This window comes from Curcuma longa, chromosome 3 (assembly GCF_044706935.1).
Source record: "Curcuma longa cultivar G26 ecotype Majalengka, Jawa Barat chromosome 3, ITB_CL_G26_1.1, whole genome shotgun sequence".
Lineage (NCBI taxonomy): Eukaryota > Viridiplantae > Streptophyta > Magnoliopsida > Zingiberales > Zingiberaceae > Curcuma > Curcuma longa.
In genome coordinates, this window is record NC_133863.1 from 17,355,017 (window position 1) to 17,499,195 (window position 144,179).

The window sequence follows — 144,179 nt, forward strand, 5'->3', positions numbered from 1 at the left end:
TGATGGAACTGAACAAATTTTTAGTTTTTATTATTCTACTTCTCATTTAGTTTTAAGATTTTTGTAATGGAATATTAGTTTTAAATGAAAATAATAATAATAAATTTTTATCTTCTTGTGTATTAGCAATTAAAGCGAAATAGAAAAAAATATTTTTTTATATTCTTGAAATTTATTTAGTTGTATTTGCTTCAGATCCTAAATATAAATTAGAAGTTTATAAGATATATTAGTTTTGTATTACAATGTTTTAATTCCATTTAAAGATTCTTCTTCTCCTAATCCTAATATTGTATATAATAATAGAGATTATTTATATGATATTTATAAAGAATATAGTATAAAATATAGAATACAAACTAATATTTCTAAAATACGAACTACTAATAGTAGTAATGTAAAACTTACAAAAGCACAACTTTTATTAAAAGAATGAACGAAATGTTTAGGAGGATCCTCAAATTTCGCACAGGAACTTGAGAATTATTTTATGACTTCTTTTGATTTTAATGAAGCAGATAGCGAAGTGGATTTTGATATCCTAAAGTAGTGGTCATAGAAGGCTTAAACCTTTCCTGTCATATCATGATCGCTAAAGAAATTTTAGCTTGTATAGTGTCAACAGTTATTATGGAATGGACGTTTAGTGCTGGCGATAACATATTGGATGAACGATGATCGACTTTTGTCTCCTGACTCGTTGGAAACTCAAACATTATCTAATGATTGGACCAGAGCTGAAAAAAGAATCCAAGGAATGCAACTTTTAAACGACGAAGTCGAAGAATTTGATATCGAAGAAACAAATACTATGGGAACAGGAAACGAAAGTGAGTAGAAATGCCACTTCTAAGGTAAACAGGTAAAAAGATAAAAGAACTACATGGGTTTGATTCCCCTATAACCTAAGGGATATGTAGACAACTTAAATAAGTGCAACCCTTTTTATTTTTATTTTTTTATGAATTTATAATTTATAATTTTTTTAAATATAATAATATTGAATTGTGATGAACTATGAACCAACGGTTCCGAACCGTAACTATCTTGGAGGGTTAAGGTTAAGGGTGGACTTGCTAGGAACCGTTGAATCGGTGTTCCAAACCATCGAAGTGGCAATTTTGAATCATTGAACTGGCTGTTCTGAACCATCGAATTGGCATTCCAAATCGTGATCTAGTCTAAATTGCTGCTACCATCAAAAACTGATATACATTTGTATTTTTCAATAATTATTATTGTAAATTATTGATTCTCACATCTCTTCAGGAAAAGTATCAAGAAAAGAAGGTTGCAAGGGATGTGAATATGTCATAACTTACAAAGATAAAGATAATGATTTGATGTTGGTTGAAGATGTTTCTTTGGACCGAGGGTCATGCACTAACTTATATGTGTTTGAAGAACTATTCCTTTTTCTTATGAATTAATAAGAATCTCTTTAATTGCTATTTGCATAATATTTATCTCTTCTTGTAAAAGACTAAAGTTAATAAAAGGATCTAAAGCAAGATGCCTGGAAACAAGTCAACAAGAAGTCAACTAGTAGTACAAAGAGAGATACAAATGGAGCTTGAGCATTTACTTCATGAAACTAATTGTTTTGTCCAAGTTTATAGACATTGAATAGAAAAGGAAAAGATTAAAAGTGGATTTTAGATCACCTTATTGTTCCTATTCAGACAAGAAATTAAAAATATAAAAAGAAAAATTACAAGACAAGATACTAAATGTTGTTCAAACATGCATTGTTCAAAATATACAAAGAAAGGTATATATTATATACAATATTTAACTTGTTCACATTATTGCTAGTTTACAAAAGACTGTGTTACTGGTGTTCAGAAGATCAGCAACATAGAATGACCTAGAGATGGAGGCAAACTGATATGTTTTTGAATGTCCTAGGTCTATCGGTTGGTTTTGTCCCAAAAGAAGTTGATCGACCTAGAGATGTCTAAATCACTCCAAACCAACTCCTATGTGTTCGACTCAATCTCCGTATTACACCTATGTCATCAAACACCATCGCAACACACTATATTGAGAGCAATGACTTTTTCAACTCAATTCAAGTATGATAAATGATGTCAAAAATGCATTATAAGGGGCACGACAATCATGCTCATTGACCAACACCACAATGAGTTCTTTAAACTTTTATTTTTTTGAATATATCAAATTTTTGATTGAATAGCGAAGGTCTATTAGCTAGTTTCATCTAAAAGTGGCTGATAGACCTACAAAACTCAAAATGATTTCAAATAAAGAACTATATACTTGTTTAATGCTCTTGAATATACCCATGCTCTCAAATAACAATGTGATACATTATATTGAGAACAGTAATTTTTTCAACTCAATTCAAACATAAGAAATGATATCAAAAGCTCATTATTAAGGTCATGATAATCATACTCACTGACCGACACCACAAATGAGTTCATTAATATGTCAAACCCAGATAATTTTACAAAAGTATTCATCTGATAGTTTTTGGAATATCAATTTTACAATAAGAATTAATACCAATACAGATTAATATAAAATATTTCTCAAATAAAAGAACAAGATCATTTTATAGCATATCAAAAATCAATTTACAATAGACAAACAATAATATATCTCAAGTTGATAGTTTTCTTCTCTTTCATACAACAATAGCACATCTTATATATAATATGTATGATATTCTTGGTTAAATGCATGCTTGAACAACATTTAACATCTTGTCTTACAATTTTCCTTTTCATATTTTTAACTTCTTGTTTGAATAAGAATGATAAAGTGATCTAAAATCCACTTCTAATCTTTCTTTTCTCTATTTAGCGTCTATGAACTTAAACAAAACAACTAGTTTCATGAAGTAATGCTCAAGTTCCATTTGTATCTCTTTGTACTACTAGTTGACTTCTTGCTATTTTGATTTCAGACCTCTTACTTCAGATCCTTTCATTAACTTTTTACAAGAAGAGATAAATATTCTACAAATATCAATTAAAGAGATTCCTATTAATTCACAAGAAAAAGGAATAGTTCCTCAAACACACATAAGTTAGTGCAAAACACTCACTCCAAAGAAACATCTCTAGTCAACATCGAGTCACCATCTTTGTCTTTGTAAGTGATGACATATTCACATCAATTGCAACCTTCTTTTCTTAATACTTCTTTTGCAAGAGATGTAAGAATCAATAATTTACAATAACAATTATTAAAAATACAAATACATATTAATTTGTAATGGTAGTAGCAATTATGCCATGTTTGGTTATCTAGGGGAAATCATTTGAAGATGTTATCCAAGGTCTCCCTGAGCTCCTTATACCTCTTATAAGAGGTCAATCTTCCTCAAGTAAGGAGCCCCATCCATGTTAATCTTCACAAACAACCAAATAGCGTCCGCTTCTATCTCTGCCTTCAATTGCGCCTTGACATTTTGACGCTGAGCGGGATAGCGATTATCCCGGGGGCAATATTGAATCCGTTAGTTCAACTGCGAACACCGGAAACAATCTTCTAAAATCTATTAATTCGGAAGAATAACAGGAGATAGGGAAATAAACGGCATTGCCAAAAATATTATTAAACAAAAACTCTTCTCCCAAACATCAACTCATAACATGTTTATATAGACTCAAACTCTAAGAAAGATTCCTAATAAAAAGAAAATTTTCTTAACAAATTTGAAAAGAAAGATTCCTAATAAAAAAGAAAAATTCTTAACAAATTTGAAAAGAAAGATTCCTAATAAAAAGAAAAATTTCTTAACCGACTCAATTTCTATAAATCCTAAACGGATTTAAAAAATCCTAAAATAAAAAAATAGAACTTTTCAAAACTACTCTAAATACCAAAAATTCTAAAAATTACTAAAAATAAAATTATCAAAATTAATAAAAAAAATCTTTGGATGCTCTTGCATCAGTCGCCCCAGGTTGAAAGAAACTCGTCTTCGAGTTTAGAGTGATGTCAGGTGGTCGCCCAAGAAGAAGATCGTCTTGCACCAAGTCAATAAAATTAATTAGTAGTTGCTGGGCTTTAGAAATTCTCGTTGATCCACTGATGAATATAACATCAGGAGGTCACAGGTTGATCATCTTCCTTGTTGGTAGCCTCAATCGTCCTTTTTCAATGCCCAAAAGGGAAGCTGATAGTCTCGAGTTCTTCTTGTCACAGCTCGGAGAGAAATATAATTGTATCGGAAGACATGAACTTATCATGTTGCTGGATGCTCCTGCATCAGACGACCCAGGTTGAAAAGAACTCATCTTCGAGTTTAGGATAGTGTCTTCAAAATAAAAAATCTTTAAGTGCTGATGAATCAAAAGGCGTTGCATAAGTGGTGGAATGGGAGGAAGATCCTCTGATATTAACTCTATCAAATCTTTAGGCAGTTGTTGTACTTCTGATAGAAAATAAACTGCATTCTCAGATAATCTGTCATCTAGAATCTTACAATCATCACCATAAAATACCTCGTCATACACTGGCTCACTAATTGACTCGATTTCGTCTTCATCATAAATTGGATCACCGACTATTTCGATTTTGTTGTCCATATCTTTCTCAAGAAAAATTGTATCTAAGTAAAAAGAAAATAACTTATGACCTTTAAGATTTCGGGCATTACCATCATAGTGTAAGGCTTCCTCATCTGGAACATGCCTATCATGATCTTGACCACGTATCTCACGATCTTCAAGATCTTGCGTCGTTAGACACTGGAACTCGGTCTCGTTTTCTTCATGCTGAATGAATTGGGATGTCAAGTCAATGCAAGGTGAGACGATGGAGATTTGGACTTCGTCGATAGATGAACCATGCTGTTGATTGCCGTCAGACAAAGTGGGTTTCTGGTCTTCGATCAACGCTTCGTCTAGGTCTATCTCCTCTTCATCAATATCGTCATAAACTGGATCACCAAATATTTCAATCTTGTTATCATCTTCGCCGCCTCCTATGATTAGACGATCAGAAGAGTAGGACTGATCATATTCGATGTTGTCGAGTTCTGCATCTTCATGGTTGTCCTTACCGCCGTAAGAGGAAGGCTGTGCGTAGAGGTGCTGCGGAACAGGCGTTCTCTTGCAGTTATGGGTGGCAAGGCGGTTGATCCCGAATTTCTTGAAATCAAACTTGTGCTTCGACGTGAGCTTAGGGCTTGGTGCTCCATGCATGTCGTAGGCTATGTTACAAGCTTGGGGCTCAAGGTTCGGTGCGTTGTGCTTGTCGTAAGGCTATGTCGTGAGCTCGGTGCTCCATGCCTGTCATAAGACTATGTCACAAGTTTGAGGTTCGGTGCTCCGTGCTTGTCGTAAGACTATGTTGGGAGCTCGAGGCTTGATTCTCCGTGTTGCCGTAAGGCTATGTCGCGAGCTTGGGGTATGAGCTCCGTACTAGTGCTCCGTGTCTGTCATAAGGCTATGTCGCGAGCTTGGAGCACGAACTTGGACTTGATGCTCCGTGCCTGTCATAAGACTATATCGCATGCTCCGACCTCAGTGCTTCGTGATTGTTGTAAGACAATGTCGAAAGCTCAGGGCTCGATGCACCATGCTTGTCGCAAGGGCAGCTCAAGGCTTTGTAGTCGTAAGGTTATGTCGCAAGCTCAAGCTCGGTGTGTCATGCCTGTTGTAAGGCTATGTTGCGAACTCGGGGTTCAGTGCTTCAGGTCTGTCATAAGACTATGTCACAAGTTTGAGGCTCAGTGCACCAGGCTTGTCCTATGATTATATCGCGAACTCGGGACTTGATGCTCCGTGCCTGTGGTAAGGCTATATTGCGAGCTCGGGGCATGGTGCTCTATGCCTGTCGTAAGGCTATGTCGTGAGCTTGGGGCTTAGTGCTCCGTGACTGTCGTAAGTCTATGTCACTAGATTAGGACTTGGTGTTCCATGCTTGTCGTAAGGCTATGTTCGGAGCTCGGAGCTCCATGTTCCATACCTGTTTTAAGGCTATCTCGTGAGCTCAGGGCTCCGAGCTTATCGTAAGGCTATGTTGCGAACTCAGGGGTAGGTGCGTCGTGCTTATCACAAGGCTATTTCGTGATCGGAGCTCCACGCCTGTCATAAGGCTGTGATGCGAGCTCGGGGCTCAATGCATCGTGCTTGTCGTAAGGCTATGTCACGAGCTCGGGGCTCGATGCGTCGTGCCTGTCGTAAGGCTATGTCACGAGCTCGGAGCTTGATGTTCCATGCCAATCATAAGGCTATGTTGCAAGCTCGAGGATCAATGCTCCGTGCCTATTATAAGGCTATGTCTCGAGCTCGGGATTCAGTGCTCCATGTATGTCGTAAAACTACATCGCAAGCTTGCGGCTCAGGGCTCCATGCCTATCGTAAAGCTACATTGTGAGCTCGAGACTCGGTGCATCATGCATGTTGTAAAACTATGTCACAAGCTAGGGGCTAGGTGCTCCGTGCATGTCGTAAGGCTATGTCGCGAGCTCGGGTCGATGCGTTGTGCTTGTCGTAAGGCTATGTTGTGAGCTCAGAGCTCGATGCTTCATGCCTATCATAAGACTATGTCGCAAGCACGGGGTTCGATGCTCCATGCTTGTCATAAGTTTATGTCACACCTTCGGGGCTCAGCGCTATGTACTTGTCATAAGAATATGTCGCGAACTCAGAGCACGTGCTCGAGGCTTGGTGCTCTGTGCCTATCATAAGACTATGTCTCGAACTCAGTGCTCAGTGCTTTGTGCTTGTAGTGAGGCTATGTCGTGAGCTTGAAGCTTGGTGCGCTATGCCTATTGTAAGGCCATGTCGAGAGCTCAAGCCTCAGTGCTCCATGTCCACATAATACTATGTCATGAGCTCAGGGCTTGATACTCCGTGCTTGTCGTAAGGTTATGTCACGAGCTTAGGACTCAGTGCTCCATGTCTGTCGTATGGCTACGTTGCGAGCTCAGTGCTCCATCCTTGTAGTAAACCTATGTCGCGATCTTGGGCCTAGTTGCTCCATGCCTGTCATAACGCTTTATCGCGAGCTTGGGGTTCCTTGCGCCGTGCCTGTCATAAGGCTATATCATGAGTTTGGGGCTCGGTGCTCCGTGCCTATCGTAAGGCTATGTCGTGAGCTTAGAGCTCGATGCACCGTGCTTATCATAGGCCATGTTGAGAGATCTAGGCTCGGTGTTCCATGCTTGTCGTAACGCTATATCATGAGCTCGAGGACTCGGTGCTCCATGCTTGTCGTAAGGATGCATCACAAGCTCATGGCTCGGTGCTCTATGCCAATCGTAAGTGTATGTCACGAACTCGGGGATTGGTGCTCCATGCTTATCATAGGGCTATATCACGACGAGCTCGAGGCTCAGTGCTTCGTGCCTATCGTAAGACTATGTCACGAGTTCAGAGCTCGATGTTCTATGCCTATCGTAAAGCTATGTCGCGAGCTCGAGGCTCGAAGCTCTATGCCTGTCATAAGGTTAGGTCGCAAGCTCGGGACTCGAGACTTGAAGCTCTATGCCTGTCGTAAGATTAGGTTGCGAGCTCGGGGCACATTGCGTCGTGCCTATTGTAAGGCTATGTTGCAAGCTCGGGCTTGGTTCTTCGTGCCTGTCGTATAGCTATGTCGCGAGCTCGAGGCTCAGTGCTCCATGTCTGTCATAAGGGTATGTCGTAAACTTGGGGCTCGGTGCTCCGTGCTTGTCATAAGGCTATGTCATGAGCTTGAGGGTGTGCTCGTGCTTGTCATAAGGCTATGTTGTGAGCTCGGGGCTCGGTGCACCATGCCTGTCGTAAGGCTATGTTGCGAGCTCGGGGCTCGGTGTTCGTGCCTCTCGTAAGGCTATGTCGCGAGTTCGGGGCTTCGATGCTTCCGTGCCTATCGTAAGGCTATGTTGCGAGCTCAGGGCTTGGTGCTCCATGCCTATGTAAGGCTATGTTGTGAGCTCGAGTCTCATGAGCTGTTGCTTTTGTAAGGCTATGTCGCGAGCTTGGGGCTCGATGCTCCATGTCTATCGTAAGGCTATGTTGCGAGCTCGGGGCTCGGTGCTCCATGCCTATTGTAAGGCTATGTCGCGAGCTCGAGGCTCGATGCATCGTGCTTGTCGTAAGGCTACGTCACGAGCTCAAGGCTTGGTGCTCCGTGCCTATCGTAAGGCTATGTCGCAAGCTCGGGGCTCGATGCTTCATGCCTGTCGTAAGGCTATGTTGTGAGCTCAAGGCTCGGTGCTTCATGCCTGTCGTAAGGCTATGTCATGAGCTCAAGGCTCGATGCTTTGTGCCTGTCGTAAGGCTATGTCCTGAGCTCGGGGCTCGGGGCTTGATGCTCTGTGCCTGTCGTAAGGCTATGTCGTGAGCTTGGGGCTTAGTGTGTTCCATGCTTGTCGTAAGGTTATGTCACGAGCTCGGGGCTCGGTGCTCCATGCCTGTCGTAAGGCTATGTCATGAGCTTGGGGATCGGGGCTTTGTGCCTGTCGTAAGGTTATGTAGTGAGCTCAGGGCTCAGTGTGCCATGCCTATCGTAAGGCTATGTCGTGAGCTCTAGGCTCGGTGTGTCTTAAGGCTTGTCATAAGCTCGGGGCTATCCGTACCTGTCATAAGGGTATGCCACGAGCTTGGACTCGGTGCTCCGTGCTTGTCGTAAGGCTATGTCACGAGCTCGGGGCGCGATGCTCTATCGCAAGGCTATGTCACAAGCTCGAGGCTTGGTGCACCGTGTCTTGTAAGGCTATGTCGCGACCTCAAGGCTCAATGCTCCATGTCTGTTGTAAGGCTATGTCGCTGAGCTTGGGGCTCGCAAGCTCGGTGCTCTATGCCTATTGTAAAGTTATGTCACGAGCTTAGGGCTCGGTGCTCCGTACCTATCGTAAGGTTTTGTCGTGAGCTCGAGGCTCGGCTGCATGTAATATTGTAAAGCTATATTGCGAGCTCGGAGCTCGGTGCTCCGTGCTTGTCACAAGGGTATGTTGCAAGCTCAGTGCTCCATGCTTGTTGTAAGGCTATGTCAAAGCTTGGTGACTCGGTGCACCGTGTCTATCGTAAGGCTATGTCACGAGCTCAAGGCTCAGTGCGTGGTGCTTGTCGTAAGGCTATGTTGTGAGCTCGGGGCTCGGTGCACCATGCCTAGTGTAAGGCTATATCGCGAGCTCGGGGTGTTCCGTGCCTCTCGTAAGGCTATATCGTGAGCTCAAGACTCGGTGATGCTTCGTGTCTGTCGTAAGGCTATGTCACGAGCTCGGTCGGTTCGTCGTACCTATTGTAAGCCTATGTCATGAGCTTGAGGCTTGGTGATGTTGCTTTTGTAAGGTTATGTCACGAGCTCGGAGCTTGGTGCTCTGTGCCTATCATAAGGCTATGTTGCGAGCTTGTGGCTCGGTACTCCGTGCCTACTGTAAGGTTATATCGCGAGCTCGGGGCTCGATGCACCATGCCTATCACAAGGCTATATCACGAGCTCGAGGCTCGGTGTGTTGTGCCTATCGTAAGATATGTCGCAAGCTCGGGACTCATAAGATTATGTCGCGAGCTCAGGGCTCCGTGCCTATCGTAAGACTATGTCGCGAGCTCGGGGCTCGGGGCTCCGTGCTTGTTGTATGGCTATGTCACAAGCTCGTGGCTCAGTGATATGTGCCTGTCGTAAAGCTATATTGCTAGCTCATGGTTAGGAATTCCACGATTCTCTAGTACCCATGGAATCGAAGAGAGAATAGCTTGATATGCAAGTATGTCCATGTCAGGAGAAAATAATAAACTCGATCTCATGACTCCTAAGTACTCATGGAGTCAGAAAGAGAGAGTAGCTCGCTCTACGATTATATGTGAGTCGGAAGAGAATAATAAGGTCGATCTCACGTCTTTTGAGTACCCATGGAGTCAAAAAGAGAATAATTCAATCTGCAACTATGTCCGATCGAGAGACAATAATAAGCTCTATCTCACAACTCTCAAATATTTATGGAGTTGGAGAGAGAATAACTCGATCTACGACTATGTCTGAGTTGGGAGAGAATAATAAGTTTAATCTCATGACCACCGAGTACCCGTGGAATAGGAGAGAGAATAATTCGATCCACGACTATATCCGAGTCGGGAGACAATAATAAGCTTGATCTCACAACTCCCAAGTACCTGTGGAGTCAGAGAGAGAATAACTTGATCTGAAATTGTATCCGAGTCGGGAGAGAATAATAAGCTCGATCTCACGACTCTCGAGTACCTATAGAGTCAGAAAGAAAATAGCTCAATTCGCCACTATGTCTGAGTCAGAGTACCCATGAAGTCGAAAAGAGAATAATATGCCCGATCTTAGAATCGAGATTCTAAGAGATATATAATGCCTAAAAATTAACATAAATGATCCAAAAGATAGAGTACATAAATCCTAATATTAGCAAATAAATAATATGGAAGCGGTGTAGAAGGAGGTAAAATAGAAATCTTGACTATCAGGGAGAGTAGCGGGCCTATTGGAGACCAAGCGATTACTATTGAAGAGATCTTTCGGATATGGCAGATTCATATTAACCATGAGATTCATATTAATCATCACACATAATGTAGGTAAAAAATAAGACATCCATGCACTCTAATTATGTTCTCATATGTAAGGTGCATTTTTAATGAGCACACATGTCATTCATCTCACACTCATAAATCAAGATATTCGTTGACATTTGATTTTCTAACGTACTACTATGTTAGCCTTTCTCACACCTATCCAATATTTAGAAAAGCAAAGGATCCAGATTTACTATGTGATGGCAGCTGATAAAATGAAATATATTCAGTAACATCCGGGCACATAAACTCTAATTTTTTCAAGAAATCCCAGATTATTAATAGTAACCCATGCTCCAAAGAATTCTCTAATAATAAAAGGTCCTAGTTGGAATCTTTCCACATTCCTTTTGATAGCAAATCCTTCTATTCATCAAATAATTGAAGTTATATCATTGTATAAGGGGTAGTCTCCTCACTGAGTTATTGGCCAAAAAATCGATGATTTGGTGTTGCAAATAGGATGACACAAATCAAATATTGTGAGCAAGATAATAATTAACATATGAGGTTTGTAGATATTGCACATAAAGATATTAACAAATCTAATAGGAAGGAAATAACTTGTTGAATACTTAGCTTTAGATGGTCAACTATATTCCAGAAGAGGAAATATGGAGGATTTCTTTAGTCCCACCGGCACCTTGTGACTAACAGAAAATATTCTCCAAACAAAACTGAGAGCAGTCTAATACTGCAGATGAATCAATCGCCTTTTATAACTCTTTATGCTATTTGCTTGGAGAAAGTCAACAGCTATGTCATTGTACATTTTCACAACTCTCTGTACACCTTTCTCTTGGACAGTTGGGCAGTCTTTTATTACCCACAGAATCCACTTGTACCACCAAATCAGCAGCTTCATCTCATCTGTAACTTCAAAATCTGGATTAGAAATTTTCGTAAGAACACGAAATGAAGACAAAACAGCAGGAGGCGATGTAGTAGAGGGAGGTGATTAGGTTGAGGGAGATCCCCTTGGAGGTGAGCAAGATTAGGGTGAGAAAGAGGTAGGCAGCCTTCGAACGCAACGATGCCAACCCAAAGTGTGACATCCCTGGTGTTGAATAGGGCCTCTCCATAGATGGCGATGGCGATGCCAAAGGAGATGGAGAGCATGTTTTGCATGGAGGAGCTCTTGTAGGATTCCTTATTGAGAAGAACGTCGATGGAGTAGACTACCACTTGACATTAGGGGTTTGAGCATCTAGATGAAGGAGATGATGGAGACAGCAGACGCGACGTACAGGTCCGAGGTCATTGACAGTGAATAAGGCAAGGCAGGCACACAAATGAGAAGGAAGGCGAGGGAGGAGCAAAAGGTCATATGGATCATGGTGAGGCTGATCGGAAAGTGCCAGTTGTACGTGTTGGGATCCAAGATGCATTTGTGGTACACAATCATGATGAAGCTAAGGAAGATCCAGATCGCGACGTAGGCGTAGGCGAGGAGCACCTTGCGAACCACCCCCTTCACCACCATCTCCTCCGCACGCTCTTTCCTCTTCTAGTTGTCTTCTTTCAACCTATGTTTGAGGAGATTATTTGGGAAACAAAAAGCAGCAGAGGTGAGATTAGGGTTTTCTGGTGGCAAAGGAGGAGATCCATCATAGGGTGGTATGAGTAGGGTTAGAGAAGTGGGATCGGAGCAAAGGATGCGAGCGACGAAGGGCATGTAACAGGAACCCATCTATCTCTTTCAGTTTGGCTTGATCAATTTCGAGCAGGGCTTCCCGTCAAACTACTTCACCACGAGTTTTTCTCTCCAGTGGAGCCGTTGTTATCATTAGTTCTTCCAGTGTTAACTATCGCAGCATCTTGACTCAGATTTCTCACAAACATCGTTAATTTGTTCAACCTAATACCTTAGATGATCAAGCTACTGGTCAACAAACAGATAGATGTGCACGCTTTCGAAGATAGTAGTTGGAAGGGATGAAAGGACCTTAAAAGCACTACAAAAGAGAGTTAAAATGACGTCGGAGTGGATTTCAGCAAGTCACTCTGATGCTCAAGTTAGGATTTTGCGAGAGGAAGGAGATTAAGGACTGAGGAAAATTAGGATTTTGTGTGTGCATACCTATGATATTGGGTATGAGCAGCCTTTTATAGAGTTATCAATGTGTTTGATCTCCGAAACATAAGTATCCATTTATGATTTATTCTGAAATACTTGCTACCATTTATGGTGTATTCCGATATATGCATTTCCATTGTCCATGTTTTCTAGGATACTTTCTTTGCTTTCCGAGAGAAACAATCTCAGGGTTTTATGGTCTTATGGGTGAATTGACCTTATGGGCTCAACCTAGAACCGAACAAAGAAAGACCTGAGGTTGAGATGAGGTCGACGTGAGACCGAGCAAAGGCCGAGGTTAAGACCCAAAATCAAGTAGAGGTCGGCACCCGAGGTTGAAGCAGAGGTCGTAGATGAGACCCGAGACCGAATAGAGGTCGACGCTCAAGGCCAAGAAGAGGCTGAGGTTGAGACTCAAGACAGAGTAGAGGTTAGCGCTCAAGGCCGAGGAGAGGCCAAGGTTGAGACATGAGACCGAGTAGAGATTGAGGTCGACGTCCAAGGCTTGAGGTCAAGGTCGGGACTCCGAGATCGAGTAGAGGTCGACGCTCGAGACTGAGATGGGATCGACACATGAGATTGAGCAGAGATCGAGATTGGGATCTGAGACTGAGTAGAGGTCGAAGTCAGTGCCCAAGGTTTAAGGCCGAGGTTGAGACCTGAGGTTGAAACTGCCAACTTGTTATCTTTCAAGATTTGTCTAATTCTCCTTGATTTTAACTAATAACTCTATATCATTTCGGATATTGCGGGCCACATGACAGCTACAGGCATTTGGTGTATTAGTGGAAAAAATAAATAGTCCATCCTTTTTCATAAAATAAACACTAAAAAAATTTCCACGTAAAAAACTTTTTTTAAATTTTATTTCCATCCTATCAAGTAAACAGGGTAAACTTTCCCAGAGTTTCTAAACATCGACTTGTTAAAACATGTAAATATAAGGGTGGTGTATGTCCCAACGAAACAATATTTTTAGCCAATTAATTAATCAAGAATAATTATGAACCATAATATTTTTAAAAAATAAAATAATATGACACGATTCTGTTAATAAAATAGTTATAACTTTTATTTCTTAATAAATTTAATATGAACTTTTATTTTAATAATTTTTTATAAACACACGTTTAAAATAAATATATAATATCAATTATATAATTTATGGGAGAAATAAGAAATTAATAAAAACGTCAACAAGATAATTTCGAAAGGGTTTTTTTATCAGAAAATTTCTATAACAAAAATAGGCAGCCTTTTCATTCTTTTATTTTTTTATCGTAACAAACAGGGAGTTCAATTAAATTAGAGAAAATAAAATCCCGCAACGATAAAGTGCTATGTCGATTATTTAAAAATTTATAATTTGAATTTCAATTACAATGTATTATAAAATTTTTGTAATATAATAAAAAATCTAAAGATATTAACTATTAAACGAGGAGCCGTGTACATTTTCGAATTTACTTAGTAGGATAATGTATGAGAATGAAAATATGAGGGCATTCACTATCGGATGAGAGGTCAGGTATATTTTCGAATTTATTTAGTAGGCATATGTGAGATCGGATAGTTCATATTTAAAAAAATAAATAAATTAGAGGAAAAAAATAGTGAAGTGGTCTCCAGCCCACGCAGAGCCTATTCAGATGCGGCGTCTCGTATCCAGATGGCTATTCTGTGTCTTTCTAATTTACTGAAATAAATTAAATTATCCTTTTTTACTAAATTTATCTTTCTAAATATTTAAAAAATAGAAAGAAAGATAAATTCTGTTATATATTTTTAAAAACTATTTATAAATTAATTAATTAAAATATATATAAATTTTGATAGAAATTATTGACATTTTTATTTCACTTTTTATGTGTTAAAATTAATTTCTATTTTTTAAAATAGTTATAATTTATAATAATTTTTAAATTTTAATATAATTTTCAAAAAATATATAATTTTACTTTCTTTTTTAAAAAAAATATAATATTTTTACAATTTATATAATAATCATCATTAAAATTGTTGCGTACCTCGTTTAGATATATTAGATTGACCTTGTTATAAGTTTGAAAGCATTTATAATAGAACAATTGTAATGGAATCTCCTTTTAATATTTAGAGAAAAAAAATATCCTTTTGATATTTTCTTTTTTGACGTTTGCGGCCTTTACGAAAAAAAGGTAGAGTTAAAATTAGAAAATGATTTTTTAAAATGGTAGGGTAAAGCAAATAAGTAAATTTCTTACTGCGTACCAACGGCAATACTGAATTGGACAGAACGACAGCCGCAAACTTACAAAGCACCCGCACCAATACCCACACCCAGCGCCCAGCCCACTGTCACCCGGCTCTCCGTTGTTCTATCTTCTTCTCCCGTCTCTGTTGTTTCTGCTGTGTGCTCGAACTCTGTGCTCCAACCGCCGCTACCACTCCTCCACCCTCTGACATTAGCTACTCCTGCTCTCTCTGTGTCCTTACCACCGCCACTGACCTCTCCACTCCCTCTGCAGCTCAAACCCCTTCTAAACCATGTGCTGCTGTTTCCTCCATTCCATTCCTTTGCTCGCGATTTTTTTTTTTTTCAATTTCCAGCTAATTTTTCGTCCCTTCTTTTTATTTACAAAGTAGTCGAGATTGGATTTGTGCTCCGAGCTGCCTTTCCTGGATATATTCTCGCTCCTTTCTTATACTTTTGCTTTTTGGTCGAGCTTTTTTGCCACTCTTTGTTTCCTCTTGATGCTTTACGTTGGATTCTTTGTGGTTGTATGTGTTGATTTCTTCGATGGCTTAATTGCAGGGAGAAATTGAGCAAGTAGATGCGAATAGAATAAACGGTACGAGCTGAGACATGGATGCGACGATGTCGTTGATGGTGCCCGTTAAGCGCACGGAGCATGTCGAAGTAACACCCAAGGCTTTGCCGTCGCTGATCAGTACGCGCCGGCAATGCGACGGCGCCAGGCCGCGCACCATCAGAATCTTCTGCGACGATGTCGATGCCACTGACTCCGACGACGAGGAGTCAAAGTGCTGCCGCGTCCGCCGTTACGTCCAGGAGATTCGTTTCGAGCACCGCCCCGAGACCGCTGGAGAGGACGAGCTCACTAGGAAGAGAAAGAAGACTGCCGTTGTTGGCGATGGAGGTGGGCGCAGGTTCATCGGCGTCCGACGGCGGCCGTGGGGCAGGTACGCGGCGGAGATACGAGACCCGTGGCGGCGCGTTCGGGTGTGGCTCGGCACGTTCGACACCGCCGAGGAGGCGGCCAAGGTGTACGACTCGGCGGCCATCCGGTTCCGCGGTCCTGACGCTGCCACCAACTTCTCGCAGAAGCCGACCACCGCACCTGCCCAAGCTTCTCATCATCCTCTTCCACCACTACCTCGGAAAAAGTTTCTCCCCGCCAGCAACCTCACCTCCGTGCCCGGGGGAGGCTACGACTCAGGCGACGAGCCGCGAATCCTCTCCTCCCCGATCTCAGTCCTGCGCGGCTTCACTTCCTCCACCACGGCATCGATGGGGATGGCTAGAAAGACGAAGTCTCCGCCGCCTTCCACGGTCTCCGACGTCGCCGAACTCGGCCTACCGTGGCAGCTCTGGGCCGTTTTGCCCATCGAAGCCGCGACGCCACACTACGATTTCCTCGACTTCGGCGCAGAGGAGCCGAGCCTATTCCACAACGACTTGTCTCGTACTAGCTTCGTGTCCGAAGAGTTGAGCCACGGCTTCCTCAGCTCTGAACTCGAGCTAGGCTCGTCTACGTGGCAGGGTGCAGACGACTGTTTTCAGGATATCTGCGATTTATTCCCTATCGAACCGTTCACCGTTATTTGACACCGTCGTGCGGACGCCGAATTATCGGCTGATTTTGCTATTCCTTTTTTGACCTTTTGTTTTAAAAAGAAATATATAGTGCTGCCCAAAAAATTTCTCATCCAGTTAAGACAAGGAATTAAAATGTTTTTTTTTCTCAATCGATAATTATTTAATCTAGTTATTTCAGAAAGTCCAAATCCGTGTAATTATCCATTTTCATTTGTTGTGGTATAGAAACACTTCTATCTAGAAAAAAAATTATTTTCATATCTTAGCTATATATATATATAATTTTGATATTTTGTGTGCTTGATCTTGCTCGTGCAACGTGCGATAGAAGATTTCGAATATCTAAAAGTGTTCTAGGTGTCCGAAATAATAATAGTGATATTTTATTTTATTTATTTTTTGATTTATAATTAAACTATTTAAGATTTTCCTATTAGAGTTTAGAGGTTGGGCTATAAGTATTAAATATAAAAAATTTTAAAATGAAAAAAATTTAATTATTCACGGAGTGTACCAGATAAGAAGTACAGAATAATATTTTAGTACAATCTATGAGCAATTTTTTTTTTCATTTTAAAATTTTTTTGTGCTTAGTACTATAACCCAACTCCTAAAGAAAATCTTAAAAGGTTTAACTGTAAGTAATAATAAATATATAAAAATAAAAAATAATATTATTACTATTTCGAGCACTCGAAATCTTCTATTGTAGATGAGTAATGCAGGATAAGATGTGTAGAGTATCAAAATTATATATATGATTCTGTGCATCTCAGAATTATATAAAAAATAACATTGTTACTGTTTCGGGCGCTCGAAATCTTCTATCGTAGATGAGTAGTGCAGGATAAGGTGTGTAGAGTATCAGAATATATATATATATATATATATATATATATATATATATATATATATATATATATATATAATTTTCTTACCTTTGCGCGCTTGATTCTGTGCGTCTCATCCTCGACAGAAGATTCTGGGCTCCCAGAAGCGTTCCAAGTGTCCGAAATAGGAATAGTGTTATAATTTATTTATTTTTATTTTTTTCTTACGGTTAAGTCATTTAAGATTTCCATTTTAAATTTAGGTGTTAGATTATAGTATTAAGCATAAAAAATTTTAAAATGAGAAAACTTTAGTTATTCATAGGTGTGCAGGTTGTTATCCTACACTTCTTATCTAGCACACTCCATGAGCAACTAAATTTTTTTCTTTTTGATTTTTTTTATGCTTAATACTATATCCGAACTCTTAAACCCTAAAGTAAAAATCTTAAATGATTTAATCGTAAATAAAAAAAAAGACATTGTTCCTACTTCGAGTGCTTGAAATACTTTTGGGCATTCAAAATCTTCTATCATGCACCGCGGACAAAGTCAGACGTGCAGGATAATAGAATCCTCTATATATATATATGAAAATTGATCTGCCGCGCGACTGATTCCTGCGCACCCGTGCGCGAATCAATCCCGACCGTCCATTTTTGCGATGCACAGTATTTCTCCTCGGACGTTTGCCGCTTCTCCGCCGCTGTTCACCGCCGTCCGGCCATCTCCGGCCACCGGACCGGCGGCGATGGATGCGCAACTCGCCGGCGCCGGGTCCGGTGGCCGTATTCCGGCCAAATTCGGCCGAAATCCGATCGAATTTCGGCCGAAATCGGCCAACAGCTACTGTTGGCCGATTCCGGTCGAAATCGACCGGATTCTGGCCGAATCATGGCCGAAGACCGGCCGCGATCGACGCGCCCGGCGCCGGCGCGTCGTCCACGGCCGGTCTCCGGCCGTGATTCGGCCGGAATCCGATCGATTTCCGCTGAAATCGGACAAGGGTCGTTCTGTTGCGTTTTTGGCCGGATTCCGACTGGATTCCGGCCACAATCCGGCCGGAGCGCCAGCGAGCTGGCTTTCCAATGCGTCTAGTCCGGCGGCCGTCGGTGACCGGACGGCGGCGCGATGGCGGTGGAAGCGGCGGTGGATCGGAGCTGTCGCGCAGGTGTCGCGCGGGATGCGTCGCGCGGCAGATCAGGACTCATATATATATAACCCTTAAAGTTTAAATCTTAAATAAAAAATTTTTAAAAAATTTATTTTTGATAGTAACGGAATATATATATATATATATATATATATATATATATATATATATATATATATATATATATATATATATATATATATATATATATATATATATATCATTGTCGATAAAAAAAACATTGTCTCTGAATTCTGGATTTGGAATTTTTGAAAGCTGAAGGCATAAAATGTAGTGCAATTATTTGAACCGATCGAGATCCTTATAATTTAAGTAATATAAAAAAAGATTTAGGAATAAAGAAATAAAGAGCTTAAAAAGATATAATATATGCTCATTTATGACTTTTAAATGGGATATTTATCAACCATATGATTTATCTTCTCACGGATGATCGTAGGACCGACCGTGTGAGACTGTTGAGATGACAGATTCCACCTTTTGTTATAGCAGTGAGTATATAAAGAGTTCTTAATATCATCCTTTATTGTGATACCATTATTTTTACCATCTAAAGGAGAGAAATAGGATCTGTAGCTCACCTCTTTTCCATCATATACTCTCAAACTTGTGCACTCATCCAACTAGGACCACACCCATATTCAATGGTCATTGATGAATTTTTTCTCACAAGATAATCGAATCATCTCTCCAGTACAATGGAGTAGTTGATGAATGATCACAAATAATCTTACTATAAAGCCTCCTAAGGCACTGTGCGATTGTAAGTATTCCTGTCTGAGAGTAAGAGAGGTGAACCACCCGTGGGTAACCTCCGAGATTGATAAGCTTTCAATGATCTGGCGAAGGGCAGGCTCCATGAGTCTCTCCTGTTGATGCAGCCTAACCTTAGTCAGACCCGAGTCAGACTCGAGTCGGTTTTGATGTTTGACCAAGATTAATTAGATCAACTAATCATAATTTAAGTTTAGCTTTACCTGATTGAATTAAGTTAAGAAAGTGAAGTTGAAGGTCACCCAAGAAATTAACGACTTACTCGGGATACCTGGTTTACAGACATATTTCCTAACTCCTGGGTTGATTGATGAGATTCCCGGGAGAACATTATTTTGACCGAGAGAAAAGAGGTTGCCCAGAAATAGGTTCCACTGACAAGTCCTTGCCCGGGAAGGAAATAAACTTAACCAGGAAAGAACTGGCCGGGTAAGTAACAAGGAGACACTACAAGAATTTAGGTATTTAGCGACGAAATATTTTCGTCGCTAACCTAATAATTTCGTCGCTAACATATCTTAGCGACGATAATATATCGTCGCTATTTTTGTCGCTATAAGCTTGTCGCAAATTAATGTTAGCGACGAATTTTCAAAATTTCATCGCTAACATTAGCGACGAAATAATAGTCGTCGCTAATCCCCAAAAATTCATCGCTAAAGTTAGCGACGAAATTTTGAAAATTCGTCGCTAACGTTAGCGACTAATTTTTAAAATTTCGTCGCTAACTTTAGCGACGAATTGTCAAAATTTCGTCGCTAACACCTCGAAAGTTACTACCGGAGAATCTCGAAGGTTAGCGACGAAATATGGTAATTTCGTCGCTAATCTGATCGTATGTTAGCGACGAAATTACAAGATTTCGTCGCTAATAGTAAACTTTAAGCTCTTTTTCGCTTATATCCTATAATACATACACATCACATCACAACAAACCCTAATACATACACATCACAAAATAACATTCAATAACATATTCACATACAACTAACACAAAGTTTAATACAAAGTTTATCACATAAGCTGATCATATTACAAAGTTTAACACAATGTTTAATACAAAGTTTATCACATCACAAAGTTTAACACAATCTTTAACACAAAGTTTATCACATCACAACAAAAATAAAGTTTCACAATACAAACACTACTCCATGAACTATGGTAAACAAGCTCCTCGATGAATGGAAGTTTGAAGCCTGCAATGGAATAATAAAATGTTAATTTGATTAACAAACTGGTAAGAATATCAAGATGCTGAAATAGTAAAAAGTATGGTAAGACAACCAAAGAACTAAAGTTAACAATTAACCAAACCATGCACCAATAGTATTTTAGTCTCAAGAGCTTTTACAATATTAACAAGGTTTTTTTATAGTCATAAGTGAAAATTTGCTGAAAATAGAACATTCACAGCTAACGGAAACATGGTACAAAATCAAATTCCCTTGTCACAGTTGATTGCAATTCCAACTGTAAATTTGCTTGTTATTATGCCCTATCAAATATGAACACCAGAAAAGAAAAATCAAATTCATAGTGATCATTATGAGAAAAGGAAGTCCATGGTACAAAAGTCATGTTAATCAGGGTTGTCTATATAATAAAATCAAATTCATAATGAAGAATATACGAGGAAGAACAATGAAAGATTTATAAGAAAGATGTCCAGAATGGCTATAGTGTCTTGGTTATATTGTGCTAGATAAGACTACAGTTAAGCTATAGAAATGTTGGAATTGAATGTCAACCTAACATGATGAAATGCAGAATCTAGAGACCATGTAATGACTGAAATGATTTTCAAGTTGACACCTACCACTGATCCTACATAAAGAGGTGCAAATAAAGCATTGAAGAGACCATGCACATGTAAACTAAAGGTTAAGGAAGAAACAGAATGGTGAACATAAGACAATGAATAAACATGGCATACTCATCCAGTAATTTGATGCACCAGGGATATTAAGGAAATCATGAAGAAAGCATGTGTTTGATGCTTCTGTGTACAAGACTAAGCTGGAATTTGATGAACAAAATTTTCAAACCAAGTTTCATATTATATCAACGGAAAGTAGACAAAAATTTGGATATGGTGTAATGGCAGACAATGCAGAAAGTGATCATGACATGTATACTCCCAAGCTTCACTCAGAATTTGGACCTGAAAAAAGCCAAAAGGCAGTCTCTATTACTTCCTTCTAACAAAATAAAACTAGCTATTCAGCTTCATGACATGTATATGCCACATTTATATCTAACACTTGAATTCCTTAAAAACCAGAGCTAAACTTTTCAGAAAGCAGTTGTACAAAAAACAATTTTCTTACTTGAGAAACTATGCTGTTGTGAGTGTGGACAACACCTTTAGGTTTGCCAATTGTACCACTTGTATAAAGAATCAGAGCAGGATCATCTCCTGTGAAATAAGAGTCAAGTGAACATGGAGAATTCAGAGCAAGTCTCAGAAGCTATCTGCAACAGATGTTTGATGGTCCAAAAGAATATGAAAAAAAGCAACAACAATATGAAATCTATCCAATTGTCTGGATAGATTATATTAGATATTTTTAACAAAATATACCACTTCATCATGACGAAGACAAATAAAAGAAAAGGATGGACAACATGACATTAATTACCTTTTAGCAAGCTTGAATCCTCAATTTTCCTGATCAAGTCAGCAACCAAATTAGCAGTCGTTTCCCCTGAATATTCATTCAAAATATCTCTTGATGGCATACTGCCAAGTGTTGGAAGTAGAGAAAGTTTAGCAGAGCATTTAGCAGCCACATTCTCCATGATTCCTTGATAGTCTTGAGTGCTCAATATCATTGATATGTCCTGAAAAAGAGAACAAGTTAAAACTCTTACAGTAGCATCAATATGCAAAAAGGTATACAAAGAAAAGGAGAGAAGTTGAGGGCGAGGGCGAGAGAGAAGAGAATGTGAGATTAACATGTAGTTCACCTACATGAGAAGAAATTAGTAGCACAGGTGGCGGCTCCGATTCCGTTGAAGAGGCGGCGAGGCACTCGTCGGGGAGGGCTTTAGCCCTCGCCTGGATCCGCCCCTGCCGGCGGACTCGGGCAGCGCAGGAGGCGGACAAGGAGTAGCACAGGCGGCAGACGACGAGTAGCAGGCGGCGGAGGAGCAGTGGCGAGGTGGGCAGGCGTCGAAGATCACGGAGGAACAGCCGCAGCGGAGGTCGTGGAGGAACAGGCGACCGCAGGAGAAAGGCAGGAAGAGGCGAGCGGGGTGCTATAGAAAAGGGGGCTCGAGAAAGGCGTAGAACGAAAAGCCAGGGCGGGAGCAGGGTTTAATCGAAGGTTAGTGACGATTTCTTCATTTTGTCGCTAAAAATTAGCAACGAGACTAACATTTCGTCGCCAAACGTAGACTTAGTGACGAATTTATCCCTTTCGTCGCAAAAACGTGGAGACAAAGAGTTAATAGTTGGATTGTTAGCGATAAAATATCATTTGAGAGATTACCCTGGTAATATAAGATATATTTGGGTTTGGCCGAGAAATGGAACCAGGCATATAGTATTAAGTTTGTATCGACCTGACATGGGAATGATTCATCCTGACATGGTCGGGAAAGGTGTATATCGACCTGACCAGTATAGCCGGGAGAAGGTTTTCGGAGTTCAGTTAAATAACAAGAGAGTGTTGACCAGACCTAACAAAGGTTGACCAAGTTAAGAGGTCCCGGGAGATAAAGAATACTTGTAAAGTTATCCAGAAATAAATCCCATGGACATGAGTTTGCCCGGGAAAAAGGTTATCATGGTAGGAATCAATAAGGCCGGGGAAATGACGACAACGTCCGGGAGAACGGAAAAAGAAAACAAGAGAAAGATCCGGGAGACAGAAAGGAGAAGCCGCTGATCGACCAGCCGGTCGATCAGCACAGGCTGATCGACCAGCCGGTCGATCAGCAAGCTGATCGACCAGCCGGTCGATCAGCCTTGGTGATCGACCAGCTGGTCGATCACCCCTTTGTTACCTTCGTTTCTGGAAGTCTGGAAAGCCCGGGATTTTGATCGGAAGGAATAAGTTTTTGCCCGGGAGAAGCAAGATCTAGCCCGGCAACAAGATTAGCTTTATCAAGAGATGTTTGGCCGAATGAAGAGTTGTTTGGCCGGGAGAAACAAAGCCGAAAGAAGGTTTGTCCCGGGAGATTGTCTGAAGGTCCCGGGAGAATGTTTGGAGGTCCGGAGGAGAGTGGAGAAGAGTGCCTAAACCGGAGAAATGAGATCTTACCCGGGAGTTGTAAGATAATGCCCGGGAAAGTGACTATCTGATCGGGAGAGGTGAAGCCGGGAAGGTATTGCTTTTGGCCGAGAGACAAGAAGCCTTTGTGGCTCAGGACTGTGATTGCCGGGAGTTTGGTGCTCGTGGGCGAATGGAGAGAGCGTTGGTAGCTCATCTCCGGATTGGTTCAGAAGGAGCCTTTGTTGGCTTAGGACCGAAGTAGCCGAGAACTTGGTGTTCGTAGGCGGATGAAGAGAGCTTTGGTAGCTCGTCTTCGAAGTGGTCCAGAAGGAGTCTAGGTGACTCAGGACCGGGGAGCTTGGTGCTCGTGGGATAATGGAGAGAGCCTTTGTAGCTCGTCTCCGAGATGGTCCAGGAGGAGCCTTGGTGGCTCAGGACTGAATTGGCCGGGAGCTTGGTGCGAATGGCCGGGATGGTCCGAATGGCCGGGAGAGAGCTTTGGTAGCTCGGCTTAGGACCGTGAGCTTTGGTAGCTCGATTTCAGGGAGCCTTGGTGGCTCGGAACCTGAGTGGCCGGGAGCTTGGTGCGAATGGCCGGATGGTCCGGGAGAGCTTTGGTAGCTCGGCTCAGGACCGTGAGCTTTGGTAGCTCGATCTCAAGAGGAGAGTCTTGGTGACTCGGTCTCTTGATTCTAGGAGGAGGGCCTTGGTGGCCCGGTCTCCTGTTTGGTCTGAGAGAGCTTTGGTAGCTCGGCTCGAGACCGTGAGCTTTGGTAGCTCGATCATCAGGGAGTCTTTGAGACTCAGAACCTGATAAGTCCGAGAATGCTTTGGTAGCTAAGCTCGGACATAACTGTTACATTGCTTTCTTTCATACTGTCTTAATATTGGAACGTTCTAATGCAACTTTTGAGTGTGCAGGCTACAGGACATGTTTGGGAGGGAGATTTCAAACGAACAGTGAAAGTTCCAAGGCGATCTTCGAGCTGTCTTTTCTGCAAAAAGGATTACGAGCAAACGGCGCACGAAAGCAGGTAGCAGTACCTGCAGTTGGCAGGGAAGGGAGACTACAGCTTTTGTCAGAGACCCGTTGGGCACAGTAATCGAGGATGCAGGTCTATAAAAGAAGCTGAAGAGGCGCTAAGGAAAGTATCGATTATTCTTTTTGAACGTTCATTCTTTGAAGTGCTGAAATCTTGAGATCAATCTGCTAGTCGAAGCTAGAGAAAGAAGAAGAGCAATGTCCTGGTTTTTGGAGAGACAGGCTTGAGCTGCAAGCGGTCTTTGTTGTTCTTCTCATTCTTAGTCTTTGACGCATTCTTGAGTTCTCCTTTGTCTTGAGCTTTATTCATATCTGTTGAGACAAACTGTGGAGAGGTTCCTCCACCGAGAAGGAGAAAGTTTATAGCCGGTGCTACCGGGGTTCGATCTGCCGAAAGATCAAGGAGTCGTCCACCTTACAGACACGCCGAGGAGTAGGAGCAAGTTATCTCCGAACCTCATAAATCCTCGTCTTAGCCTGCTGATCTTCATTTACCTCTGATCAAGTTGATATTTCCGCTGTGTAACCAAAGATTAAGCAAGAAAGCGAAAAGTGTGTACGACTATTCACACCCCCCCCCCTCTCTAGCCGTGTTCATCTAGGTTGAGATCCAACAACCATCTTGATGTCACCCTCTGAATTAGCAATCAAAGTCAACTTGATCCAACCCCATCTTTGTCTCAGTCTCATATCTCCGCCACATCGCTATCTCAGCCTCAAATCTCGGCTCCATGTTTGTCTTGGCCTCAGACCCCAACACCATCTTTGTCTCAACCTAAGGTCTCGACACCCTTACTGTCTCGGCTTTGGATCTCGCCACCGGTAGTGCACGTCAACAAAACTAATGCACCTAGCACCAGTCCAGTTCTCGATTTGGTGCATTCTTGTTGCTCTACAGTCCGAATGCTTGGCAACTTGAGCTCCTCAACTTGGCATCTTGAGTATTCGATAACCCGAGCACTTCAACTTGGCATCTCAAGTGCTTGGTAGCCTGAGCACAACTCGGCAATTGAGTCCAAGGCACCCTGCTTAGAGTTGTGTCCAAGCTCGGTACGTAGCACGCTCGTCCAAACTTCATACTCACACCTCCTCGATTTATCTCTTCATAGATAGTCGTGAGGCAAACTATGTGAAACCGCTGAGACGACAGATTCCACCTTTACTGAAGTACTCACACTTCCAAACATCATGGGCTTCCTCAAACCCCCTTATGGCAGGCCTAGAGCCTCAAAGGACCACGGGTTCAGGCCATCCCTAGGCGTGACCCTAACAAGGATGGGCGTAACTGGGACATTACCTTTGCAAATTATGGTTTAAACAAATACACATCACAGTTGGGTACACACCATGCAAGAATGAGCCTTGAAAAAACATGACCGTAACAGGCCCACTTTCCAGGGCCCTCTCAAAATCTGATTTGTTCCAAGTCTATTCCATTCGATCAACCAAGTATATATGAATAAGAAATTAACTTTTTTTTATGTTCTCAGGACATAACTGAGTTAGTTACGATAAAATAAAATTACAGAAAAGGACAAAAATTCAAATCTCGACGAAACTAAAATAATATCCTCTTCCATCGTGATCAACTACAACTTCTCGATTTACCTTCTCACAAATGGTCATAAAACCGCCGGGGTAGCGGATTCTACTTTTTGCAAAAGAAATTAACTCTCTTTAGAATCATAACATTATATCTTTGTTATATTGAGACTTTGCTGCTTGTATGAATCCTATACTTTTTGATGAGCACAAGCTTCCACCGTTTATTAGTTCTAGAAAATTTAGAGAATTTTAGATTAAAGAGCTAAACATGATAAACATTTGATATAGATGAAGAACTATGTTTATATAGCATTCGTTACATGAAGAATAACTATGTACATATAATGACTATGCAAAGATTTAGCATGAAGTATATATAAAAGGTACATGAAGGATATAGAATTTAATAATAACAAATCATAAGCATGTTTGTCAAATATAAAAAAAAATGTTGCAGGTTGAAATAGTGGTATCAGACGTTTTGACTGGCTACGAATGTGTACCAGTTGAGTATCTATGTATTTTACGAGTGGATAAAAGATTTATCCAAATAATTATTTGCGTTTCTTTGAAAAATAATAACTATTTGCAAAAATACAAGCTTTTTAAGAAAATACAGTGCAAGATCACTGAGACAGGAAACTGGAACTCAACTGAGCTCGCCAATCTTCTCCCAGCGATTATAAATGGGGGGAAAACCTATATATAGAACACGGCATACAGCAGTAGCAAGACCATCCATCCCTCAAACATCTATGAGCCTTCTCGGTGCAAGTTAATCCTGAAATTGTTGGGTAAAGAGAAGAATAATGGTTCTGTGCTTCAATAGCAAGTAACTTGAGCAAAATTAACCATACGGAAGCAACTAAATAGATGCTGTAATTATCACATTAACCCCACGACTAATCTATTTACTTGTCATTAAGAACATAAGTTTGACTAGCAGAATGGACTTAACTAGGTGAACCTACTTTCATTCTTTTTAAGAACATGAATGTGTCTTACTCGAGTGTAGAATGAGATTGTGTAGTTAGTTTGAAATGAAGAGAGTTCTGATGTCAGAAAGAATCTGTTCAAAAGATTGATGAAACTTCAGGCCTACAGTTGCCTTCTGTTGCATAAATTAGTGTGTTATAAGCAAAAGGTTCAAAGTTTTTGACTACCGAAGAATAGTTTTAAGATATGCACGACATTTCAACGAGAAAGTGCGGTTTTTTTTCAATCCCTTAATTATAGGAGACATGTGCATGTGAAAATATGGGTGCCCTGTAGCAAACAAAAGAATCAACGCACATCAGTAGGATAATGCTTCATTATCGAGCTTCCTGAAAGGTCATCTTCATCTGTCACGCTAAGATTTCATAGTTGCAATAGGTGGATCCTCCTGCCTAAGGAAAAGAACAGAATAACATCATACCTACAAATATGTGGCTCGACCAAAGATCCATCTCTAACTTCTCTAATTTCCCAAATCTCCTTTTGTACAATAATTTAGATATGCTTCGTCACAATTATTAGCAACTTAGATACAATAAGTTAGATTCGCTTCATCACAATTATTAGCAATCAATATTTCTAGGTAAAAAGTCAATCACAGTTATCGTGTTCTGTTTATCCTTAAATAAAATAGCAACAATAGAAATTTGGCTTGAGAAAGATCATCTCGTGGTTGCAATGAATTTTCTTTAAAAATGGTAACAGATTAAAAAATTGTTTAAGAAATGCACATTCACTTCATATGAGAAAAAAAAAGGTTACATGTTCATTTACGTAAGTTGCACTAAACCAAACATAAAGTTGCAATCGACCTATTTACAGTTGTTTAGGTTTGTAAGTCAATTATCCAGTAGATATGCAGCTAGTGTGAACTGTGCAAAGTAGAGTATCACTGTCATATTCAATATATTAATTTGTTATATTTAAGATAAAAAAAAATGATCTTTAGAAAGCTCTTAAATATATTCTCAATCAGCATGGAAAGGATTTAGGAAAGAATGCCGATCAACGTTAAGATTAATGGTTATCTTGACATGATACCTAATCCTATAAAAGACATCTTGAAATTCATTATGCTAATTCCGGCAACACATTTGTAGAGAATAGCCTTAATTATCGTACGAGTTAAAAGGAAAAGGCAGATTAATTCTGGAATTGCCAAGAATTGCTTTCAAGACGACACCTATCAACATATTTCAATAAAAGTTTCATTTCCACTACAAGTTTTATTACCACAGGTCAGCTTGATCAAAAACACTCGAAGAAGAAATTCTTGTTAACAACAAACAATTTCTGATTCAAATATCCTTTATCCTACTGGAAATAGAGCTGCAAAGTTCAAATAATAGGATGGAAGACTTGTTCTAAGCTTCACTTGTTAATCATCAGAGAGAAAAAGTGAATTAGATTGTAGTAAAAGTTCCATTGCAGAAATGTAGGAACAAGGAGGTTCAACGAAACAACCATATTCTTAACAGAAATTTGAAGCAGAATGGATTCGGCAAACAATGATGAGGAGTAAAGAAGCAACAGAAATTTGAAGCAGAGAGACGGAGAGCATACCATCTGAACAAGTAGAAGCGACACAACGGGAGAGTCCCATGGCTCACTCCCTGCTTTAAGCTCACCGGGCCGCACCCCACTCGGATCGGCACCTTCACGGTGCTAGCACCGCCCACCCGAAGCCCCATCCTCATTCTCAGACTTAGCCCGAGCTTCACCTCCTTGCTCCTGAATCGCGCTTGGATCCTCTCTCCGGCAATCTCGTCCACGGCCACCGACTTGGCAGCCGTCAAAAAGCGTACGACCGTCCGATTTCTTCTGCCCTGCTCGAACCCTGCGACCTTCGCCATTCCTACGTCTACGTCTCCGTCATCGTCGATCACCTTCACTCGCGCCTCCCCGTCCCCGTACTCAAGAATAATCTTGCCGTTAGGGTTCGAAATGAGGATCCCGACAGCGGTGGCCGCGTTGAGGAAGGTGCCGTCGAGCCGGGAGGTGACTCGGAGGCGGGTGGCGTTGAGCAACTCGAGGCGGAAGGAGGGGAACCGCGGCTGAAACCATAGGTAGGCGAGCCCGGCGGCGACCGCGATGAGTGCGGCCAAGGCGAGGACAACTGCGGAGGCCCAGCAGCAGAACCGGAAGCAGCAGGAGCGCCGAGAACGGTGGCGGCGGGGCAGCGCCTTCCCTGGCTGGCGGAAAGATGGGGGCAGCGGCCGCCGCCGGGGAGGCGGCTTCGGAACGCTAGGGGGTGGCGCCTGCGGGTCGCGATAACCGGGCGGCTTCTGGAGCGCCAGCTTTGAGTTAGGCTTCCCCTCCGCCATTCACTCAAATCTATATACTAATCTACTTCCACCCAGATTTCTCAAAAACCAAAAGCGAAAAATCAAAGGATAATCGGTACAATCCGTGCTCGTGTCTGATGTCTTGAAGGCGATGAACCGATGAAGTAAGACTCGCCGGAATTGAGATTGGCAGCGGCGACGCCGGCGAGAAGGAAGCAGAGACGAGTCCTCTCAAGATGTTCTCCGAGGATTGCAGGGAGGAAATGCCTCGAGATTCGTGAGGTCACGCCATCGCAGAGATCGGACGGAGGAGCAGGTCCGTGGTTGTTCGAGCGAAATGAGATAAGAGGAGTGAAGAGTGTAGCGCTGGACCACGGAGACGAGTGTGCGTCTTAAAACGTTCGAGCAGCGCGGCGACAGATGGTGTCGTGGCGAAACGACAATCGTTTCATCGGATGGGGCCCAAGCGCAGTACAGGTGGCGAAGGCCATTAATTAGCAACTTAAATTTGGTTGTTCCTGGTGGGAATAATATATATTTTTAGTATTAATTTTTTTAATTATCAAATAATTTTATTGTGATATATAAAAATAAATAAATAGGCATAGTCTTCATAGGTAATTAATTCTAACTTCAAAAATGACATTTTTTTATTAACAGATTGGAAACATAAAATAAACTTTTTTAAAAAAATTAAATATAATTATCTAATTATTGGTGCATTAAAGCAATTGAGGAAAATAATATTGTAAATGAAAAAAAAACAATATTACCTTTCTTATTTTTTGCATTATCTTTCTTTTATTTATTTTTATTCATCTATTGATTTTAAAAAATTAAAAAAAACTAAAATAACCAATTTATTTTTTATTTAGTAGATTTTTTTGGATCCTTAGAGACAAAAAAATTGCATGGGTTGAATGGAATTAAAAAATTTTCATTTTTTTTCTCTTTCTTCCGAGCAAACTTAATATAGGTAATATGGACATATTAAATTTCAAATAAATGGCTAATATTTAAAAAATGAAAACAAATAAAAACATATTTATAGAAAAAAAAAATAAGTTGATAATTCATAATGTAAGGACAATTGAGCTTGAAACGCGATTGAATTGTTAGGTGACCTATTGGGTTGGACTCGAGATGACCTAGTATAGATTGTTCTTAGGATAAACTACCATGATTATCTTTGACACTCAACACTAGAATAAAAAAGAATTTTATTTTTATTTTTATTTTTTATTTTTATTTTTATTTTTATTTTTATTTTTATTTTTAAAAGATTTACAAATTAGGTTTTATCACGTAGCTAGTTGTACTTAACTTTGGTTTGTGTCATGTTTAGTATAACATGATCTAATTATGCCAAGTTAAAACGCAATCCCACCAACCCTATAGCCATCTCTCGTTTTTGACATATATATATTTTTAATCATAATATATTGCTCTTGATTTCCATCATTATAGTAGATTTTAACCCTATTGCCCCTTCACTTTTCGTTACAAAATAATTTAAAACATGATTCCTTGGTTAGATTGCCACATGTACGTTGGATGCTTGCAAAGATTGATACTAAAACTTCAAATTAAAGAGTGTAAGAAAGATTCGTATAATTTTTTAAAGATAAACAATGTAACAATACATGAAATGAGAGATGGTTTATGATTATCATGATGAAAGTTGAACAGTAGTGAGATTTCAGATACAAAGTTTTTGAAGTTCTGGCGAAGAGAAGAATTAATGATTCAGTTGTAGAGTCGGCGAAATGTATCTCCCTTCAAGCTTTTCTAACCCACTAAGGAAGAGAAGGGTAGAGCCTCATTGTTAAGGTAGATGGCGAGTCCACCTCATCCATCTTTTTCTTCTTCCTCTAGTCCACCTCATTTGTCTTTCCTTTTGATTCGTATACGTGTATATGTAGAGATCGATCTTTACATATTGGAAATGCTATATTATCCTTGAGATTATAGTGAATAATCATGACGACGTTTAATGAAGTGGATTTGGTGTTTGAAGAACCATTTGCCTGATCACTGCATATGCATGCATGGCTCTGCGCTAGCTCTGCAGTCCTTGTCCTTTTGTTATGGTGTCAAAATCTTGAGCTTATCTCAAGCTGATGAAGGAAAGTGATGGAATGATTGATGATGTTTTTGTTTCATCTACGTTCCTCTTATATTTGACCTTTTGGACTTACTTCAATTTTATGATCTTGTTTTGGCTTATTATCATCAATAATGTTTTGTGTGGAATATTAATTATCACAAATGTGAGATGAATAATGGATTTTTTTTTTGTTTATTTGTGCAGTGTGAGAAGAATAGACTTCATTGTTTAAACATTGTTAAAAGTCACTTTCTCTTGTGGTGGTTCATTGTTAGAAGGCACTTTTTTGTGAATTAGAACAAGCATTCTTTACATAATATTCTATTAATTGTTTATTGATGTATTTCTTGGATTAAAAAAGAAGTAATTTGAGGAAATATCCAACTATATACTTTATTCTTTAGTTGAGTGGAGCAGTGAAATTCATTAAAAAAAATGGCAATGTATTTTTTAACCCAAAACTTTAGTTGGGTATCCATTTTCAAACTTCTGAATTGAAAGGTTGATCTTGATGGACAACTCTTGGTTGATCTAGGTTCTACTAAAACTAGTCATTTCTTCTGGTGGAGGTGCTGATGTAGATTCTATGAGTTGATCTTACTTTGCCCATCATCAATTTTGTGATCTGGATACTTTCTTCTTTATTAAGATTGATTTTTTTTTAGTCGATTTTTTTTACCTCCAGGGTATGGTTGAGTTGGTTACTATGGGACAAACTTGTTGAAGTGAACAAGGGTTGAATCTCAAAGAAACCGAAGCAATGCTCTCCCCGTAGTGGCCAACTGCAGCTTCTTAATTTACCTCCTCACAGATAATTATGAAGCTGACCGTGTGGGGCCATTAGGGTGGCGGATTCCATCTTATGTTGAAGATTGATTTTTTTTTTAAGATAGAAGACCTACTCCTCTTTGTTATGGTCATTTATCTATTTTAGTAGATGTCTATTCTTAGAGGGACTAACTCTATTTCTCGATAATGAAAAACTTATGAGGACCGTGTGTTGGGTCCAAAAGGATGTCTGTATCTCCACAATGACATGATATTGTCCACTTTGGGCCTAAGCCCTCATGGCTTTGCTCTTGGGCTCTCCCCAAAAGGCCTCATCCAATGGAGATACTTTTCATCCCTTTAAATCCATGATCTTTACCATGTGTTTTAGATGTGGGACTATGTTTGCATCCTTGCAACCCAATAATCCCCCCCTCAAACAAAGAACCACTGGAAGCTCCCCTACCATTTCTCATGGTCCGGCTGTCATTTCTCATGGTCCGGCTGCCATGTCCCTCATGGTCCGGCTGCCATTTCTCATGGTCCGGCTGCCATGTCCCTCATGGTCCGGCTGCCATGTCCCTCATGGTCCGAGCCTCCCCTACTTCCTTTGTTTAAGGTTCAACCCACATGGTTAGATTCGGATCATGGCTTATCCGACGGTTAGTCCGGTGAAGAGCGGCCTCGCTCTGATACCAATTGTTGGGTCCAAAAGGATGTCTGTATCTCCATAATGACATGATATTGTCCACTTTGGGCCTAAGCCCTCATGGCTTTGCTCTTGGGCTCTCCCCAAAAGGCCTCATCCAATGGAGATACTTTTCATCCCTTTAAATCCATGATCTTTACCATGTGTTTTAGATGTGGGACTATGTTTGCACCCTTGCAACCCAACAATCCCCCCCTCAAACAAAGAACCACTGGAAGCTCCCCTACCATTTCTCATGGTCCGGCTGTCATTTCTCATGGTCCGGCTGCCATGTCCCTCATGGTCCGGCTGCCATTTCTCATGGTCCGGCTGCCATGTCCCTCATGGTCCGGCTGCCATGTCCCTCATGGTCCGGCTGCCATTTCTCATGGTCCAGCTGCCATGTCCCTCATGGTCCGGCTGCCATGTCCCTCATGGTCCGAGCCTCCCCTACTTCCTTTGTTTAAGGTTCAACCCACATGGTTAGATTCGGATCATGACTTATCCGGCGGTTAGTCCGGTGAAGAGCGGCCTCGCTCTGATACCAATTGTTGGGTCCAAAAGGATGTCTGTATCTCCACAATGACATGATATTGTCCACTTTGGGCCTAAGCCCTCATGGCTTTACTCTTGGGCTCTCCCCAAAAGGCCTCATCCAATGGAGATACTTTTCATCCCTTTAAACCCATGATCTTTACCATGTGTTTTAGATGTGGGACTATGTTTGCACCCTTGCAACCCAACACCGTGCAGCTAGAGGGGGTGAATAAACGTAATTTAATTTTTTCCCTCTTGTAAATGTAATGTGTTAGGACTCGTGCGAACTAGAGAAGGGGATGAATAACTCTTATCATTTCGTGTCATCTTTGAATGATTGGTGATGGAAACTTGACGCAAGATTTACATCACAAGCACAACTCTTCGATTTACTTAGTTCACCGCCATCCAAGGCGGCTACGTCTAAGACCTAGTTCTAATGAACTATCATTACTACATCTTCACCATTGTTACCTCAATAGTTGAACTGAATAATCAATTTTATAATATTTTATTCGCTGCAATGCAACAATCGATCACGCAGCTACTCAACTCAACAATGCTAACTCACTACTGTAGCATGTTGTGTGTGCACAATAATTGCATTGCAATCCAACCTGAGCCTAAATAGGTTGAAATCATATATAGCCAACTATCGATGTCCAAGCCTGAGTGGGTTGAGGTCATAATGCACTATTCATGTGTAATAGTCACGCACGTGCTTGCTACCAACTGCCTGAATGCTGACTCTAAGTCCCAAGTCCAAGTAAGTTCTCGAGTGTCAATTTGACAAATGCCCAAGCACCTTATGTGTGCGCACATCCGAACACCCCAAACACCATGCTTGAGCAACCCGAGTTCAAGTGGATTGTTGAGTACTGACTAATTACTATTGGTGCAATCAACCCTTGGTCAAAGTTGACCATGTTAACTATACTCGAGTTGGATTTCGATATTTGATCAATTTATTAGTTGAATATCAAGTAGGTTAAGATTGATCGAATACTTAAATAGTCGATCAATATGTTAGTTAGCAAGAGAAAAGTCCAAGTGAGTTATAGTTAATTGGACATTTAGCGGTCAAAAATCCAACAAGGAGTTGGCATAAGGCGTGAAGCCTTGGCAGATCAAGATTGATCATATGCTAGGCCATAAAGAAGTCTTAGCAGGTCAAGGTTGATCGGATGTCAAACAATGATGAAGTCTCAGTAGGTCAAGGTTGATTAGATACTAGGTAATGGAAAGTCTCAGAAGGACAAGATTGATCAGATTCTTAACAAAGAAAGTCCTGATAGATTAAGGTCAACCACATACCAAGCAAGATGAGAATTCAGTCTTAGTAAGGATGAAACATGAGTATTAGTTAATTGATAAGGTGTATCGATCAATCGATGGACTTTAAACCTTGAAATTAGAGTTTGAGGGGTTTTTTAGAATTTTTCTACAATAACTGTGCTACAATATTATTAATAGTAATTAACTATAGTGATTGTGAACAATGATTTGCTACAGTAATAGTCGACTGATAAGTTTGATCAGTCAATTGATAGTACTGTAGCAACAACCAGAAGCTTTAGAATTCGACTGGAAATCTCGATTGATTACGATCACTCGACTGATGCTATTATTCAAGCGAATAGAATATTCAAAACTAGACTACGGAACTAATTAGACAACAATTGACTGATGGTCATGATTTCAATATAAATTTTACTTCAAGAGTCAATCATTAAGATAATTATGCATGATTATGGAATTATTACTTCAAGTGAATCTCTTCGTTGGCCAAAAGTACGCCAAAGCACAAAGAGGTGATATGGAAGTCGTCCAATGAAAATTGTAGTAAAACGTCAAGCAACAAGTGAATAAACCCAAGAAACATGGGACTATTAGTAAAAAGATTGACTTCATTCATTCACATTCCAAAGAAGTGGAAAGCAACCTAATCAACATTAAGAAGTAGATGCAACTCATAGTCGTTTAACTTAAAACTATTCAAGCAAGACAATGTTCAAATGATGCTAAATGGTGCTTAAAGAGATTTTCTTTACATCAAATGTAGAAGATACTTTTAGCAAATTTTATAATTAATTTTATTGTTATCACAATGTAATAAAGTCTTAGTGAATTGTGCATTTGCACTTTTGCATTTGGTTTAACTATTGCATGTCAGATATTTTCATAATTTTTTTATAGTCTATGAAATTAGCTTAATTTGACTAGTTTGTGTGGAACCTCTTATTGTTTGTGTGTGAATTTATATTTTATATGATAGTTTTGTAAAAGTTCATTTCATCTATGATTGAATATCATATTATGATTATGTTATATATTATATTATGATTTTTGTTGGATCGAATGATGTGGCTAGAGGGGATGAATAGACACATTTTTTTTTATTACCCAATCATGCTTGTCATTACAATATGTTAGTGTGCAGTGGAATTATAAACCAAAACACAAATATAAGACACAAGCACAAGACTAACCATCCTTTATATGGATTTGGAATCTCAATTTCTACTCTACGATCTATAATTTGTTAGTAGATCACTTCTGAAATCGCTGCTATACTTTCTCCTATTTGAAAATCTTCTAGAGATAAAGAAATCTCTTACAATAACCAATGCTTAGAGCAACACAAGAAATATAAGAAAAAACAAACTTAATTTAATAAATTAGATTACAATCGAGAAAATCTCTTTTCTTGCTTGGTTTGATTTACTCTCTAAAGGCTCTAAAATGTAACAATATTTTCCCAAGAATCCCCATGAACAGATGTCTCAAAATCTCCATGAAAATTTCTTTTATAAGCTTTCTATTCATGACTCAATTCTACCGATTGATCAACTGTTCACTATCTTCCAATATACTACTTGCTGATCAATTGATTGATTTCTTCATTCCAATCAACTACCCCATTGTAGGTGTGCAAAATTTGACTTTATTGAAGTTTATTTGTATCCTAGGTTATCAATAGCTTTCTATTTTGGCATCAGTCAACCAATATTATCATTTTTAGTTGATTGCCTAGTTGATTGAAAAATATTATATTTATTCTCATTTAAGCTTGAGTTAACTAATTAGTCAACTCCTCCATCAATAGACTAGTATCAACATCAATCGGCTGATCCAAATCTCGAATCAATCCAAACTACAACTTCATAGTTTTGGATTCATTAGTTGACTTCTCCTATTTCATCAGTCAACTGACACTTTGAATCCAACCACACCAAATATGAATCCATGTCATGCGAAGAGACCTTATATTTTTGGAATTTTCTTGTTTGCTTAGTATAAGTCAATCTCAACTTACTAAGATTTCATTCTTGCTGAATATCTAGTGTACCTCAACCAATTATGACTTCTCTTACTTAAAGACTCTTCATCTCTATGACTTCACTCATTATCCAATGTGTTGGTGATTTCCATAAAATGGAATGGAAGGATATGATCCAAAAAACATGTCCTTTCATTGGTGTCTTTTGGTGTTTGAATGAAAGGTTATGATCCAAAAGATATATCTTTTCATTGGTGTCTTTTGATGTTTAAATGAAAGGTTATGATCCAAAAGACATGTTCTTTCATTGATAATGATTCAAACACTATAAAACACCATTCTACACAAACAATCAAGTATCATCTTCATAGCAAAAACTTTTCCTCTCAAAATTACTTGCTTCTTTGTATATTGTTATACTGCAATAACAATATACAAATATTCAATTGTCAAGTTTTAGTAAATTAAAGGTATTTGGAAACAATTTATTAAGGTTATCTTTTTCAAGTGCATCATGCATAGCTTTGGAAACAACAAGGGTTATTAAGGAATCCATTGTATCCTCACAAATGGAATCGTATTTGCTTAGTTGCGAGTGCATCACCGTGGTGGGAGCAAATAGTTTCTTAAGAAAGTGAGTGTACGCACTTTGGATTTGTTCTCTAATTTATTGAAGGATTTACGAAGGTCCTCAACGGCGACAGTTCCCTGACAAGATCAGAATTGAAGAAGCAAAATCTTGCAATAATCGACAGCAACACCAATAGTTTTTCGACAGAAGCATAATCGATTTCCACCAACACAATGTTGATTACTTAACCTTAACTCACTAAGACTTTCATTGCTCAAACTCGGGTCAACCTTGACCCGCGAGAATTTCTGCTTGTTTAGCCTTAGGTCCATATTAACCTATTAAGACTTCTATCACCTATCTAGCATCTAATCCTCCTTGACCTATTAGGACTTCCCTCACATGTCTAACGTTCAACCTCCATAACAGTGGCGGAGCTACAGGGGGGGCGCCTGGGGGCGCTCGCCCCCCTGGCCCCTGTGTAAAATACCGAGAGGGAGTAAGGGACTAATGGGTTATAAGGCTTAATGGGCTTCAAATCGGACCCGATCCGTTAAGGAATATTAAAGGTCGATCGGCACTACCTCTCCTCTGGTTTCCTTCACGCGCCTGCCTCCCGACCTTTCGCCTTCGCTGTGTTTCTGCTCTTCCTTAGCCGTCGACGCTGCAAGGTGGAGTTGCCGACGGCCGACGCGGTTCTGAAGCTGAGGAGCGCCGGAGACCGGAGTTGAGCAGTGGTAGATTGGTCTTCGCCGCCGCCGGAAAAGGGACTCGGATCGTAGCGTGGGGGTATGATGAGAGTCATAATTTTTCTGCAATTTCTGCAGTTTATATCTTTAAGAATTAACTTTATTCCTTTTTCATACTTTGGATTGCTTGATAATGGGTCATATTTTTTATAAATACCATTTGCTACCTGTTTTGAACTTATAACTATTATAATTACTGTTAATCATTTTTGGAGTCATCATCGTGCTTTCAATTGTTTATTCTCACATTAGGTATTCAATTATAGGGTATTGTGTTTGAGTCTTGCATTTGTATAGTGTGATAGTTTTTCTTTAACACAAGAAAATATTTTATCCCTTTTAACTTCACATTCAGACTGGGATCTTCTTGTAGGATTGTTTTTTCTTCCTTAATCCCAGTATGGAGAGGTTGTGAGTTTCACATGATGGTGTGGCTTCCCATTCCTCCATCACTACCAAAAAACCATATTACTTCTCTATCATACACTTTTTCTCTCCTTAGACATTGGCATGTGTAATGAAATAGATAAAACAGGGTAGCAAGTTTTGAAAAGGAGGCAGTTAGATCAAATGAAGACTAATATTGGGAGAGCGAATGAGTAAAGTTCAACGTCAGTCCCTTGTTTCAAGAGTAGATGCTAGAACCTTTATCTATCTATTCAATCTGTAATCTCGCACAAGTTGTCATTTTACCCTCACAAATTTCAAAATCTTGCTGTATCTTCTGTTTGAGGGGAATTTAAGGAAGAAGATTATATCAAATTGTTTGAAGATTATCACTAACTTCATCTTTTGGAGAGAGATCTCTTGAAGATTGTGGTGAACTACAATTCAGCTTTTATTTCAGAGCATTGGTTGTCAAGCTTCAAAATCTTGTCATATCTTCAGTTTGAGGAAGATCTGATTCAATGAAGAGATGATGGAATTACTCAAGCTCAGTTCAGCACTTCATCCGAAAAATGGCTATGAATCATTCGATATTCATGAAATTTGCCGATTAGCTGAAAAGTTCTATCCAGAAGATTTTACAAATCAAGAAAGAACGCGTTTGAGATATCAATTGGAGCTTTTTGAAATAGAAATCCAGAAAAATATGAACTTTAAGGATATCTCAACTATTTCTGAATTATGCCAGGTATATTTTTTTATATAAAAAATAATATTTTTTTATTGAAGGTTAGTCATTGCTAACTAATATGCATATAATTTTATATCAGGTCTTATCGAAGATAGAAAAATCAGAAAGTTATTCTCTTCTTGACAAATTGATTCGACTTATTTTGACTCTACCAGTTTCTACTGCAACATCAGAGCGTGCATTTTCTGCAATGAAAATTGTGAAGAATAGGTTGCGGAACAAAATGGAAGATGATTTCTTATCATGTTCTTTGATAATGTATATTGAGAAAGATATTGCTCGCAGTTTTGATGTCAATTCTGTCATAGATGAATTTGAGTCTATGAAAAAGCGAAGATCGCAACTTAGATTGCGTTGAATGTAACTTATTTCTTAGTTAATTCAAAATTTATTTTATTAGTGTGACAATGCGATGTTAAAAAATGGCCCCCCCTCGGTAAAAATCCTGGCTCCGCCCCTGCTCCATAATATCTTAGAACTTTTATTGCCGACACTAGTTGAACTTCTCCAGTGTCAAGTGTCTTGTCTTCTCGAATAACTTAGAATTTTCATCTACCAAGCGTGTAATTAACATTTATCCACTTGGACTTTCATCTCCAATCATCAAATATATTATACAAATATATTGATCAAACGCCAAAACCTCAATCTATATCATGATCAACCTTGACTAGGAGCCAACTGCACCAATAATTTTATGGTGATCATTAAACTTATGATGATACACTTTAATGATTTTTGTTGTTTGACAAATAGGAATAGAGATGATTTAAGTTAGTTTTTCTAACTTCTCATATTTTAATATCATGATATTTTTTTCATTTTTTTTAAATCACACGCTTACTTGATTTATATCATGTGTTTACCATTACTTTTTTACTTGTTTGATATAATGTATTAATATCTAATACATATTTGATATAATGTTTGTTAGATATCATGTTTATGCTTAATATGTGATTATATCATATTCATGTATGAGTTGAAACTCAACTAGGTTTTCATCCAAAAGGTAAAAGTCAAACCTTGTATATAACTCAACTCAAGGGCACAATGTTTCTAAGAAATGTTCAAATCGAGAGAAGGTTATATAGTTGAGGGGAAGCTTTAAGCCTTTTAGATTGAAAGTTAGAAGAGTTGATCTTAACTTGTTTCTTTCTTATTTTGTTAGTACATATTATTTTCAACCATTAACTTAAATAAATAACCAAAAATTAAAAAGGAGATATTGTTGGATAATAGTGGTTATATTCATCATATGATTTTGATGTTTGATAATAGTTTTAAGTGAATTAAATGGGACTGACGTTTTGGTGAATTTATAATTTTAATATCGGTAAGCCATGGGATAATACATTGATTGAGTTAATTGAAAATAAATATGAAGTGACTAAACCTTACAACTTATGATTATAAATTAACCTTGAAGACCACCTTGAGAGCTATATGAACTATATTTTGGGTTCAAGAGTAGATTTGTATGAAAATGAAAGCATCTAGGGTTAATCTAGTTTATTTAAAGAGCTTGTCCATATATACAACTAAAAGATCAAGTTCCTCACTTTTATGTTATATTTTGAGGACTACCAAGGCTCAATTTAAGAAGTTTTAGATCATTTATGTGGACTTAAATAAATGTGTTGCTAGGTTTTTAAGATGTTCTTAAATGATTTAGGAGTCTTGAAGATGTTTCGGCGATGTTTCGAGTTGTTCAGTCATCAATGGTTATTTGTTGATCCAACATATTTAAAATAAGACTTTATCTTTAGGTTTATACTAGTTCTTATTGTTTAATTCATAATCAGGTGATTAACATTGGCGCATTGGATTCCAATTACCATACTTTTAGGATCTAGGTAATTAGAACTGTAGTATATGACTAGTGAAAAAATTTTATTTAGTGAATTAACCAACTAGTGGCTTGTTTGTTGATTACATCTTTCATTTTATTCAAACTCAACACTTGAAGGTTAGTCGATTGGAGTTTTTGATTTGCACTGACAGATATTTTTGTTCAATGTTAAACAACTAGTGTAAACAAGTTGATTAGTTCTAAAAAATATGTATTCGTGGAGACTAGATTTTCAACCATTTTGGGATGATTTTTTAATATTATTTTGGAGTTCTCTTCTTAAACATAGATAATAGATTTGAAAATTAACTTAAGGTGAAAATGTGTGGGTTTTGATTACAAAGCTCTCTATTATAAATCTAGTCTCGGTCTTGTATTGATCCTTATTCTTCAAGGTAGATGTTTTAGATAATTTTATTGCAATGTATTTTTTTTTTAAATTCATTCATTGTGATTTATTGCATTTGCTTCTTGTGAGCAAATCTAATTGATCTACACCTTGAACTATCAAGACTTATTTCACTATCTCATATAAAAGAGTGGTTTAATAGATTTGGTGTGATAAGTCTAAACACATCATAAATTATGAATGTTAAAAATAGACATCACAATTATCAGAACTTATGAGTAGATATCACAATTAAAATTGACATATTAAGAGTAGATATCACAATTAAAATTTCTAAATAGTTATGCATCAAACAAATTCAACTGCATCACTATGTAATTTTTTAAAAAAAGAATCACAACGGTCAAATATTTAAGTAAAGACTAGTTCTACTTGCTTTTAACGATATATTGTCACTATGAGTATGCAAATGAAGTAACTTGAATGTCATTGGACTTATTTTCCATAAATTAGAAAATATATTTCCTCTTCCGTGTTTGCTTGGATGGAGCACCTATTGATACAACATTGTAAGTGTATATACATGCATGAGCAAAGGTTGAATTTGGTGAAGCCGAGACAATGTCTTCCCCTATAGTGGTCAACTACAACTTTCCTATTTACCTCCTCACATATGATCGTGAGATCGACCATGTGGGACCGTTGGGATGGTGGATTCTACCTTTTGCTAAAGTATATACATGCATGTCTATAATAATGCCCCCTTCTTCAATAAAATGTGAAATTCGTCACTCCAACGGTCATACACGATCATAATAATGCCCTCAAATTATGATGTGATGGTAAGAAATGAGACGAATTTATGAGGATTCAAATCTTATCCAGGACACATTACACCTAGAGAGTTTGAAAAACTTACAATATTATCCTTTTCAATTTATTATGGTGACTAATAAAAAATTTCTATAAAATCAAATCGGTCATCTTTATGAATACCTAGATTATCAAAAATAATTAAAAAAAATTTGCATGCTCATAATGTTACTTATTCTAACATGTACGTTAATGCTTTATTTAAAGTGAAAAAATAAATAAATCAATCTTTCAAATATACAAAGGCATATTTAAGTAACACAAACCGTATACAGAGTAATATAGAATGAATGTGCTCATCAAACCCCTTTCCTTCTTCCTGATTACATATATAGTCAATATTCTCATACGCTTTTACTTGTCATCTCCTGCTTCGGCAATTCAACAATAAGATGGAAGCCAATAAATTGAGAGGATTCAACTTGGATACTTGTTATGAAGGATTCGAGGATCACTATTATTTGAGCAAGTTAAATCAACCAAATTTACATTAATTTTGTCAAAGGTTTTCGCATCAGAATAAAAAAACCAACAAACCTCAGGATAACTGGAAGAGAAAAACAACTCAGTACACAAAGCTATTGTCAATATGAAATCTCAAAAAAAAAAAAATCGAACCACATTATATTTATTGCGTAATAAGAGGCTACATATAATAGAGTCAATGCAGGTTAAATATTGTACTGAGATTGTCTATCGTCAGATTAAGAATGGCAAGGTTATCCCCTCCTGCATTATGACCAACTGCAGTTTCTCGATTTACCTCCTCACAGATGGTTGTGAGACCGACCGTGTAGGGCCGCTAAGGTGGCAAATTCCACCTTTTGCAGATGAATAGCAAGGTTATCATAGAGAAAAGGAGAAAATAAAAATATTGAGATTACTAAATAATATATAAGCGCAGGGTAAATCCATTGAGATTATATTTAAGTAACATTCATTAATAATACTCCAAATCAGCTGCCATCAAAATGAAAATAGAGAGAGATCATTACAGCTATGTCAGCGAAAGGGGCATAAAGAAATAAAGGTTTTGTAGTTATCAGCCTGAATCTTTCTATCTGCAGACCTTCAAGAGATACGATGAAGGGCTCATTGCCGTCTCTGCTGTACTCCCTGTTTTCAGATTTTCTGATCTTTTAACTGGCGTGCCACAGCCACTAAAATCAAGAACTCGTGCTTCAGCCTGCAGAAAATTTCAGTATTTGAACCGAGAACAATCAATCAATTAGGCTATTATTTCGAAAGCTTCAGAAAGACTAATAACGTGACTAAACTTACAAAAGTAGCTAGCATAATAAGTGTTTCTAGGTATTTATTTCTCTTGGCTATCAAGCAATACGATAATTACATTTTGGATTACAATTAAATAGATTTTTGTGAAAGGTGTCTAATGTGAAGTCCAGAAACAGATCCTGAGTGTTCAAGAGAAGTTGAATTTTGGAGACTAACAAATGAAGAAATTTGTCAGGTGTCAAGTCACCCAGTCCTCTAATGTGAAGTCCAGAAACAGATCCCGAGTGCTGAAGAGATGTTAGATTTTGGAGACTAACAAATGAAGAAATTTGTCAGGTGTCAAGTCACCCAGTCCTTTATCTTGATTCAGCATGTTTGATGTTTCATGACCTAGAGTGTATTAACTATGTCCAAGTTGATGAAATCCAAAATGATTAGAAGTCTAGAAATAGAAAGCCTATGCATGGCTATTGACCCGTATATGTGTTCGTGAATGGAAGCTGGCCTAGTTCAATTCATAAGATAAAGTATCCATGAGGAAATCATTGCAATTTCATAGTCAAAGCCAAAGATGCTTGTCAAAAGTAACAAATACCATAATTTTTGCTGGCATACTAAAATTTTCTGCTTCTTTGTCGCGATCCACATTTTCTTCTAAGGATTTCTTGTTCTCCAGTCGTGCCTTATTTGAGGTTTTGCCAGCACTTCCACTTCTCAGCAACTCTTCGGCCTCTGCAACTACAGCAGCGGTGTGCTCACTAAATTGCATCATCAAGCCAATGGCATCACAACTTCTATCAGCTGGACTCATGAAAAATCCTACATCCTAATATTTTGGGAAGAGAAATTTGTCACAATAACTCAAAAACGTTAACCAAAGAGAAATTTTAATTTAACAAACATAAACTAGACACATGAGGTAAACAAAAAAAATACTTTCCTAATTCAGTAATGGCTTTCTGCATAGTGAAGATGGATGGACTTTCTATATGATGCATAGAGTGACCATAGCAAACAACAGGTCATCCAAAGAAAAGAACAAAACCAAGATATACAACTCACAAAGAAGAATATTTCTAACCTCAAATGTAAGTTCATTGTTGATTGCATTTCCCGGAAGAAGAGAGTTCATAAACCAAGGTGACTTCCATGCCGAAGGAGATTCAATCCCTCTTTTGATGCAAGGGGTGTCATCAAAACTGTTACGAGACAATATTAAAACTAGAAAGAACATGAAACATTCCATGACATAACCTGAAAGATAATATGGCAAATCATGTCATGATGAGTATCAATTTTCTCATCTCATCATATATCTGCTGCAACAATGTTACCTTTTTGTTCAAGGAAAAAAAAGTGTTCAACACAATTATAACTATAAAATTAAGAACATAGATTTAACAAAGATTTTAACTCAAACACAAATGATCAGGTAACACCTTAATTCCACAGATTGTTGGGTAGAAAGAACAATGAAGAAACATACTACCATTCCTAAATTGTAAAACTAAAACCAATGATGAGAAGTTCTAGTTAAAATTTCAAGCAACATAAACATAATTTGATTCATGGAAGAGAATTGAATTAATGAGCATAATACTGAAGGAAAATAATCAAATTATTTATATACTTTCTTACATTTTTAAGTGTGCGATGTCATCAGCAGCTGAACTGCATTTTCCAAACACTATAGGAGAAGGCCCTGTTGATTGAGATGGCATTGATATTGTTGGAACTGAATGCAGGTCCTTTCTCTTTTCATTGACACTTGGAGAAAACACAGTAGAGTCTTGCATCAGAGATTCAGCATTGGGTTCTATTTGGCCATTGCTTGATATACTTTCAGATCCCTTAATAGTTTCAACTTTCAATGACTTTGAACCTGTGGCAGATGACACCTTGGCAGGACCTTCATTGCCACGTGGAGAAAAAAGTCCTTGGTCCTTGGAATTGCATTGAATGAGAATACGAAATGGCTGTCTCAAGAAAATCATGAAAGGAGTTGATTCTTGGGTTGGAATTAAAACCCCAAAGAGTAATATTAAACAAACTTTAACATATATGAACTTGAGAAATTGAACTGCCTTATTTTCAGCTAATACTCAAAAACACAATGATAATCACAGGTGGATGCATAAATCCCAGTGACATGGTTGTAGCATCAATGTTTAGCATCAGAAATTGAATGGGTTTGGGTTTTGAAATTCATCTTATTTTCTAATAAATTTAGCTACACATGGAGACTAAAAAGGACATTGCAAGCTAGCTTTGCCACATTTTGAATTTTCACAGTGATGCCAAATCTTAATGGCAATGCATGAATTATGTCACATCTAAACATATTGACACACAGAACAAGATAGACCATTAAATAATTATTTGGATTTAGATATTAAGGTAAATCTTGGAAGATTAAAATGATCATTAGAACTTTACAGCCTAAAAAGCTACACCACTATAGCAAGAAAGTCAACATCAACGAGCACACAAAAGGAAATTCTCGTGTACATAAGGTTTGCAAAAAGAAAAATAAACAGTGTGGAAGAGGTATATGGATTTTCATATATCAGGATAAATGCTCAAACACCAACTTAAGGTAGCTTAAGGTAGCCCCAACTTTAAATCTTTCACTATACCACATATGTTTTGTTTCAACATATTCTGATAAGGATGGTGTTAGTGTTTATATGGATGTCATTTGTCGACTGCAAATCCAATCGTAATGGTATGCAACATAACCTGAAAGAAAATTACATCTAAACACGATGGTGTAGTGTGGCAATCCATGACAGAATGTGAAAAACATGTCAGCATTCTTTGTAATAGAGGGAGAAAGAGTAAAATTTAATATTCAATATAGAAATCCATGTTAGCATGTCAATGCACTGTCTTATCTTGACACATGAGATATGAACTTTACTCTTTCTTCAAATCCACAGTTCATAATGTTTGATTGTCACTGGGATTCGGGTTGAAATGTCAATATCCTTGAAAATTGTTACTATATATAGTTACCAGCCTTGCAAAAATTGGAGGAATGAGATCAATGTAGCCGACCACAAATTGCAAGGAATTGAAACTCAATACCATATTTTACAATTTTGATACGCTCAGTTCTATGTTTACTAATTGTTTGAGGTAACCCAATTGTTTGGGGTCGACTAGATGGATTGGTGTATATTCCTCTCACATCTCATCCACAAGGTAGTGGACTCTGCTGACTCAAACCCAACAAAAAGAGAAACTCAATTGTGAGTCTACCTTTTTTCCACCTACATCGATCATCATCATAATAATAATCATCAAGCCATGTTTGCTTTTGTTCCAACCATTTTGAGTTGGCAACATGGATCTTATCCATCTATTGAACTATATCCAAACTATATCACTAGCAATATTAAATAATTTAAATTATATTTTACTGCAATAAGTTTTCTTCAGTGTGCTTCCGCCCCTTACAACTGCCACTCAAATCAATTATGCTAACTTTTATAACACTTCGACATGATGTAACAACATAAAGCATGTTAAATTTGATGGTTAACCAACAACTCTAAAACCATATTTGTTATAGAACTAGAAGAGGTTCAATCTATCCCTTAGTATTCTTAGCAAGAAGCTCACAAGCAAGCGAAGTTTCCAATAAACAAACCATGAACAAAGCTTTTTGTCACCATAAACAAAAGACTAGTATCTTCATAAATCTGCACATTTATATATGACTGCCAATACTCTTTTTATTTTCATTTTACTCTAACCACAGGCTAAAAAATTTACTGATATGGTATCGGAACTGCATCAAGAAGCTATTTGCCGCAGAAGATTTTTCTTTTCAAACAATAAACTAGATAGTCAAATTATAAGGATAATAACCATGGAGACAGGAACTTGTTTACTGCATATTAGAAACCCAATTATATGGAAATGATTAATAAACTTACTGTCCTCAAAGCACCAGCATCAGCTGCATTTGCAGCACTAACAGTTGTTGAAGAGGATATCACTTTATCAGACAAGTTACTTAAGACCTTAGCTTCCTCAATGTTTCCATCTGCTGCATAACCAGCAGGCGTTATGTTTTCTTTGTCCTCATCATCAAGGACAGGTTCATTCCGCCGGTTATCTGAGGGAGAACTAAAGATCCCTTCAGTACAATCCGAAGGAGTCTTATCCAAAATGGCTTCATTATTTCCATTAACCATGCAAGATTTCTCATCATTATTCATGAGGAATGAGCATAATGGCACATGAGCCATGTGTTTACCAGGTTTCTTGTCAGTCCTTTGTTCTGCTAGAGGTGATGACAATTCACGTTGTCGCTTCTTCATAATAGATGGTGTACACATGAAACTTTTGGCAGCACTTTTTAGCAGGGCATCAGGTGACCCATCACGTGATGGTGAATCCCAAAAGCTATATGGTTTGGAACTCATAGAGGACATCATTATCTGACGAATTCCAAAGGGACTATATGCTTGCTGAAGATCTCCAGAGGATATGAGGTCACAGCTGACAAATGGAATATCTAAGCTTGGAAAGCGTGGTGGTTCATAAAATAAAGCTCCAGAATCTGGCATCTCTACTGACTGTACAGTTGAATCCTCATCTGATGACATCAATTTTTGATTAGGAATAACAGAACCAGTCTCTTCTGTATTTGTGTGCTTTGAAGTACCAATTTCCCTCCCCTTCTCTTCCAGCAGAGTAATCTTAGGCTGACTTCTATCATCAGGGCACAGAAAAGAGCAACTGGAGTAAGCAAAGCCATCATATGAACATGTAATGACCTCTGGATCTTGACCTCCAACAGAGGTTTGTCTGGTATCAACAGTATGGCATCCATGCAAACTTCCTTCACTTGTATTTTGGTAAGGAGGTGCTAGCGCCACCAAATTGTTGCAATGGGAATTTTGGAGCATATCTGATGAATTGCTAGGGTATGCTTGATCAGAGCACATAGTAGTACTTCTGTAAGCTTCAGAAGTGAAAGAATTTTGGCAATTTACACCTGAGAAATAATCCAAATTGATGGAGCTTGAAACATCAAGATCAATAGAAACTTCCTCAGTAGTTCCTTGATTAGTACCTGACTCATAAGGATTGTTGTTGAAGCAACTAGTTCCGCATACCAAAAGGTTATTCTGGTTTGTATGATCTAACAGATTTAGCCACAAAGCAGATTCACTTACATTGTTTCTAATGCAAAGTTTCTGATATTCTGATGTTTCTGGTAACTCCAATAATTTCTGGGACACTTCTGCTGAAGAATTGTTTGGCAACTGATATGCTGTCACTTCCTCAGCAATTTTTGCTGGTATAGCCTCTAGTATTAAGCTTGTAGATGCTGATATATCACATTGTGCTTCAGAAACAGCAGACGTATATTCCTCTAAACATGCATAATATTCCTTCATACACATTGCAAAATTGGAGTCCTGAAAATCTTTGCCACTGATATCTGTATCAAACTTCATTTCATCATCCATTGGCGCTGCATTAATGAGTTCCCCATCAGACTGAGAGCAAACCAAATTAGCTGATGAAGTTTCACAATGATCTGATGAATCCTCAATCTCAAGCCTTTCTTTTATGTCACTCTCATTTGGTGTCTGTATATCAACTAACTGAGGACTTTCAGCATGAGAAAGCCCTTTAAACTGTGAAAGCAATCCTGATGCTGAGTATGAACTTATTTTCTTTTTCACTGAACTATTCCAGTGATTCTTTATTGCATTATCCGTCCTGATGGAGCAGAGCACAAGTAAATAAAAATAAGTATAATTGTTTATCAAGAGCATTTTACATGTTATTTTGAAAATGAGCATATAATATAAGAAATGCAAAATTTTAGCATGATATCCAGGTCAATATGATTAACAGAGCCAAAAGTAAAACACTTTTGTGATGATTTTTCTTATATAGAACAACACTGTCTATAAGGAAAAAGTAAAGGAAAAATGAAACTGCCTTGTGAAACTGACAGTGAATAAGACCATACATTATTTCTTTTAGACATTGACAACACATCAATAAGCAATGCCTATCCTAGACATTTGGGAGTATTTAAATAGATCATATTCCTTCATTAAATACTACATACGGCTACAATAATCGTAATATATTAATCTCTTGAATCACTTTTAATTATGTTAACAAAAGTTTTATTTGGTCCCCTTCTACTGTTATTTCTTCAACTCCATATGATTCAACTTCTTTAATTATATAATATTTTATTCTCTAGCCATTCACATACTGTTTTACCTTACTTTTTCTAGTTTTGTCATCTCTTGTTAAATCTAATTGTTCTTGATAGTAATATTTATGATTTTTTATCTTTTCAATTAATTTGCACAATCATCTTAATATTCTTATCTCTACGTTGCTAACTTTTAAATGTATTGTTTCCTAAATGTCCAACAGTTTGATATAGAAAAATAATTGAGTGTCCTACAAGCCTAATGCTTTCCTTATTTCCCAAGGAACACATGATGATCACAAGTGATTCTAAAAATTCTTCCCAACTTCAACCGCTCACTCACTATCCTATTCATGGTTTGAAGTCTCATACTATATTGAGTGGTTCATAGAAATGTATCATTTTAGCAAATTATCAAATCAAACCACTCCACAGCGATCAGCACAAGTAACCTCTCGAGTTGCTTGTGTTGATGAGTATCATTCATGCACACAATCTCACGCCTTAGCAAGCTATAACACACATATTAAGATGAGTTCAAGTAATGTTGTCATATTTTTGTGAACTTCTCTAAAATCATATCTAACATTCTATGACACATATTAAGATGAATTCAAGTAATGTTTTTATATTTTTGTGAACTTTTCTCTAAAATTTAATTCATTATCCAATTTTATTCTTATAAGCAAATAAATTAAGTGGAAGCATATCATAGGAAGTAGATTATAGGAGTAAAAATTCATCTTTACATACATTGAAGTGAAAATAATTAAAATCATTTTTAATTCAATTACTAATTGATAGTCTTGTTAAAAAGTAAAAAATCCAAGTGAGAGATGACTAAAAGATTGTCGTGTGATGATATAGTACAATATGATAAAATTTATTCCAATTGACTAACTAATTTATATAGTCATTTCTATGAGTAAAAAACTAAGCGAAAGATTAAAGGAATAAACCTATCTAAATTCATCTAACCATGCTTCAATGCATGTCAAAGAGTGTAACTATGTAACTATAGCTATTATATGATGTAAAAAGTGTAATATTCCGATCAAGGGCCAAAGTTTTAACTAGAATGATGCTTTAAACCTTACCCTCAAGTATAAAGTTGCTTTCCCTTCTTATTTTTCTTCTTCAACTCCTTCCTCCACCTTAATTTTCCACTGGCACCGTGCTCTGGTATTCCGACACAATAATAAAACCATACCAAATCAAATATTGATCCCAGGCATAGCTAGAGATTTTAAGCCTTGATCCTATTAATAATTTCTTCATCAATATCTTCTTGCTAAAAGTAGGTGCGAGATATTTTAAAATTCCTACATGTAGAAATTGATGTCCATCCATTGTAACTATAAATAACTTATCTCTTACTGTTAAACTTAAAACCAGTTCATATATTTACATTTTCTTAGTTAAAATTTGTTTAGTTTCTAAAATTTTCATTTAACAATTAAAGCTTCAAGTTTGTTATGCTTATATTCTAAATCAATTAGCACAATAACATCTATAAATAACCAAAACCAAAAAAGTTTATCTTGAATATATGATTGGTCAATTCATCGTGTAATAATATAAAAAAAAAATAAGGAATTAGAGTTATAGTTAATTGACACCAATAATTACATGAAAACAATGAGTTACATTCAAGTAATTCTAACACAAATAACTACATTATTATACATACTCCATATGACATCAATAAAATTAGCATATACTCTTCTCTTCAATAAAACTACAATAATTATTGAGGACCTAGTGATAAATAGATTAGGGTTTGCTCATAAACATGCTAGTTAAGATATATAAATGTAAAGCAACAACGTATAATCCTGAAATTTCACCCACTAAATCATATAGTATTAGAGGAAATACCTCTCATTAGAAAATGGCATCACTAATTCATTGCAACATCTTGCTCCATGTGATTCTTCACATGTCGCCAGATTTGTCACCTTCTTTCATTCTTATAAATAGATGTCAGATTCATCTAACAAATCACATGTCTTCTTTTCTTCTTTATAATTGAATTCCTTTTTCTATTCTCTTCCCTCATGTTACACAATGATTTTTCCATAACATGCATTTAGATGCACTTATTTTGTTTATATATGTCCTTAAACAATATTAAGTTCTTATAAGTCTACCGAGTTTGTCTTTCTTGGCTATTCTAGGTTATAAACGACCAACCATTTCATTCTCCCAACTAATATCAAACTTTTGTTTTGGTTAATAAAACATTCTTTTAAATCCACTATTTTTTTCACTATCCCTCTTGCCACACCTAATGTGATAATTAAGCTGCTTATCATGCATATTCTTTGTTTCTTCTACCTTTTTCATCACTCACATGCTTACTCTTTTATCTATTCCCTATCTTGCAGCACGAAGCAATTGACATCAAAGTCTTGACAACTACAAGCACACAACAGAAAACCACATTCCGAACTAGTGGCAACCTCTCCTCAAAACTCCACTTCCATATAAGATCCTTCCATAGTCCCAAGATCCTATCTCAAGCGTTAATCTTCCCATTTATTTTAGGAATGATGTTCATAATTCCAGTACATTATATCTTCTTATTGTTACATTTTTTATGCTTGCCTCTTTATTCTACTTTTCCATCTACATTGGAATCCATTAGAATTCCTAGACTATCTCAGAACTCTATCTAATTCTAACTCCTGATGACTATTAATACACTTAAAGCTTGGTTAATTAATGGCAAAGGAGTAAACACGAATATATGGTGTTGACTATATAGATATATTCTCTTCTTTGGCTAAGATTATCATAATTCTCCTTTTTGTTACACTAGCAGATATAACTTAATAGCCACTAGAAATGTTAGATATGAAGAATGTTTTCCTTTATCATAATCTACATAAAGAAGTATATATTAACTGACCCCTTCATTTTGTTGCTCAAGGGAAGATTGGTATTGTGTACAAAATAAGTTTCTATGTAGTTTTAAGTAGTCTCCTAGGGATAGGTTAGTAATTCAGCTGAACTTTACTTCAATTTAAGATGATACAAAGTGTGTCAAATCACTTAGCTACCTCAGCCTAGAAATTGCATTTTCTTATTGTTTATATTGAAGGGATCATCATTGCTCGTGATGATTTTGCAAGAACCATATAGCTTAATATATATCTTCATTAACGCTTTCAGACTGAGGATCTTAGCGACTTGAAGTATTTTATTTACAAAAATATATTACTGATATACTTAAGAAAGCAGGTATACAAGAAGCTAAATCAGTTAACATTGTGGACCCAAAAGTGTGACTGATGCTAGGACAAAAAGGAATTTTTATTTGATCAAGAGAAATACAAGAGACTAGTTGGAAAGCTAAATTACCTTAAGCAATCATAGTGGCCTTCAAATTGTAGGATACATGGATACAAATTAGACAAGTTTTACCAATAATAGGGAAACTACATCCTGCAGCGACCTCCACGAGGTTGCGAAGCCCCTGTGATCCTGTAGCTACCTCCGCGGGATCGCGGCACCCACGTTACCCCCCGGAGGTCACCGCAGGATCGAAATGCCCACGCGACCCCACGAAGATCACCGCGCCCACATTACCCCCTAAAGGTCACTGCAGGATCGAAGTGCCCACTCGACCCTGCGGAGGTCGCCACATCCACAGTCGTCGTGCCTACGCGACCACGGAGGTCGCTGCGGGATCACGGCACCTATGCAACCCATGATGCTAGTGTCGAGCGACAGGTGGAACAACAAATTTTGCTCGTTTCTCACCACATAGTATAAAATTTTAAACCATGCTTAGAACAGCAAGAAGCAATTTATAATAAAGTACAAAAGAACACATGATTATAATCATAACAAATGAGAGTTTATCTAGCTCAAACAGTTGATGGATAAATTAGATAATACTCCATGAAGTTTATAAAGTTACATTGCAAATTGTGATAATCAAGTTGTTATATGCATTAGTCTTAATTTAGTATTCCATGAGAGGACGAAAAATAAGAGGTTGATTAGGACTTTTGTCAAGGAGAAAGTGCACTTCAAGGATATCATTTTGATAAGACCTAAAACTTACATTAATATGTTGAGTTTTGCAATATGTTTGGACTAGCTTCATAGGAAATTTTGAGGACATAAGTGTAAATAAATTAGGGTTTTGCAATATGTTTGAACCAAAAAATTTATGTTGCCTTTATTTTTATAAATTAGTACTAAAAACATTCCAAAAGCACCTTCCTATTTCTCAAAAATTATTGTAAAACTTAGTTAACTAAACTATATCTTGATCTTCTAAAACTCTTCCAAACTTAAATAGAAACATCATCAAGACCTACATTTTTATCTAGCTTCACTTTTACCACTCCTTCAACCTCATGTGGCCTAATATTGAGAAAAGAAAATATACTTCCTTATAATAACTTTATCATTTTTTATTTTATATGAATATAATACTATTTAAAACTCAATTTCATTTTCTAGCAAATGTCCCTCTATAAATTTTGTACCGTGCCAAGCAACATAGTTGAAATGTAATATTCGCCACAAGCAATTTATCATGTATTATTATGTCAATGAGTATCGTGTCATATTAACATTCGACACCTCTTGACATGCTACAAAACACATCACAATGAATTGAAATAATTTTTATTATTTTTTTGTAACTTTTGTCTGTACAATGCAATATCAAAATTGTACCATTCTAGATGTGACATAAACTAGGAATATAACCGTGTTCTCTTCGTCTTCATTTTTATCTAATTCCTCCTCCCTCAATGCCATACATCCATACATTGAAACCCCTACACAATACTAAAATAATATTATTCTAGTCAAAGTTCAAAACTCTAGCATAGCTTAAGATATTGAACTTAGACATAACTTATCAAATGCCTTAAGTTGTATCATGCTCACAATTTTTAGCCTAAAATTTAGCACTTTATATAGTTTATAATTATTTTATAATTCTATCGAATTACACTTTGATAGACAAGTGGAATTAGAGGTGTCAATAGGGTCAAGAAGAAAAGTTCTTAGCACGGCGCAACCTTAATTGGGCCTTGTGCCAACCATCAAAGGGCATGAAGTCGGTAAGATTTTCTTGAAAAGTATTTTAGTATATTTTTATTTTCACATTCAAATTTATTATTTTTTACAAAATGTTTCATATTATTTTATTATTAAATTTGGAAGGCAGCTATGTTGATGCTCATACTAGGCCTAGGTGAACCTCAAAAAGTGTGAAGGGCATAACATATTAACATCTCTAACAGAAATGATTATTCATAGAGTCAAAAAAGGGAGAAGATCTAAATCATAGACTTCAAATAGTTAAGAATAGTATGGTGTGAATAGCAACAAATAAACAACCATAACCATTCAACCATCAAGTTTGTGAAGTAAGTAGATATGCAAGTACAATCTTTCTCACCTGCCTGGTAAAAATTTTGTTAGCTCTGCCCATTTGTTTCCATAAAATTGATGAGCATGAATAAGTGTAATTTCCTCTTCTTGCGTCCATGGCTCCCTATTTATGGAGGGATTAAGATGATTATGCCACCTATAAATAATTCCTTTAAATATTAGCCTCATCAATTATCATGAGTTGGTACTAGGAAATCAATATGATATGATAAAAGAAGAATAATTAGTAAGATGAATAAATAAATAAATAATACAAGGATTAATTATATTTTCTTCACAACTAATTCTAGTTTGCAATGAGAAATCTCTAATAAGCCCTGAGACGCAATTTTAAAATTTTATTAGATTAGTTGGAAAGCAGTTGGTTAAATTTGCTAAAGGATATCCCATTAGTAGCAAATATGTCATTTAGAAATACATAGCATATGTCATGCTCATGTTTGATGGGCAGAAATATTAACAACAGCAACAAAAGAACTGTCAGATCATTTCAAGAAACAAACATCAATTCACCTCTATCTTTGTCATGTTCAAGTCCATCACACAAAGTAGGAGAAGAGAACCTGAGGAAAGAGTATTCTAGGATAACCAACATTGGAAGTCCTAGATGGAGTAATTATTGCTCGTCCTTATTGAACAAATAATGAACCACTGCATTCAACTAAAAAAGAGGTGTGAATGATGTCATATTACCTTTAAGATCCCTGGGGTACAATTGTCGGTCTATCAAACTATCAAAAGAACCAATAGAAAATTTTTGCTAGTTTTGTTGTTCAGATCCATTAAACTCATTTCTATAAAAAATAAATGACTATTCCAACAAAATTTCTATAAAGTTAGTCTAACCCTGAACCGTTTTACAACAAAATATTATGGAAAAATGCCATTAGTTATCTAAGTTGTACTTAAGCAAAAATGCCATTAGTTATCTAAGTTGTACTCGAGCATTCATCCATCTTATCTCAAAAAACTACTTTTTGCCATCTCCACCTCTGCCAATACTGAGATGGAATTGTAAAGATGATCGATTTTGTCCCTACATTTGCATCTGATGATCTTCAAACTGTTCTGCAGCTTTTATTTCTTAAACAAATAGACTGGTTATATACTTGGTACACTAGTCTAGCAAATCTGTTAAGGTACTTTTTAGTGGCATACCTTTCCCTGCATTGCTTCCCAATGCGTCCAGGTAATGCTTGTGCAATTGCCGACCATTTTTTGGGTCCAAACTTCTTGACCATTTCAATTATAATTTCATCTTCCTATTATAGAGAAAACATGAATTACAATAGTCTAATCAGGGCACAAGAAATTTCAAAGGAAAGAACCTAAGTAAATCATAGTATAGTTCTCAATATACTCCCACCTCCTTTGACCATGGTCCTTTCACAAGCTCTGGATTCAAAACTTTTTGCCACCTATGTAGGCATTGGACGTCAGTCCTATCTGGAAAGCATTCAGCTGCAAATCAAGAGAAACAAAGAAAACATGTGTTTGCTTCAAGATAAGATACAAAAGCATAATGTTAGAACAAAAGGAAAAGTAAAAGCCAGTATTGAATAAAGAACATCAGAAAAGAAACTGACAGTCACAAAATATGAGAAACAGCTAGCCAGACATAAACAACAACCAAAAAGTCATGAGCTCAAATGAGTAAAGCCCAAAACTTGCAGTTGAAGTGTTTATGAGCATTGCAATAATGTCTAAAAAATTGAATAAAAGACTCAGGAGATAACAAAAGCACCTAAATTTCTGTTGATTTATACAAGTATTTTTGTTACTTAGTTAATCACATTAACCAATACCCAAACTAACGCCAGGTAACTTTTGAACAAGAAAGAGAGAGAAAGGCAATTCAAGGCTCCTGCAATTGTCATGATCTAGGATTAGTATGCAACATTATCACCTACGAGAATATATCAAAACAGGGAGTTCCTAAATTTCATGTCCAAGATACTTTTTTCAATCAATTGATAGTAATCATTAAAATAAAAAAAAATTATCAAAATAACAACAGATCAACAAATGTCAGAAGCTCAGAGAACAAATGTGAACATCAGCACAGAGAAAATAAAAGGTCAAAAATAGTCAGAATGAATAACTATGACTGATTTATTTCATCAATCCAAGATCATATTAAATTGGTATGTGAAAACTTCCGTTCTTATTCCCATCAAGCTAATTCATTGGTTTATCTAATTATCTGAACCCTAGTTTTGCTATGTTTTTACCATTCCACCAATAAAAAATATATATAGATTTCTTAACAAATTCCTAAAAACATCATATAACAGCCACAAAACTAGTCATGAGTCAAAACTACAAGAAATAAAAGTAAAAGGTAGATTCTTTAGCAAACTAATAAAGAAAAATAGAAACAAAAAAAATTAGAATATGTATCCTTCTTAGGAAGATGCTTTCCATTATATAGTTAAAATCACTGTTTATCAGCCAATGCTTAGTTTCTGTACAAATGACAGAATAGACAATAAAGTACACAATAAAGGTGTTAACTCAAAAGCAGATTATGAGGGTAAAAATTATATAGAGAAGTGGGAGAGAAGGAGAGAGAGGCTTTATTCTAACATACCATTGTTTTCTGTGATAATAGCGTACCTATCTTTTTCCAGTTTTTGCCTTTAAAACTCTGGACAGCTTTGCACAATATGGCATCCTGCACACATAAACATTACTCAAAATCACAAACTAGCATAACAACCATTAGCATACATTGGTAAGATGAAATATAGGGAAAATGCAAACACAAATTATTATTGTTAAGGGATCAGCAATCATAACTATTGAGCATTCTTAATTGAATCTCAAATAGTCACTAAGAGATTGTACCGGACAAAGAATAACTCTGGAAATCAAATCAAACAAGGATGCAGAGTATGACAACAATATGACTAATAATCATTGGACTAGGCATTTAGGGTAATTTACAGAAATATAAGTAGGAGCTGTAACTTAATAAACATGAGTGAGGTAATAGGAAGGATTACAATTAGTTGGCACTCTAAAAAACATTCTCTAAAGAGAAAGATAAGGAGGTTAAAAATTAATATCTATGTTGCTTAGTCTTAATGCAAGTATCTAAGAAATTTTTTAAAAATTGGGACATGGAGGTTCTCAAAAGAGTCCAAATTTAGAACACAGGAACAAGGACAATATTAATCTCAAAAATATTTATTCATTTATTTTATTTATTTATGTTTATTTTATAATGTAAAAATATATATAGTTAATTTATAAAAGGCATCCCGGTGTACGAATCTCCCATCAATGTAGGGTTCTGACGAAGAATCAAACCACATTGAATCTATTATACGCAATCTTATCCTGTATTGCCAGAGGCTATTTTCACGACTTGAACCCATGATCACCAGGTCACACGGCAGCAACTTTTTCATTGCACCAAGGCTCTTCTTCTTATATAGTTAATTTATATAGCATATAATGCTTGTGGTATATAATATATTATAATACTATATAGTATATAATGTTTGTAAGTTAGAAGCCATTTTGAAAAGTAAAAAATTTATAGGGACTTTTAAAATAATATCTACTATAAATATTACCCTCTCTCCCTCTCCCTGTTCTCCTCCAACTCTCCTTGTTGTTGCGAATCACAAGTCTCTCTTCCTGAGATCGTCCGCTTACTTCTACCCAACGGTCTTCTCTTGAGATGACTTATGTTGTCACTCGCTTGCCTACCCACCTACATCTCGTGATAGCTTTCGTAACTTGCATTAGGGCTCAATTCCGTACTAGGCTTCTTTCTTCTTCTTCTACTCCTATTGTTTCTTCTTCCTATGATGTTCCTTCTTTCCTATTTCTTCCTCAATACAATTCCCTTGATTTTATTTTGAGGAGATGACATATTCTGAATCCATACTTGTGACATGTCATATCAACATAGGTATGGGAAGGAGAACTAAAAGTCTAAGAAATAGAGATTAATATGCATGACAAAAAAAAATTAACTATAGGATACACTTCATACACATAAGCAGATCCGTATAAGTGTCAGCCTAGCTCACCACATTATGTAAGCAAATCCAATAATACTAGGGAATAAGGAGAAAAAGAAGAAATGAAAATTTCTATTAAATCACATTTCTTCATACAAAATTAACAGATGTGTGTTAATCTACCTCCTCATTTGTCCATTGTCCTTTGGTTGACCGGCGTGTTGGACCAGTCGTCCTCCTACAATTGATTTGTAAAATGATATATCAAATATTTTCTTATTAGACAAGAGCATTTAGGTGCATCTCTAGTATATGATAAAATAAGAGAAAATAAGATGAAATGTAAATGTTTTAAAAATAGGAACAAATTTGGATGTTTCGAATTACATGGCATACCCATTTAAGGATCTTTGTCTCTGGATTTCATTACCACTAGCATCAAGGGCATTGCTGGAAGAAGATCCTTCATCTTTCTGAGCACCTTTCCCCTTATTACTCGCCATCGTCACTGATTGATGCTTTGAGACTAGCACTCCAGTCCCAACTTGATGAGCCGTGATTCAGGAACAAGTTCCAAACCATAGGAAAGAAACTCCCCGGTCGAAGGAAAAAATCATAGGCAGCCAAAATAATGGATAAAAGCGCAATATACCAGCACGTGGGACAGATAATTCTGCCAGAAATTGGGGGAAAACTGATATCCAAGTGTAAATTTCAAATTTCAGAGAAGAAACTACTAGAACATTCACCACGTAGGAAGAAAATAAAATATAAATAAAAGTCCAAATTAAAGAGGCAAATGTACAGATCTCAAGTGGATAAGCTGAGATAATAAAATTGAATTCAAAAACACCCTATTAGCTGAGACAAACCTAGTCAACGCCCTTCCAGAGCGCCGAATGTACACCACCTCCGACACAAACTCGAGAACCGAACCAATACACTTCAAAAACACATCGAAATCCTAATTCCTACAAGAAATCAAGATTCAGGAGTCCCAATCAGGAAAGGCTCAGAGTCCGCATCAGCCTCGAATCCGAATGGAAACCCTAATCTCGAACGCATGGATAACCAAGCCATACAAATCAAAAGCGAAAGTGAGGACGGCACTCACCTTCCCAACGGAACAGGATGAGAACGACGCCGAATTCTCCCTGAGGCAGTAAGGATTTTGATTCAGAATCTCCAGATCGCCACCAGCTTCTTGCGAGAGGAGACTGAGGGCGGACTGAGATTCGGTTTTATTGAGTCGCTGGTTTTTCTCCTCTTTTTTTTTTTTCCTTCTGCATTTTTTTTCGGGTACCGACTTCGAATCCTACGACCACGATTCAACTTGTTTGTGTGAGCGACTGGAACGGGCGGCCAAGATCCTTCTTGCCAAACATCCAGCCACATCCCTTCGGAGGCCCACCTGGCCCGCTTCGAGAATTTGAATTCCAACGGTTGCCCACCGGGCATAGCCGGTCAGTCGGTAGATAGGCCACTGGCTCGCAGTCGTGCACCCAACAACCATTCATTATACCCGTAGACTTACCTCCATCGTCAATCACCACAGACACGGACGAACGGCTATCTGAAACGGGTAAAGCTAAGCGAGTTGAAACTGAGTGCATTAATGAAGACAGCGTCTCTATGGAAACTCGTGTTAGGAGGTGAACGACTTGTGATTAAATGTAATTAAGCCACTGCAATAATTCGTATGATTCATGAGGATCTTATTTATAGTATTGCAGATTAATGTACGAATAAAGCGAAAAAATTGTAAAAGAGAGGTTTTATTATAGAAGCAAATCCAAGGACAATGGCTAGCACGTGAGATGGCAGATCACATTGTGATCTGCTCTATTAAATGTAATCATCAATTCCATGATTATTTTAGATTGAGTTAATCACTAATCGGCATTTAATATGATATTTTTTAAATCTTTAAAGACAAACAAACAAAATGCGCAGATTTAGATGCATTTTGCTATTTACTGTAATGATATTTATTTATTTATTGATAATTTAAGTGTTCAAGTTTTACCCGATTAATTTTAAAGATATATGGTCTTTCTCTCTAGTTCTAATGAATAAATCTAGTGTACAGTTTATACGCACTTAGAGGTCGACCTCTACGATATTCGTCTTTATTGATATTCGAATTTTTATTCTATTATTACAGCATTATACTTGTGGGATGTAATGCAACTTATTAGATCAAGCGTATTAAGGTGATTAGTTACCAAATTCGTCCCCGGGGCAATGGTACCGCGGTAAGACATCCAGGTTGTCACCCAGACACCTACAATTCGATGCAGTTCGATCCTCAGCAATGGATATTTGCAAGAATTTTTCCTCCAAATGGGGAATGTAATCAAAGAATGTTGGGTGTCTGGGCTGGTCACTACGTGCACTTCCCGATTTACCTTGATGGTCGATGGGAAACTTTCGTGGGGTCTAGACCGGTCACCTCCAGAGATAGTCAATGAAACTAACTGGGATTTATCATTTTTTTTTAAGTTACCAAATTGATCTAGGTTAACCTACCATGTCACTTGAGCATATCAAGATCGATTGATTATCTAATTTTGTCATTATTTTTATTGTTTATTTGGGTGGATGGATTCGAGAGGATGGAAGAGTGAATTATGTGAAACCTCTTTCCTTTGCCATTTTGGGTTTTCCTAAAGTGTATTTTGATATTATATGTATGATGAGATTAATTTAAGCCCTCTAGCACTTGCTTGCCTCATGGTTGGCTATTGCTGTGATAGGCTCTATGTGTTGGAAGATATGTATTGAGTTGGTTACGATGGAGCAGACTTGCTGAAGTGGACAAGAGTCGAATCTCGATGAAGCCGAGGCAATATCCTCTTTCGTTGTGATCAATTGCAGTTTCTCGATTTACCTCCTCATAGATGGTCGTGAGATCGACCATATAAAACCACTAAGTAGTGGATTCCACCTTTTATTGAAGTATGATGAGATTAACATATAATATAATTATATTTTATATTTTAGAATATATGAATGTTTTTGGATAAGTATTTGTACTATGATTTTGATGAATAGTGTTTGTATTTTATAAATGTTATTTGAATTTGATTTATAATTTGTATAGATTAAAATATAGAAATTAAAAATGCATTAGATGTAATTAACAAATAGCGGTAGAAATAAAATTTCATCGCAAATATAATTAATGATAAAAAAATATTACGACCGACTACTAAATCGATCACTAAATGAATTTAATAATTGATTAGTGACGAAATTGTCGGTCGTTAAATGAATTTAACATTTGTTAATTAATGAATGTATTGAATTACTTAAGCAAGGAATCAATTAACAAAAAATCAAGTGTACGTTGCCTATTAATTCACATATCTCCTAATCTAGTCAGACCATTTAATAGGTATAGTAGTATACCTATTACCCGCCCTAGAGACATAGTTGAGTTGGTTATGACGCAACAGAGTTGCAGAAGAGGGCAAGGGTTCAAATCTTGGCGAAGCCAGACAATACCCTCTTGCATCATGACCAACTGTAATTTCTCGATTTACCTTCTCACAGATGGTCATGGGGCCGCTAAAGTGGCGAATTTTACCTTTTTGCAGAAGAGTATACCCATTACCCACCCCTCCCAAAAATGTTTGATCTTCGTATTTAGTTACTTGAAACAAAATGATGGGGGCCGGGTATATATAGCTTAATTGGTCGTCATCCTCACACTCTCAATGTCGGCTCTTGATCTATGTGATAATGTTATTCACGACCTTCACAACCATATGAAATTTGCATCTATCTCTCCAAAGTGTGAATTGGGTTTTTTTTTTGCCTTCGGGCATAACTGAGTTGGTTACAGCAGAGTTATAGAAAAGGACAAGGGTTCGAATCCTGGCGAAGCCAAGCAATACCTTCCTGCGTCGTGACCAACTGCAGTTTCTCGATTTACCTCCTCACAAATGGTCGTGGGCCCGATCGTGTGGGCCCACTGAGGTGTCGGATTCCACTTTTTTTACAGAAGAATTGGTTATTTTTTGTGACCAACTACAATTTCTTAATTTACCTCCTCACAGTTGTTCATGGGGGCGACCGTACGTGTAAGACCACTAGGGTGGTGGATTCAACCTTTTGCAGAAGAATTGATTATTTTTTTAGTTTTTAGTTGACACAAGTATTTAATTTACGTCGACTAATTTTGAGAGTGACCGATTTGATCCTACAAAAAATTTTCATCAATCACTAGAGTAAATCAAAAAATTCTCACAACTGGTGGTCCATCAGCCCAGTGTTCCAATTAGGTCATCCACCCATTAAAAGAAATTCATTTGTTAATTCGTCAAAACTGGGACTCAATTCTTAGATATCTTAAAAACGTAGAAGGTGTCCTACCATTACACCATTACCCGAGGAGTGAATTGGTTATTGCATGTAGCGTCCTACCGTTACACTATTAGGCTACTCGCTTAAGAAGTCTGAATGATATAATAAACTTGGCAACTGACTTTTCCTTAAGATTGAATGTTCTTGTACCTTTGGTAGAGGCTATGTGCAAGAAGACAATGTTAGAATCTTGCGAGCTAGAAGGTGGAGTTGAATAGTTTTGTTTGCTTCATTGTTGAAAATGTGCTACGGAAATTTTGAAGCAAAACGAGCACGACACACACAATCACTTGATTCACCGCCTCTCCTGAGGCGATTGTGTTTAAGGCTAACATAGCATTCTACTATCTTTATTGATTTCCTCATTATCGAACCAAATTTGAAAATGAATAAACCTTCTTACAACAGGATTACAACAAACTTATAAATTTCAACAAAAAGAGAGGAAATTACAATAAGAGAGAAGAGGAGAATAGGATTAAACTTTTAACACAAGATTTTTCCTCTTAATTGCTTGAAGATGATGAGAATGAGAGTTTTTGAATTTAGGTTGAGCAAGAAAATCATTGGGAGTGTTATTGTTCCATTGGTGGAGTTTAAACATGCTTGAATCCGACTATTTTTGTACTTTTTTATCGCCACCAATTGATTGGTAGTAGTCACCAAGCGATTGTTGACTATCCGCTGAATGGTCATTGACTCCAGATCGACAAATGAGAATATCTTGATTTTTGAATTCCAATCGATTAGTGGGCAGCACCAATCGAATAATAATGCCTAGTCGAACTGGCCAATCGATTTGACATACTTTTGTTCGCTCGACAAACACTACCAATCAATTTCACCAATTGATTACTAATGCCCAGTCTAGCTAGTCAATTGATTTGGTAGGCTTTTGTTCACTCGATAACCACTGCCAATTGATTGCTAATGCCCAATCGAATTGGCCAATCGATGTGACAGACTTCTGTTTGCTTGATAAACACTACCAATCAATTATACCAATCAATTATTAATGCTTAGTCGAACTAGCCAATCGATTTGGGCATTTTCGATTTGCTCAGAGTTATTTACTAATCGATTGACACAATATATATCAATAAGATAATAATGCAAATCTCGATATTTGGTTTAACCCAATCAATTGATGGTGCAAAAATCCGATTCGAGATTTAGGATTTTAGCTCACCAATCAATTGTCATGTCTTATCCAATCGATTGGTAAACCCTAATTCAAGGTTTTTCATCCCAAAACCCTCAAGCACATAATCCCCTTCAAGTGTACGATGTATTAATCAATTGCTCAATGCTATCAATTTATTGATACACCTATTTTAGCCATTTTAACGGTCAAAATTCTTCTAAACTTCTCTATCCTCATTTCTCATTTACCTCACATCAGATGAACATCCTATTCTCTTGTGTGTTTGGAACTTCCACATGTCCGGGGCTTCATCTACCATTGCATCGGAATTTATAATATACTCAGGTTTTTATATTTTGTCAAGAATTTAGTTCTCGACCTTCTTGAACTTTCCTTACCTTACATCAAATCTTTAGTTTATTGCCTTCGTGGTCTTGGTATTTATTCTGTTAGCTTTCTATACTTTTATTAAGATCTTGAGAACTTACTCTTTTCTTCCAATATGTCAATCTAACAGCATTATTAATTCCGCCAACTATTAATTGTAGATGTCACAAACCCCTCTTCATGTGGCAGCCGGATATAACAATCAAGGGAGAGTATTCGGTTAAAATCGAACCAAACCGAACCGAATTAATCAAAAATCGAATAAACCAATTTTTTCAAACCAATCGAACCGACCAAATTTTTCAATAAAAATCGAACAAACCGAACCGATATTTTATCGGTTAATTCAGTTTTCGACCGAATTAACTGATTTTTTTTAATATTATAAAAATTTTACTAATGAATTAGGGATTTATAAATTTATTTACTTCAAATTTATAAATTATTTTTTTAATTTGATTAATTCGGTTAATTCGGTTTAACCGAATAAGAAATTTTAAAACCAAAATTGAACCGAAATAATCAAATTAATCGATTTTTTTAAAAAATAACAGAACTTCCGAAATAATCGAATCGAATTTTTAATTCGGTTCGGTTTGATCGATTTATTCGATTTAATTGAATTTTTGCTCACCTCTAATAACAATACCAGAATTGTAAAATACCTTCTGGAGTGAAAAGGTCTTGAGAAAGTTGAGTTAGAGGCAAAGAACATGGTAGGCTGAAGCAAATAATCTACTCTTACCAGTGTTAACTTTGGTAAATATATTCTCCTGTCTGATTGTTAACTGGCATCCCTTGTACCTATTTGTTGCAGTATGGTGAAACACCATTACATATGGCAGCAAAAAATGGTTGTAGTGAACACTACAAAAAAACCCACGATTAGCGACAGATTTAGCGACCGAAAATTTTTCGGTTGCTAAAATAGCGACTGAATTAACATTTCAGTCGTTATTTAGCGACTGAATTTATTCGATCGCTATTTAGCGACCGAATTGTAAATTTGATCGCTATTTAGCGACCAAAAATTTTTCGGTCAAAAATTTACGATCGAAGTTAAAATTCAGTCGCTATTTAGCGATCGAAATGTAAATTTAATCGCTATTTCAGCGACCGAAATTTAATTGGGTCGGTATTTTTTGAACCGGACAATAAGGGAAGAATTTAGCGATCAAAATTATATTCGATCGTTAATATTTAGCGACCGAACCAGAGTTTGGTCACTAATTACGACCGATATATGGTTCGGTCGCTAATTAGCGACCGAACCTGAGTTTGGTCGCTAATTAACGATTGTTAACCCGATTTTTTTTTCTTTACTTCCTCCCGAACCCTAAAGTCCCAATCTCTTCGCTGCGTCTCTCCACTGCGTCTCTGTCTCTCCTCTGGCCGATCTCTCCACTATGTCATGTAGGATCGGGATACGCGCTAGAAGGGGGGTGAATAGCGCGTATGACTTTTTCTCGAAATCGTTCATCAACTATACAAAACTTGCAGCGGAAATATTAGAAAACAGTAAAGAGGACTCGTGGGATTTATTTGGTTCCTAACCCCCCAGGGTTAATACGTCCAAGGCCTAATCACGGGAGGCGCCCGTCCACTATTGGTCTCCTTTCCGAACGTCGTTCGGAGGCGGAGGAACCCGTCTTACAGTCCAAAGATAGCAATACAAAATTAATAACACAAGAGTAGGTAAGAAAGAATTAACCAAATAACGAACAGCCGATCTGGAAGTCCGAGCACTGCGTACTCCTCCTGGATCTTCCCCGGTAGCACGTGTCTGGTCTCGTTCGCGTTCGGTAGCAGTTCTGGTTGGAAGGCGGATGTTGGAATTGCTTAAACTGCTGCTGCTCGACACCCTCTTTTATAGCCCGTCTGAGTCGATTCAGATCCTTATCTGGGTCGACTCCAGATGATGTGGCAGATAAAGTTCTATCGCCTTCGCCCGCTATCCTCTCTGAGTCGACTCATCTTGACTCCTGGGTCGACTCCAGCTTGTGTGGCGTCAGCGGCGATAAGATCTTGACTCTGCGTCAGCCTGAGTCGACTCAAAACCCGATCTGAGTCGACTCCAGTGCCGAGTCGACTCAAAACCCGATCTAAGTCGACTCAACTCCGGTTTGACCAGAGTTGACTTTGAGCTTGACTTTGCGTTGACTTTACTCGCTTCACCTCTGCTTTTTCCTCTTGCTTCCAGCTCCTGGTTCCTGCAAGACAAGCATACAAGCAAGCAAATACAACGACCTAAAGTCTTACCTAGTGGGTCTAACTTCAGATTTCTACCGAAATCTTGGGTTAGCCTAACCCACTCCATTCTGGAGAATTCATGCCAACCAAGTCCTCCAGACTTGTTGGACTTGTGCTCGGCTCTGTCCTAGCCCCCCAGGATTTTTGCTGCGGTTCGGTTCTCTCTAACCAACCCAGACTTCTGCTGCGACTCGGTCACCTAGACCAGCCCCTGTTGCGACTTGGTCACCTAGACCAACCCAGACTTCTGCAGCGACTCGGTCACCTAGACCAGCCCAGACTTCACCTGGTGCACTCAGGACTCTGCCAAGACTTCCGCCTGATCCTCCAAATCAGGACTTCCCTTTGCTTAGCCTACAACTAGGACTTTCTCTTGCCCAGCTTCACTCACCAGGACTTCCCTTGCCCGATCATCCAGTTCAGGACTTCCCTTGCCTAGTCTAACCGACTAGGCCTTCTTGCTCACTTCCACACACCCAAACATCAGGTCCTGTTTGGATCAACCCTTGGTCAAACTGACCAGACTTAGGTGTATTGTCAAACATCGAAACACTAGGCAAGATCTTAGTGCATCTTGCACCAACATGTCAATCTAACAACATTATCAATTCCGCCAACTATTAATTGTAGATGTCACAAACCTCTCTTCATGTGACAGCCGGATATAACAATACTAGAATTGTAAAATACCTTCTGGAGTGGAAAGGTCTTGAGAAAGTTGAGTTAGAGGCAAAGAACATGGACGGCTGAAGCAAATAATCCACTCTTACCAATGTTAACTTTGGTAAATATATTCTCCTGTCTGATTGTTAACTGGCATCCCTTGTACCAATTTGTTGCAGTATGGTGAAACACCATTACATATGACAGCAAAAAATGGTTATAGTGAACACTACAAAAAACTCACGATTAGCGACAGATTTAGCGATCGAAAATTTTTTGGTCGCTAAAATAGCAACTGAATTTACATTTCAGTCGCTATTTAGCGACTGAATTTATTCGATCGCTATTTAGCGACCGAATTGTAAATTTAGTCGCTATTTAGCGGTCGAAAATTTTTCGATCACAAATTTACGATCGAAGTTAAAATTCAGTCGCTATTTAGCGATCGAAATGTAAATTTAATCGTTATTTCAGCGATCAAAATTTAATTGGATCGGTATTTTTTGAACCGGACAATAAGGGAAGAATTTAGCAATCAAAATTATATTCGATCGTTAATATTTAGCGATCGAACCGGAGTTTGGTCACTAATTTGCGACCGATATATAGATGGTTCGGTCGCTAATTAGCGACCAAACCTAAGTTCGATCGCTAATTAGCGATTGTTAACCTGGTTTTTTTCGTTTACTTCCTCCCGAACCCTAAAGTCCCAATCTCTTCGCTGCGTCTCTGTCTCTCCTCTGGCCGATTTCTCCACTATGTCAATCTAACAACATTATTAATTCCGCCAACTATTAATTGTAGATGTCACAAACCCCACTTCATGTGGCAGCCGAATATAACAATACCAGAATTGTAAAATACCTTCTGGAGTGGAAAGGTCTTGAGAAAGTTGAGTTAGAGGCAAAGAACATGGTAGGCTGAAGCAAATAATCCACTCTTACCAGTGTTAACTTTGGTAAATATATTCTCTTGTCTGATTATTAACTGACATCCCTTGTACCTATTTGTTGCAGTATGGTGAAACACCATTACATATGGTAGCAAAAAATGGTTGTAGTGAACACTACAAAAAACTCACGATTAGCGACAGATTTAGCGATCGAAAATTTTTCGGTCGCTAAAATAGCGACTGAATTTACATTTCAGACGCTATTTAGCGACCAAAAATTTTTTGATCACAAATTTGCGATCGAATTTAAAATTCAGTCGCTATTTAGCGATCGAAATGTAAATTTAGTCACTATTTCAGCGACCGAAATTTTATTGGGTCGGTATTTTTTGAACCGGACAATAAAGGAAGAATTTAGCGATCGAAATTATATTCGATCGTTAATATTTAGCGACCGAACCGGAGTTCGATCGCTTATTAGCGACCGATATATGGTTCGATCGCTAATTAGCGACCGAACCTGAGTTCGATCGCTAATTAGCGATTGTTAACCCGATTTTTTTCCTTTACTTCCTCCCGAACCCTAAAATCCCGATCTCTTCGCTGCATCTCTCCGCTGCGTCTCTGTCTCTCCTCTGGCCGATCTCTCCACTATGTCAATCTAACAACATTATTAATTCCGCCAACTTTTAATTGTAGATGTCACAAACCCCTCTTCATGTGGCAGCCGGATATAACAATACCAGAATTGTAAAATACCTTCTGGAGTGGAAAGGTCTTGAGAAAGTTGAGTTAGAGGCAAAGAACATGGTAGGCTGAAGCAAATAATCCACTCTTACCAGTGTTAACTTGGGTAAATATATTCTCCTATCTGATTGTTAACTAGCATCCCTTGTACCTATTTGTTGCAGTATGGTGAAACACCATTACATATGACAACAAAAAATGGTTGTAGTGAACACTACAAAAAAAACCCACGATTAGCGACAGATTTAGCGATCGAAAATTTTTCGGTCGCTAAAATAGCGACTGAATTTACATTTCAGTCGTTATTTAGCGACCGAATTGTAAAATCGATCACTATTTAGTGACCAAAAATTTTTTGATTACAAATTTACGATCGAAGTTAAAATTCAGTCGCTATTTAGCGATCGAAATGTAAATTTATCGCTATTTCAGCGACCGAAATTTAATTGGATCGGTATTTTTTGAACCAGAAAATAAGGGAAGAATTTAGCGATCGAAATTATATTCGATCGTTAATATTTAGCGATCGAACCGGAGTTCGATCGCTAATTAGCGACCGATATATGGTTCGGTCGCTAATTAGCGATTGTTAACCCATTTTTTTTCCTTTACTTCCTCCCGAACCCTAAAGTCCCGTTCTCTTCGCTGCGTCTCCCCACTGCGTCTCTGTCTCTCCTCTGGCCGATCTCTCCACTATGTCAATCTAACAACATTATTAATTCCGCCAACTATTAATTGTAGATGTCACAAACCCCTTTTCATGTGGCAGCCGGATATAACAATACCAGAATTGTAAAGTACCTTCTGGAGTGGAAAGGTCTTGAGAAAGTTATCTTCGCCAAGGTTTTAAACGGAAAGGAAATAGAATTTTTACCTGAAGACCATCTGTTAACCAATCTTGAGGAAATTCTGTTTCTGATAGTGGAATATCATTATACATACATTTAACATGCATTTCACTCTTCCAGTCCTTAAAATCCTCATACCACTCGGGGTATTGGAATAATAACATACGTCCAACATTTTTAGCTATTATCAATGAAGGCAATATAATGTTTTTTCTAAGAAAAGCGTGGATCAGGAGTATCAAACTTCTTATTGCTTGAGCAAATAGAGTTAAAGGCAAAGAACATGGTAGGCTCAAGCAAATAATCCACTCTTACCAGTGTTAACTTTGGTAAATATATTCTCCTGTCTGATTGTTAACTAGCATCCCTTGAACCTATTTGTTGCAGTATGGTGAAACACCATTACATATGGCAGCAAAAAATGGTTGTAGTGAACACTACAAAAAAACTCACGATTAGCGACAAATTTAGCGACCGAAAATTTTTCGGTCGCTAAAATAGCGACTGAATTTACATTTTAGTCGCTATTTAGCGACTGAATTTATTCGATCTCTATTTAATGATCGAATTGTAAATTCGATCGCTATTTAGCGACCGAAAATTTTTCGATCACAAATTTGCGATCAAAGTTAAAATTCAATCGCTATTTAGCGATCGAAATGTAAATTTAGTCACTATTTCGGCGATCGAAATTTAATTGGGTCGGTATTTTTTGAACCGGACAATAAGGGAAGAATTTAGCGATCGAAATTATATTCGATCGTTAATATTTAGCGATCGAACCGGAGTTCAGTCGCTTATTAGCGACCGATATATGGTTCGGTCGCTAATTAGCGACCGAACCTGAGGTTCGATCGCTAATTAGCGACCGAACCTGAGTTCGATCGCTAATTAGCGATTGTTAACCCAGTTTTTTTTTCCTTTACTTCCTGTCGAACCCTAAAGTCCCGATCTCTTCGCTGCGTCTCTCCGCTGCGTGTCTGTCTCTCCTCTGGCTGATCTCTCCACTATATCACAATCTAACAGCATTATTAATTCCGCCAACCATTAATTGTAGATGTCACAAACCCCTCTTCATGTGGCAGCCAGATATAACAATACCAGAATTGTAAAATACCTTCTGGAGTGGAAAGGTCTTGAGAAAGTTGAGTTAGAGGCAAAGAACATGGTAGGCTGAAGCAAATAATCCACTCTTACCAGTGTTAACTTTGGTAAATATATTCTCCTGTCTGATTGTTAACTGCATCCCTTGTACCTATTTGTTGCAGTATGGTGAAACACCATTACATATGGTAGCAAAAAATGGTTGTAGTGAACACTACAAAAAAACCCATGATTAGCGACAGATTTAGCGACCAAAAATTTTTCGGTCGCTAAAATAGCGACTGAATTTACATTTCAGTCATTATTTAGCGACTGAATTTATTCGGTCGCTATTTAGCGATCAAAAATTTTTCGGTCATAAATTTACGATCGAAGTTAAAATTCAATTGCTATTTAGCGATCGAAATGTAAATTTAATCGCTATTTCAGCGACCGAAATTTAATTGGATCGGTATTTTTTGAACCGGACAATAAGGGAAGAATTTAGCGATCGAAATTATATTCGATCGTTAATATTTAGCGACCGAACCTGAGTTCGGTCGCTAATTAGCGATTGTTAACCCAATTTTTTTCCTTTACTTCCTCCCGAACCCTAAAGTCCCGATCTCTTCGCTGCGTCTCTCCGCTGCGTCTCTGTCTCTCCTCTGGCCGATCTCTCCACTATGTTAATCTAACAACATTATTAATTCCGCCAACTATTATTTGTAGATGTCACAAACCCCTCTTCATGTGGCAACCGGATATAACAATACCAGAATTGTAAAATACATTCTAGAGTGGAAAGGTCTTGAGAAAGTTGAGTTAGAGGCAAAGAACAAGGTAGGCTGAAGCAAATAATCCACTCTTACCAGTGTTAACTGTGGAAATATATTCTCCTGTCTGATTGTTAACTGGCATCCCTTGTACCTATTTGTTGCAATATGGTGAAACACCATTACATATGGCAGCAAAAAATGGTTGGAGTGAACACTACAAAAAAAATCAACGATTAGCGACAGATTTAGCGACTGAAAATTTTTCGATCGCTAAAATAACGACTGAATTTACATTTCAGTCGCTATTTAGCGACTGAATTTATTCGATCGCTATTTAGCGACCGAATTGTAAATTCGGTCGCTATTTAGCGGCCGAAAATTTTTCGGTCACAAATTTACGATCGAAGTTAAAATTCAGTCGCTATTTAGCAACCGAAATGTAAATTTAGTTGTTATTTCAGCGACTGAAATTTAATTGGATCGGTATTTTTTGAACCGGACAATAAGAGAAGAATTTAGCGATCGAAATTATATTCGGTCGTTAATATTTAGCGACCGAACCGGAGTTCGATTGCTAATTAGCGACCGATATATGGTTCGGTCGCTAATTAGCGATTGTTAACTTGATTTTTTTTCCTTTACTTCCTCCCGAACCCTAAAGTCCCAATCTCTTCGCTGTGTCTCTCCGCTGCGTCTCTGTCTCTACTCTGGCCGATCTCTCCACTATGTCAATCTAACAACATTATTAATTCCGCCAACTATTAATTGTAGATGTCACAAACCCCTCTTCATGTGGCAGCCGGATATAACAATACCAGAATTGTAAAATACCTTTTGGAGTGGAAAGGTCTTGAGAAAGTTGAGTTAGAGGCAAAGAACATGGTAGGCTGAAGCAAATAATCCACTCTTACCAGTGTTAACTTTGGTAAATATATTCTCCTGTCTGATTGTTAACTGGCATCCCTTGTACCTATTTGTTGCAGTATGGTGAAACATCATTACATATGGCAGCAAAAAATGGTTGTAGTGAACACTACAAAAAACCCATGATTAGCGACGGATTTAGCGATCGAAATTTTTTCGATCACAAATTTATGACCGAAGTTAAAATTCAGTCGCTATTTAACGACCGAACCGGAGTTTGGTCACTAATTTGCGACCGATATATGGTTCGATCGCTAATTAGCGACCGAACCTGAGTTCGGTCGCTAATTAGCGATTGTTAACCCGATTTTTTTCCTTTATTTCCTCCCGAACCCTAAAGTCCCGATCTCTTCGCTGCGTCTCTTTCTCTCCTCTGACCGATCTCTCCACTTTGTCAATCTAACAACATTATTAATTCCGCCAACTATTAATTGTAGATGTCACAAACCCCTCTTCATGTGGCAGCCGGATATAACAATACCAGAATTGTAAAATACCTTCTGGAGTGGAAAGGTCTTGAGAAAGTTGAGTTAGAGGCAAAGATGGTAGGCTGAAGCAAATAATCCACTCTTACCAGTGTTAACTTTGGTAAATATATTCTCCTGTCTGATTGTTAACTGGCATCCCTTGTACCTATTTGTTGCAGTATGGTGAAACACCATTACATATGGCAGCAAAAAATGGTTGTAGTGAACACTACAAAAAACCCACGATTAGCGACGGATTTAGCAATCGAAAATTTTTCGATCGCTAAAATAGCGACTAAATTTACATTTCAGTCGCTATTTAGCGACCGAAAATTTTTTGGTCACAAATTTGCGACTGAAGTTAAAATTCAGTCGCTATTTCAATAACCAAAATTTAATTGGGTCGGTATTTTTTGAACCGGACGATAAGGGAAGAATGTAGCGATCGAAATTATATTCGGTCGTTAATATTTAGCGATCGAACCGAAGTTCGATCGCTAATTAGCAACTAATATATGGTTCGATCGCTAATTAGCGACCGAACATGAGTTCGATCGCTAATTAGCGATTCTTAACCCGGTTTTTTTCTTTTACTTCCTTCCGAACCCTATGCAGCGGCTTCGGCCCAAAAAGACTTTGGTAACTCAGCATTAAGGAGCATACACCGCACCTTCTCCATCAAAGTCCTATTCATCCTTTCTGCTACACCATTTTGTTGACGATTATGCCGAACTGTATGATGCCTCACAATACCTTCAGATCTGCATAAGACATTAAACTCATCAGAACAAAACTCCAAACCATTATCAGTTCGGAGATGCTTCACTTGTCTCCCTGTCTGCTTCTCAATCATGACCTTCCACTCCTTGAAGGTAGAAAAAACATCACTCTTTTGTTTCAAAAAAAATGTCCAAACCTTCCTGGAGAAATCATCAATAATAATCAACATGTAAAGCGCACCACCTTTAGATGGTACTCTAGAAGGCCCCCACAAATCAGAGTGAATGTAGTCTAGCGTACCCTTTATGTTATGAATGCCAGTTGAGAACTTAACTCTTTTTTGCTTGCCAAAAATACAGTGCTCGCAGAACTTCAGCTTTGTAATACTTTGACCATCAAGAAGTCCTCTCTTGCTCAATTCGACCATGCCATTCTCACTCATATGACCTAAACGCATATGCCAAAGCCTAGTAACATCAGAATCAGACATAGAAGAACTAGCGACGGTAACATCATCAATAATTGTGGATCCCTGCAGAACATATAAACTGGTGGTTTTCCTCAGCCCCTTCATCACAACGAGAGACCCTTTACTGACCTTCACAACTCCACCTTCACCAATGTACTTGTACCCTTTAGAATCAAGAGTACTCAAAGAGATCATATTTCTCTTCATGTCAGGGACGTGCTTCACATCACCAAGTGTCCGAATAGCGCCATCAAACATCTTAATTCTGACCGTACCAATATCAGCAATTCTGCAGGATGCATTATTGCCCATCAATACAGCACCTCTCGAAACCGTTTCATATGATGAAAATCAATCCCAATTGGGACACATATGAAACGTGCAACCAGAATCAAGAATCCACTCTTCACTTTGCTTCGAATCAACATCAGATGCAACGAGGAGTTCACCATCACTGTAATTTTCAGCAACATCAGCTTCACCAGACTTCTCTGGTTGTTTTCCCTTCGAATTTTCATCAGCTCTTTTATTTTTATTCTGTAGCTTGTAACATTCTGATTTGATGTGGCCCTTCTTCTTACAGTAATTATAAATTTTATCTCTATTTCTGGATTTTGATCTGCTCCTCATATTACCACCAAAACTTCTCTCTTGGATCCTACTTCGAATAATAAGACCCTCACCCTGAGCCTCAGATCCTCCGACAAGCTGTTTCATCTTCTCTTTAGAAAATAATGAATCATAAACTTCATCCAAAGTAAGAGTATCACGACTATATAAAATTGTATCTCTGAAAGTTGTATATGACGAGGGTAACGAACACAACAAGATCAATGCTAAATCTTCATTGTCATATTTTACCTCCAAAGCCTCTAGATCAGAGACGATTTCCTTAAACACAGTCAAGTGATCTCTTAACGACGTACCTTCTGCCATGCAATGAGAATACAAACGTTGTTTCAGGTCCAGTTTGCTCGTAAGACTTTTTGTCATACACAACTGCTCCAGTTTCAACCACAACATGACAGCGGATTTCTCCTTCAAAACATTCTGCAAAATCTCATTCGATAAATGAAGGTAAATCCGAGATAGGGCTTTTCGATCCTTACGTTCCTTTTCCTCCTTTGTCCATGTCGAGGGCATCTTGTCAAATCCTAACAGCGCATCGTCCAAGTCCAGATGCGCCAGCACCGCTCGCATCTTAACTTGCCACAGCGTAAATCTGGTGTTGCGATTTAAAAGAGGAATATCATACTTCATGGTTATCGTTGCCATTAATCTCGATTGAAAACCACAAAATCAAAATGAACTTCGCTCTGATACCACTTGTTACGAGATTACGGTAAGAATAGACAACAAGAAAATAAAGAGCACACACAGATTTACGTGAAAAATCCTTTACGGGTAAAAAACCACGGGCAGAGGAGAGAAAATTCACTATCAAAAGATGGAATACAATGACGACACATAATCTTTGTGTTTTTACAATTCTTCTTGAAAACCCTAACAATAATAAGCTTTTATAATAAGGAACAATCCATATCAGCCGTAGATCTGTCATAATTTGATTTGATCCATATCGGCCTTAGATCTGTCATAATTTGATTTTCACCATATATGTCGCACCGCGACCTTTTCATATCGGATTACACGGAATTTAGGTCACCAATATCTAACAACTATTATACCAACAATACTATATATCCACCATCTGTTCTGTGTTCTAGGAGGTACTATATTTTATAATAAGATTTCATCTATAAAATTTATAAATTAATAAAATATAATAATAGAAAACTATATGTAGATGAAAGTTTGATTTAATAGGAACTAAAAGAAATTAAATTGATAATTTTGATTCTATTTATATACCAATTTATTTGATATTTAAAATTTATTAAAAAATTAAATTGATTTGAAATACTTCACAATTGATTCCAAAGCATGAATTATTAAAGGAGTAAATTGAAGGAGAGTCTAGATATTGTTCATTGTTTACTATGGAAATGATTATTATACATGCGGATTGCTCTATGACGAGGCAGATTAATTTGTCAGAAACTCATTAAATGACAGAGTGGATCAACCAATTAACTTATCGGATTAGAAAATTTTTAATCCAACTTAATTTATGACGAAGTTGCAAGTTAGACAGACCAAATCTATAAATCTGTTTAAAAAATATAAAAAATATTAAAATTTATAAATTTGAATTGTAATTTAAATGGATTAAAATAAAAATTTTATGATTAATTATAATTTCTCAAATTTATGTGTGTTATAGAATCTATCGGCGGATGCCACTTTGGAAAGTGTTCAATTTGACAGCGAGAGTCCACGGTAATCCAATCCATCCTTATTTCACGGCAAGATATCCTCATGCATGTATTGATTGATCGATCGATCGATTTGAAAACGAAACATGTCCTTTGTTGCAGCCACGATCCATCCCCATTTTTCATAGGAAGGACAGCCGTCGGCATCTCGCTGTGAATAGATCAAGATTTGGATCCATTTCCCCCTTCGCCTTCTCTCAAATCTCTTTCTCCTCCGCATTCCAATCTAATCGCCCTGTCAAATTTTCGTCTTTCACCCAATCTTCCTTCAAATCTTCGTCCCTCGCTTCTTCCACCGCCGCATTTTCTTTGTTTCCCTCGAAATTGCTAAACAAAAAGTGGTCTTTTTGAGTTCCAAGACGGCTTCCGCCATGCCCGTTTCGGAAAGATTTGTGCTTGCCACTCTTCTGCTCCTTTTCCTGCTTCGACCTCTTCTACTGGTTTCCGCATCCGTAAGCGACGACGCGGAAGACGACCTTGAGGGGCTTGAAGAGCTCCTGGCGATCGATCTGGAGGAAGAACAGGAGAAGGGCGCCGGCGGCGGCACACTGAACAAGCTGTCTGAGGCCGAAATTCTGCGCCGCGCTCAAAAGATCGTTGTAGAGCTCAGCAATGAGAATGCCAAGAAGGTGGTTAGCTCGAGTGCGGCCGTGCTGCTGCTTGGTTATACTCCTTGGTGCCCCAGGAGCGCCGAGCTGATGCCAAAGTTCGCAGAGGCCGCGACCGTGCTTAGGGAGATGGGAAGCAATCTCGTTGTGGCGAAGCTCGACGCGGAGAGGCACGAGAAGGCTGCGAGCCTACTTGGAATCAAGGGATTTCCAACCATACTCCTCTTCATCGATGGGTCGCCGCTGACTTATAGGGGTGGATTTACCAAGTAAAAGATCTCTTCTTTTTTTTCTTGATGTTGACTGAAAATGCGTGTAGTTTTCGTTTCTTGGTACTAAGAGTGTTGCAAACTTAGATATTGCCGTCTTTGTTTTGCAATGATTGTTTTAGTGTCTGTTTGATTTTTTTTGTTTAATTAATACTGTATCTTTGTTTGCTAGACCTTTCTCAAAAAATACTGATAGGAATAAGTTGTTTGCCTAACATTGTTATTGTGTTAGTTACCACTTTTTTATTCCGTGCATTTTATTTTTCTTTGATGACTTCATATTGTAGGGTCACCAAGGATGTATGTATCTCCACAATGGCATGATATTGTCCACTTTGGGCCTAAATCCTCATGGCTTTGTTCTTGGGCTCTCCCCAAAAGGCCTCATGCCAATGGAGATACTTTCCATCCTTTTAAACCCATGATCTTTCCCATGTGTTTTAGATGTGGGACTATGTTTGCACCTTTGCAACCCAACAATCCCTCCCTCAAACAAAGGACCACAGACTCCCCCTCAAACGGAAAGCCTCCGTTTGATGTCTGAATCTTCGACCCACCAGGACTTCCTGCCCCTCGGTCCACCCTGACCTACTAGGACTTCCTGCCCAGCCGCAACCAGGACTTCATGCCCCTCGGTCTACCCGACCTACTATGACTTCCTGCCCAGCCGCAACCAGGACTTCATGCCCCCCTCTCGGTCTACCCGACCTACTAGGACTTCCTGCCCAGTCGCAACCAGGACTTCATGCCCCTCGATCTACCCGACCTACTAGGACTTCCTGCCCGGTGTCTGGTCATCTTGATTCAAACACGGGAGCCCCTACTTCCTTTGTTTTTAAGGTTCAACCCACATGGTTAGATCCGGATCATGGCTCATCCGGCGGTTAGTCCGGTGAAGAGCGGCCTCGCTCTGATACCAATTGTAGGGTCACCAAGGATGTATGTATCTCCACAATGGCATGATATTGTCCACTTTGGGCCTAAACCCTCATGGCTTTGTTCTTGGGCTCTCCCCAAAAGGCCTCATGCCAATGGAGATACTTTCCATCCTTTTAAACCCATGATCTTTCCCATGTGTTTTAGATGTGGGACTATGTTTGCACCTTTGCAACCCAACACATATAGTTTCTGAACTTTGTTTCAGGAGATTGAAACATTTTGCTAAATGTAGTAGTCTTTGTAAGAGTGGTTAGATTCTCTAAATCAAGATATTCTTTTTATCTTCTGTGCAATTGTGCATTCTTTTGTTACCTTGATAAAGTGTTGAATTATTGTGTTAGGATCAGTGGAAGGTACCACTGACAAACTAGAGAGGAAGAGGGGTGAATTAGCTTCAAACTTTGCTTTCTCTTTCACTTCATGCAAGACTAAATATATTTGTTAGTATTCACATCATGCATGTGTGTTTGTTCATGTTAGAGTTAGCATGACAGAATAAGAAATAAGAATAGTAAGCAGACACAAAAGATGAACAATGCTAACAAAGTATCTTTTTATGTGGTTTGGACCTTGGTCTTTATTCCAAGGCCTAGCATTTGTTAGTTGAATCAATTTCACAATTTCTCTATGAAAATCTCCTTGGATGAGGTAGAGAAACCTTGTATAGAAAATATATTGTTAGGACCGGAAGGTATGTGGTTGGACTGGTGGAGGGAGTGGTAATTAGCGTTTGATGCTACAAATGCAAATCTTACTCTTGCTAATACCTTAGCAAGCAAGGTCAATTAAATAGAATTAATGCAATAGAATAATCAAAGCAAGAATACAAATGCTAACATGTTGATGTGACGTGATTTAAAACCCTCGTTTATACTCCACAACCTATGACTATATATTCGACTAGTCACTCCCCAAAGCCCACTAGCTTTCTCCTTCTAGGATTATTTCTAGAGGTGGAGAATCTCTTACAATAATCTTTTTACAAGATTAAGACAAAATAAAGCTTGGAAGATTAAGGATTTGAGTACTAAGAGAGAGCTCAAAAGATTAGAATAATAAGCATTAACGTTAGCCTTTGAATGCCCTCCTTAGTCCTCCTGTTATAACCTTCAAACATTTTCAGCTTCACTTTTTGTTATGTTGTTCTAGTGCCAATCAGTCGATTTCACAATCACTGTCGCTTTAGTCGCCAAGTCACGCCAATGACTTTCTTAGTGGACTGACTTCCGATATCCATCAACTGCTTCACTATAGACCATAGGCTGCTTCACTGTAGCTCGTAGGTCATCTGATCATTATAGTCCAACTTTGTTAGATCAACAATTACCTTTTGACTTTCTCATAGTTATTTTCCGATTGTCAGATCAATATTAGGATACCTTACAGCTTGACGTTACATTAGGATACCTTACAGCTAGACATTTGCTCATACAACTATCTCCCCTTTGGTTGTTGTAAGTCTATTAGATGCATCAAATTCTCAGTTCGTTCCACATGCCATCATTCACTCTTCATTTACGTATCTACTTCCTCCGATTGTTGCCAATGTTATCACCTTGACGATCCTCGTCCTACAGTGCCTTGGATGTCCTATAACATCCTTCTCATATCTCTAACGAACCTCAAGCTAACCATGAACGTTGGTCATGCTAAGTCCCCGTGTGTATTCAGCCCAGTCCTTGCATAACTTCGTACACATTAAAATATAGGAAAAACTTAACTTAAATCCTTTTCTTAACACATTAAACCACTTGGTTGAACTTGACCACTTAGGGCATAATTGCACAAACTTAAATCTTTCAATCTTCTTTGAAAGACTGAAACTTTAAGAACAAAGGAAGGTATTACTATGGCTAATAGAAGAAGCCTTCTAGGGGCCCTGAGTTGCATTTATCTCGATCACACAAGCAAAAATCAAGGTATGATATTCATGCACAAGTACCGAGGATGAACATACCATTGCTTATATAGACAAGCCTCACGTGGCTATTTAATGATTACTATTCGAACTTGTCTAGTCAACTGAAATCATGTTCAATCGACTCAAATTCAAATAAAAGAGCCGCTGCCATGATCTTATTGGCAGTTGAATCAACTCAAGAAAACTCTAATCAGTTGGACCCCTTGTTTAGTCAACTCAAGCTTAACAGAATGCATGCTGTTCGCGACTAGCCAACTTGAATTCCGATTGACTCATCAGTTGACTTGGTCTTCTTGAGGATGCTTAGTTTATTCACTTATGCCTTTGTAAAACTTTAGAATCGAGCTTCGTCACCGATAACAACCAGGAAATTTTGTTCCTACGTCGAAGGCTCTCTATAAGCTATATTATTACTTGCCTAAAATACGTGAACCCGAAATTGCATTCACATGACTCTCATAGTTCACTGTGTCTTCACCAATTTGCCCAAGACTCAAATGTCTTTAGGACTTTATGTCCAAAAGCTGTGCTTAGGTCTTCCACATGTCCCAAAAGTCACACTTATAGGATTTTGTTTGCTTGCTCAAAGATCTTGCTTCTATACTACCAATGCCCAAAAGACAACGTGTGCAGGACATCCTTACCTAAAAGACAACACTCGCAGGTCATTCTCCACTCTCCCAAAAGCCTTATTTCTAGGACTTCACAACTTCACTATTTGCTTGAAGTTCTTCCGTGACTTATGGTCCATTGTATGCCCCATATCATCATTCTCTCTCTGATTTCCACTAAACTCGATCTGCAACATGCCAAGTCAGATTCAGTGTACACATTAGACACATAAGCAAACCTAACTCAAAGCCTTTGCCACACATCCAAACATGTTGGTCGAATTCGACCAATTGGGACCCGATTGTATTGACATATTGTGTGTTGTGCACATTGCACAATAAATATATCATTCCTAACAGATTAATTTTTTTCCATTGTTTTCTGTTTGTCTTTGCAAGTATTGCTGCTCATAATTGTTCTGGTTTTACTGTCAACAAATCTTGTCCTCGATTTTTTTTAATCAGCTAATTACTAAAATGAATTTTTTCCTTCTAATCCAGGGAGGAGATAGTGATTTGGGTGAGAAAGAAGACTGGTGCTCCTGTTATTAGATTAGCCTCTTTAGATGCAGCTGAGGACTTCTTAAGACAGCATCAGACTTTTATCATCGGCCGCTTTGAAAATTATGAAGTATGTGATTGATCCACTTACAGAATTAGAACTCACCTTTATGGCGCCATCACTTAAACTTGATTTTTGCCTTTTGTAAATTGTTGATTTCTTCTCTAGAAAAAAGTTTTGCTGATTTCAGGTCGAATCACTCATATTATCCTTAACTGTACAGAAATGTCGGTAAAAATGTATTAGAGCATTTATTTCATGCTGAAACTATAAAGTTAGAGGAAATCAAGTTATTTGATAGCAAACACATTATTCATCAATATTCAGTAAACTTGGATTGGAGGCATGTTGGTGTTTTCTAGGTTTCCTAAGAAATGGAGAATTTTAGTTTTTTCATGTTGACTTTTTGAAGCTTGAAAAAGGTGAATTTTGATTGTGCGTTGTGCTATCTCACCTTTTTCTCTACAATATTTATTTTTACCTATATCTTGGTTAGTTAGATCAAATCTCCTATGTTCAGGATAATTTGCATGTTAGTCTTTCCTATCAGTTATCACATACATTTGAATTGTGAGAATTAAGTCAAATTATAAGCACAGTAAGCTAGTAACTAAAATATTATGCAACGATAAGCCAGCATGATGTATTAGAGTATGAGCTAGGTACTTTGTAGGGAGGCGAAGCCACCCTTTTTAACCTCACCTAACAGTTCCTAGTCCAGTTATGTTTAAGCCATCTGGACTGTTGTGCGTTCAGAAGCCTCCCTTTTCATTCCATTCACATTATGTTGAAACTGTTGAGAACTATATTCATCAATAGTATCGGATTTTGGATTTTATGTAATGCAAATTAGGAAAGAAATTGAAGAATTATTTGAGATTGGTGTGTGATCAATAAATTTTAAATTTGATTTTGCCATATGGTAATTTAGAGTCAATTAATATTTTTTCTTTTGATAATAATTAGAGAATAATTATAATCTCAATTAGAATTCACCACATTTTCCCTATTTAGAATATTTATTTCACATTTGCTTTGCGTTGAGTCTATAAAAGAAGTTGTTCACCTTGCATTAATAAGAGTCTCCTATTTGTCTTTTCTATGGAAGTTGTTCCTCTAAGGTGTGTTTTGTGTCCTTGTTCATCCATTGTGCTACATTAAGGAGTATTAGAGCCTAAACCTTGGTTCTATATCTCTTTCGATTGTCATTTTATTTCCATCAATTCCTTTCCATCATCAATGCCTCATTTCCCTCCACCACCTCTTCTATCACATCCATGCATCGCCTCCTCTCTGGTAGTCAATATAACCCCTTTAGCGACTATTGCTATATCATTTTCCCACTTCCCATAAAATTAAGCCTACAAAGAAGTTGTCCTATTGCAGTCCTCGAAGCCCACAAGTAGCCTTCTCTTGGACGACTCGCCAACCTTACCGTTGCCGCATCTCTCAATCCTTGGTCATGAACCATCACTCCGCCTCCACTAAAGTTGGCAGCTGACGCTTGTCTTTGGTAGAGAAGTTAGGAAGAACCATGATCTAAGCGAAATTGATGAAAATCCATCAAGCCGTGCCAACTCTAAGGACAATTGACATTGTTGCTGCCCTTGGTGTTGCCTTCCACACTAACTTCATCTTCTCATAATAACCATCCCACCTCTTTTGATTTTTGTTGCTTTTGAGACGACTACAGACCTCTTGAGCCAACTAATATTGCCTCTATATCTATTTGGGTCCCGAGGTATGCTATCATTTGTTGGTTGCTTCTGATCTATCGTTGGCCTATCGTCGAATGACCACCACCATCTCTGCTACCACTTCCACCCCACCCCCCTTAAAAAAAAATTAGTGTCGGACCACACCAACCTCATTAAAATCTAATATTTACATTTTTATAGTTTAGTCCAAGAGTTGTATAATTTTATATTTTAGTTTTTAAAAAGACAGTAGAACAATTCTCTACTACTGTAGCAACAATAACTAAAAGAAACTCCCTTTTTCATTGGATGTCAATGCTTAACACAACATAGGATCCTGCTTGTGCACGAACTTTGTAGTACAAACTCTACAATACAAAGACTTGCATCAACCTTGTAAAATTTGGTAACATTGTTTTCTCTTGAAAATTAGTGATTTAATAGACTAATTAATTTTTATGCATTATCTATTTTCCTTGTTTATCATTTCTCATTTATTTCTATCAATTTTGATCATCTTATCTATCTACTTTCCTTTTTTGCTTCGTTGTTATTTCCTGAGTTTCTACTTGTTTTCTTAAATTGATGTGCTTAGTTCAACATTACTTGTCTAAATTCTACATTGGCCATGATGAGAAATCCCACTACTAGAGGTATATACTAGTTGTGAGCTTGTGGAAGAGGACCTTCTGATCTAGATTGAAAGATGTAGAAGTAATTAATTAAATTTTATGCTGCTAGTGTAATTGACAAGATGGTAAAGGACATGAGTCTTAGGTTCACAAATCAAACATACTTCCATGATCACCAAGGCATCATTCACATTGGGACCATCATTTGGTCCTTGACAAAGAGGACCACCTTCCAAACACTTAAACCTAACCTAGGCCTAGACTAGAAATAGATACTAACCACCACATTAAATTGGGTGCCCCTAGTTTTGATGGCTAGCTAAACCCAAACACAATTTTCCATTAGGCTTATGAGAATAAGGACTATTTGGATTGGTACCGTATGACCCAATTCAAACAAATGTAATTTGTGAAAATCAAAGTCACAGGTTTTGCAAAGAAATATTGACAAAATATCTAATATTAATACATTGTGAATGAGGAAGAACCAATCATATACTAAATTGAGATGAAATAAATACTAAGTAAAAAAATTATATCTCAACGTACTTCAAAAACCAATAATACAATGTGGATCGGTTTAAAATAATCAAAGATGAGCGTAAGTAAATTCCTAAAGAAATTTGAAAACTTACATTGTGATGTAGCCCCAAATTAAACTCTAGAAAAAACTTAATCCACTTTATTAATGAACCGAGATATGAAATTGAAAGAAAAAAAGTATTTGTCCTAACCTTGATTTAAAAGGCCTATCCAAAGGTTGAAGATATTGAGTAATTTGTGAAAAAGCTTTACCTTGCGACCATCAAACCCTTTAATTGATAACACTCCAACTTATAGGGTGTCCCCACAATCAAGTAAATCCAATAGCTCACCTTGCCATGGATCTGTCATTTAGTGAGTAGAGATGACTTCACAAGCCTCTAGGAAAATAAGAAACCCCATATTTAATGTTTCAATTATCGTGGTAAGGGTGCCCATATAGAGTCTTGCCCTTCAAACATGAACACAACGTTGAGGACAAGTGACATACTTTCCAATCTAATTTGCGGCGAAGAAGTTGACCCTTTTGACGAGCACAATGAAATTCAAAGAAGCGAAGAAGGGATCATAGGATGTAATGTAATGCTTTGTATCCTTTTCATGGCCATGTTAGATGATGCTTGGAGATATGCTACTGTCTTTTACACTTATGCTAAGTATGGAAGTAATTCTTACAAAATCATTATTGATGGTAGAAGTTGCATGAAAATAATTTTCACACAGGCTCTTTCTATGATTCAGGCTACACTAGAATTGCATCCGATCCCCTACAAGATGGCATGGGTAAATTAAACCTTCCTTTTGGTTATACAAGGGTGTGCGGTTCATATAGTGATGGTCTATAAGGATAAGATATGGTACGATGCATGGTTTAAAATCTCGTACCATTGGGGAAAAACGGTTGAAATATATCATTTTGATAAATCACTGCAATCGATGCTACTTGACACAGATAATGTTTTATGTGTCGTGTTAGTCATGTCGATAGGTATTATTTCATGCCTACATTTGACAACTCTTGGCTACAATACAGGTCAAGTTGAAGTAATATAATATTGTTACTTTTTTAGCTTGTGTCCATACAAGATAATGTATAATGTTATTTTGTTCAGCTTGTCGTTATTTTGTTTAGCTTGTCTTCATACAAGATAATGTAAAAATCATACCATTTCAAATGAAAAATAAAATTTGAATTCAAGTATATAGTTGCATTTTCTTCTTCTTTTTTCCTTGTCATCCTCCTTTTCCTTCTACCTCCAATTCGCCACGAAGTCCATACATTGAAATGTTGGCACGATACTGATACAATATCGTTCCAATCAAAGAACGAAATTTCAACATGATTTTTCAGATTATGAACCTTGGTGTGATGTTCTTCCATTGAGCGTGGTCGATGTCATCCTTGGTTAACCTTGACTTTATGATATTTCGATTATTGTGGACGAGGTGGTTGATGTCTTCCTTGGTTAACCTTGACTTTATGATATTTCGATTATTGTGGATGAGAAAACACTTACTTTTCAAGGACAATGGCTAAATTAGTTCTACCCAACCAAGCTTAGTAACACAAAGTTCAAACCTAAGCTGCTAGCTAAACAACCTAGTCCTTAAAATACCCCTTCACCTTCTCGCGCGACCTCAATTTGAAGAAGGGAAGAAGCCAAGAGTGACAGTAGCATTGTGGTCTAGGACCTCATGGTTGACCTTAACAAGTCACTAGAGGTTCTTTCCCTGAAGTCAAGGTGATTTTAAATGAGTTCCAAGATATAAGGGACACAATCCAACACACTGTAGATATGATCCTAGAGTCACAATTGTCCAACCTACTATACTTTTTGAATTAACTAATGGAGCATGTTAAACTGAATAGGAAAGTCAAGAGAATGTTTTATTAGGAAAGACATGAGTCCTTACATTGTCCTTGTCTTATTGACCTCGAAAAGGATCACTTTTAGAGAATATGTGTTGATATCATAATTAAGTATAAGTTTCCAATACCTAGACTTGACAACATGATTGACTTTGATGGCAAGAGCATGCTTGTTCTTTAAGATTGACTTGCATAGTGGATACTATCAAATAGGATCATGATTGGCAATGAAAGGACACAAGATGGACTATATGAGTGGTTAGTTATGCTCTTTGGACATTCAAATGCCCTTAGTACCTTTATAATGGTGATTCTAAAATCTTTTATTGGAAAATTCCCTGTAGTCTATTTTGATGTCATTTTGATTAATAATGTGCCACATGATAACCACTGAAAACACATTTGCCTCGCCCTTGGCATCCTTAGTCCGAAAACATGTCTTCTAATCTAAAGAATTGCTTTATCTTGTAACCCTAGATTCTCTTCATCAGGTTTATCATTTCAGCAGAAGGCATTTTGACAAATTCATATAGGTTCTCTTCCATGGGTTAATTGTTTTAGTAGAAGGCATTTTGACAAATTCAAAAGATAGAGAATATTAATGTAATCAAGGAATGATCCTGTTGCATATCCTTTAAGAGGGTCAAAGCTTTTATGGCTTTGCAACCTTTTATTGTTGCTTTATTTAATGATTTTAGGACTATTGTGCCTCTTGTGATGAACTACATTAAGAAAGAGTTCTAATTGATTAAATCCACCTCATCATCCTTTAAATAAATCAAGAGAAGCATGACTAGGATCCAACTCTTTGACATTTTAATCTCTCTAATCTTCTACAATGTGTGTAGGTAATGATAAAGAGTTTTACACTATGGTTCATGTCCTTGGTACATAAGTTACCCATGTCTGTAGTGTCAGATAGGATGAAAACGGATGCACTAAGTTGTGTTATCGTCACATTACACGCCATGAATATATGAATATGACAATAGGGGGATACTACCATCATGGATTAGTTGATTTTGTGATTAGAGACCTTTACCTATTTAAGGGCATGCATCTATGCATTCCTAGGACTTCACTTAGAGCCTTCCTTATTTAGGAAATGTACGCCAGTGATTTATTTGGACACTTTGGAACTTTGGAAAGGATAAGATCATCATCCTTGTGTCCTCATTGCGACTATTTATTGTTCAAATTGTATTATATTGTTACACATGTAGGAAAAACATGTGCCTTTACATCCCATTGTTGAATCTTCATGAGCCCTGGAAAGACAGGACTTTATTTTTCGATTAACATGGACCAATTAGAACCATCATTCAATCTAAGTAGTGGTAGGCTGATTTTCAAAAAATGACATTTTATTTTGTGCACTAAAACAAATGATGCATCTTAAATAGTGTTCTTTAGGGAAATTGTTCGGTTACATAAGTTACCCATGTCAGTAGTGTCAGATAGGATGAAAAATTTGTTAATTATTTTTGGAAAAAACTTATGGAAAATGTTTAGGACCGAATATAAGTTTTCATCTGCCTTCCATTGACTTAGGTTGTTAAACATAGTTTAAGAAAATTTTTAAGGTTCTTAGTGGGTGAAAATAGGGTATCTAGGACTGAATCTTGCCATTTACTGTATTTGCTTGCAATAATTTAGTAAATTGATTTACTGGTTATAGTCCATTCAAAATCGTATATAGGGTTGAAAGCTTCTCAATTTGTTAACCCGATTCCCTTATCTACCACTTCCCATTTGTGTAAGTTAGTTGGGAGTTTTTTAAACATATTGGAGAGATCCATATCAACTCAGGAGTAAAATCACACTGACTAGTAACACTTATAAAAATTAAGCAAATGCACGTCGTAAGTTTAAGGAGTACAATGTAGGGGATTGTGCTTGTTCGTATTTGTGCTGAATAATTTTCTAAAACTCTTTCAAAAAGTTTTATGCTTGATCCTATTGTCCATTCCAAATTGTAAGGACACTTGGTACTAATACATAAGTTGTTGACTTGCATTTGAATACAAGTCTAATTTTCAATATTGAGGGCTTCTGCCACATTGGGGCACATTCTCTTCCTCTTTGTGTGTTGTTTTTGCCTACAAATCATCTACTGCAAGCTCCTACACTCCTATAGACAAAACTTTCTCATAAAATTGAGCGCATTATGGACTCCAAGACGGTGATATCTGTAGACGAAAGCACTCACTAGTACCTAGTTTGTTAGAAAGGGCCTCCAATGATTGAGGATGTTTGGATCACTGAGGAAGAGTTTTAATGCCTTGATCCTGATCTTATTGAAGAAATAGAGGAGCAACCATCTGACTTAGGTAGAGAGGTGCTTCCATTTTGTACCTATGTACAACACAATTGGACTTGACCATCTCCCTACTCAATGGAGTTGAGTTCTTCTTAGTTGGGGAGAATAATGCAAATTTAGAAAGAAATTGAAGAATTATTTAAGATTGGCACATTTGCAAAAAGATTGGGAAAGAAACATAAGAATTATTCAAAATTGGAGCATTTGTAACAGGTTTTGAATTTGATTTTATCATTTGGTAATTTAGAGTCAATTAATATTTTCTCTTTTAGTAATAATCAAGAAATAAATAGTATACACTTAGAATCTACTGTATATCCCTATTAGAACACATTTATTTTGAGTCGAATTTATAAAAGAAATCATTCAGAGTTATGTGATTTACATTTTAAATTAATAACAATTTTCTATTTGGCTTCTCTGTGTGAGAGTTGTTCCCCTAGGTGAGATTCGTGTTCTTTTTTGTTTGTTGTGTTACACCATTGTGGTATTGTGACATGTTGTCTAAGAAACAAAAACAAAAAAAAAAAAAAAAATTATAGCTTCTGCATGCTGACTTATTTTGACCCTTAGAAGAGTTTATTTTTTCCATTTTTGTGCTAGTACTAGCAAACATCTAATTTCTATTTTTCAACCTTCAATAACTTATTTCTATTCTACCTGTTTCCACCAGCTAGATCAATTATCCAATATGTTATGATTTTGAAAGCTCTTTTTTTCTATGGCACCTGGGAATCTATAAAGCTTAAGCGATGATAGACTAACATGATGAATTAGTGAATGTTTTAGAGAAAGTGAAACTATTTTTGAATCTTTTCTTTCCTAGTCCAATTTTGTTTAGGCCTGCAGGAGTGTTGGGCTTTCAGAATCACCCTTTTTCATCTGGATTTACTAACATGGTATTTGGAAATTGGAAATGGATGATCGATTCAAATCCTGATGCTTCTGAATTGTTTTTCAGGGACCCAAATATGATGAATTTGTAAAAGCAGCGTCTACAGACAATGAACTTCAATTTGTTGAAACCATTGACAACTCCATAGCTATGCTTCTGTTCCCAGATGTTGGATTGGATAAAAGCTTCATAGGACTTGTGAAAAGTGAACCTGAAAGATTTGAGAAATTTGGTAAGTTGGTGATTCATGTTAGCATAGACAATTGCCTTGGCTTGGTGACAGATGAGAACTGAAAACTTGAGCTGTTTCCAGAAAGAAAGATATTATGTCAGTTAATATGTAGTTTAATGTTAGTTTTACTTTTTATTTTGTGTAAAAGTATTGTCAGTCATTTGAGTGCCTATCTCTTTGGTATAGCATCACTTTTCTCCTGTGGGATATGGGAATTAGTTATCCCATGTTGCTCCTTTATTTTGTGCTTCTTGTATTCACTTGAATAGTAAGAAACAAAATACATTGGCACTCATGCAAAGAATAAAATTACGTGCCTGTGTTTCATGAGCTAATTTTCTGGTCATTGTGTAGAACCTGCATATGATGGCATTATGAGTCAAGAAATTAGTGGCATTTCTTTGGATTTATGAGACAAGAAATTAGTAGCCTTTATTTGGATATAATGGTTCCCATGTTTCTTTTGCTCTTGAATTCTTTTAATGAATGTAATATCGAACTAGGTCTGCTTGATCTGTTCAACATGAGTTTTGCCTGTCATGTTTAGAGGTGGCTCTGTACCACTGCAAAACATGAGTTTTGTTTGATTCTAATGCATTTACTATCAAACAAGGTTTGTTTCATTAGATACCAACTTTTGACTATGGTTATATTACAAATCTTCAGAGGTGGGTCTGTAGATGTCTTGGTGAAGTCACATACCAGAGTTTGTTCAGTATGCATCTTATTTTATCAAATTTATGTTGTTGACTTATAGTTCACTCAAATTTTCATTCTGCATTGTCTTGGTGTTGTTTTTTTAAAATAATATTTGCAATATAAAATGTCAAAGATATTTTGTTACAATTATATTATTTTATTTAAACATTTTTTTTTTTTTTTGCAGATGACAATTTTGAGGAGCATAAGATCTTGCAGTTCATAGAATACAATAAATTTCCTCTAGTTACTAAATTGACTGAACAAAATTCTGTTAGAGTATACTCCAGTGCCATTAAACTCCAGGTTGTTGTTGCTCCTTTGTTATTGCAAACTCTATATAGCAATTCTATGACTCAGAAAAATTGTATTTGATATTAGAATGAATTAAAGAGAACACTGTTGGGAGCAAGCCAACTGTTTAGATTGAGTAGCATGCAAAATTTTCGTTGTCCTGGGTAGGCTCTAATTCCTTCGAAGATGGTGTCCAATTCAAATTTTGTCAAACCTTGTATTGTGTCTGACCTCTCTTGACGAATTGTCTACCAACATAGCATTATTCTTGTGATATTAGGATTGCTTGTTTGAGGGGAGAGGAACCCAATTTAAAATTGCCAATTCAATTTAGATTAGGACAATTGTCGAACACAATAGTTTCTAAAGCTATCATATACATTTAAAACCAAGAACAATAGTTCACTTAAATTATAGAAAGTTGAATGAGAACCCATCTTGATCAAAGCCTAAGAGAGTTAAAAGCCAAATGTTACCTAATTGAAAATGTGAAGATGTTTGGTAAAGATGGCTGAATCATAAATGTAAAGTGTGTTAATAACTGCATCTGTCTGACAATATTAATCTCGGTTTGATTTCTTTCTAGGTTTTTATTTTTGCAACTCCTGATGATTTTGAAGGTCTTCGCTCACTGATTCAAGATGTAGCAAAATCTTATAAGGGAAATGTATGTAAGATCGCAATACTTCTTAAAGTATATTTCTTCCTTGGGTTTTCTGACCTTTGATTATATTGCTTAACGATGCAGATAATGTTTTTATATTTAGACAATACTCAAGATGACCTGGCAAAACCATTTATGACTCTATATGGACTTGACTCTGTTGAGCCTATTGTAAGTTTTCTATCACTTGATTTTGTTATCTGTAATGCTCATCGTGAGCTCTGAAACACATAATACAACTTTATTGGCAAAGATAACTTCTACACACAAATGATGTTTCTTTTGTTTTGTAATTGTTAGAGGCGGAAATAAAATGTTTATTTAGTTTTGAAATGGAGATGAGACATTGATCCAAACTTTGTGGAGACACTGAATCAGAGGCCAAACAAACACCAATTTTTTCTACTCGCCTCGCCCAGGTTCAGATTTCTTGTTTTAGAATGTTTGGAGTAAAATTCCATCATGACCCAGCTGGACCCAGGTCAGACCATGGCCGGTCACACAAATGAGGAATAGCAGGCTCAAGAGCACATATTATCACCAAAACTATAAGAGAATAAGCAGTGAAAATAATAAATGGGTGTTTCAAATTCATGACTAGTTCTAATTCAATTTTTTAATTTTATTTGGTTACCACTAATCAAAATCTTAAATTATTAGGAAAGAATCCAATTTTATACATTTATGATTTATGATATTTCACAAACTAGGACTATAATATTGCAGATGTATGGTGATCATGATCAAATTAGTTGTTGTGATTAAATTATTTATGAGGTTATTCCTTTGATGCACAGGTAACTGCATTTGATAATAGGATTGGTTCGAAGTACTTGCTGCAAACAGATCTTGCACGGAACACTTTGGAAGTATGTTGTGCTAGTTGGCATATTTCAATTTTTTACCGAACACTTAAAGCTGGACCCTTCTATATTTTACTGTTTGGGTCAACTTTGCAGGAGTTCTGTAGTGGACTTCTTCATGGTACTTTGCCACCATACTTCAAGTCAGAACCAATTCCAAACGAAGTATGTATCGTATATGTGATTACCAATTTTGTATACACAAAATTCACATCACTCATCCTGCTATACTTTCTTAAATGATATTATTTCCTACATGCAATTTTTTTCAGAACACTTAAAATTACAATTTTGTAAAATTTTCTTAAATGTTTTTTCCCTGATAAGGAAATTTATTGTCCTGAAAGGGTTTCTTTTTACTTTTTAAAATCACCAGCAACTACATGAACAGGAATGCATTGGTGATATGATATAGTATGGTCATGCGTGATGGTGATTATAGATTTATTTTTTCCTCGATTAGTTATTAGTATAGGTAATTAGAAATAATCCATCCAGAGAAGTACCCTACTGTATTTCCATGTGAATCAAAGTATCCAGCATTAAGATAATTATTAATTCAACATCTGCCGTATAAATAATTAACCAAATTTACCATTCAATTAAGATCATTGTTCTACTTTGACGTTCTATATGATTTACTTGGTTCCCATGAATTTTGATGAAAATTTCTTTCAAGTAAATACTTGTGCTGTTTGTTTTATCGCTTTCATGTTTTAAGTCTGTTCTTTTTCTTTCATGAAAAACACAGAAGGGGATGATTGAGAAAGTTGTCGGTAAGACGTTCAGTGCTTCTGTCTTGGAAAGTGCAGAAAGTGTTTTTTTAGAGGTATTTACTGCGCTTTTTTTTTTTTTTTTGCTGCACTGTTGAAACATTTACTTGCATGTTGCTCATAAATACTTTGTTTCGAACTATAGGTCTACACACCCTGGTGCATGGATTGCGAGGCTACTAGCAAACAAGTGCAGAAATTAGCCAAGCACTTTAAAGGGCTGGAGAATTTGAAATTTGCCAGAATAGATGCTTCTTCAAATGAGCACCCAAAGCTGGAGGTACAAAATTCAAGCATTGCGAAAACAATAGCGAAAAGAATAGGGAAACAAGATAATAAATTCTTGATAGTCACCTTTAGTTTCTCCATACGCTGATAATTATTAATCATCTAAGCTGGAGTAGATTCTTTATTAAAGATTAGAAAGAGTGTTTTTCATTGTTTATGCATATGATAGGAATAATTTTCAATTTTCTGAAGCTCCAACACATTATCAATACATTATTACATGGTCCAAATTCGATTCAAATTGTGCGACAAATTTTTGTTCAGAGGATATCAATTGCATTCAGCTTCACTTATCAAAAAAAGAACTCCTGTTTACCCGAAGCTTCTATATTGATAGCAGCCTCCGGAATGAATGTGCAGAATTTTTCATAGTCCATCGAAACCTTCGAGTGTTAGCTTTAAGTATTTGCTTAAATATGTAGCAATCTCTCTTCTCTAGACTTAGGAATGATACCTAGTATTTTCTTTGACATTTTAACTTCATTATTTGAGTTTGGCAATTATTGTATTTTGATCCCAGATAAACAACTACCCGACACTTCTACTCTATCCGGCCGGGGACAAGTCAAATCCAGTATGTATTGCCAGATAGTATTACTTCCTACGATTACGATTGCTTTCTGTACTGATAAATGCCTAACAATTTTCAGATCAAAGTTTCCAATAAGTCAAGCTTGAAGGATATGGTTACCTTCATAAAAATGAATGTTATAGCAGACGAAGACAGAGGAATCCTGGACAAGAATGGGGATAAGAAACAGGAATTGTGACAAACAAAATGTTACATGCAGATTCTCATGATTTTGTAGTCTTCTTCTCCAGATGATAAAGGGCAAAGAATGAGTTTTACGAACTAGCAAACGAAGCTCTAGTTTTTAAATACTCATCGGAAAGTTATAACTAAATGCATACAGTTCTATCGCATTGCGAAAACATGGTAATGTATTTTGAACTTGCAGTTCCTGCCTCAAAGCCATTTGATTGTGTTTCTATATAGCTCATGGCAGTGCGTTTGCGTTATTGTGTTGTGTTGCTACTCCTGGAAAATTGTTGACACTTGAGGGCAAGGTTTATATCACAGGAAATACCAAAAATTATAGATACTTTAGGCCTTTGTTTAAACTTTGTATGTTTTATATAAAATTTTTGTTTTGAGGGTGGTTTTTTTTTTTGTTGGACATGAAAACAACCTCCAAATGATCCCCTTTAAGCAATAGTACTTTAAACCCATCCAAATTTCCAAGTATTTTGCAATCCAAAACTTGATATATCAAAGTAAAGTTGGACTTTTTCTTGTTAAAATGAATTTGTCATACAATTGTGTCTCAAAATATATCTCGAATCTCAAAACTTTATGAACTCCCCTTATTTTGGAACTCTCATAGTACTCAAGGAGAGAAGATTGCTTTTGAATTGATTAAATGAAATGTAAAGAGGAGAAGTGAATGAATATATACTTGTATTGGAGTATAGATGTATCATTTTTATGCGGAATAGTAGAGCTTTGAGAGATGATAACTTTTGATTCAGATTAAATTATAAGATCTTTAATATATCAAATCGAAGAAATCTATATTAGTTATTGTGTGTAATATATAACAACTCAATCTTAGGCTTAAAAATATTATTTAAATTTTTTTCATAGGTTTGGAAGAAGTTTAGTCCTTTATTTATTTTTTAGAGGTTATTTTTATCTTTTACAGAGTTAGAGTTTAGAGATTATTTAAATCATTATTTAATTAATTTTTAAAGAGTTATTCTTTTATTAATAAACGTTTCTAGCATTCCTTTTCTCAAGAGATGAGTTTTGGATGTCTATTTTTTTAGTATTTTGTTGAATCAATAGGTCTTTAGAAGATTATTTTCGATATTCGTACGTAAATTAAAAGATTTAATAGTTTCTGCTACATCACTTTTGAATACAAAATTAGAGGGAGAGGTGAAGGGGCTTACTACTATTTCCTTTCTCAACTACCTTGGTGCCAAGTGTGTGCATTCCTATTAGCTACAACAGGTTATGTGAGTTGCAATGGCCTATGTGACTACATGACAAATAAAGATGATTGAACTAGGGAAGCAATATAGAATGCCATGAAGTTGACTTTTGATCCTTGAGAGGCATTGAATCATATATTGGACCGTTGATAGCAGCTAGGGGTGAATAGACGTTTGTAGATCTCTTTCATTCTCATCTAAAGAGTTGGTTATGTATGTTGGGATGCAATCAAAATTTCACATTGAAAATACATGAAAAAGATCATGGGTTTATAAGATGGAAGATATCTCCATTGATATGAGGTCTTTTAGGTTAAACCCAAAAATAAAACCATAAGAGTTTAGACTCAAAGTAGACAGTATCATACAATTGTTTAGATATTTTAATTCCATCGGTACTAACAAGTGATATCAGAGCTATGGTCTATGTAAAGCTATGTGAGGACTTTCAGGTAAAATGAAGGAAGTAGGAGAGACCCGGATCATGTGGGGACCTTCAGGTAAAACGAAGGAGGTAGAAGAGGCACGGACCATGAGGATAATGGTAGGGGAGCTCCTGAGGGAATTTAGACTCGGACCATGAGGATAATGGTAGGGGGGCTTTTAAGGGAGTTCGGACCCGGACCATGAAGATAATGATAGGGGGGCTTCTAGTGGTCCTTTGTTTGAGTGGAAGATAAAACGAAGGAGGTAGGAGAGGCTCGAACCATGTGGGGACCTTCAGGTAAAACGAAGGAGGTAGAAGAGGCTCAGACCATGAGGATAATGATAGGGGGATTCCTGAGGGAGTTCGGATCCAGACCATAAGGATAATGGTAGGGGGCTTCTAGTGGTCCTTTGTTTGAAGGGAGGATTGTTAGGATGCAATCAAAGTCCCACATATCATGGATTTATAAAATGGAGGATTGTTAGGATGCAATCAAAGTCCCACATATCATGGGTTTATAAGATGGAAGATATCTCCATTGGTCTGAAGTCTTTTTGGTTGAGCCCAAAAATAAAATCATGAGGGCTTAGGTCCAAAGTAGACAATATCATACTATTATGGAGATATTTTGATTCCATCGGTACTAATAATGTAGTAGAAAAATAAACAAAAATTTAAAAATACAAGAACTAGAAAGAAATACAAATCACATAAAGATTTATATGATTCAGAACCCTCAATTTCTATTTCATGGTCTATGATCCTTAAGGCGGATCACTCTTAAAATCATCTATACTTTTTTCCCTGAAAACCTTCTAAAGGTAGAGAAATCTCTTAAACATGTATTGTTACGAAAAAAATACAAGCAAAACAAGAATAGAACAAATATACAAATGAAAACAGTTTACAGAATGTGGAACACTTCTTTTTGATTGATTGTTGTATTTTGATTGCTTGGAGGAGCACTAAAACCTTGATCGGATCCTTCTCAATACTCTAGCATAGATATCTCAAAGCCTAGTAGTAGTAGAGTCATTGTACATTCTCAACAACTCCTTGAGTCTTTATTTATATTATGCATCTTAGATTTGGAATCCACCCAATAGTCGACTCGATTGGAAAACACTTGTCAATCGACTGCTACATCATCAATCGACTGATTATCATCTACTAGTGGATTTTATATTTAAGTAATCTAAACATGCAATCACCAATGGATCCATCAACTGCTACTTGTAATATTAGCAGTTGACTGATCAATTGCTATGATTGATATGCCAGCAGTCAATTCAACAATTGACTCAGAAACTTTCTATTCGTTGGCTGTTGTTTACTAGTTGACTAGCCTAGTTAATTGCCCATTAATCAACTGTCAATTTTCTATCAATCGATTACTATATCTCAAATTTGCTCAAATCACAACTTTATAATTTTAAGTTCATCAAATGATTAAAACTACTTCATCAGTTGATTACCACTCAATTCCAACCATATTAAAGTTGAATCCATGTCATGCTAAAAGACTCCATATCTCCAAGACTCCCTTATCTGCCTAGTACTAATTGACTTTGATTCACCAGACTTCACATTCCTAGATACTTGTCTCTAGGACTTCACTTATTATCCAATCTCAAGTCAACTTTGGCATACTAGGATTTTACTATATTGCCAAACATTTAATCCTTCTTGTTTTGCTTAGAATTTCATCGTATTCCTAACATTCAATCATCCATGACCTATTAGGACTTTCTCTGCCAAGTATTATGTCCTCCGTAACGTATTTGGACTTTCACTACCAAACATCTAATCCTAGTCGACTTGCTTGGACTTCCACTACCTAACATCTAGTTATTGTCGATCTATTAGGACTTTCCACTACCAACATTTATTAAACTTCGCTAGTGCTAAATGTTTGGCCCACCTGACCCACTTGAATTTCTTATCAATCAAGTATCTAATCAACCTTGACTTATTTAAATTTCCTATCTGCTAACACCTATTGGATTTGCTATCAAGTATTTGGTTAACCTTGACCCATTTGGTCTTCTTCCACAATTATATATCCACTCATCTTAGCATACTTGATATAATTAACAAACATATTATTCAAACATCAAAATACAAATGTTGATCAATCTCGAGTTTATAAGGGATTGTAATTTTGGGATTGTATTTTTTGGTAGAGTTTATCTAGTGGTTTGTACAACCAAGGAATAGTGGATTCTCAGTTGTAGTAAATGTTTAAGCTTTATCATGAGTCAAGTCGAGCCAAGTCAACATCTTCAAGCAAGTTTAGTTAACAAAAGTATTGAGTTGACTTAAGAACTTACTATAAACATTCTTCTTTAGAAAGGTTATGTTTGGGCCTAAATCAATTGAAAGAGGGATTTAGTCAATTGAAGCTATTGAGTCAATTATTTTGAAACAAGATGCTCTTTGTTGGGTTCAAGTCGATTAGCAAGGATTTTAGTCAACTAAAAAACTATCAATTAAAGGATAAGAATGTTATCTTATCCATTAGAGTTGATTGAGATGGTTTTTAAAGGACTGAAGTTATAGCAATCAATTGATATAATTGTTCAATGATAAGATCATTCCTTATCTAATTCGGTTATTTGAACCGAATTAGATAAGCATACTCGGTACTTCAGCATGCTGAATACTTTTTTCAATTTAAATCATATTTGAAATTATCAAATTTGAGTTGAACTTCAGCATGCTCGATACTTTTTTTGAGCTGAATTCAAATTTATAATATTTTATTTGATTGTTCATGAGTTGCTCGTGAATTAAACTCGAATCTAATTTAAATATGTTTAAATTTAGGTCTGTATAACTCAAACTAAACTCAAATTTAAATCATTTTGAATTATAGTTTGATTTTGCTCGAGTTAAGGTTCAAACAATTTGAACTGAACTCGAGCTCAAATTTTATTTGAATTGAGCCCAAGCTCAAGTCAAAATTATTTATATTTTTGAATTTCGAATTGAATTTGAATATCACATATATTTTTTAAACTCGAACATAAGTATCGATATTTTTATACTATTTGATTTGATTCGATTCGTTTGCATCCCTAGTCTGATCATATCTTAATCATCGCTTATGAAGACCATAGAAATATTTTACTTATATTTTGATCTTTCGACGACTAGAAGCAATCCATAATGGTATAGTTATACAGTTGAGTGACATAGTAAAAAATCTTAGATTGTAATGACATTATCATTTTTTAATAATTCAGATATCTAATTCTTCGAACCGATTAATTCTAGAGACTATCGGTCCAATCATATGAAAGTTTTCTACCGACCACCACAGTAAATTAAGAAAGTAACATAACAACGCCAACATTAAATCAAACAATATAGGATATTAAAATCTTATATAATGTGAAAACCCCTAAGATAGATTCATTTTCTCTACACCTTAACAACGACAATGTACTAGATTTAATTTGTAAAGCTTATATTAATTATGCTAGATTTGAGAAAACATATAGTTGATTAGATAATTCAATTGATTATTCTAGATTTTAAAAAACTATAATAATTATTTTAGATTTAATGAAACTTATAAAATAATAAATGTGTTAAGACTATTATCAAATTTGATAAATTTTAAATGTTGTTTAGATTTTTTAAAAAATCTTAAAATTTATGTTAAATTTATATATTAATCTTTTATATAAAATTACCTATTTTTATTTTCAATTTACAACTTTTTAAAATGAAATAAAATTAATAAAAATTAAAAACAAATGTAATAATAGGTGAAAAATATATTTTTAAATATGATAGAAAATTAAAAAAGTATCCTTAATTATTCATATCATTAAAAAATATTTTTCTTTCAAAAATTATTAAATCTTACTAAAAATTATTTATGCCCTAAACAATAGAGCATTTTTTATTTTTAAATATTTATTTAAATTATTTTAAAAAATTTTAAATTAAATCAACTGATCAAGCTCGTGACCATCAAGTTTAAAATTTTAAATAATTTCCTACCTACCTTCGTATATGATCTAACTACCTTCGTATATGACCTTCACGACATTATCAACAGATGACTATTATGGAGTGCACTATGGCACATGAGAGAGGCTATTACAAAGCTGTGATCGATTCTAGGGATTTCATTGTGATGCTGATTGCAAAGGAAAAGACTAGAGGATGTCATTGAAACATTATGAGTTATAGGACTTGGAGGATATGGTATACAATGAGAGTTTTGTGGATTTATAGTCTTATGGATGTTAGTTCACATGGATAGACATAACTGTTTCTTGCAAACTGGACCTTGTCATGGTGAACACTCGTTGTCTACTAGAGGATTTCAAAGGCTATGTTGAGTTCCTACTCCTGGGATGTCTGTCGGATCACTCTTGTATCGTGGTTTAAGTGTCACTAGAGGAGCGAAAACCTACAAGACCTTTCAAATTCTTTAATATGTAGACCTTGCATTGGTGGCAGTTGTATGAGTAAATACGGCATGGCACATCATAGTTTAGGTTAAAGTAGAAGTCGAACCAATTGAAGGGTCGACGAAGGATTCTTAACCAATAACATTTTTAGCATATTTCCCAACAGGCTAGACGTGCTCAGGAGCATCTTGAGGCTACTCAAAATGTGGCGCTAGGAGGGGATCCCTCAATAGCTAACTATAGTAGGTTGTAGGCTCGTGCTACTCTTCTAGCAGAAGCAAAAAGGTAGTTCTTACAATAGAAAGTCAAGTGTGTATCTCAGGAACAATGACTACAATACCAAATGCTTCCATGATCTTGTCAAGTGTAACAACAAAAGGAACACTATTAGCAATAGAGCAAGTGGAGTCGCTTGATACAACTAGTGACTCTAGAGGAAGTAAGAAAGGTACTAATTGACATTGGGACTAACAAGGTGTTTGAGCCTAATGGATATATATGAGTTTCTTCAAGGCAACATGGGACACAATGGACTCAAATATTTAGGATGCTATCATGAAGTTCTTCATTCATGTAGATTATTGAGGCAATGAAATCGCATATTCATTGCATTGGCTTCTAAGTTTGCACATGCCCTAGCCCATATGCTATTGCACAATTGTCTAGAAGGTCGTCTCTAAGATCCTTACAACACATATGACAACAATCATTAATAGTTTCTTTGATCCAACTCAAGTAGCCTTTGTTTAGGGTAGATCCATTACAGAGCATATTCACTTGACACAAGAGCAATTGAGGAAGTATGCTAGGAAGCAAGTCTTCTTGTGATGTGTTCTTAAAATAGATCTCCAGAAGGCTTGTGACACAGTTGATTGAAGCTTCCTAAGGGCATCACTATAGGATTTTGGCTTTCCTACATCTTATATAGAGTGGATTATGGAATGTGTCACCACCATCTCTTTTTCAATAGATTTTAATGGGGTGATGCTTAGATACTTTTGTGGAGCCAGAGGCTTATTGCAGCAAGATCCACTATCACCATTCCTGTTTAATTTATGTCTTGAGGTATTCTCCAAGCTTCTCAGAGATGCGACTAGGCAGTTAGGGTTTCGCTTCCATTCGATGTGTGTTGTAACTCGAGTCACCTATTTGGCATATGTTGATGATCTTCTAGTCTTTGCTTGAGGGGATGAATTCATCATCACACATATCTCTGATTACCTATGGAGATTTATGGATTCTACAGGACTACAAACACCTCCACAAGGTCATTATCTACATGGTTGGTGTCGATGGGCATACCAAGGATCGGTTACTAGAGATATCAAACTTCCAGATTGTAACTCTTCCCTTTAGAGATTTGAGTATTCCTTTGGTTGCTGAGTGTCGGGGACTCATATGATGTTTGTATATTTTAGATTATACATTGGTGTTCTTATTTATTTATTCATTTCATTCATTTGTTTGTTTATTTATTGATTCATTTATTCATTCTTTTATTCTTTAGTTAGTTCGTTTATTCATTGATTGGTGTTATTTATTCAGTTATTCATTTATTTATTCTTAATTATTTAGTTCTTTTGTTCTAATGATCTTGAGGATGTTGATTTTAGGTGCACTAATGCTTGGTCGTGACTTGTCTATGTTGGAGAGGTGCACGAAAATGTAGGGAATTGCACTGAGTCCCTAGGATCACTTTCATCTATTTTGCTGGATCCATCTGCAGAGTTGAGAACCCAGGGCGATCAAGAATCAAAGGACTCCTCTAGCGACGATCCATCTTCCCAGGGAAAGGGGAGTAAACTATCTCTTCTTATTTTTCTTTCTTTTGTGTATATATTTATTTTATTTTCTTTTGATTCTTTTCTATAAATAGGATGTGAATAGCTTATTTTTTCTGTAATTAGGATGTGTATAACTATTCTTTATTGTTTGTTTCCTTTCTTTGTACATATCACATGCCTTAGTTAGTTTAGGATGTACATAATGATTTATTATTCTTGCTTAGCCTAGGTTGTATATAAATAACTTAGCTTAGGGTGTGTAAATAAATAACTTAGTTTAGGATTTGTTTATTCATCTATTCATGATTCTTTCACAATAAATTTTCCTCCCCTGCATGACTTAATCATCTTAGGAATTATGATAACTTAGTTATCTAAGTTTGTCGAATTCTAGAGGTTTATAGACATGAAGGAGTTCCTGGATTATGTGAGGATACAACTTAGTGATAGATTTTACCTTAAATAGTTGCGATGATGACTATTTCTTTTACCTAGTGAGGATTGAGCCTGATTTCTTTGTTGTGGGGCACTTATGGTAAATGTAACTCTAGAACTTGCTCTGATTCTGTCGTGATCACATTACCATAGGATTGCATAATTCCATGAAGATCATTCCTTTATTTTTTTATTTATTCATTCTTTTTTATTAGTTTAGGTTTTCGAATAATCCATCTCTAGTGTATCATATTTTTCCTTATCACCTCTTTTATTTCTTTCCCTAGATTTGGGAACTTTGATTGCTAAGATGATATTTTGTCCGGGACGGACAAAAAATTTAAGTGTGGGGGTATGTGTGTTGATTAGAGAGTTCACCATTGATAGACCAGTAGTTTTGTTTTGATTATTTTTTATTTTTAGTTGGTTGTATTTTTATTTTGTTTCATTTTATTTTAGTATAGGTTGAAAAAAAAAGCTTCTGTGGAAAAAAAATATATGATGAAAAAAAAATTTGAAAAAAAAAGAAAAGTGATCTGTGGAAAAAAAACTGAAAAAAAACAAAACAAATAGAAGTGAAAAAAAAGAAAAAAAAAGAGTTTAGTTCTTTTTGGATGAAATGAAATAAAAATAAGGTTTGAGTTGGTGATATCATTTGGGATAGTGATAGTGAGTTTTTGCAACTCTTGTTCCCCTACTAGGAGGTTTATTGGAGATATATTAAGAGTCTAGAGGAGGTTACTAGGAGTTGTTTTCTTGCTATTAGCTCACCCCACATTAGCTTGGTTTGAGTTTTACCGGGCATGATTCCATTGATTCATCTATGAAGAATGTAAATTTCCCATTTCTTCCACTTATATCTATTATCTTCATTTTCCCTTGACACACATTATTTTCCTTCCATTATTTCCTTTATTCATTATTTTTTGTTCATTCTTTATTCATTATTCTTTTGCAATAAATCTTCATGGATTATGTAATTTTATGCATATGATAGTGGTCGAGATTAGAAGTAGAGCAAGCATATGGTAGTGCATGAACCATAAGTAGCGTGAGAGAGATCCACTTTTCACATGATTATGAGGATGAACGCCACACTATATATCCTGTGAGATTTTTTTTTGTAGTCATCATTCTTAATTTATTTAGGGTGGATTGAATTTGCTATTTTGTTGATTCATGTATGAATTGAATTCTAGATTGCTTGGATTTCTAAATTTTGTCACTCTTATTTAGCTTGTTGTTGTAATTTTCTGATTTGATTGATATTGTAGGGTGGAAAATAATGTATATTAGTACTTTCACGGGAGGTGAAAGAATAAGTGTGGGGGATTTGATGAGTGACATTTTCTACGGAAGATTAGGGTTAGATTGGACCGGTTTAGACCGCACTTCATATCATAAATATGGATTTTTGGACTATTCTTTATCTGGATGGATTATTTTGATGTTATTCAAATTTTTATTTATTTATGACATTTATGGATATTAATTTGTGTGTAATTTATTTTGTAGGAAATTCAATTTGGAGAAAAAATCAGTTTTGGTTCGAGTTCGGGTTCAAGTCATATCCATATGTAGCTCAATCAAATTTTAAAGGGGGTTAAAAGATTCAAATTGGGCTTAATCAACTCTCAATTCAAAACCAGCCCAACCTCAATTCAAATCCAGTCCAAGCCCACTTCAAATCCGGTTCAAATCCATTTCAAACCGCCGGTCCAATCAGCCGGTTCAATACAACAGCCGGTTCAGTGGCTCCGCCTTAAAAGAAGCAGCGGTTCACAGAAGGGAGAGGAGGCTCGCAGGCTAGGTTTCTCTATCGCCCACTGTTCTTCCCCCTTCGCGATGCGATTTCTTTCCTCTGCTTCGCATCTTCTCTGTTTTTCTTCGTCACCGAGCCTCCTCCACTCCATTCCACCAGCATTTCTTCCCCCGAGTTCCTGATTCAAAGCTGAGCGGCGCCGGCAGTTCGAAGATTGCTTCATCGCCGATTATCCGCCCTTCTCTGTCGTCGTTCTCCGCCGTTGTGTAGCGGTTGTTCCAGCTGCGGACGGCCGGCGACAGCCACTCCTCCATCACCACAGAAGCTCCGAAGGTGGCTAGACCTTGGTCCGTGCCTGCTGACATGATGAACCGGGTCCGAGCCAAATGCTACGATTACCGCTCCGCCAAGCGGGATATAACAATACCAGACTTGTAAAATACCATCTGGAGTGGAAAGGTCTTGAGAAAGTTGAGTTAGAGGAAAAGAACATGGTAGGCTGAAGCAAATAATCCACTCTTACCAGTGTTAACTTTGGTAAATATATTCTCTTGTGGCATTCCTTGCACCTATTTGTTGCAGTATGGTGAAACACCATTACATATGTCAGCCAAAAATGGTTGTAGTGAATCTGCAAGACTCCTGTTGGCGCAGGGTGCTTCACTAGAGGCGAAAGCCAATGTAAATCCCTTTTTAATCTCACTGAATATATTGCACCTGATTCTCATGTAGCCTCTTAATTTATTTTTCCCTTTTTAATCTTTATTGCAGAATGGGATGGCTCTATTACATTTGGCTGTTTGGCATGCACTGCGGGTAGAAGATTGTAGTACTGTGAACACATTGTTGGAATACAGGCAATATCAATGAAAGCATACATTGTCTTTGACACTACAATCAGCACTGTATTCCAACAGTGTGTTCACAGTACTACAATCTTCTAGAATCATTTGAAGTGAGATCTGATAATATTCTTTGTAGGAGGGTATGAACCCTTTAAATCATCTATCAGATGGTGCTAGTAGTGAGAAACTTCGAGTAATCCTTATGAAGCACATGGAGGAGCAAAGGAAGCGCAAAGCTATTGAATCATGTAGTGAAGCAAAAGCTAAAATGGATGCGTTTGAAGTAGCTATTTCAGGTATTGTAGGGTTGCATGATCTCAAAATGCAATTGCGCAGATGGGCAAGGGGCATGCTTTTTGATGAGAAGAGAAGAGCATTTGGATTACATATAGCTCCAAGAAGGCCCCCACATATGACATTCCTTGGTAACCCTAGAACAGGTATTTGATATAATACATGATGAGGTTCTTCTCAAACATAGGATATACTTTTTCAATTTGACATGTTATAGTGCCACTAATTTAGTCTACGTTTCTCAAATAGCAAACTAGTTATTTGTTCTTTAACTTGGATGTATATTTGAACATGACAAACATGTGGTTGTCTCTATGAGTCCTTCAAGAGGAATTTCCTATTTCTCATGTGATGAAACAATTTCAGGATTCCACCTAAAATCCTCGATATGTGTTGGTAGTAGCAATCCACTTTTAGGGGGAATATGAGTCAAAACCTTGCTTTCGTTTCTATGGGAGCAACTAGGTAGCCACTCAATCAGCAGCTATCAAGAGTTTTGTTGTCTCCTAGAGGTGCTCAATGTGGATCACTAATTGATTTCTAGGTTTCAAGATGAAACACAATCTCCTAATTAGTTTCCACCATTAAGTTTGAAACTTTGAATAAGACTGCTGGTGATAAGACTGAGGGTGAATTTTAGCAATCACTTATTTTGATTCTACAACGAAGGTTTTTATCTGGTGCAATTGTTGAAACATTGATTCCTGCCAGGTTAATTATAGCACCTTTCTGATTCCATGCAAAAAATTCTCTCTTACTAGATTTGAAAATGGGAAAATAAAGAAACCAAAAACTGTTAGATTTTGGTATCACTAGTGATATAATCTAATATGGTACTTAATGGTGGAAAACATCCTTGTAGTCGATGGCAAATAGTCGGACACATGGAGCAATCTTATTGTTTAAATCCTGATCATGTTTGTAATATGATATTAAATGTTATCTTCCCATTCTCTTGCTGCTTTTATGATTTGGATATGCAAAGTGTTGAAGGGTTATTATCTTTGATAGGTAAAAGAATGGTTGCTCGTGTTTTTGGTAAACTCCTTCATATGGTGGGAATTTTATCTACTGATAAAGTTACAGAAGTGCAAAGAACTGACCTAGTTGGAGAATTCGTGGGGCACACAGGACCAAAAACCAGACGAAAGGTATATGTGTACATTAATTATCAATTATCCTGGTATCATGGGGTTTTTGTTTGCATCTTTTGATGCACTAGAGAACACTATGGCACCACAAAACATGTTTAATTTCTCACAACGTTGCTTCTAGTAGTTAATTTCTTACTATGACAGACACCTTCAAAATTTTGGAGGCCCTTATAGTTAAATATCATATTGCAATATTGTAAATCTATGAAATCTTAGTATTGTTAGAGTAAGCATCCTGATGCTACATTGAATGATTTTCCCAGATAAGTGAAGCAGAGGGAGGAATTCTTTTTGTAGATGAAGCTTACAGATTGATTCCAATGCAAAAAACAGATGATAAGGACTATGGCTTGGAGACACTAGAAGAGATAATGTCTGTGATGGACAGTGGTAAAGTTGTGGTGATTTTTGCTGGGTACTCCGAACCAATGAAACGCGTGATCGAGTCAAATGAAGGTTTTTGCAAGAAGTTAACTAAGTTCTTTTACTTTGACGACTTCAGCACAACTGAACTCGCACAAATCCTTCATCTCAAAATGAACAACCAAGATCAAAATTGCTCTCTCTATGGATTCAAGCTCCATCCATCCTGCAGCATCCCTGCCATTGCAGAGTTGATCAACAGTGAGATAATTGAGAAACAGAGGAGAGAGATGAACGGAGGACTCATAGATTCACTACTCGCAAATGCCCGTGAAAGTTTGGATCTTCGGCTTGATTTTGATTCTGCTGACACTGATGGGCTAATGACGCTAACAATGGAGGACCTGAGAGATGGTATTCTGACTGCTCACTGCTGATGGTTCTTCTAGTTAGCTTAGAAATAATATTTCATTTCTTGTAGCCTGGCCTGATCGATTACCTACATACAATGTGTCTTTGTCGTGCTGCATATTTGGCTGTCGTGGTTTTGACTTAATTTACTTTTGTGTCTTGTCTTGTTGCGGCACTAGTAAGGTGCTGTTCTCGGTCTATCTCTCTCTCTTCTTTCTCGCCCATTTGTCATTGACCGACAGGTCAAGCTGGGGAATCCAATGCACTTCAAAAACACATCGAAATCCTAATTCCTCCTACAAGAAATCAAGATTCAGGAAAGGCTCAAAGTCCTCTCTTGCGTCTTAATCAACTGTACTTTTTCGATTTACCTTTTTACAGATGATCGTAGGACCGACCGTGTGAGGCCGTTAAGGTGGCGGATCCACCTTTTTGCAGAAGAGGAAAGGCTCAAAGTCCACATGCATCAGCCTCGAATACGAATTCTCCCTGAGGCAGTAAGGATTTTGATTCAAAATCAATCTCCAGATCGATCGCCACCAGCTTCTTGCAGAAGACTGAGGGCGGAGGACAGAGATCGCTGGTTTTATTGAGTCGCTGGTTTTTCTCCTCCTTCATTTTTTTTTCCCTTCATTTTTTTTCTTTCGTGGTACCGACTTCGAATCCTACGACCACGATTCAACTTGTTAGTGTGAGCGACTGGAATGGGTGGCCAAGATCCTTCCTTCTTGCCAAACATCATCTAGCCACATCCCTTCGGAGGCCCACCTGGCACGTCAGATGGCCTAGCACGTGAGGATCTTATTTATAGTATTGCAGATTAATGTAAGACGAATAAAGCCAAAAAATTGCAAAAAAGAGAGGTTTTATTATAGAAGCAAATCCAAGGACAAGGCCTAGCACGTGAGATGGCAGATCACATTGTGATATGCTCCATTAATGTTATATGGATCTATAGTAATCGACCAGGATCATTCAATACGACAGTATGAACACGATACCAAATTAAATCCATGAAAATATCCTTTTATATATAAAAAAAAACTAGACACTATGTCACTTTATTTTATCGCATTGGAATTGGAAAAGACTATGTACATAACTTTTCAGTAGATTCTGTATGAGAAAAGATTAATATTTATTCCATTCCATTGAAAATAAGGGAAAAATTCTGTTCATAAGAACAAAGAGAAGCAGATCTATTCTATATCCGATAAGTACCATTATGCAATGGGAGGATTACTCTTACTTTCGGGAAATAAATACATAGATACTTGTTTATCATTCCAACGATTGATACGTTAATTAAATTTTCTCTTTATTCATTCTGTCTTACTCTATAAACCTTTCAATCTATGTATCATCAATTCCATGATTATTTTAGATTAAGTTCATCACTAATCGGTATTTAATATGATATTTTTCTTTAAAGACAAACAAAATGCGCGGGCAGATTTAGATGCATTTTGATATTTAGGGTAATGATAATTATTTATTTATATATTTATTTATTGATAATTTAAGTGTTCAGGTTTTAATTTTGAATATCTCCCTCTCTAGTTAGTTCGTCTAATGAACAAACTTATATTTTAGAATATATGAATACTTTTGGATAAGTATTTGTATTATGATTTTGATGAATTGTTTTTGCATTTTATAAATGTTATTTGAATTTGATTTATAATTTGTATAGATTAAAATAGAAATTAACAATGTATTAGATTTATTTAACAAATAAATAGCGGTAGAAATAAAATTTCATCGTAGATATAATTAATGATAAAAAATATCATGACTGACTAAATCGATCACTAAATTAATTTAATAATTGATTAGTGACAAAATTGTCGATCGTTAAATGAATTTAGCATTTGTTAATTAATGATCTAAGTAATAATGCTATCTCACGACCTTCACAATCATATGAAATTTGCAACTAAGTGAGGAGACATAACTGGTAATCTCTCAAAATTATGAATTGGTTATTTTTTTTAGTTGACACAAGTATCTAATCTACTTCGACTAATTTTGAGAGTGACCGATTCAACTCTACAAAAAATTTTCACCAATTAATAAAGTAAATCAAAAAATACAAATAACTGGTGGTCCATCAGCCTAGCATTCTAATTAGGTGAACCATCTATTATAGAGAAATTCATTTGTTAATTCATCGAAATTGAGACTCAATTCCTAGATGTCTTAAAAACTTAGAAGGCATTCTACCGTTACACCATTCTTCGGGGGAGTGAATTGGTTATTGCATGTAGCGTCCTACTGTTACACTATTGGACTACTCGTTTGAGAAGTTTGAATGATTTAATAAACTTGGCAATTGACTTTTCCTTAAGATTGAATGTTCTTGCACCTTTGGTAGAGGTTACGTGTAGGAAGACAATGTTAGAATCTTATGAGCTAGAAGGTGGAGTTGAATAATTCTGTTTGCTTCATTGTTGAAAATGTGCGACGGAAACTTTGAAGCAAAACGAGCACAACACACACAATCACTTGATTCATCGCCTCTCCTTAGGTGACTATGTTTAAGGCTAACATAGTGTTCTACTACCTTTATTGATTTCCTCATTCTCAAACTAAATTTGAAGACGGAGAAACCTTCTTATTATAACAGGATTACAACAAACTTATAAATTTCAACAAAAAGAGAGGAAATTACAACCAGAGAGAAGAGGAGAATAGGATTAAACTTTTAACACAAGATTTTTCCTCTTAATTGCTTGAAGATGTTAAGAATGAGAGTTTTCGAATTTAGGTTGAGCAATAAAATCATTGGGAGTGTCACTGTTCCATTGGTGGAGTTTAAACATGCTTGAATCTGACTATTTTTGTACTTTTTTGTCGCCACCAATTGATTAGTAGTACTCACCAAGCGATTGTTGACTATCCGCTGAACGGTCATCGACTCCGGATCGATGAATGAGATTATCTTGATTTTTGAATTCCAATCGATTAGTGAGCTAACACTAATCGAATGGTAATGCCTAGTCGAACTGGTCAATCGATTTGACAGACTCCTGTTCGCTCGACAAACACTACCAATCAATTTCACTAATTAATTGCTAATGCCCAATCGAACTGGTCAATTGATTTGGTAGGCTTCTGTTCACTCGACAAACACTGCCAATTGATTGCTAATGCCCAATCGAATTGGCCAATTGATTTGGTAGACTTCTGTTTGCTTGATAAACACTACCAATTGATTATACCAATCAGTTGTTAATGCTCAGTCGAATTGGCCAATCGATTTGGGCAACTTCTGTTTGCTCGGAGTTATTTACTAACCGATTGACAATGCAAACCTCGATTTTTGGTTTAACCCAATCAATTGATGGTGCAAAAACCCAATTCGAGATTTAGGATTTTGGCTCACCAATCGATTGTCATGTCTTACCCAATCGATTGGTAAACCCTAATTCAAGATTTTTTATCCCAAAACCCTCAAGCACATAATCCCCTTCAAGTGTATGGTATATTAATCGATTGCTCAATACTACCAATTTATTGATACACCTATTTTAACCATTATAACGATCGAAATTCTTCTAAATTTCTCTATCCTCATTTCTCCTAGACTTGTGTGCTTAGAACTTCCACATGTCCGAGGCTTCGTCTACCCTTGCATCCGATTTTATAATATACTCAGGTTTTTATATTTTGTCAAGAATTTGATCCTCGATCTTCTTAGACTTTTCTTACCTTCCATCAGGTCTTCCGATCTGCACAGACTTATTCTTACAATCATTCGTTACTTGATTTTCCTGAGCTTTTCTTATTTTACATTCGATCTTCTAATGTGCAAGGACTTCACTTATCTTGCACATTCACAATACAAGTAAGATTCATCTTATTAACCTAAACTTGAATAGTTGTCAATTATTAAAATTTCTCATCCACCCATGGATGATTACACCAACCAACATATATGATCTTCGATAGATAACTCTAACTCTCAATCTACATAATTCTTTTAGTAACTCGAGGTACTATTATCGAAATTATTATTTGAAAAGTTCATTTAAAAAATTTATAATACAAAAATTTTAATTGGTATGCTATATTTTATAATAAAAGGTAGATTTCATATGAAGGGAGGTTCATGTAGGTACAAGGGCGTTAAACACATGACGGGATTGATCCTATGTTATCACCTCCTAGAATCGACCCTTGCTCATTACGCCAACAATATCATACACCCACCATCTATGCTACGCCTCGGGATGCTATATTTTATAACAAGATTTCATCTATACAATTTATAAATTAATAAAATTTAATAATAGAAAAACGATATGTAGATGAAAGTTTGATTTAATAGGAATTGATATGGTAGAGCTATACTACTCTTACGTGGCATATATTAAGCTGATCTATTTAGTCAAAAGTCAAGAGAAAATAGAACTTATTCGAAGACCTATATGAGCGAACCTCGAAAAGCTCGACCACACTCAAATGAGCTCAACCACGCTCAAATGAGCTCGACCACACATACAGACCACGAGAGCTCGACCACACATACAGGAGAGCTCGGTCATGCTCAGATGAGCTCGGCCACACATACAGGAGAGCTCGCCCACACATACAGGAGAGCTCAGCCACGCTCAAATGAGCTCGACCACACATACATGAGAGCTCGACCATGCTCAGATGAGCTGGCCACACATACATGAGAGCTCGACCACGCATATAGGAGAGCTCGCCCATGATGAGATGAGCTCTGCCACACATACAGGAGAGCTCGCCCACGATCAGAGGAGCTCGGCCACACATATAGGAGAGCTCGCCCACACTCAGATGAGCTGGCCACACATACAGGAGAGCTTGACCACGTATCCTCCGACCTCAAGCATCAGGTCAACCATCAACAGAATATGCTGACTCCTTCTCCTTGGCTCAGTCTTATCTAGGGATGGCAATTAGACCCGGACCCGATGGGGAATCCGTTCCCCGAACCCATTTTGACCGGAGAATCCCCGAATCCGAGAAAGCGGGGATGGGGATGGGGAATCCCCGAATCTCGGAAAACGGGGATGGGTCGGGGATGGTATTCTAAATATTCCCGTCCCCATCCCCGAACCCGACTCATCTTATAGTTAATTCTTTTTTTTTCTTTTGTAGGATAAGTGGTGTCAAAATTTTGAAAAATTGAAGAATGGAAGAACTTCAAACTTATTGTATCGATTATGCATTAGTTAGATGTTGTTTTGGAAATAATGTTTTGTTTTAGAGTTTAATATTTGGTTTTATAATGTTATTTTGTAAGGATTTTATAATATATATATATTTAAATTAATATTTAAAAAAAATAAGATGGGGATGGGGATGGATATGGGTATGGGGATACCCATGAAAATATCCGCAGGGAAAACCAATCCCGAAACCCGCGGGGATCCCGAAACCCGCTGGATACCCGAAACCCGCCGGGGATGGGGATGGTATTTAAATTATGATACCCGACGGGGATGGGGACGGGGATGGTATATGAGTTTGGGTTTCGGGGACGGGGATGGAGAAGGCTTCCCCGCGAACCCCCGAACCCGTTGCCATCCCTAGTCTTATCAGCTCATCCGAAAGGATAAGGACGGGACCAAGTTCGCAAACTTGGTCCTTACAAATCCCATACACTTATGCACACAACCGTCGGATGAAGATAATCAACCCCGCTGAGCCATTGGATGTTCAAAAATCGTCAAAGATCATCCCTACCACATTAATAGCGCATCAATAGCCAATCACACGCGTTAAGATCCGAAGATCACGCTCCCTCTGCTACTATATAAACCCTACAGGTATGAAAGAAAGCCCTCTCTTGAATTCTTTACGCTCACATACTACTTATCCTCTGTTCTGACTTAAGCATCGGAGTGGCCTGCCGGGAAAGTCCGGCACCTCGCTAACCCCTTTGTTCAGTTTTGCCTTTTCAGGTTCTTCCCGTCAGCGAGATCCACAAAGACAGTTGCTGCCAAGCGCTCGACGTCACCTGTTGCTAACTTCGACGGGACAAGAGACCTATATATTCCCGACCTGCACAGGTGCGAAGCCGAGCTCAGGGAACTAGCTGACTTGCACATTCCGACCTGCACAGGTGCGGAGCCGAGCTCAGGGAACTAGCCCTGCGTGACGAGCGACCTGCCCATTGCTGACCTTAACAGTGCGGAGCCGAGATCGAGGAACTAGCCCTGTGCGACACGCGACCTACATGTTAGGTCTAAAGAATGTCCACATCTCCACAATGGCATGATATTGTCCACTTTGGGCCTAAGCCCTCATGGTTTTGTTCTTGGGCTCTCCCCAAAAAGCCTCATTTCAATGGAGATATCTTCCATCCTTTTAAACTCATGATCTTTTCCATGTGTTATAGATGTAGGACTATGTTTGCACCTTTGCAACCCAACAATCCCCCCTCAAACAAAGGATCACAGGCCCCCCTCAAACGGAAAGCCTCCGTTTGATGTCTGAATCCTCAACCCACCAGGACTTCCTGCTCAGCCGTAACCAGGACTTCCTGCCCCTCGGTCCACTCGACCTACTAGGACTTCCTGCCCAGCCGCAACCAGGACTTCCTGCCCCTCGGTCCACCCTGACCTACTAGGACTTCTTGCCCAGCCGCAACCAGGACTTCATGCCCCTCGGTCTACCCGACCTACTAGGACTTCCTGCCCAACCGCAACCAGGACTTCATGTCCCTCAGTCTACCCAACCTACTAGAACTTTCTGCCCGGTGTCTGGTCCTTCTTGATTCAAACACTGGAGCCCCCACTTCCTTTGTTTTAAGGTTCAACCCACATGGTTAGATCCGGATTATGGCTCATCCGGCGGTTAGTCCGGTGAAGAGCGACCTTGCTCTGATACCAATTGTTAGGTCTAAAGAATGTCCACATCTCCACAATGGCATGATATTGTCCACTTTGGGCCTAAGCCCTCATGGTTTTGTTCTTGGGCTCTCCCCAAAAGGCCTCATTCTAATGGAGATATCTTCCATCCTTTAAACCCATGATCTTTTCCATGTGTTATAGATGTGGGACTATGTTTGCACCTTTGCAACCCAACACTACACATTCCTGACCTTACTGCATTCCGCTACAGCCCTGGCCGAGTTGATTGTGTTCCCCAACTGCTCACGTCCGACGCCTGTCAAGCTCCCGACCTCGTTACGTTCCGCTACAATCCCGGTCGAGCTAATTGTGTTCCCGAGCTGCTCTCGTCCGACGCCTGCAGAGCTCCCGACCTCGTTGCCTTTCGCTACAGTCCCGATCGAGCTGATTGTCTCGACCTGCTCACGCCTGACTCCTGTCGAGCTCTCTCCTTCGCTGCGTTCCCGAGCTACCTCAGCTGAGATACGTACTGGGATAGATCCTTTTCAGGTTCTTCTTGTCGACAGGGCTCGCAAAGGTTGAGGTAACCTATTATTGACTGGTGGCTTGACCATCGCTGATATTTAGCCAGAACATGAATAAAAGAAATTCAATTGAGGGGATGAATTCACCATCACACATATCTCTGATTACCTATGGAGATTTGTGGATTCTGTAGGACTACATGCACCTCCACAAGTTCACTATATACATGGTTGGTGTCGATGGGTATACCAAGGATCGTCTACTAGAGATATCAAACTTCTAGATTGTGATTTTTCCCTTCAGATATTTGGGTATTCCTTTGGTTGCTGAGTGATTATGCAAAACTGACTACAACACCTTGATTGACATAGTGGTGAGTCAGCTTACTTCCTAACCAAGGCACACTCTCTCTTATGCTAGAAAGCTAGAGCTAGTTAAGACAGTCTTATAGGATGTCGAGTGTAACTATCTTGCCAATCCCTAGTGGTGTGATAGACAAGCTATATTCCATCTGCTAGAGCTTTTGTGTGGACGTCCAAGTATCCCCTTGTCTCTTGGCCTACTATGTGTCTTCTAAGGGAGGTTATGGATTGCGAGATATGCATTCTTGGAATTCAACACTGATGACCAAAGTCTTAAGGAGCATACAACAAAAGAAGGACACACTATGGATATGAAAGATTCATCATAAGTATTTGTGTAGATCTGATTTATGAACATGACAAGTGAAGGCATTAGACTCACCCCTTATTGAGTGAATGTTGTAGATACAAGATACCATCTTGGATCGCACACAAGTATAGTAGAACAGATGACATCTTTGTTTAACAATTGGTATGTCTCATCTCGATAAGGCACCACAAAAGCATATGATTTTTTTCATTTGAGGGGCAATAGTTAGCTTGGACTATAGTGGTTTGGAGACTTCACATTATGCCCAAGAGTCTAGCTCATGGATGCTTACAGACGAATAGACTTCCTTATGCATAATGTAAGACACCTACCCTTTTGTTACGGGGAGTATGAGATCTTGGACCATTTTTTCTTCAATTACTCGGTTAGTCAAGCCTTATGGATCAAAGTGTACACTTGGTTAGGTATGTTGCATGCCTTTAAGGAGGAGATTAAAAGTTTTAGAGTGTATTACAAAGATGACTATTTTGACTATATTATGTATAGTTTGTTTTAATTGATAAATTATAAATTATTATAATTTTGATAGAGAGTTATAAAGATGGAAAGCTTTGTATTTAGATGTTTAAGTTCTTAGGTGATTTTTAATATATTTTCTCGATTAAAAAATAAAAATAATTTCTCAGACAGCTGGAAATTACATTTCCACAATAATCTCCAGTTGTTTCTGGTGGGTCCCAAAAACGCACGGCACCAAACGCGGCCCTTTTACTCCTCTCTCTCTTCTCCTATATTTCCGACCACTCTGTTAAAAAAAAGGCACGGCACCGATAGATCGAGGTTGAGGCCTGAGGAAGAGAGGAGAGAGGAGGAGGAGGGAGGAGGGAGGAGGGAGGAGGGATGCCGGGAAGCCACGATTACCGCTCGAGATCCGCCAAGCCGGTCACCGTCCATGGCTGCGCCCAGTCCGGGGACTTCGCCGGCTTCCAGAAGTGCCTCGATGACAACCCCTCGTTGCTCAACGCCAGAAACGCAGTCGTACGCCTTGCGCCGCCCTGCTTCTCTTCTTCCTCTGACTGTTCTATTTCATCGCCCGATCTCGTTGTTCTAGACACTCGTTTGGTTTTCTTCTTCTTTGTTTCGGCAGATTGCTGTCGTTTTCCTTGCCGTTTCTTGATGTTTATTCTGGACAGTGAGAAGTTAGATCTTGCGAATTGATTACTTTGTCGTTTAATTTCATTTGCACTTGTTTTCTTTTGTTTTGAATGATTTCCCTCCCCAATCACACTCAGTCGATGATTTAATAGACCAAGATCTCAATTGCAATTTGGCTTCTTGTTTGTAGGAGCTGCTTGTTGGCAGGTTCTCAGCGCTTTAATTGTCATTAGGGCAAAGATTTTCTGTTTTCTAGATTCTTGCTGGGAGATCTATCCTTTCATGGTTTTCATGTCGCTCAAGCTTGGGAAATCGGACTATGTGGATGGCCTAAACAATCTCATGTTCGCTTGTTAGATATTTTGTGTGGGCTGGATTCATAACATGGACTCACATGCCCGTTTGGATGCCTAGGATAATTTCTCCTCTTTTTGTTGTTTGATATATAATCTTGGGATCTCTTGGTATATCAGTGATTCGTTTCTTGCTTTGTGGTCTTGGTATTTATTTTGTTAGCTTTCTGTACTTAAATTAAGATCTTGAGAACTTATTCTTTTCTTCCACTATGTCAATCTAACAGCATTATGACTTCCGCCAACTATTAATTGTAGATGTCACAAACCCCTCTTCACGTGGCAGCCGGATATAACAATACCAGAATTGTAAACTACCTTCTGGAGTGGAAAGGCCTTGAGAAAGTTGAGTTAGAGGCAAAGAACATGGTAGGCTGAAGCAAATAATCCACTCTTACCAGTGTTAACTTTGGTAAATATATTCTCCTGTCTGATTGCTAACTGGCATTCCTTGTACCTATTTGTTGCAGTATGGTGAAACACCATTACATATGGCAGCAAAAAATGGTTGTAGTGAATCTGCAAGACTCCTGCTGGCGCAGGGTGCCTCACTAGAGGCAAAAGCCAATGTAAATCCCTTTTTAATCTCATTGAATATATTGCACCTGATTCTCATGTATCCTCTTAATTTATTTTTCCCTCTTTAATCTTTATTGCAGAATGGGATGACTCCATTACATTTGGCTGTTTGGCATGCACTGTGGGCAGAAGATTGTAGTACTGTGAACACATTGTTGGAATACAATGCTGATTGTAGTGCCAAAGACAATGTATGCTTTCATTGATATTGTATTATCAGGTTTGGTTAGAATCATTTGAAGTGAGATCTAATAATATTCTTTGTAGGAGGGTATGACCCCTTTAAATCATCCATCAGATGGTGCTAGTGGTGAGAAACTTCGAGTAATCCTTATGAAGCACATGGAAGAGCAAAGGAAGCGCAAAGCTATTGAATCATGTAGTGAAGCAAAAGCTAAAATGGATGCGTTTGAAGTAGCTATTTCAGGTATTATAGGGTTGCATGATCTTAAAATGCAATTGCGCAGATGGGCAAGGGGCATGCTTCTTGATGAGAAGAGAAGAGCATTTGGATTACATATAGCTCCAAGAAGGCCACCACATATGGCTTTCCTTGGTAACCCTGGAACAGGTATTTGATTTAATACACGATGAGGTTCTTCTCAAACATAGGATATACATTTTCAATTTGACATGTTATAGTGCCACTAATTTAGTCTACGTTTCTCAAATAGCAAACTAGTTATTTGTTCTTTAACTTGGATGTATATTTGAACATGAAAAACATGTGGTTGTCTCTATGAGTCATTCAAGAGGAATTTCCTATTTCTCATGTGATCAAACAATTTTAGGATTCCACCTAAAATCCTCGATATGTGTTGGTAGTAGCAAACCACTTTTGGGGGGATATGAGTCAAAGCCATGCTTTTGTTTCTATGGTAGCAACTAAGTGGCCACTCAATCATTAGCAATCAAGAGTTTTGTTGTCTCCTAGAGGTGTTCAATTTGGATCACTAATTGATTTCTAGGTTTCAAGATGAAACACAATCTCCTAATTAGTTTCCACCATTAAGTTTGGAACCTTGAATAAGACTGCTGGTGATAAGACTGAGGGTGAATTTTAGCAATCACTTATTTTGATTGAAGGTTTTTACCTGGTGCAATTGTTGAAACATTGATTCCTGCCAGGTTAATTACAGCACCTTTCTGATTCCATGCAAAAAATTCTCTCCTACTAGATTTGAAAATGGGAAAATAAAGAACCAAAAAACTGTTAGATTTTGGTATCACTAGTGATATAATCTAATGGTACTTAATGGTGGAAAACATCCTTGTAGTCGATGGCAAATAGTTGGACATATGCAACAATCTTATTGTTTAAATCCTGATTATCTTTGTAATATGATATTAAATGTTATCTTCCCATTCTCTTGCTGCTTCTATGATTTGGATATGCGAAGTGTTGAAGGGTTATTATCTTTGATAGGTAAAACAATGGTTGCTCGTGTTCTTGGTAAACTCCTTCATATGGTGGGAATTTTATCTACTGATAAAGTTACAGAAGTGCAAAGAACTGACCTAGTTGGAGAATTCGTGGGGCACACAGGACCAAAAACCAGACGAAAGGTATATGTGTACATTAATCATCAATTATCCTGGTATCATGGGGTTTTTGTTTGCATCTTTTGATCACTATGGCACCACGAAACATGTTTAATTTCTCACAACGTTGCTTTTGGTTATTAATTGCTTAGTATGACAGACACCTTCAAAATTTTGGAGGTTGTTGTAGTTAAATATCATATTGCAATATTGTAAATCTATGAAATCTTAGTGTTGTTAGAGTAATGCATCCTGATGCTAGATTGAATGATTTTCCCAGATAAGTGAAGCAGAGGGAGGAATTCTTTTTGTAGATGAAGCTTACAGATTGATTCCAATGCAAAAAACAGATGATAAGGACTATGGTTTGGAGGCACTAGAAGAGATAATGTCTGTGATGGACAGTGACAAAGTGGTGGTGATTTTTGCTGGGTACTCAGAACCAATGAAACGCGTGATTGAGTCAAATGAAGGTTTTTGCAGAAGGGTAACTAAGTTCTTTTACTTCGACGATTTCAGCACAACTGAGCTCGCACAAATCCTTCATCTCAAAATGAATAATCAAGATCAAAACAGTTCTCTCTATGGATTCAAGCTTCATCCATCCTGCAACATCCCTACCATTGCAGAGTTGATCGATAATGAGATAACTGAGAAACAAAGGAGAGAGATGAACGGAGGACTCATAGATCCACTACTTGTAAATGCCCGTGAAAGTTTGGATCTTCGGCTCGATTTTGATTGCACTGATATTGATGGGTTAGTGACGCTAACAATGGAGGACCTGAGAGTTGGTCTTCGACTGCTCACTCGCTGATGGTTCTTCTAGGTTGCTTAGAAATAATATTTCATTTCTTGTAGCCTGATTGATTACCTATATACAATGTGCCAAATTAATAAAAGTCCAAATTAAAGAGGCAAATGTACAGATCTCAAGTGTATAAGCTGAGATAATAAAATTGAATTCAAAAACACCCTATTAGCTGAGACAAACCTAGTCAACGCCCACGATTCAACTTGTTAGCGTGAGCGACTGGAATGGGTGGCCAAGATCCTTCTTGCCAAACATCAAGCCACATCCCTTCGGAGGCCTACCTGGCCCGCTTCGCTAATTTGAATTCCAATGGTTTTGCCCACCGGGCATAGCCGGTCAGTCGGTAGATAGGCCACTGGCTCGCTCGGAGTCAACCATGCATTGTACCCGAAGTCTTACCTCCAACGTCAATCACCACAGACACGGACGAACGGCTATCTGATACGGGTAAGGAGGTGAATTAAATGTAATTAAGCCACTACAATAATTCGTATGATTAATGAGGATCTTATTTATAGTATTGCAGATTAATGTACGAATAAAGAGAAAAAATTATTGCAAAAAAGATATTATTATAAAAAAAATGTAATCATCAATTGCATGATTATTTTAGATTGAGTTAATCACTAATCGGCATTTAATATGATATTTTTCTTTAAAGACAAACAAAATGCGCAGATTTAGATGCATTTTGCTATTTACTATAATGATATTTATTTATTTATTGATAATTTAAGTGTTCAAGTTTTATCCGATTAATTTTAAAGATATATGATCTTTCTCTCTAGTTCTAATGAATAAATCTAGTGTACAGTTTATAAGCACTTCGAGGAATCGATCCTTGATCATTACACCAATAATATTATATGTTCATCGTCTATACTACGCCCTACTGCTGCTGTTATGGGCGTAAGGTGCGGGACGCGGTTAGTCGAGTCCAAAAGCAACCAACTCGGTCTGGCCCGGGGCATCGCTGAGCCAAGCAGGATCCTCAAGGCGGGCTAAGAGCGGCGTAGAGCCGAGCTGGGCCCTCGAAGCGGGCTTGGAACGTCACGGAGCCCAGATCGAGTCGGATTCCCGACACCTCGGCCCCGAGCCGAGTCCTGCAAGTTGAATTGGAGGAATCAGGTAGGACTCGGTGACAGTTCTTCGCCAATAACGCCGTAGTTGGATCGAGGCTCATCCTCTTAAACACTTGGTACTGAATCCCTGTGCCGTACCCGTCGAGCCGATGTTAGAACCAAGCCAGATCCTCGAGTCAGGCTTCGAGCGTCACGGAGCCTAGATCGAGCCGGATTCCTGGCACCTCGACCCCGAGCCGCGACGACCCATTCAGGCATAAGGCACGCTGGCTTCACTCCTCTGCCCTGGCCCAATGCGGGTTTTCTCCTCTTTCCCAAAGACCACTCCCCCATTGTACGATTGTGAATGCCCCCCATGCCCCCTGCAACTCATCATGGTGATTCCCTAGCAAGTGAGCGTGACATGACCTCTCAAATACAAGTCAGTGATGTGACATGCGTGCTGACTATCCCTGCCTTCTGACACATTCATAATGTTGATGGGACTCCAGTCATATCCTTGATGTGACATGATACTCTAGACTTATATAAAGGTTGGTTCTGTGCTAAAGGGAGGTATGCAATCTCACAAACTCTCTCTTTTTGCTCTCGCTTCACTACAACAAATTTGACTTTCCGCAGCGTGCAATTAAGCTATCCGCAACGCACATTGCATGCTGCATAACTCCAAGCTGTTGAAAGTTACTTAAGCATCGGAGTGGTCGCGCCGGGGCAACCCCTGGCCTTCCCTCTCACGTTGTTTGTGAGTGACAGGTCCCGGAAGCTCCACGTCCTTCCTCGCCTCAAGCTCGCCCAAGTGTGGTGCTGAGAAGAGCTGCGCATCCAGAAGCGGATCTCAACAGGAACATATTTTGGCGTCGTCTGTGGGAACACAAAAGTCCTGGTTTGAGACATGCCAATGGATGACCTACAGCGACCTCATCTCCTCACCATGACTCAAGAAGACTTCGATCGGGCCGTGGCTGCAGTAGTCCACGCCCTGTCAAGGAATCAGCACGAAGCTCCAGCTCCTCCATCCCTGATTTCCACAAGACCAGTTGAAGTCCCTCCGATCCCGGCTCGTCGATTGTTCACGCCTGTGGAAGCTCCGCGAGGCCCTTCCATGAGACCCATGCAAGAGGCCGACTACTATGACGCCTCCATGGAATCAGCCGCTGACCAGGTTCCGGTCCGGGATCCTGTTCGAGGAAAGGGTCCCGAAACGGGAGAGGGAAGCGGAATGAACAACTCCCCCTTCGCGCGTCGAATCCTAGACGAGGAGCTACCCCGACACTTCAGGACTCCATAATTTCCTGATTACACGGGATCTACCGACCCGGAGGACCATATCGGGCGGTTTGAAAATGCGGCTTGCTCCACCAGTACACCGACGCCATCAAATGCCGAGTTTTCCTGACAACACTTGCCGGATCGGCTCTGCGATGGTTCAGTCGGCTGCCGCCATCTTCCATCGGCTCTTTTGCCGACTTCAAAGACTCCTTTCTACGACATTTCGCCACCAGCCGCACCTACCGCAAGACCTCGATGGACCTTTTCTCCATCAAGCAGAAGTCTCGGGAAACCTTGAAGGACTATGTACATCGGTTCAACCAAGTGGCGCAAGAGGTGCCCGCCGCCACCTCAGAAGTCCTTGTGAGTGCCTTTCTCTCAAGGCTTGATAGATGGAGACTTCTTCAGATCCTTGATCAAGAAGCCGCCCACGAACTTCGACGTCCTGCTGAGCCGGGCCGTCAAGTACATCCATGTGGAGGAAGCTCAATCGGCTCGGCGCAAAGAAGCTAACTCCAACCAACAGGGTGGACCCAGTCGGAATCCTCCGACTACCGCCTGAGCCGAGCGGAGGCCCCCACCTCAACTACTCCGGAGGCCCGATTCGGATCCTCACACCGCTCCCGCCAAGTCCAATCATCGCGCCATTCACGCCGTGGCCAGCCAGCCGGATCAGGCCGCCGGAGGCTGCCGATGGTTGCCGCGCTTTTGCGCCTACCATCAATCTCAGAGCCACGCAACCAGCGAGTGTCACCAGTATGCCCGGGAGCTTCGTCGGGCTGCTGAACAGCGTGCGCAAGGATCTCCTGCAACTAGACCACGGAGATCTCCCGCCAGGCGGACCAATCAGGAAGCACGGCCCCCTTCCCCTCGGCCTGCTCGTACCCGAGACCGTTCTCCTAGGCGGTCAGCACCTCCCTCGACAGGAGGTCCCCAGGGATGCCCAAGTCCCCCGTCGTGAAGACGCTCCGGAGGACAACCGCAATAATGCTCCCCGAGGGAGCATTCACATGATCACAGGGGGAGCCACTGACGGGGACTCCCATCGAGCTCGAAAGGCACATAGCCGACAGCTCGAAGTGTACGGAGTCGGCAGAGGCAGACCGACAGAGGGCCCGATCATCGGATTCGGGCCCCAGGACTTAGAAGGCATCGAGGTACCACATGACGATGCCTTGGTTATCCATGCCACTATCGCCAACTATGACATTGCCCGAGTCTTCGTGGATACAGGCAGCTCGGTCAACATCATCTTCAAGAGGGCGTTTGACCAGATGCAGATCGATGAGGCTGATCTGCAACCCATGGCCACTTCGCTGTTTGGATTCACAGGGAATGAAGTCCAACCTCTCGGGCAGATTACCCTGGCGATCTCCATGGGCGAAGAACCGCTGCGGAGGACTCGGCGCGTTCCCTTCATCATAGTGGATGCACCCTCCGCCTACAACGTCATATTAGGGAGGCCGACTCTGAGTGCCTTCTCGGCTGTGGTCTCCACATACCACCAGAAGATGAAGTTCCCTGTTGGAGACCAAGTCGGTGAAGCCCGAGGCGACCAGCGGACCTCCCGAAGATGCTACGTGGATATGGTCCGCACCGAGGCGAAGAAGAACCGGAGAGTCCAAGGGGCCGAGATCCATGCGGTCCAGGAGGCGCCATCCGCCACGAACTTTGAAGGTAAAGAGTCTCTGCAGGTCTGCCCGGACCGAGCCGAGACGATTGTACAAGTCGCGGCCGACTTACCCCCAGAGCTGAAAGAAGAACTTGGCGCCTGCCTCCTCCGGAACCAAGATGTATTTGCATGGACTTCTGGGGACCTTACCGGCGTCTCTCCTTCCGTCGCGGTCCACCGACTCAACACCATGCCCGACGCCCGACCCGTCAAGCAGAAGAGAAGACATTTCGGCCCGGAGCAGAACAAGATCATCCGGGAGGAGGTACAGAAGCTCCTGAAGGTAGGACACATCAGGGAGGTGCATTTCCCGACTTGGCTGTCCAACGTGGTGCTCGTGCCGAAACCAGGCAACAAATGGCGAGTCTGCGTGGACTTCCGAGACCTCAACAAGGCCTGCCCAAAGGACTGCTACCCGCTGCCAAGAATTGATCAGTTAGTGGACTCAATTGCCGGGTGTGAATACATATGTATGTTAGATGCCTACCAAGGCTATCATCAAATTCCACTCGATGTAACCGATCAAGACAAGGTTAGCTTTATAACAGCCGATGACACTTTTTGCTACACTGTCATGCCATTTGGTCTAAAGAACGCGGGAGCTACATACCAACGCTTGATGGACCGAGTGTTCCAGCATCAACAGGGCCGAAACATCGAAGTGTATGTCGATGACATACTGATAAAGACGACTCAGGGAGGAACCCTTATAGCCGACATAGAGGAGACTTGCAATACCCTCCGCCGATATGGACTCAAGCTGAATCCTGCTAAGTGCTTATTCGGCGTCCGAGTCGACCGGTTCCTCGGATACATAGTAACCGAAAGGGGAATCGAGGCTAACCCAGAGAAGGTGCAAGCTTTGGCGCAGATGGCTCCCCCGCGAAACCTCCGGGAAGCTCAACGGCTGGTCGGGCGCATCACAGCTTTGTCCCGGTTCATCTCCCGCTCGGCAGAGCGCAGCTTGCCTTTCTTCAAAATTCTAAGGAAAGCTCAGCGGTTCGAGTGGAATGCCGAATGCGACAAAGCTTTCGAAGAACTCAAGGAATATCTAACTCAGCTGCCCGACTGGCAAAACCGCTCCCAAGAGAACCACTGTGGATGTACTTGTCCGCCACCGACTCGGCTGTCAGCTCAGTTCTAGTCAAGAATGAGGGACAAAACCAGCATCCCATCTACTTCTCCAGTCACTTGCTGAAAGATGCCGAGACCCGATACACCGGCTTGGAGAAACTAGCATGGATCTTGGTCCTGTCGGCTCGACGGCTCCGGCCATACTTCCTATCTCATCCGGTCACCGTGCTAACCAACAGCAACTTGGGACGGGTGCTCACTCAGCCTGAGGCGTCCGGACGACTCATCAAATGGACAGTTGAGCTCGACGAATACGACATTCAGTACCAACCCCGCACTGCCATCAAAGCTCAAGCATTAGCTGACTTCCTCGTAGAGGTGCCAGGAGATGAAGCAGGAGGAAGAATGGAAGGTATACGTGGACGGATCCTCCAACAAACAAGGAAGTGGAGTCGGTGTGCTACTGGTTTCTCCAAAGGGAGAAGAGATTCGGCTTGCCATCCGGCTCAGTTTCAAAGCTTCAAACAACGAGGCCGAATATGAAGCCGCCCTCGCTGGTCTTCAGGCAGCTAAACGGATGGGAGCTTCTCGAGTACAACTATACTCTGACTCTCAACTGGTGTCTCAACAAGTAGAAGGAAGTTATGAAATCAAGAATGATCGGCTCCGTAGATATGCGACAGCCTTCATAAAGCTGAAAGCTGAATTCCAAGAAGTCCGCCTCCAGAAGATTCCCCGAGCCGAGAATCACAAAGCCGACGAGCTAGCCCGAATGGCTAGCTCCGTTACCGAGTGGGCTGACGAAGAACCAATCATCCAAGTGGCATTGGTGGCGCAAATAGACCAGCCTTCTGGCTCCACCGAGCCGAGTGATTGGAGGACTCCAATACTTGCCTTCCTCCGGACCGGCGAGACACCATCAGAGCCAGATCAAGCGCGCCTCCTCAAGAGAAGAGCTTCCCGATTCACAATGATCGGAGATCAGTTGTATCGGAGAGCCTTCTCCAGACCATTGCTCAAGTGCCTCGGTCCAGAGGATGCGGATTATGTAATGAGGGAAGCCCATCAAGGCTGTTGCGGCAACCATCCCGGAGGCCGATCTTTGGCTCGAAAGGTTCTTCTGGCCGGATACTTTTGGCCGACTCTTCAGGCGGATTCGGCCAGGCTTGTGTCAACTTGCATTCACTGCCAGAAGTACCAGCCCTTCAGCAAGCATCTCAACTGAACAACTGAAGGCGGCGACAATTGCATGTCCATTTGACCAATGGGGAATGGATATAGTCGGACCCTTCCCGATTGGGCCACAACAAAAGAAGTTTCTGTTGGTCGCCGTCGATTACTTCTCTAAGTGGGTGGAAGCTGAGGCCTTGGCACGGATCACAGAGGACGCGGTGCTGAAATTCCTGTGGAAGAATATTGTGTGCCGATACGACATTCCGCACCGACTTATCTCCGACAACGGGCGACAATTTCAAGGGAAGAAACTTCAAGAGTGGTGACAAGGACTCGACATTCAACAGGCCTTCACCTCAGTAGCCTACCCACAAGCCAATGGACAGACTGAGGTTGTCAACCGGGAGATAGTGCGCGGTCTAAAGACTAAGCTCGATCATGAAGGAGACAGCTGGGTAGAAGAACTTCCCTGCATTCTTTGGGCTTATCGGACTACGCCAAGGGAAGGCACCGGCATGACGCCCTTCCACCTGGTGTACGGAGGAGAAGCGGTAGTCCCTATGGAGGTAGGGGTCGAGTCGGATCGGCGACGATGCTACGACGAGGACAATGATGGTCGAAGACTCATGGAGCTTGACCTCGTCTCCGAAGCCCGAGACAAAGCTGCCACTCGGCTGACAGCCTACCGGCAACGTATGTGCCGCACTTACAACAAGCGAGTCATCCCTCGAGCTTTTCAAGTGGGTGACTTGGTGTGGAAGAAAGTTAAACCGGTTGGAGATGTCGGCAAGCTCGAGCCACCATGGGAAGGCCCGTACCGAGTGTCAAGAAAACAAGTTCTGGTGCCTACTACCTGTCCGACTCCTCCGGCAAGGAACTGACAAGACCGTGGAACGCCACTCATCTACGGCCATACCGAACTTAACAACTATTGGAGAATCTCTCTTCTCTCTATCTTCCTTTGTACTTCTCAATGTAAATGTTTCTGACAATGGAAGTACTTTTTCAGGCGACATTCCGTCCGTCTCCTCAAAGTCTCATTTTTCCAAGTCCTCAAGTTCAACCTCTCCCGACTCGGACATAGTCGGGATCGAGCTCAAATTCAGGTCTCGGACCTGCTCCATCAGCAATTGTCCTTTTCAGGGTTCAACCTCTCCCGACTCGGACATAGTCGGGATCGAGCTCAAATTCAGGTCTCGGACCTGCTCCATCAGCAATTGCCCTTTTCAGGGTTCAACCTCTCCCGACTCGGACATAGTCGGGATCGAGCTCAAATTCAGGTCTCGGACCTGCTCCATCAGCAATTGCCCTTTTCAGGGTTCAACCTCTCCCGACTCGGACATAGTCGGGATCGAGCTCAAATTCAGGTCTCGGACCTGCTCCATCAGCAATTGCCCTTTTCAGGGTTCAACCTCTCCCGACTCGGACATAGTCGGGATCGAGCTCAAATTCAGGTCTCGGACCTGCTCCATCAGTAATTGCCCTTTTCAGGGTTCAACCTCTCCCGACTCGGACATAGTCGGGATCGAGCTCAAATTCAGGTCTCGGACCTGCTCCATCAGCAATTGCCCTTTTCAGGGTTCAACCTCTCCCGACTCGGACATAGTCGGGATCGAGCTCAAATTCAGGTCTCGGACCTGCTCCATCAGCAATTGCCCTTTTCAGGGTTCAACCTCTCCTGACTCGGACATAGTCGGGATCGAGCTCAAATTCAGGTCTCGGACCTGCTCCATCAGCAATTGCCCTTTTCAGGGTTCAACCTCTCCCGACTCGGACATAGTCGGGATCGAGCTCAAATTCAGGTCTCGGACCTGCTCCATCAGCAATTGCCCTTTTCAGGGTTCAACCTCTCCCGACTCGGACATAGTCGGGATCGAGCTCAAATTCAGGTCTCGGACCTGCTCCCTCAGCAATAGACCCTTCTTAGGGCTCAACCTCTCCCGAATCCGATGTAGTTGGGATCGAGTTCTATTTCAGGACGCGGACCCGTCCTATCGACAACCGCCTTTCCTAGGGTCCAGCCTTTCCCGAGTCGAGTGTCATCAGAACCGACTCCCCGGTCTCGGACTCATCTTGCTCATAACCATGCCGGTTCAAAAATCGATTTCTTGCGGCCTTAGGTTATGTTTCCCTAACTTCTGGTCTCTCCGCTAACATCACCCTGTGAAACGCTAAGTTATGGAGTTCGCCAAACTTATATTTATTCGTCCTCGCGGAGGGAAGCACTACGGAGTCAAGAAGTCATACGAGAATATCTTAATCAAGAAAACGAAGCACATGCGAAGTTAAAGAGGAATCTATTTTCATTGATTTTCAAAATCAAAACAAGTTACATTAGTTGCCGAGTCGGTTACATTATTTTCCTTTTTTATCCGACTCGGGCAACTCGGCCCACACCTTTTTTATGTCTAAGAAATTAAAGGATGTGCCAAGGGGAATTACTCCCGCCTGACACACCTGCTTCAAAGCTCCCTCAAAGCCATACTGGAGCATCTTCGCCGTCTTCTTCTGATACTGATCGGCATATTCCTCCGACTCCAGCCAGGCTTCTTTAGCAGCCTGAATCCGTTGCTCCTCATCAATCTTGTAGGCGCCAGCTCATTTCTGGACTCGGCTAGGAGGTTATCGATGACCTGTTGCCCTTCCGTCAGGTCCTTGATCTGCTCTTTCATCTGGGCCGAGTCCTCAAGCGCCCGAGCCAGTTCTTCGTCTCGCTGAGACAGCTGGGCTCGGACTCGTTGTAGCTCCTCCTCCTTGGGCCTTAGCTGCCGCCAGCTCCTGCCCCAGCGCCTCTGCCTTATCTTGAGTAGAGAACAGTTGGACCCGGCAGTGGTTGGCCTCTTCGGATGCATCGGGCCGCCTCAGCGCGGGCATCGCTGAGCTCTCGGGCCACTGCACCGAATCCCGAGCCATCAGACTCTCATTCTGCTGCTCCAAGAAATGGATGTGTCGGTAAATCTCAGGCAGCCGATGGTGAAGCTCGATGTGCTCGGCCCAGACCTGCACCATGCATCACCTATTAGTCCTTAGCTACTGCAGAAAAATATTATAAGCTAATCTTACCCTCATCATGTTGTAGTTGTTGCGGCTGAGTAAATCTGACGTCGACAACATTGAGAAGCTATCGGGGCCGCGCAAGGCCCGTATTTGATCCATGACGCCTGTGACATCCTCCCACCGGAAAGGAGCGTTCGCAGCGATGCTGGGCCTTGCCCTCGGAAGCTCCGAGCCAGACCCCGGCCGAAGAGGGGAAGGTAGGGTGGATTTCCGCTACCCCCGTTGGACCCGAAGAAGCGGGGCGGGGGAGGTCGTGATAGCTGCCTCGCCAACCCCTCAGGAACGGGAGCCGACTCTGCCTCTCTCGGCCCTGCAGTTTCTTCTCGAAGAGCCGGTGTTGTCTCTCTCGGCTCGACAGTCGCTTCGCAGAGCCGGCATCAGCTCCTTCGGCTCTGCGGTCCCCTCCCCCGACACAGCAGTTGGTCTTGCCATTTCAGAGCCGGAGTCCAGACGGATTACTACGTCCGCCCCCGACTGTGCTGACTCGGCTGGCCTTGTTGGGACTTCTCCCCTCGGGGCTCTCGGCTCAGGTTGCCTAGTTCCAGCCGGAAATGACTTCGTTAATTTCTTCGGGCGCTTCCCCTCCTTGCTTGTTGAGGGCGAAGGACGCTTCGAGGCAGAGCGAAGGAAGGCTTCGCAGCTCGGCTCACCCCCTCGACTGGAGTTGTGACGAGGACTCCTCTCACGGACGGGGTCGAGTCGAGGTCTCGGCTGAAGCCACTCTCCTCTCGGCGCTCTGGGGACAACCACAGGAGCCTCCACTGAGACGGGAGGTGTCACCATCGCCTCGAACGACGCTTTGTTCCATTTCAAGTACTTGTTCGTCGAGGCGGCCATCCAGAGTTCGTCTGCAAGCAAAAGAACAAACTTAAATTAGTTCTTACAGAAGCTCGAGTGAGTAATAAGCCTTACCGATTGGCTTGGGACAACTCCGCTGCTATCGGACTCAGGCGCGCCCGATACAAGAGCCCTTCCTCGCTCACGAGCTGCTCGACGTCGTACTTCAATCCCCTCAGCAGCTCGGACACCTCCTTAAAGATCGAGTCCTCCTTGTAAGATCCTAGAGACGGTTGACTCGGGAGCTCGCTTTGCCACTCGGACGGAAAATTGAAGGGACTCGGAGGGCGAAGGAAGAAGAATCTATCCTTCCAGCCCTTGTGGGAGGTCGGATAATTGTCAAGGAAGTTACACCCGGCTCGGGCATTGAAGTAGAAGACGCCCTCCTCCTTCATCTTCGGGAAAAAGAAGAAGTGGAAGGTGCTCGGACTCAATGGGAATACCGTATACTCTAAAAACTAAGTAAAGGCTCCGCAAAGAAGTCGGAAAGAGTTCGGGGCTAATTGGTTGAGGGGAATACCGAAGTACCTCGAGACTTCTTGAAAGAACTCAGGAATCGGGAACCTAAGCCCTCCTTCCAGCTGACCTTGGAAAAAGGTCAAGTAACCGGGAGGAGGAAGACCTGGATGGTGACGGCGCTTGGGGACCTTAATCCTATACTCGCTAGGGATTTCATACTTTTGTCTGATATCGGACTGGGACTCGTCGGTGAAGGACGGAGGTCTTAGACTCATACCAAACTTCCTCTGACTCAGACGACATTCCTAAAAACCTACTTGTGGTTCCTACGGAGCAGAAAGACAAGAAGAAGGAAGACGACACAAAGGTTCAGAGCTTACTCAGAGGTAGAGGGGGTTCGCCGGAGAAGAAGACGAAGGCTTGAACAGAGGAATCACGCAGTCGATGGCACAGGCGCTCTGCTCCTTGCTTCCACAACCTCCTTTTATTTTAAACCTCGGCGAACCTCAATCGTCCGATTGAGCGGCTACGAAAAGGCGAGATATTCAATATCCAGTCACACGATGGGCATAATTTCCCAGAGCAGATCTCCTGACCGTCATGATGATGATTCGCAAATCCCATCGGATGTCGTGTTTTCATTAAATACGTGCCTCGGAAAAGACCTCAACCATGCCTTGCACGTGCGTGCCGCCAGGCCATGTCATCGACAGCCAAGATCGGACGCCACGTATCCCGAGAGCACCATGACGCTGGCAATCAAAACGCTTACGGTCTGGATACCTTCGGCTGGTATTCCGTTCAGGATTCGGGTATATCCTAGTCCACCCCGAGTGGACCGGTGCCATCCTCAGTATAACTCGGTAATGAAAATTCCTTCGGGACGGATCCCCATTCGAGTCGGCTACGCAGGCTCAGGCGGGATCCTCACCCAAGTCGGCCCTTATTTGAGACAGCTGCTCACCCAAGCCAACTCCGTATCTGAACTCTATCCACCAACTCCTTGTGAACCGAAGGCTTATAGCCCACTCGCCGGATGCGGACATCATCAGGGTTCGATCCGGGTCGACGCTCTACGGATCCGATGACCAAGACCTCTCAAACAAAAAATTTTCGGCTGAAGACCTGGGCAGATGACAAGAGTAAAATGAGAGAGTTTTCATTAATTTCGAAATTGGGAAGTACAATAACACTAGGAGTACAAAAACCCTCACCCTCTCCTCTCGGATTCGGGCAGTTCTGACCAGACTCTATTTATATCTAAAGAATCAAAAGAAAAAGTTCGAGGGGAACAACCCCGCCTCACCCACCTGCTTCAGTGCTCCCTCAAAACCGCGCTGCAGCATCAGGGTCGTCTTCTGTTCGAATTGATCAATATATTCCTCGGATTGTAGCCATGCTTGTTGAGCAGCTTGAACTCGGCTGGCCTCCCCGTCTTTGTAGGTCGCTAAGTCGGCTCGGGCTTTCTCCAGCTCTGCTTCGAGGAGTTTTCGTCCCTCCGCCGCCTCCTCGATCTGCTTCTTCTGGATGGCCGACTCCTCGAGGATTCGAGACAACTCCTCTTCCTGCTTAGCCAGTTGATCTCGAGCCTGTGTCAATTGTTCTTGATCTTTGGCCCGGGTCGCCTCCAACCTCTGCTCCAAAGCCTCCAACTTATCATGAGCCTCGAGCTGTTCAGCTCGGTACTGGTCGACCTCTTCATTGCTCTTGGCCGCGCTCGCCCTTCCTCATCTCGCTCCCGAGACCAGGTCCAAGTTTCAGGCTTTCACTTCGCTCAGCTCTTTGTCCACGGCGGTGAATTGGCGGTTTAATCGGAGCAGTCGGCTGTGCATCTCCATGTGCTCGGTCCAGGACTGTATCATAGCATGTGACACCAGTCAAACGTTGGGAAGACTAAATGAAGGAAGAAGCTATGAACTTACCCTCATAAAATTGAAGTTGGCGCGGTAGCTGAGCTCCGAAGTGGTGATTCCCTGGAACGAGTCAGCGCCGCGTATGGCTCGGACTCGGCTCATCATGCCCATCATTTCTTTGGAAGTGAAGGGGGCGTCAGCTGGCACGGGCGTGAACTTCATCCCTCTGAAGTCGATTGAGGGGAAGGAGGTCCGCACTCCTTCCGAAGAGCCAGCAGGACCCGACCCCGCAGGTCCCCTAGTTCCCGACGCCGAAGCTGCGGCCGTCGGCTCGGTTCCGGATGCCCGATCACCTGGAGTTGGTGCCCTCTCAATCACCTCCATTAACGGAACAGTCGGCTCGGCCGCTCTGGTCTCCGTCTCGGCCCAGGTCGTCGCCCGCTCTCCCTCCGAAGCCAGGTGAATCGCTTCACCCCTCGCCGATTGGGATGGCAGCCCCGGCTCGGTGGCCAGCATCGTTAGATCTGCGCCAGTCGGACACAGAACCGACTCGGCAACCTTGGAAGCGCTCACTTTCTTTGCGCGCTTCGCTTCTTCTCCTCCTTGTCTGAGGACCGATGGTGATGTTTCTTCTTCACGTGAGACTTGGAAGGTTTGGGAGGATGATCCTTCTCGGCTCGCGCCTGTCGTGCCCCTGACTCCTCTCGGGCCGGTTGCTCTCGCCCGAGTGGAGGTCTTCGGTCTCGGGCGCTACAGCCTCGGCCCTTTCTTGCTCTTAGGCTTCCACAGCTAGAGTAGCGGCTGGGACTGTAGGAGTCGCAAAGGCCCCGAGGACCGCCTTATCCCACTTCAGATACTTGTTCATCGAGATTGCCATCCAGATGTCGGCTGCATGCAAACAAAAAAGTTCAGTTAGTTCTTACAAAAAAGTACTCCTATTTCTTACCGAGTGGTTGTGACAGCTCTGCGGCAATCGGACTCAGGCCCCCACGGTATAGCAATCCTTCCTCGGTCATGAGCTTATTGACATCAAACTTCAAACCTTTCAGCGACTCGGCCATCGCCATGACCTCGGGATCGGTCCTGTGAAGTCTCAACGTGGGAGGAGTCGGGAGCTCGCGCTGCCACTTGGCAGGAAAAGGAATCAGACTCGGGAAATTGAATGAAGAAGAACTTCTCCTTCCATCCCTTGTGGGAAGTCGGGTACTTGTCGAGGAAGTTAATCCCTGGCTTGGCATTGAAGAAGAAGACATCGTCTTCCTTCTTCTTCGGATAGAAGAATAAATGGAAGATGGAAGGACGCAAAGGGATTTGATACAAGCGAGAAGACGAGGGCGACTCCGCAGAGGAGTCGGAAGGAGTTGGGGGCAAGTTGGTTAAGTGGGATGTGAAAATAGGTCGAGACGGCTCGGAAAAACTCTGGAACCGGGAATCGAAGACCGCCTTCGAGCTGACCTTGGAAGAAAGCCAAGCAATCGGGCGGAGGCGAGCACGGTCGTTGGTCTGGCTCGGGAACCCTAATCCTAAAGTTGGCCGGTATCTCGTAAGCTAATCTAGTCATGGATATAGACTTTTGAGGGAAAGGTCGACTCTATGGACTCATACCAAGGACCAGAACCCTCTTCCGAAGCCATTTCTAGAAAGAACGAAGGAAAGAACAAAAACTTACGGGATTCAAAGGAAAGGCGATGGAGTCACCAAGGAACTGAAAAGGAACGACGGAGTAGACGCACGAAGAAAGAAGAAGAGGCTCAAGAAAGATGATCGCGTGGCCGTCGTGCGTTCGATACCTCGCTCTATATATCCAACACCCTAACCGATCAGAGTCGTCTGATCGGGCGGCGGAGAATGAGCGGGGGCGATCGGCAGTCGTCCGATGGGCTCGCTCTTCAAGGCAGATCCTCTGCATCATGATGACGATTTACATGTCCCATCGGACATCACGCCGGCACGCCTTCATTAATGGCACCTCAGAAATGACTCCGCCACGTCATCAGCATATCATACCGTTGGCGGCACGGCTGGCGACGCTTGTAATCATCAAGCCCACGCGGATCACCATCTCCCTTCCTCCAAAGGAGAATGTGGTTCAACCACTCGCGATACCTGCCTTGACTCCGACTTGACTCACACTCGCCAACATCACTGGTCTAGTCAGTCAAACTCACGTCTCCTTCGACTAGACTAGTGGGGAGGCTTGTGTTATGGTCGTAAGGAGTGGGTCGCGGTTAGTCAAGTCCGAGAGTAGGCTATCGGGTCTGGCACAACACGCGGTCATAGAGCCCGGATCGAGCCGAATCCTCCGGCACCTCAACCCCAAGTCGAGTTGGCAGGCCGAGTCGGGGGAATCGGGTCAGGACCTGATGGAAGTCCTCCGCGACGGGTCGAAGTCCTCTCAAAAAGGTTCTCCGCTCTCGAATCAACCGAGCCGACTCCTCATACACGCGAAGCCGGATCAAGTCTCATCCTCTCGAACGCTCGGAGCCGAATCCCCTCACCGAACCCATCAAGTCGATGCGGGGACCGAGCCGGATTCGCAAGGAAACAGGCCCCTTCGCAAGGAAAGGCCAATTCGGCTTCATATGGACATCACCTCCCGAGCCGGTCCGGATCCTCGAAGCAACTTCCCCGACCGAGCCGAGTCGACCCATTCAGACGTAAGACATGCCGAGCTCCCCAGTTCTGCCCTGGCCCAATACAGGCTTTTCCCCTTTTCCAAAGACCACTCCCCCATCATACGGCTGTGAATGTCCCCCCTGCCACCCCTGCAACTCATCATGGCAATACTCTGACAGATGTGCGTGACATGACCTCTCAAATACAAGTCAGCGATGGGACATATGCGCTGACTATACCATGCCTTCTGACACATTCATAACGGTGATGGGACTTCAGTCATATCCGTGATGTGACATGACGCTTTAGACTTATATAAAAGGTTGGTTCTGTACTGAAGGGAGGTATGCAATCTCACAAATCTTCTCTTTTCACTCTCGTTTTCTTCCCCTCTCCACGAACTGACTTAAGCATCGGAGTGGTCGCGCCGGGGCAACCCCTGGCCTTCCTTCTCACGGTGTTTGTGAGCGCAGGTCCCAGAAGCTCCACGTCTCTCCTCCTCACTCAAGCTCGCTCAAGTGAGGTGCTGAGAAGAAGTCTGCACATCCAGAAGCGGATCTCAACAGCACCCTGCGACCGGAGGTCGACGTCCGCGAACGGGTGTCGCTCCCGGAGGACCGGCTCCGTGAAAAGGGCCAGATGCTGATATTGAGCTCCGCGGCGGCGGCCCCGTCTCCGCCCTTCCTCTCCTTGCGCCGATCCTTCTCCTCGGCCGGCTTCTTCTCCCCGACCGGGAAAATGTCCTTCCACCGCTTCGATCGAGTGGTTGGGAAGCACGAGATGGCGGCCGTTAGTTTGGCGGAGGGCACCAGCGGAGGAAGAGAAGACAGATCCGGCTCCAGCTCAGGCTCACGCTTGGATTTGGGACCGGGTGGGGCGTCAGTGTCGGCATAAGGGCGAGGACGGAGAGAGAGTTGGTGCAGAGGGAGGAGAACTCCATCGGCAAAGAGCTCATCAGCAGTTAGGAGCTGCGTTGGCGGGTCGCTTACCGCCCAGAACTCAAACTCCGGAGAGGTGGCAGAGGCGCTGCTGATTCGTCTCGGGCTTCCGTCCATGAATGCAGCCGAAAAATCGAAAAGGATTGACTTCGGTTGGAAAGAGGAATGTAAGGATAGCAGTTTTATATATTATATATATTTTCAGAAAAAGATATACAAACATAATTTTGCTATAATATATATATTTTTTTATTTTTTATTTTTTTTATAAATGAGCATCTCACTCTCAAATAAAATTAAATAGGTATTCCTTGTAATATTTTTATTTCAAAAATCTCCTATAATTTAATATTATTATAGTAGTCGTTAGTGGCTGTTATAATTGATAGACAGTACATAGTAATCCTTATAACGCGTAAAAATTATTTAATAGTTATTGTAACGTATTTATGATAAATTTAAAATTTATGATATACGATTATAATGTGTAAAAATTACCCAGTAGTTATTACAATACGTGGAAGTTATTTAGTAATTACTATAATATATTTAGAATAAATTTAGAATTTATAATTTATTTTGTATAAAAATTACTCAATAGTTGGTATGATATGTAGGCTGATAAAACATATTTATGATGTATTTAGTATTTAGAATTTAAGATTATTTAATACTATTATATCAAAATATTATTTATTAATTTAATCAAAATTATTATATTTATCAAAATTATTTTAAAATAATTATAGAAATTATTATGTAGTTATTATAATGTTTATTTTTAATTCTAACTTCTATTTGAATTTTAAATTCTGATCATTTTATTTATTTTTTAAATTAATTTATCAATATGTTACATATTGACTCCAAGTGATGATAGGAATACACAAAGTGGCATCTTTGTAAATTTTTTATTTATTGTATAATAATTTGAATAATAATAATTATTATTATTTACCTACTGTTATGGGTAACTATGAATGAGTAAAATATTTATCTATGTCGGAGCGAGCGTGTGTGTCTGCAGCCCGGCCACATTAAAAAGGGTGGTGACTAATGAAGAGCAAAAATACTGGCAAAAACGATGACACAGCCAGCCCTTTCCATGGTCGTTGGATCCGACCTTCCCGGACGGACCATGTTAGCTACCATTTATTTGGTCATGCCATCGCTTTGGACTATGGACACTTTGTTGCTTCAAATTATGGTGCCACGGTGAATTATATAGAGAGAATTCGAATGAGATCCAGTAGAAAAATCAAAAGAAATAAAGTCGTATCAATGACACACCTGGCCCATAACAATCTTTACAAATTTCATTTAAGATGCATGGATTAAGTGGTATTAGTTGGGCTAGGCCAACCACAATTTGACCTATTTAACACCATTGATTAGCTCATGCTCAGCATGGTTCGTCAAAATCAAATTCATGTTAGGTTACACCTAAACCATTTATGAGATTGATAAAGAATTTAAGTTAGATTTCTATTTATCTAAGGTATGTGCTAAGTTGGGTAGACTCTATTAGGTATGCAGGTTGATTTGATATGACTAAGGAATGTGATGATTTAATGGCTCAAAGTCCGTAAGATCAAAAAAGGATGATGTTTTTGAAGGATTATAGGATGACTAACCCTGGGGGGTTAGGAACCAAGTAAATCCCGCTTGTCCCCTGTCTGTGTTATTCTAATATTTCCGCTGCTTAATAGTTTGTACAGATAAACGAACGATTTTCGAGAAAAAGCGATACGCGCTATTCACCCCCCCTCTAGCGCGTATATCGATCCTACAATTGGTATCAGAGCCGGTGCGCTTCTGATTGGACTAACCGCCAAGGGAGCAAGACGGCAAAGATGGAGGGGGAAAAAGGTATGATTTTAAAAGTTAAATTTAAACGAAAAAATCAGAATTGGGGGAAGCGTAAGTCAGTTAAATTACGAAAATACCCCTAGGTTGCATGAGCATGCTAGAATTTCTGTTTCTGCAAAATTAGATAATTTTTCTTAAATTTAGAAAATTTAGAAAATTTTTTGAAAAATTTAGACTAATTTAAAAAAGTCATTCAAATTTGAAAAATTCAAATCTTAAGATAAATATAATTCAAATTTATCTGTCAAATAAAAATTAGAAAATTTAAATAATTTGACTAAATCAAATTTGAATAATTCAAATTTGAAAAAGTCTAATTTTGAATAATTCTAAATTAACTAAATTAGAAAATTCAAATGTAGATCCTAAAAACCTTATCTAATTCGGATAAAATAATTAATAAATTCTGAATTAAATAATTTAACTAATTCAAATATAACCAATTCAATTATTAATAATTCAAATTTAATTAAGTTAGAATTATCACAAATAAATAAAAAATTAAAGATAATTAGTAAATTTATATTAAATAAAAATTCAACTTTAACCAATTCAACTATTAATGATACAAATTTAATTGATTTAGAATTATCCCAAATAAATAAAAAATTAGAGATAATTAATAAATTAAATTTAAATAAAAGTTCAACTAATTCAAATTTAACCAATTCAATTATTAATAATACAAATTTAATTAAGTTAGATTTATCTCGAATAAATAAAAAATTAAACCAACTCTTTAATTTATAAACTTTAAATAATTTAATTACAAAAATTAATAATAATTCAACTAAACAAAAATTAATAATAATCAAGATAAGGTGAACAAGTCAATTTTACTTAAAAATTCAAAATTAAAAATTCAAGATAATCCCAATAATAATAAAAATTCAAAATTCAACAAGTTTAATCCTAAAATTAATAATTTAATAAATAAAAATTTAAAATTAAATAATAAAATTAATTATAATTCAGTACCATTTAATTATGAAATATTGAATAATTCTAATAAATTAAATATTAAAAATTCAAAATTAAATAATAAAATTAATTATAATTCTGTACCGTTTAATTATGAAACATTAAATAACTCGAAGAATTAAATTCAATAATTCGAAATTAAAATCCTAAAATTTAGGAAAATATTTTTATAAATTTTAACAAGTCAAATTAAATCTTAAAACTCAAATTTATTAATCATTCAAATATAATTTAATTATTCAAACAATTATTGCAAGGATTGAGCCCCGGGGAGCCGTCCTTTGCGAATAATTCGAACTGCAAATAATATAAATTGATAATGCAAACATAACTTAATAAAATTAAAATTAAGTTAAATTAAAATTAAATTTACAAATAATTCAAACTTAAAAGCTATGAACCTAATTAAGATAAATTACTTTTAATTATGAAACTAATTTAAAATATTATCAAATGAAACCAATTAAATAAAATTCAAAGTGTGTCAAAGTGGGTTGACACGCTCGCAGGTCCACACGACATGTATCAAATCGAGAATTTGATACATTATTAGAAAGTAAGAACTATTGCTTGAATTGTTTGACTCATGCATACCTGCCATGACATGCATCTGCTTTATTTTAAATGCATATAACATGTCATGTCATCATGTTTACTTAACGCTTAATTTAGAACGGTTAGTTAAGGACACATGAATGATTGATACTTGCCAACATAGTACCAGGGTGGGGCGAGATGATAGTACGTCAGGGAGGCTAGATAAAGTGGTCAAGAAGGGTAAGGAGTACCTGACTTGATTCACTGAGTCGAACCGAACTAACCGAAGCTACCTCGCCACATCCTAGACTAGTTAGACCAAGGTTTCTCAAGAAATCGGTTAAGGTCATAATTTCTTGAATCAGTTTTGTCTTAGGAAGTGGTCGTTGCTCCGATACCCAAGAAGGCCCCTGTGCCTCGCCACGACCTGGAAACTGGTTTTTGAAATGTGGACTTAATTGTTTGACGGTTAAACCTGAATCTAACTCAAGGTCAAATATTCATTAGAAATTAACTTAAGTTTAATCAAGATAAAATTGACAACTCATCTCACATAACCCATAAGGCTACCCGTGTATGCCATGTATTGCCACACTTAGTACGGGTGAGATGATAAGGACAATTAAAGTACAACATTTTGAAAAGGTTTTCAAAAATTACTATAAATATTTTTATAAAAACTATTTTTGAAAATTGATATTTCCTTGAGTTTCATGCTTGCTGGGTGTATCTATACTATAACCTTTCAAAACACTATATATTTGAAAACTTGGTTGACCAACACATTAGACACAAACCTCTAGGTCAACACTAAGTCTAAGAACCCTAAGACACATAGGCAGAAAATCCTTGTGGTCAACAAGGATGTCCTAAGAGGGTGTCTAGTCCAGGGGAGGTCATTCTTGAAAGATCATATTTTTAAAAACCTCTTAAAAACAAACCTTAGAAATTCAAAAATTATATTTAAAAAAAAAATCTCTTAAGTTATTTGCTCTGGCTGATTTAGATTAACCTCTAAGACACTTAGGGAGTTTGCCTTGTGGCTAACAAGGGGCCCTGTGGAAGTGTTAGATTTAGGGGGAGGTCTAAATCGAAAGAGTATAATTAATTAAAAATTATTTTTCCTAAAATTAAATTTTAAAATTATTTTATACATTATCTTCTTAATTCTGGGTCAAACCCTAAGACACACAGGGAAGCTGCTTTGTGGTTAACAAAGAATCCTAATGACGTGTCTGATTCAGGGGGAGACTCTGAATTAAAAGGATAATTATTAGTTTTCAAAAATCTACCTATTTTAAAAACTCTTACAAAATTATTTGAAAATATCTTGAAAAAGAATAGTAAATAGTTTTTCAAAAACTATCTATTTTAAAAATACTTTTAAAAATTGTTTCAAAATTATTTCAAAAATTATTATCCATTATTCTTTGAATTTGAGTCAAACCCTTAGACACAGAGGGAGATTGCTTTGTGGTCAACAAAGAGCCCTGAGGATGTGTCGGGTTAAGGGGGAGATTCGGACTTAAAAGAATAATAACTAGTTTTTCAAAAAACACATATTTTGCAAAACACTTTTGAAAATACCTATTTTTCAAAAATACCTAATTTGAAAATATCTTCAAAATCTATTTTGAAAATCAAAATTATATATTACAAAAATTGGGTTTTGAAAAAAAAATTATTTGAAAATTCTTTTGAAAAACTATTTTAAACAAATCTTTCAAAACTTAAGTTTGAAAACTGTTTCAAAAATCTACTACAAAATTTATGTTTCCAAACTTATTTAAAAATCACTTGAAAAACCCTGAAAAATAATTTTACAATCTACTATGGTCTTTCAAGAATTATCAAGACTTAGGTGTGACCATAGACATTACCAATATTGTTGGTGCAAGAGTGAATGGACTTAAAATTTAAAATCTTTTTGATGTATGAAAAGGGGGAGAAGGGACCTTAAGTTAATAATATAGATTTCTCCCAGAAAATTAAACCCTGACCTATATTAACTTAAGAAATTGTCAAACATCAAAAAGGGGGAGATTGTTGGTGCAAGATGCACTAAGATCTTGCCTAGAGTTTCGATGTTTGACAATACACCTAAGTCTGGTCAGTTTGACCAAGGGTTGATCCAAACAGGACCTGATGTTTGGATGTGTGGAAGTGAGCAAGAAGACCTAGTCGGTTAGACTAGGTAGTGGAAGTCCTGATCTGGACGATCGGGCAAGGGAAGTCCTGGTGAGTGAAGCTGGGCAAGGGAAAGTCCTAGTTGTAGGCTAGGCAAAGGGAAGTCCTGATTTGGAGGATCAGGCGGAAGTCTTGGCAGAGTCCTGAGTGCACCAGGTGAAGTCTGGGCTGGTCTAGGTGACCGAGTCGCAGCAGAAGTCTGGGCTGGTCTAGGTGACCGAGTCGCAGCAGAAGTCTGGGCTGGTCTAGGTGACCGAGTCGCAGCAGAAGTCTGGGTTGGTTAGAGAGAACCGAACCGCAGCAAAAATCCTGGGGGGCTAGGACAGAGCCGAGCACAAGTCCAACAAGTCTGGAGGACTTGGTTGGCATGAATTCTCCAGAATGGAGTGGGTTAGGCTAACCCAAGATTTCGGTAGAAATCTGAAGTTAGACCCACTAGGTAAGACTTTAGGTTGTTGTATTTGCTTGCTTGTATGCTTGTCTTGCAGGAACCAGGAGCTGGAAGCAAGAGGGAAAAGCAGAGGTGAAGCAAGTAAAGTCAACCCAAAGTCAAGCTCAAAGTCAACTCTGGTCAAACCTGAGTTGAGTCGACTCAGATCGGGTTTTGAGTCGACTCGGCACTGGAGTCGACTCAGATCGGGTTTTGAGTCGACTCAGGCTGACGCAGAGTCAAGATCGACTTATCGCCGCTGACGCCACACAAGCTGGAGTCGACCCAGGAAGCAAGATGAGTCGACTCAGAGAGGAAATCGGCGAACGGGATAAAACTTGATCTGCCACGCAGGCTGGAGTCGACCCAGATGGGCATCTGAGTCGACTCAGGCGGGCTATAAAAGAAGCCTTCGAGCAGCAGCCAGAATTCAATCAATTCTAACATCCGCTTTCCGACAAGAGCCGCTACCGAACGCAACAAGGCCAAGTTCTTGCAACCGGGGAAGATCCAGGAGGAGTGCGCGGCGCTCAGGACTTCCAGATCGGCTACAAGTGTTTGCTTTTATTTTTACTGCTCTTACTTTCTGTTGTTAATTGATTTTGTATTTCTTGGACTGTAAGACGGGTTGCTCCGCCTCCGAACGAAGTTCGGAAAGGAGACCATTAGTGGACGGGCGCCTCCCGTGATTAGGCCTTGGACGTACTAACCCTGGGGGGTTAGGAACCAAGTAAATCCCGCGTGTCCCCTGTTTTTGTTTTCTAATTCCGCTGCTTAGTTTTGTATAGTTAAACGAACGATTTTCGAGAAAAAGCGATACGCGCTATTCACCCCCCCCTCTAGCGCGTATATCGATCCTACAAATTTTTATTTAAAAATTATTTAATTAGTTAAAACAATTTAATTCAATTTAGTTTAATTTTAATTAATTTGATTCGATTCCATTTTAATTTAATATTCAGTCTTATAAATGATTAACTCAATCTAAAATAATCATGGAATTGATGATTACATTTAATAGAGCAGATCACATTTGCCATCTCACGTGCTAGGCGTTGTCCTTGGATTTGCTTCTATAATAACATCTTTTTTGCAATTTTTTCTCTTTATTCGTACATTAATCTGCAATACTATAAATAAAATCCTCATGAATCATACGAATTATTGCAGTGGCTTAATTGCATTTAATCAGAAGTCGTTCACCTCCTAACGCGAGATTCCATAGAGACGATGTCTTCGTTAATGCACTCTGTTTCAAACTCGGTTATCGTTACCCGTTTCAGATAGCCGTTCGTCCGTGTCTGTGGTGATTGACGATGGAGGTAAGTCTTCGGGTGTAATGAATGGTTGTCGGGTGCAAGACTGCGAGCCAGTGGCCTATCTACCGACTGACCGGCTATGCCCGGTGGGCAACCGTTGGAATTCAAATTCTCGAAGCGGGCCAGGTGGGCCTCTGAAGGGAGGTGGCTTGATGTTTTGCACGAAGGATCTTGGCCATCCATTCCGGTCGCTCGCACTAACAAGTTGAATCGTGGTCGTAGGATTCGAAGTCGGTACCTGAAAAAAATGAAGAAAGAAAAAAAAGAGGAGAAAAACCAGCGACTCAATAAAACCGAATCTCAGTCCGCCCTCAGTCTCCTCTCGCAAGAAGCTGGTGGCGATCGATCTGGAGATTGATTCTGAATCAAAATCCTTACTGCCTCAGGGAGAATTCGGCGTCGTTCTCATCCTGTTCCGTTGGGAAGGTGAGTACCGTCCTCAGTTTCGCTTTTGATTTGTATGGCTTGGTTATCCATGCGTTCGAGATTAGGGTTTCCATTCGGATTCGAGGCTGATGCGGACTCTGAGCCTTTCCTGATTGGGACTCCTGAATCTTGATTTCTTGTAGGAATTAGGATTTCGATGTGTTTTTGAAGTGTATTGGTTCGGTTCTCGAGTTTGTGTCGGAGGTGGTGTACATTAGGCGCTCTGGAAGGGCGTTAACTACGTTTGTCTCAGCTAATAGGGTGTTTTTGAATTCAATTTTATTATCTCAGCATATCCACTTGAGATCTGT

At 38.9% G+C, this 144,179-nt stretch overlaps 9 protein-coding genes and 2 pseudogenes across 10 annotated transcripts in view; 8 read left to right on the forward strand and 3 right to left on the reverse strand.

Annotated features, from left to right (window-relative positions):
- Window positions 1-1,546, forward strand: part of LOC141823801 (auxin-induced protein 22D-like) — a 3,649-nt pseudogene extending 2,103 nt beyond the window's left edge.
- Window positions 1,547-11,398: 9,852 nt separating this feature from the next.
- On the reverse strand, window positions 11,399-12,060 carry LOC141823802 (putative sugar phosphate/phosphate translocator At4g32390; annotated as a pseudogene).
- A 3,370-nt stretch (window positions 12,061-15,430) lies between these two features.
- Window positions 15,431-16,414, forward strand: LOC141825363 (ethylene-responsive transcription factor CRF2-like). The gene has a single exon (XM_074712748.1). The coding sequence runs from the start codon at window positions 15,431-15,433 to the stop codon at window positions 16,412-16,414; it is 984 nt and encodes a 327-aa protein (XP_074568849.1).
- A 10,106-nt stretch (window positions 16,415-26,520) lies between these two features.
- Window positions 26,521-29,617, reverse strand: LOC141825295 (uncharacterized). Its single transcript, XM_074712683.1, has 2 exons — window positions 28,550-29,617; window positions 26,521-26,771 (listed from the first exon to the last, which is right to left on the reverse strand). Exons 1-2 carry the CDS (start codon window positions 29,308-29,310, stop codon window positions 26,744-26,746), a joined length of 789 nt encoding a protein of 262 aa, XP_074568784.1. The 5' UTR covers window positions 29,311-29,617; the 3' UTR covers window positions 26,521-26,743.
- A 13,532-nt stretch (window positions 29,618-43,149) lies between these two features.
- On the reverse strand, window positions 43,150-59,513 carry LOC141824813 (transcription factor MYB3R-1-like). Its single transcript, XM_074712146.1, has 11 exons — window positions 59,407-59,513; window positions 59,194-59,248; window positions 57,653-57,710; window positions 56,403-56,497; window positions 56,195-56,298; window positions 55,044-55,172; window positions 47,361-49,161; window positions 45,058-45,395; window positions 44,501-44,618; window positions 44,015-44,245; window positions 43,150-43,369 (listed from the first exon to the last, which is right to left on the reverse strand). Exons 1-11 carry the CDS (start codon window positions 59,511-59,513, stop codon window positions 43,241-43,243), a joined length of 3,165 nt encoding a protein of 1,054 aa, XP_074568247.1. The 3' UTR covers window positions 43,150-43,240.
- A 13,410-nt stretch (window positions 59,514-72,923) lies between these two features.
- LOC141824694 (protein CfxQ homolog) lies at window positions 72,924-107,769 on the forward strand. 2 transcript variants are annotated; one of them, XM_074712024.1, is made up of 5 exons: window positions 72,924-73,050; window positions 105,177-105,275; window positions 105,366-105,879; window positions 106,745-106,884; window positions 107,151-107,769. In XM_074712024.1, the coding sequence occupies exons 3-5, from the start codon at window positions 105,582-105,584 to the stop codon at window positions 107,685-107,687; spliced, it is 975 nt and encodes a 324-aa protein (XP_074568125.1). In that variant the 5' UTR covers window positions 72,924-73,050; window positions 105,177-105,275; window positions 105,366-105,581; the 3' UTR covers window positions 107,688-107,769. The 2 variants fall into 2 exon arrangements, with proteins under 2 accessions (XP_074568125.1, XP_074568124.1); XM_074712023.1 differs by lacking the exon at window positions 72,924-73,050 and adding an exon at window positions 104,855-105,088.
- Window positions 77,145-94,758, forward strand: LOC141824231 (protein disulfide isomerase-like 1-5). Its single transcript, XM_074711479.1, has 12 exons — window positions 77,145-77,961; window positions 81,934-82,063; window positions 90,018-90,183; window positions 91,070-91,188; window positions 91,763-91,843; window positions 91,925-92,011; window positions 92,638-92,709; window positions 92,800-92,868; window positions 93,455-93,532; window positions 93,622-93,756; window positions 94,285-94,338; window positions 94,415-94,758. Exons 1-12 carry the CDS (start codon window positions 77,456-77,458, stop codon window positions 94,532-94,534), a joined length of 1,617 nt encoding a protein of 538 aa, XP_074567580.1. The 5' UTR covers window positions 77,145-77,455; the 3' UTR covers window positions 94,535-94,758.
- Window positions 107,770-116,527: 8,758 nt separating the features above from the next.
- On the forward strand, window positions 116,528-120,219 carry LOC141824695 (uncharacterized). The gene is made up of 7 exons (XM_074712025.1): window positions 116,528-116,684; window positions 117,413-117,523; window positions 117,625-117,723; window positions 117,814-117,924; window positions 118,001-118,304; window positions 119,160-119,299; window positions 119,556-120,219. The coding sequence occupies exons 1-7, from the start codon at window positions 116,547-116,549 to the stop codon at window positions 120,090-120,092; spliced, it is 1,440 nt and encodes a 479-aa protein (XP_074568126.1). The 5' UTR covers window positions 116,528-116,546; the 3' UTR covers window positions 120,093-120,219.
- Window positions 120,220-125,574: 5,355 nt separating this feature from the next.
- Window positions 125,575-126,411, forward strand: LOC141823803 (uncharacterized). The gene has a single exon (XM_074711033.1). It carries the CDS (start codon window positions 125,575-125,577, stop codon window positions 126,409-126,411), a length of 837 nt encoding a protein of 278 aa, XP_074567134.1.
- A 46-nt stretch (window positions 126,412-126,457) lies between these two features.
- On the forward strand, window positions 126,458-127,240 carry LOC141823804 (uncharacterized). Its single transcript, XM_074711034.1, has 2 exons — window positions 126,458-126,604; window positions 126,707-127,240. Exons 1-2 carry the CDS (start codon window positions 126,458-126,460, stop codon window positions 127,238-127,240), a joined length of 681 nt encoding a protein of 226 aa, XP_074567135.1.
- A 16,281-nt stretch (window positions 127,241-143,521) lies between these two features.
- The window catches only part of LOC141823805 (protein disulfide isomerase-like 1-1), a 1,931-nt gene continuing 1,273 nt past the window's right edge, over window positions 143,522-144,179 (forward strand). Inside the window, exons 1-2 of the mRNA XM_074711035.1 lie at window positions 143,522-143,672; window positions 143,758-143,868. Coding sequence (XP_074567136.1) covers window positions 143,522-143,672; window positions 143,758-143,868 — 262 coding nt within the window. The remainder of the gene's footprint in view (window positions 143,673-143,757; window positions 143,869-144,179) is intronic.

Excerpts from the sequence above, each read along its gene's own strand:
- LOC141825363 (XM_074712748.1), top strand. The coding sequence starts at position 15,431 with ATGGATGCGACGATGTCGTTGATGGTGCCCGTTAAGCGCACGGAGCAT.
- LOC141825295 (XM_074712683.1), bottom strand. The coding sequence starts at position 29,310 with ATGGCGGAGGGGAAGCCTAACTCAAAGCTGGCGCTCCAGAAGCCGCCC. Across the intron at positions 26,772-28,549 it reads CGCTTCTACTTGTTCAGATG|GATTAACTTGCACCGAGAAG; the intron begins GTATGCTCTCCG and ends CAACAATTTCAG.
- LOC141824813 (XM_074712146.1), bottom strand. The coding sequence starts at position 59,513 with ATGGCGAGTAATAAGGGGAAAGGTGCTCAGAAAGATGAAGGATCTTCT. Across the intron at positions 57,711-59,193 it reads GACAATGGACAAATGAGGAG|GATGCCATATTGTGCAAAGC; the intron begins GTAGATTAACAC and ends TTATGTGTGCAG. Across the intron at positions 44,619-45,057 it reads GACATCGCACACTTAAAAAT|TTTTGATGACACCCCTTGCA; the intron begins GTAAGAAAGTAT and ends GTCTCGTAACAG.
- LOC141824231 (XM_074711479.1), top strand. The coding sequence starts at position 77,456 with ATGCCCGTTTCGGAAAGATTTGTGCTTGCCACTCTTCTGCTCCTTTTC. Across the intron at positions 82,064-90,017 it reads GCCGCTTTGAAAATTATGAA|GGACCCAAATATGATGAATT; the intron begins GTATGTGATTGA and ends ATTGTTTTTCAG. Across the intron at positions 90,184-91,069 it reads TGAAAGATTTGAGAAATTTG|ATGACAATTTTGAGGAGCAT; the intron begins GTAAGTTGGTGA and ends TTTTTTTTGCAG.
- LOC141824694 (XM_074712024.1), top strand. The coding sequence starts at position 105,582 with ATGAACCCTTTAAATCATCTATCAGATGGTGCTAGTAGTGAGAAACTT. Across the intron at positions 105,880-106,744 it reads CCTTGGTAACCCTAGAACAG|GTAAAAGAATGGTTGCTCGT; the intron begins GTATTTGATATA and ends TATCTTTGATAG. Across the intron at positions 106,885-107,150 it reads GACCAAAAACCAGACGAAAG|ATAAGTGAAGCAGAGGGAGG; the intron begins GTATATGTGTAC and ends TGATTTTCCCAG.
- LOC141824695 (XM_074712025.1), top strand. The coding sequence starts at position 116,547 with ATGCCGGGAAGCCACGATTACCGCTCGAGATCCGCCAAGCCGGTCACC. Across the intron at positions 117,724-117,813 it reads CACTAGAGGCAAAAGCCAAT|AATGGGATGACTCCATTACA; the intron begins GTAAATCCCTTT and ends TCTTTATTGCAG. Across the intron at positions 118,305-119,159 it reads CCTTGGTAACCCTGGAACAG|GTAAAACAATGGTTGCTCGT; the intron begins GTATTTGATTTA and ends TATCTTTGATAG.
- LOC141823803 (XM_074711033.1), top strand. The coding sequence starts at position 125,575 with ATGAAGCAGGAGGAAGAATGGAAGGTATACGTGGACGGATCCTCCAAC.
- LOC141823804 (XM_074711034.1), top strand. The coding sequence starts at position 126,458 with ATGGATATAGTCGGACCCTTCCCGATTGGGCCACAACAAAAGAAGTTT. Across the intron at positions 126,605-126,706 it reads AATTCCTGTGGAAGAATATT|GCCTTCACCTCAGTAGCCTA; the intron begins GTGTGCCGATAC and ends GACATTCAACAG.